Here is a 130,820-nt window from a genome sequence, read left to right on the forward strand (position 1 = left end):
AGAACCGAACATTTCCTGAGATGCCTGGGCTGTGTGTGCCATGTGAACAACACATGGGGCCTCAGTGGATAATGGAGGGGAAGCTACCACTGTGTTAGCAAAATACATGGCAGACCGCGGACCAGTCAGCTTTCTTAGAGGTTCTGGATTTATGGTGCTTGGTGATAGAAGGGGAATTCTGTTTCTCACCAGAGTTAGCAGCTGTGTCCCCACAGGGTTGGGAATGGTGGACCTCAACCCCTAACAAGGGATTGTTACCCGAGGGGGCCTCTGCTTCACCTCCCTGATAGCATCACAATCTCCTCAACCCCAGGCAACCCCAAGCAGCAAATCCAGTCTCCTTCAAGGGTGTTTATTTCCCGGTCGGAAGAGAAGCAGGGCAGGCTCCTCTGCCTGTAGAAGCCTGGGCCTGGCAGACACCACACGGGGACAGGGAGGGGAGGCACAGGAGACAGCTCCCAACAGTTGTGTGCGCTTGGTCCCGCTTTTGTCCTGGCTGGGTCCAAGGAGGGCCTGCCCAGGATGGTGGCACTGAGAGCCGGGGCAGAGGCAGCAGGCAAGCCAGCCCAGAGGACGGCACAAATGGAGGCAATAAATACTGACGGGCCAGGCACAAGGTTCCAGGCCACAGGGCCCAGGTGGGACAAGTAAGGCTCTGCCGCTGGCTTTATCCCTCAAGGGCTCTGAGCAATGCCTCCTGGATCAGAGAAGGCAGAGGTGTGAACATACCTGCCTCCCAGATGGGGCTGGAGGCATGGAGTTTGGCAATTTGGCCCTCCCCAAGCTGCTGGCATCACCTCAAACCCTAGCCCAGAGAGGGGAAGGGGCTTCCTAGGCCCTGGCAGGCTGGGCAGCAGCACACCCCAGGCCTCCCCGGGTCACCAAGATCACAAACAGGGCAGGGACAGGGGAGACCACATGCTCATGCAGACAGGGGGAGTTAAGAGTTAGTGAAGGCCCCCCAATACACGTTCCACATGTTAAGGCATCATGGTTAGACGGTGACTGACAGCAATGGATGAAGTGGCCAGGGAGTGGTGGGGCAGAGGCCAGCTGGCAGGGGCTTGCACTAGGTACCCCAGTTCAACTGGGCAGAGACAAAGTGGGCTGAGCACCTGAACAGTGCTCCACTCCCTAAAAGCCAGAATCTGGGGTAGGACGGGCAGAAAGAACCTGGCAAGACACAGGGGGCAGTAGCCTGGGCTGGATGCCCCCCCACCCCTGCACAGGCAGAAGCAGCAACATGACACTAGAGACCATAAGGGCCTGCAGGCGGGAGGGTGGGAGAGGGAGGGTTGAGGAGCTTCCTGTGGGCCAGGTGGGATGGTGGCAGGGAAGGGGCCCTGTCAGCACTTTGGTTTGGGATGGGGAGGGGAGTGGGGTGGGACACGTCCGTCTGTCCGTCTGCCCTGCCTGCCTCCTGGCAGGGGCTCAGTCCTTCCACTCCTTTTTAATGGTGAGATTCCACTCCCATGACAGATGGTCAGTCTTGTCGTCATCTGTAAAGCGGGACTTGATGTTGTAACTGCCCCGAGCCAGCATGCCCTTGGGTGCTTCCTCCATGGGCGTCAGGAACTCATACTCCTCTGCCCTGGGTCCATAGCTCCCCACCATGTAGTCAGTTTTGTCAACTGCAGAACACAAGAAAGGGTACGGTCACCAGTGCCAATGGCCCTCTGTGGAAGACCACAGCTGCCCACTCTTACATGCCCCACCAAGTCTTGGGGATTGATCCCAGGGGCACTGAGCTACACCCCCAGATCTTTTAAAAATATTCTGAGGCAGGGCCTTGCTAAGTTTCTGAGGCTGGCCTCAAACTTGTGATCCTCCTGCTCCTGCCTCCTGAGTTACCAAGATTATAGCTGAGCACCACCACACCTGGCCCCTTACTCACTCTTGACACCTTTCCTGTATGTGTGCTGGATGTACTTCATGCCTGACACGATCTCTCTGTTCACCTGTAGGAACCCAGGGTGAGGTCAGCCAGGTTCTCCAGCCATACACCCCCAGTGCCTCCCCAAGTCCTGGCCTTACCCTGAAGGAAATTTTTATCCGATATTCCACACCCTCCTTCAGCACAAAGGACTGTTTCTTGAAACTCTCCAGATCACCTGTGTTGGGAAGAGGCTCAGCTGACTGTCCAGCTCCCTCACCCCCACCCCACCCCCTCCCATCTCCTCCCCCCAACACAAAGCAAAACCTCCAATAGCACCTCGCTGCACTTCCTCCATGTCCCACCAGAGGGCCCCTGTGCTACAGGAAATTATTTTTAGGGGCAGCAGCAGGGTGCCAGCCAGCCCCACCCAGGGACCTCAGTGTCCCCTTCCCCCTCTCACCTGTCAGGTCCAGCTCCAGGGGGCCTGGCGCAGTGCTACACACCAGGGTCAGGCGAGTCACGATGACGTTGGGGACATTGGGGTCTGGGGAAAGACAGCAAGTTGGAGCCCCACTCCCACCCACTAGGTCTTCCTCCTTCAGCAGACAGACAGGCAGTGGAGTGGAGCAGAGGCTTAAGCAGAGTGACAGGTGTCCTCGCAGGAGAGCTGCTGCTCTGATGGGCCCCCACTCTGTCCCTACTCCAAAGGGCTACTCACCAGCAGAGACAGCCACGCGGCCCAGCAGGGCTTCCTTGTACTTGCGCAGGCTCTCATCATCCTTGTCCAGCTCCTGGATCTCCTGGATGCTCTTCTGGGCCGGGGGTTTGTAGTTCACTGAGTGTTCGTCTTCCTCATTCTCAGCTGCAATCTGGGCCAGCTGCTCGGCTGTGGGTTCCTGTTCTGCCATGCTCACCTCTAGATTGGGTATGGGACACCTGTGGGTAGGCAGGATTATGACAGCCTGGACAGTACCAGGCCTGAGAGTGCAGGAAGCAGGACAAGGGGTGGCTGGTGAGTCTGAATAGCAGGGGCAGCTCCCTCAGACTCACCAGCCACCTGCCCCTCTGGCCTCGGGGGGGTGGGTGGGCATTCTGAAAGGACCCCACTCCAAGTAGGAGACTAAATGGGAACGCAGCCTGCTCCTCGGGGAGATAAAGGCACATCTTTCCTTCCCCAGCAGAGGCACCGAATCCAGACCCAAACTGGAGGGCCAACACTAAACCCCTACTGTCTGCTGTGCCTCTAAGTTCCAGGCCCTCACCCAAGGGATCCCTACTGAGCCCTGGGGCTGAGAGCCCTGAAGAGGGAAGCTCCCTGTCGGAGCCACGTGCAGGCAGACATGTGCTGTGCTACAGCTCGGATGTCCGGGCCCTCCGGATCTCACAGGCCCCAAGAGGCACGAGGTCGTCCCCATTCGTGGCTACAACTTGGGACTGCTGCAGGATCGGTCTTCTCAAGACCCTCGGACAAGTGGAGCAGCCGCCTAGGGCGGCGCCAACCAAGCAGCGACAGCGCTGTCGCAGACGAGCCTCCTTCGGCCTGGGCACCGATCAGCCCCCAGGGGCTCTAAGAACATCCGGAATGCCACTCGGCAATCTCCGAGGTGGTACGGAGGGGTCGGGGCGCAGCCCGCCGGGCGCGGCCAGCGCCTCCCTCCTCGGGCCCAGGGAGGGGCCTAAACGCGGGAATATAGGGCCGTGGGGACTCGCGAGGCCGGGGTGGCCCGTGAGCCCACCCACGCCACCGCTTCCCGCAAGCGCGCTGCCGGACGCCGCCCCAACGTGGCCGCAGGCGATAGCATCCCTGGGCGCGGCCCGCGCTTCCGCAGGGCTTGCAATCCGGGCCGGGAGGGGAGGGGCGGGGCGGGGCGCGGCCTGGCGTCGGGAGCAGGCGGCAGGCGCCCACCCCGGAGGCCCGGCGTGCAGCCCTGGGGGCGCCCCCACCCCAGCCTCCGCGCCGCGGCTCGAAGAGAGGCGCCCGCACATGCGGGGCCTGCGCAGCGCCCCCGGCCCGCCCCGCCCGCCGGGAGGCCGCCGCCGCCGCACTGCCGCCGCCCGCGAGGCTCTGCGCGGGCCAGGCGGCGGCACAAAGGCAGCCCCTCCCCTCGCCGCGCCGCGCGCCGCCGGCCACTCACCGGAGGCTCGACCGCCGCGCTAGCGCTCCCTCCCGCAGCAAATGACGAACGTCGTCGGCCTCCCGCCGCCCGGACGGCTACTTCCGGGGTCACGCGACTTCCGCTCCCGCGGGCGGGGCCGGCGCGCGTGCGCAGAAGGCTGTGCGCCCGCCATCTTGCGTCGGCTTCGCGTCCCGCGTGGGCGGTGTCGGTGGAGAGCAGCACTTTCCCGCCCTGCCCGGGTCGCCTTGAATGAGCGCCACCCTGCGCTCAGGGCCCGCATTCTCGGCCCGTTCTGTGCCTGGGCTGCGGTGCCCGCGACTCTGTCCCTCTGTCCCACGCCCACCTAGGGTCAGCTGGAGGGAATCGGCCCTCCCGTTTTAGGTACCGCGGGAACTCGGGCACTCCGTCACGGAGCCGCACCCCAGCCCTGTTTCTGTGATGGTAGACTCGGCCTCGGTGAGCTGCCTGGCCTCCGCCTCCCGGGTCGCGGGGTCCGGGCCCCTGGAGGCCGCGCAGCACCTCTGGGCTCGGGTCTCCCAGCGGCCCCGCGGCCTGCCTGACGCCCATGCCTAGGGGGCCCCGACGGCCACAGCGCGCGACTGCGTGTCTGCTCGGAAAGGACGCTGGCGCGGGAGGCCTCGCTCCCCGCCCCGAGCCTCTGCGCGCGTCTGTCCCCGAGGGCGGCCTGTGGGCGCCCCGTCGGCGGGTCTCCGACCGTGGCCTTCGCAGGAGACCCGGTCCTCCCAAGGACTGGCTCCTGCACCCCGGGCTTGTGGGCCCGGGGCAGCGGCGACGCCCCTGCCCTGCTCTGCTGGCCACAGGCCTGCCGCTGTGCGGCAGCCTGGAAGCGCGGCGCTGTCCACCTGTGAATGTCATCAGTGTTTTTCTTTTGAGGCGCGGGTCCGGGGATGGAGCTCGGGGCCACTCAGCCTCAGAGCTCCATCCCCGGGACAGGGTCTCCCTGAGTGGCTAAGCGCCTCGCCCTTGCTGAGGCTGGCTTTGGACTGGCGATCCTCCTGCCTCAGCCTGCATTTTTATTCCTAAGGAGAAGGTCGATCTTCGCCTGTTTCAGGTGTCTGCTGCTCTGTGACAAACCATTCCAAATAGCGGGGATTCTGTTTTTTTTTTTTTTTAAGTACTTGAGTGCGTTACCCCTGAGATATACCCCAGATACACCCAGCGCCCGCACATGCTAGGCAAGTGCTCTACCGCTCAGCCCCGGCCCACCCCAGCCTTTTTTTAAAAAAATAATTTATTTTTTAGTTTTCGGTGGACACGACATCTTTATTTGCCGCAGTCTGGCTGGGCACCAAATCGGGAGGTCAGGAGCCCCTTTTAGGTTCAAACAGGGTCCACAAGGCACTCCATGCGGACCGGGGAAACTCTCAGCTCTCTCTGGGCTCCCAAAAGTAGCCCGCGCTGGAGGCAGCAGGAGCCGCCCTATTGCCTGACTTCAGGGGTCTATATACAACTGAATACACAGCCTGTTTCAATCCAGCATCCTCCAGTCAGCAATTATACACAACTTAATTATGATCATCTTAATGGCTCGCTGGCCTCACCTCCCAACCACTCCTTCTGGCAATGCCAGGCTCCATCCTGACTCGGCTGTGGCTCTCAACATTTATTTTATGTGGTGTTGAGGATCCAATCCAGCCTCCTGCGAATGCCAGGCAAGCCCGCTACCGCTTGAGCCGCACCCCCAGCACCCCCAGCCCTTTTTATTTATTTTGAGGCAGGGTCTCTCTAAGTTGCCTAGGCTGGCCTCACCTGGGATCCGCTTGCCTCTGCCACAAAGTAGCTGGGGTTACACACATTACTCCCAGTTTGGAGTTTTTTACAGAACAGGTACCTGGTTTAGCGATCAAAAATATTTACAAAAATCTTAAATGTCTGGTCAATATTTCCTTGGTTGTATTGTGAATCTTTTTCTACTCTTTTTCTTTTCCCTTTTCTTCTTTCTTTGGTATTGGAGATTGAACCCATGGGAAGTGTAACACTGAGCTACATACCTAGTCTTTTTTTTTTTTTTTGAGACAGGCTAAATTGCCCAGGCTGGCCTTCAACTTGGAATCTTCCTGCCTCAGCCTTCCAAATAGCTCAGATTTAGCTTGTGTGCCAGACACTATTTCTTTCTTGTTTATTTTTAGTTCATTTGTTTTTTATTTTTGTAGTTGTAAATGGACAGAATGCCTTTATTTTGTTTACTTTTATGTGGTGCTGAGGATTAAACCCCATGCCTCTCGCATGCCACTAGACAAGCGCTCCACCACTGAGACAGCCTCATTTTTTTTCAGGCTCTTTTTTTCTTCTTGGAACTGGAATTAAACCCATGGGTGGGGGGCTGGGGATGTGGCTCAAGCGGTAGCGCGCTCGCCTGGCATGCGTGCGGCCTGGGTTCGATCCTCAGCACCACATACCAACAAAGATGTTGTGTCCGCCGAGAACTAAAAAAATAAATATTAAAAAAAAATTAAAAAAAAAAAAAAAAAACCCATGGGTGGTCTACCACTGAGTCACTTCCCCAGCCCCCACCCCCTTTTATATTTTTATTTTTTAAAAAATTTTTATAGTTGTAGGGCTGGAATTGTGGCTCAGCGGTAGAGCACTTGCCTAGCATGCGCAAGGTGCTGGGTTCGATCCTCAGCATTACATAAAAATAAATAAAGGTATTGTGATACCAACTACAACTAAAAAAAAAAATCAAAAAATTTTTTGTAGTTGTAGATACAATGCCTTTGTTTATTTTTATTTGGTGCTGAGAATCAAACCCAGTATCTGACACATGCCAGGCAAGCATTCTGCCACTGAGCTACAGCCCCAGCCCCTTTATTTATTTTTATGGGGTGCTGAGGATGGAACCCAGTGCTTCACATGTGTTAGGCAAATGCTCTGCCACTGAGCTACAGCCCCATGCCTTCCCTGCCTCCAACCCTTTTTATTTTGAGTCTGGCTAAATTGCTCAGGGTCTTGCTAAATTGCTGAGGCTGCCCTTGAACTTGCCTCCTGAGCTGCTGGGATTACAGGTGTGCAACATCATGCTGGCCTGTGTTGGGGATTGAACCCAGTGCCTCATGCACGCCAGGCAAGCGGTTACCACTGAGCCACAACCCCAGCCCAGAATTTCTAAGATTCTAGGGCTGGGGATTTAGCTTAGTGGTAGAACACTTGCATACACAAAACCCTGGATTTGATCCCCAGCGCTGAGAGCCATAAACTGCAGTGCAGTTGGCTGCGATGTCTCCTGATGAGGAGGCTCAGTCCTGCCTTACTGAACAGGACTGAGACTGAGTAGCTTACAGACAACAGACATTTACTTAATTCTCCAGGATCTGCAGGCTGGAAGTGGAGATCAGGCACTGGCAGGTTTGGTGTCAGGTACAGACTGCTTCCTTCCCCAAGGCAAGGATTCACTTACTCCCAAAGGCCCCACCTAGAAGTACTCCCACCTGGGGAGCTGTGAATCCAACACTGAAGTTCTGGGAAGACAGGTTCCAAGCACTAAGGCCCCCTTTTGCTCCTCCTAATGTGTGAGGATCAGTCTGCTGGCGGTGTCTGCAGCCTTGAGTTGAGACCCTCACTTGGCATGGTGTTTCCTTGTAAGGGGTGTTGCTGGTTTTGAAGAAGGGAGAGAGATTGAGTGCAGAAAACAGGAGCTGCTGCTCTCAACCAGGCAGTGGGATTCACACCACACCTGGGCATGTCTGGCTAGCTCAGTGATGTCCCCCTTCAGGGATGCATCCTGAGGGAATGGCCTTGGAGGAAAAGAACGGTTTCATCAAGAATGTTTACTGCAACTTGCAATCTTTCTGCCTCAGCCTTCCAAATAGCTCAGATCTAGGGCTAGGGATGTGGCTCAGTGGTAGAGCACTTGCCTTGCAGGTGCGAGGCAATGGGTTCAAGCCTCAGCACCACATAAAAAATAAATTAATAAAGATATTGTGTGTCCATCTACAACTAAAAAAAATATTTTAAAACAAATGTTTACTGCAGTATTTTTGTTTTGCTATCCTAGGGTTGAGGAGGTCTCTTCACAGGCAGAGACCTCTGTTCCACAGAAAACTGTGATAGCAGTGGTGGCCCATGCCTGTAATCTGAGCAGCTTGGGAGGCTGAGGCAGGAGGATCACAAGTACAAAGCCAGCCTCAGCAACTGAGACCCTGTCTCAAAAAATAAAACATGGGCTGGGGATGTGGTTCAGTGGTTAAGCAGCACTGGGTTCAATTCCTAGTGCAAAAAAAAAAAAAAAAGGACAAGTCATGTTTTAGCAAAGAGTTTTACAACCAAGTGAAAGATGAGATGGGCATGGTGGTACACACTTGTTATCCCAGGGGCCCTGGAGGTTGAGACAGAAAGATGGCAAGTCTGAAGTCAGCCTGGGCAAAATAAAAAGGGCTGGGATGTAGCTCAGTGGTAAAGTACCCCTGGGTTCAATCCCCAGTACTGTACAAACAAAAAAAGAAACATTCTCAGAGCAGAATGTGTGTTATCTGGAGAGTTAGAAGCATCATGGGGAACTAGAGATTTTCTTTTATTTACCTATTTGTGGCATTGGGGATCAAACCCAGAACCTTGGGCACACTAGGTAAGTCCACCACCTCATTTTTGTATAAAAAATGTTAAAAACAAGGGGGCTGGGGCTGGGGATGTGGCTCAAGCGGTAGCGTACTCTACTGGCATGCGTGTGGCCCGGGTTCGATCCTCAGCACCACATACCAACAAAGATGTTGTGTCCGTCGAAAACTGAAAAATAAATAATAAAAAAAAATTCTCTTTATTAAAAAAAAAAAACAAAAAAACAAGGGGGCTGGAGTTGTAGCTCAGTGGTAGACTGCTTGCCTTGCATGTGAGGCAATGTGTTTGATCCTCTGCACCACATTAAAAATATAATAAAAGTATCGTATCCATCTACAACTAAAAAAATATATATTTAAAAAAATGTTGGGGGTGGGCAAAGGAAAAGACAGTGGAATGAGATGGACATCATTACCCTGGACACGTGTGACCGCACAGTGTGACTCTACTTCATGCACAACCAGAGAAACGAAAAATTCTGCTCCATTTGTGTACAATGAATCAAAGAGCTTTCTATTGTCATGTATAGCTGATTAGAACTCATAAATAAATAAAAATTTAAAAATATTGTTAACAAGGAGGATCTGGGGTTATGTGACAGAGCACTCATCTAGCACAGTGAGGCACTGGGTTCAATCCTTGGCACCACATTAAAATGAATAAATGAAAAAAAAGGTACTGTGTCCATCTACAACTAAAAAAAAAAAAAGTCAACAAGGAATAGGGCTGAATGGCTGAGTGGTAGAGCATTTGTTTGCATTATATGAAGCCTTAGCTTCAATCCCCAGTACTAGAAAAAGAACTAAGTAATGGATATGAAAACAGAGCTCAGTGACACACACCACTAAACCCCAGTAACAAGGAGGCTAAGGCAGGAAGACTGCAAGTTCAAGACCAGCCTAAGCAATTGAACTTGGCATGTGATTTAGATAAAAGCACTACCCTTCTTCAGTACTGAGGACTGAAACCAGGCCCTAAACAAGCCCTTGCTGAGCTACATCCCCAGTCCCTTTTTCTTTTTGTTTTTTCTTTTTTAAAGAGAGGAGAGAGAGAATTTTTAATATTTATTTTTTAGTTTTCAGCGGACACAACATCCTTGTTTGTATGTGGTGCTGAGGATCGAACCTGGGCCACACACATGCCAGGAGAGCACGCTACTGCTTGAGCCACATCCCCAGTCCCTTTTTCTTTAGAGAGAGTGTCTTGCTACATTGCCCAGCTGTCCTGGAACTGCCTCAACCTCCACAAGTCTCTGGGATTTCAGGTGATTACATATGAACCACGACAGACACGCCTCACTGTACAAACCACAGGCAGCTGGCGGGCGAGAAGCACTCACCTAGGTTACACTGGACAGCAGTACTTTGGACCCCATGAGGCCAAACGCAGGAGCGCTAACCTGGCAATACTGTGGTTGAAAGTGCCCCTCACAGGGGTTTGGGCACACCAGAAACTGAAATTGTGTAAGTAAATGGCGTGCACCAAGAGCCAGGCTTCTCCGTCACAGGGAGAAAATACAGATAAGAAAAGGGCAGGGCAGGAGTGCCCTGTGGCACTGGGGTGGTCAGACACCTGTAGGAACTCGTCGCTTTCCAAAAATGTCTACATCCAGCTAGATATCCACAGAAATCAATCCAGCAGTAGGTAGGTGTGTTTTAGCACACACTTCTTGTGCTGTGCCCTGAGGGCCAGAAGTAGCAAACACGGCCAGTGCTGAAATCCTGGTTGATAAATGCCAGTCTCCATGGGAAAGCACCAGGGCTCTCTGGAGAAGTTGTGACTTCAGGTGTGGGGTTTCTCAAGACGTCTGAAGTGCTTAGTGAAGGCAATGAGCATGTCCGAATGGCACAGGCCACCTCAAAGAGCACTCCTGCCCAGAGAAAGTCACTGGAGCACCGGCGTCCATCCTGACCTGACAACCACCTAAATAAACACTGGAGAAGGAGTGCTGCCGCTTATGCAAGAATTCCAATTAGTAAGTGTCAAAGGATGTGGAAAATATAAAAAGCCGTGACAGTTGCTTCCGAGATCCAACAGATGCTAAAATTAGTGGGGAAAAAATGAAGAAAAACATATTCACCTAAATATCTCAAGATACTTATGGAGCCAGGCATAAAGGCACATACCTATAATCCTAGTGACTCAGTAGGCTGAGGCGGGAGGACCACAGGTTCCAGGCCAGCCTGAGGAACTTAGCAAGGCCCTGTCTCAGAGTGAAAAATAAAAAGGGCTCAGTGGTAAAGCACCCCTGGGATCAATCCCTAGTATTTAAATAAATCTCACAGAAGGATTTTGGGATAAAGTTTCCTGTCTACATTCTTCTCTCGATTCACTCAGAAAACATGGAGAACAAACTGCAGCAAATCATCATCAGGGGAGTCTAGGTAGAGTTATACAGGAATTCTTTTCAACGAATACAAACACCAAAATTACACAGTAGCTTTTCAAACATTCAGTTAAATAAACAAACTGACATTAACAGAAGGATTGAAGAGAGATGCTAGATCACAGCCCCAACCCTTTTTGAGATGGGGGTGTAGCTAAGTTGCTCAGTTGGCCTTGAACTTGGGCCCTCCTGCCTCAGCCTCCCAAGTAGTTAATAGGCATGCACCTTATTTTTTTTTTTAACATTTATTTTTTAGTTATAGGTGGACACAAAATCTTTATTTTATTTTTATGTGGTACTGAGGATAGAACCTGGTGCCTCATGCATGATAGGCGAGCACTCGACCTCTGAGCCACAACCCCAGCCCCAAGAGATACATATTTCTATTAAATTTAACAACACTGAACTTTCTGATACTGTGATAAAATACTTGAGACAAGCAATGTAGTCAAAGAAAAGTTTATTTTGGCTTCCAGTTTCAGTCCATGAGCTGTTGGCAGCTTGTTTGGGTGTATGGCAGCATAGTTTAAGATGGCAGCCAAGAAGTGAAAGAGGCCAGGGTCTCAATATCCCTTTCAAGGGCATGCTTCCAAAAACCTAACTTCCAAATGCCCTTCAGCCTATAAGGTCCTACCAGCAGCTAACAGCACAACAGACTGGAGTACAGGCATTCATCACATGCAAGAACATCAGTTGTTTCTAGGACCACAGGTGAAGGCCGCCAGGCCTGGTAAACAAATCAGTATTTGAATCTATTTTGTTGCATGGATTAATGCCAAAAGTGTTCAACCCCATGAAGGTCATCACAGTGTTCTCAAGTGAAATCCTCCAAGTTTCCCAGGAAAGAAAGTCTTTCTGTGATAACTTGTATCTTATCCAGACACGAAAAGGATTGCCAGGCATGGTGGAGCACACCTATAAACCCAGCAACTCAAGGATTGCAAATTCATAGCCAGCCTCAGCAACTTAGTAAGGCCCTTTCTCAAAATAAAAAGGGCTGAGAACGTAGCTCAGTGGTTAAACTCCTGGGTTTAATCCCCAATCCCCCCACCCCGACAAAATAAACTTAAAGACTTGGTGTGTAGCACAGTGGCAGTACCCTGGCCTGGCGTACATGGATCTGTGGGCTCAATTCCCAGGGCTGGGGACAGAGCTCAGTGATGGAGTGCCATCTAACACAGATGGCCCTGGTCTGCTGGACATGAGTGAAACTCTGGCCCTCCACTCACTGGCTCATCCCCTAGCTGGTGTCCTCACATTAATGCCTCAGGTCACCCACACTGCCCCCACACTGGGATCTTGGGCTGTTCCTACCCTTCCCTGGTGTGTGCTATTCTCTGCCTCTGCCAGTGAGCTTCACCTCCACTGTCCAAGCGTTCACAACTCCACACTGCAAGGTTTTCCTCCATGGCCTCACTGGATACCCTGTGTCTGTACTCCACTTCCTTTCATCATTTTTTTAGGGTAACAGATTGAACCCAAGTGCACTCAACCACTGAGCACATCCCCAGCCCATTTTATTTTTTGAGACAGGATCTTGCTAAGTTGCTTAGGGCCTCACTAAGTTGCTGGGGGTATGGGAGTGTACCACCCCGCTCAGCAATCCTATTTTTAATTGTTTTTAGATGTTGATGAACTTTTTACTTGTTTATATGTGGTGCTGAAGAGTCGAACCCAGTGCCTCACACATGCTAGACAAGTGCTGTACCACTGAGCTACAGCCCCAGCTCTCCCCTCTTTTCTCCACTAGAATGTACTAGAGTTCTGTTAAGAGATTACGTATTTTGTTCACTGCTTTTATCCCTGCAACGGGTGCACACATTTTTGTTGGGTGAGTTAATAAACTTCATTTTCTTTAAGTTCTTGAAAAGAGGAAAAAATTACATAGAACATTGAATACAGTACAAGGCACAGGCCAGGGCCTCAACAGACATCTGACAGCTGTGCGGCTTGCTGCGGAGCACACTGTTCCGTCTACCTTGACCTCTGCACCTCCACTCCCCTACTTCTTCTGTCACCATCATACCTATCATTACTGTGTTTTGTTTCCTACTTATACCATCAGTTTGCTGAAAGCTAGAACAAAACTTGCTAACTTACAAGATGACCCCATTGCAAAGTATAAACAGCAAGACAAATTATTACAATGGTGTCTGCATATAGCAACCAAACCACTGAATCACTGAACCCAGCGCCTGAGGTCAGGTTAGGTCTAATAGGATTGGAAAAAAGGGAGGACTCCTCCTCAATGCGTGGATCTGGCAGGCCTTTGCTCCACTCCTCCTGCTTCCAACAGAGAGCCACCTCCCCATGCATGGAGCTGACGTCAGCACTGGGTGCTGTGAGCTAACCTGGGAAGAGCTCTGAAACCTGGACTTGCTGCTTCTCCCCATTGCTGACCTTTCCTTCCTTCAGCACATCTGATAGCTCAGCCCCCCTCTTGCCCTTCCTGAGTCACGTGCCCTCCTTTGAGCCAATCACTCTAGTTTCTCATGCAGACCACAGGGCTACAAAAGGAACTGGGTCGCCCCAGGCACCTGAAGGGCTCTGGCAGCCAACCAAACATCTGCAGCTCATGGTTTGAGGGAGGAGCATAAAGGAGAAAAACCTGCAGAACATCAAGTTTCAAGTCATCCTTTCCTCAAACACTCTTGGGGTCAGTGGTTTCCTCCCCCCTCTCTAGGCAGGAAACTGAGGCACCAGCCTCCAGAGGATCTGAACTACAGCATGTGCATTCCACAGAAGAGCCTCTATCTTCTTCCCTGAAAAATATCCAGACTAAATGGCTCAGAGGACAAATGAGGTCTTCCCTGTGGTGCCCACTGGGAACAAAGGTCTACTTCAGAAAGTAGGTGACCCAGCTCTTTTGCTCATCACTTACAGGAAGCCAGGTGGCCTCCAGATTGGCCACACTAGCAACACTAATTACAAATGGCCAGGCTTGCCACCCGCATTCCACTGTCCCCACGGCAGACATTAGCCACTGCTCCTGTGATGTGACCCCATTTCCATCTCTTCCAATGCCTTCCTCTGAGCCACCTCCACTTGCCAGCTACCAAACCAAAGATGTCCAACTCAAAGTAGCATTCTCATACAAGACACCTGGGTGCCTCTGCCCCACCTCCCACGTGTGTGACATAGCCAATCCGTGACTGCCACCTTCAGCCTGCTCCTTCCTGGGGCCTTCTCCCCGTTGACACCTACCTACTGCACCTCACAACACATCATTCTGGTGTTCCTTCCTCCCAAGAAGGTCACAGCCCCTAACTCTCCCCGCTCCTCCCTGTGAGGTACACCTACCAAGTGCTTCCTCTGCTTGCTAGGCAGTGGGTATGGCTCCAACACTCAGGACCAGTCGAGGCCACCTTCTCAGGGACAGCCTCCGTCCCACTGCATGGACTGCCTTGCCTCTCTCATCGACTCCTCTGCTCTGGCAACTAGAGTCACATGCAGCAGTCCTTTCCCCTACTGGACAAGCTGCCTCAGAGAGCCAGAATGAGTCACCTTGTTTGTTAATAGTAGTGGCCCTTCCTGGCACAGGGAAAGGCTGTTCAGATGGCAGCCACTGATTTTTATGTAGGGTCACTGTAACTGACACACTCTCTCCTGCATGACTCGAGTCAGACCAAACTCGGAAGCAGAGCTGGTCTGGAGCATGTGCCCAGTGGAACCTACTGTCTGCAGAGAGCACCGTCAGTTCCCCTGAATGAATTCCCTCTCCAGCCTCAGTCTCCACAATACTCACACACCAGCAGGGTCCTCCCAGCAGGGTAAGATCTAAAGCTCTTATCTCCATGTCCAACCCATTCTCAAAACAGTATTACCAACTAACTTGACATCAAGTTGTCCCTGTTGCCCTGCCCCCTCTGGCAGGCAACTTCACTTCCACTACCTACTTTATCACTATCAAATACAGCCAGCTCTCCAATGTCCTGGTCAGCCAACCGAGGATGCAGACATCCAGGAAGACTGGGTGTGCTGGGACACACAGAACCCTTCCCTACCACTACAGGACAACAGGCAATAACAGAACATGTGCCTTGCATCAAGCATAAGGAGCCAGAGACAACTTAGAAGTCTATGGGAAAGTGTACACAGGACCTGACCTATGCACACACCAAGCTACTGTACGAGAAGGACTCAAACACCCCTAGATTTGATTGCACAACTGTACAAAATTAAGGGGAAAATGTACGTCCTATTTATGAAGAGTTGGAACCACACAGAAGAATCAGAACCTCAGAGCCCAAGTTTCCCGATACAGTGCAGAGAAGGGAAAGGATAGCCCAACAGCCTGTCATGGGAGACCTCTAGACACTGCACAGATGACCCACCCACCCTTGACCTTGTGGCACAGGCAGAGAGAACAGGCAGCTCTAGGGAAGGGGCCACTGCGCCTCTGGTGTCCTCCCACCTACTGAATCAGAGAGTAAAGAGTTAGGAAAGGGGGGAAGGGGACAGGAGAGTGGCAGCCACCACCTTCATAGCATAGTCCCAACCCCATGCCAGGTGCCACAGATGGCTCTACTCTCCCCTCCCACAGGGCAGACACCCAGCGCTGCCAGGCAAGGGCTGTAGCAGCGGGATGGACCAGACACTTCCAGGTCTACACACGTTTCTATTTTATTATGGCAAAGGTGAAAAACGTCACCTTCTCCACAACAGCAACCAGTAAAATTTATCCCAAAAATAACTTGGTACAAAACAGGTCTGTTTCAGAATTTAAAAAAAAAAAAAAGAAAAGAAAAAACCTTTACATGAGTTTTTAAATCCTATTTTAAAACATAAAAGAAACAAATCCGTCATTGGCTGCACAGCCCAGCACCCCCTCCCACCAGGGAGCAGGGATGAGACGTCTGGGTCCTGTTCCACACACGGTTTGCCCGGCTGTTTAACTGGTGTCCATCTGAAACAGAGGGAGGAGGTTCACTCAGGAGGCCCTGGCCTCAAACCATTCCTAGCTTTGCTAGCCCCAAAGGACTCACTCCCCCACTGTGGCCTTGGTGGCCTGCTGGGACTCACCCTTGCATTATAGGCGTCCAGCTGCGCGTCCAGCTCTTCTGCAGAGAGCTGCTGCTTTGAGTTCCTGCCGGTACCTCTGCCTCTTCCCCGGCTACCTCCACGGGTTCCTCTCCTGGTGCCACCACCACCAAAGCCTCCAGAGCCACGGTTTCTAGTCATACCACCTCTGTTTATGCTGGCGAGGAAAGAGAACTCAATGACCGAGCTGGAAAGCCTTGAGGGGAACATGACCACACAACAAAGCTGATCTCCACAGACCCCAGAGACCATGGAACTCACCTCTGTACAGGTCTCCGCTGTGTGTCAATCTGTGATGTGACAAGCTGGATGTTCATGGGGCGGCCTGTGGCAAAGAACATAAGAAGGCTCACTCCAGAGGCTCTGAAGCCAGCCCAGGGGGCACCATACCCTGGTCTCCATGCAAGCTCTGGAAAGGGCCTTTGTGCGTCTCCAATGCCCCCAACAAGGGAAATGGCCTGGAGAGTCTGGTGGGAGAACAACAAATTGGCAACAACAACAACCCCACCAACACCTCCTCACTCCTTCTCAGTCCAGGCTAGGTGGGCTGTTTGCTCAGATGTCCAGGGTGCTCATGGGTGGACAGGTGTGGGTGACCTGACGGAAGAAGAACAGGTACCTTTGTCTTTACGACTACAGCCCCGCACTCAGGTGTACTATGGCGGTTCTGAGAAGGCTTCACAGAAGTGAATCTTCCGGAAGGAGCTGAAGGAGGGGAGGGATGTAGCTTGCTGGATGGGGGTTCACAAGAGGTTGGTCCAGATGTGTGGGGCAGCATGAGAGGTGGCAGAATGGAAGAGAGAGACAAAGGGGCAAATGCAAAGTGTCCTCAGCCAGAGGGGCAACCCATATTCCTACAGGGACAGGTGCCAGCCCCAAACTCCACGAGCCCCACAGGCATCCTGGGCCCAGCCCCAGACTCACCATCCAAAGGGACACCATTGTACTGTTTCATAGCCTTCAGGGCATCTGCTTTCCGTTCAAAGTGCACATCTGCTGTCCCTAAACTGCGGCCAGAGCGATCATAGTGCACAGCCGCCTTCTTCAGCGTTCCAAATTCAGCAAAGAGTTCCTAGGAGTCAGAAAGAGCATGTGTTGACAAGGCAGCTGCACTGTGTTCCTCTACTGGCCCAGGGTCAGTCGCTGCAAGTATGAATGCTTGGGGTACATCCCTGGCAGCCATCTACAAAGAGGATGGGGCAGAGGTAACAGGATCTGAGGGAAGGGATGGGCCAGGAGAAACAGCAACTTTTAAGAGCACCTGAGTCAGGAAATCTCCTGCCCATCGGGGGACCTGACATTTGTACCACCATGCAGATAAAGCAAGTTGCAACGCTCCCTGGTACAAAGACTAAGGCACTCTCTTTTTCAACGATGGAAAACTTAAAATACACTCAAGGGCTGTTTTACAAAACAGAAAAGGCCAAGAGCAAGGGAAGCTGTCCAATAGACCAGGCCGGCTCAAAGGGCCCACTGCCTCTGGAGCCCTGACCCCAGCCCCCCCCCCCAAAGGCAGATTCTGGCTGCTCACCTTTCCCTCTCCTCCTACTCAAGCCTGCCTCAAAGACTGAGGTCAAGCACGCCATGGAAACTGCCCTGACCTCAGGCAGGCTGGGAGTTGGAGAGGGAACCCAGAGTGTGGGGCTGCTCCGGCGGCAGGCACACAGCAGGGAAGTGGAGTTCACCAAAAGCGGTTTCCAGTGGATGCCAGAAACCACCTTAAAAAAAGTGTTGAGACACTGTGAGTGCTCACTGGCCTTGCTCCGTCCCCATGGCAAGGTCACACGGTCGGGCTCCGGGGGCCCGGCACCCTGCCCCAGCCATCACCAACACTGCCTCTTGAGCAGAAAAAAACACGGAGCCACCTATTCGTTCCGCAGTGCTGGGGACTGCAGTGGGGTCCTGCACACGCCGGCGAGCACGCCGCCACGGGCCACGTCCCGGTCCCAGACCACTTTAAATGACTTTGAGGTCCGATCAAAAAGGGAACAAGCCTCGTCCCCCAGGGACGGGCCCGGGGACCGTGCTGCTGACAAGACCGCGAGCGGCGGGCTCCTACCTGGATGTCGGCGTCTGACACTCCGAAGTCCAGGTTGGACACCAGCAGCTTGCCCCCCGTCTCCACGCCGGCACCGCCCCCGAAGCCGCTGTCGAACAGGTCGTGCTGCCACTTGTCGGGAAGCTGCTTCGGCTGAAGGGAAAGCGCAAGCGGAACAGCCCGTGAGCCTCGCCGCGGGCCCCTGGCCCGCTCCGCCAGCCGGCCCTCCCGCGCCAGCCCGCGGGACCGCTCGCTCGCCTTCCCGCCGCCGCCGCCACGAGGGCCCGGCGGGATCGCACAAAGCGGCGGAAGAACCCCCGCCTCGGGGCCGGGCCTCGCGGCGCGACCTCGTCCCCGCCCACCGCTCCGCGGACGGTGCCCGCGCCTGCCGGGCCGCCCGCTCGCGCCCGCGCGGCCCCGCACTCACCCTGCTGTAGGGCGCCGGCCGGTTCCTGCCGCCACCGCCCGCAGCGCCGCGGGCGATGGCCGGCCGGTTCCGCATGAGTCCGCCGCCTCGATTCACCCGCGCGGCGGCCTGCGCCCCGCCTCCACGGCCGCCCTGGGAGCCGGCCCTGCCGCGGCCCCGGCCCCCGCCGCGGCCGCCTCGCTGGCTCCGGTTCAGCTTAATGATGTCGTCCAGAGACATGTCCATTTTGTCGGCCATGGCGGGCGCGGAATCGGGCCTCAGCTCGAGCCCGCGCGTCAGCACGCTGGCGCGTCACTTCCGGCGCCGCGCGCGGCCTTCCGGCGCTGCGACCCCGGAGCGGCAGGCGATTGGCTGCGGCGCGCGCGGGGTGGGAAGACGCGTGCGCACTGGGAGCGGGGCTCGGCGAGCGCAGCTCTGAAGGCGCCGGACGCGGTGCGGTCGTTTTTATACCTTCCCGCGCGGACGCCGGCGCCGCCAACGGAAGGGCGGGGCGGCGCGTGATTAGGCGGCGTAGGTGCGAGGGCCCAGGGTGGGCGGGGCTTGGCGCCCCTCTCTGCCCGAGGGTGGGGAGGCGGACGCGCGGGTCCGGGAGAGCTGCCCTCGGGCGACGAACGGCGTGGGCCAGGCCCCCAGCCCGCCTCCCTCGGGCCTGCGGGAGAGCCGCCACCCCGTCTCCCCGCTCACTTCCGCTGGAGACTCCGCGCGGCGTCGTGGCGACTCCCTGAGAACCAGTGCGCCCTGTGGCGGGCGCAGGTCGGACCACAGCCCGGCGAGCAGAGCGGCCTGCGGCTCCTGCGCCCGGCGGGCGTGAGCCTCCGCGGACGTGGCGCCCGAACGCGGCCCCCAGGCGCTGCGCCGAGCGCCGAGCCCCGGCCGTGGGGCGCCGCGCCCGCCTCGCTGCCCACACGCTGCAGCTGCGCAGAATAACGTTAGCCGGTAACCCTCTGCCCTGCCCGCAGGCCCCGCCGCCATGAAGGTGAAGATCAAGTGCTGGAACGGCGTGGCCACCTGGCTCTGGGTGGCCAACGACGAGAACTGTGGGATCTGCAGGATGGCGTTCAATGGCTGCTGTCCAGACTGTAAGTGTCTCCTGCGCGCCCACCTCTTACTGACCCATCCCGGCCTCGAAACCCCTGGCTTTCGTCTCCTTTCCAGAAAAGAGCCGGGCAGGTTGGGATCCCGTTCCTGCGGAGATCTGCCAACCCGGCGCCGAGGCCACGCCTGCAATGCCAGCGGCTTGGGAGGCCGAGGCAGGAGGACCGCGACTTCAAAGCCAGCCTCAGCAAAAGTGTGGCGCTAAGCAACCCAGTGAGACCCTGTCTCTAAATAAAATAGAACACAGGGCTGTGATGTGGCTGAGTGGTCGAGTGCCCCTGAGTTCGATCCCTGGAACACCATCCCCCCACACCCCACCCCGAAAAAAATCCGGTCAAAAGCCGGTATGGTTCCTACCTGTGGGCCTTACTGAGTCTGAGATACGAGGATCGCTTGAGCCCAGGAATTGGAGACCAGCAGAGCATGTGTAGTACCAAGAAAGATATGTTTTAGACATTTTGTTTGAAAATTCTCAAACAGTGAAACAAAGAAGGACACCTTTGGGCTGGAGATGTTGCTTGGTAGTAGAGCACTTGTCTAGCATGTGCGAGAGAGAGAGACCCTGGGTTCCAACCCCAGTACTTCCCCCAGAAAAAGGAAGTATTTTATTTTTTCAGTACTGGGGATTGAACCCAGGGACTCTTTAGCACTGAGCTACAGCCCCGGCCCTTTTTATTTTTTGAGACAGGGTCTCACTAAGTTGCTAAGGCAGGCCTCCAGCTTATGATTCTCCTTCCTCAGCCTCCCAAATCCCTGTGATTACAGGTATGCACTACTGAGCTGGTCATACCTTAAAAAAGAAAAAAAAATTTCATGGTGGTACTGGGACTGGAACCCAGGCCTTAGACCTGTTATGCAGGCACTCCACCTTTAAACTACATCCCCAGCCTTCATGCTTAAGTCTTTAAAAGTAAACTGTGTGACCTTTTGTTGTTGGGGGCAGGGGTGTTTGTTTTTTGGTATTAGGGATTGGATGCAGGGGTGCATTATCAGCGAGCTACATCCCTAGTCCTTTTTTTTTTCTTCCAGCCATTTAACTCAAGGGCACTTGACTACTGAGCCACATCCCCAGCCCTATTCTGTATTTTATTTAGAGACAGGGTCTCACTGAGTTGCCAAGATTGTCCTCAAAGTTGGTGACTCTCCTACTTCAGCCTCCCATGTCACTGGAATTATAGGCATGTGCCACCAAGCCTAACTCAAATTTTTATATCTTCCCTGGTTGAAAAGAAATCCCATCATCCAGGAGTTAATGCATTCTGACTTAATCAGATACGTGAAATGTATCTTAAGAAATAAATCATTGATTGGCTGGGTGTGGTGGCACATGCAAGAAAGAAATCACTGATTGATTGTATTTAAATGACTCCCAAAGCCAGGCTTGGTAATGCATGTTTATAATCCCAGCAAATCAGAAGGCTGAAGCAGGAAGATTGCAAGTTCAATCTCAGCCACTTAGGCCCTAAGCAACTTAGTGAGATCCTCTCAAAACAAAAGGCTGGGTGGTTGAGCACCTAGGTTCAATTCCTGATACCAAGAAAAATCTGTGAGACAGGTACAGGCATGTACTGCTGCCTTCTAGCTACTCCAAAGACTGAAGCAGGAGGGTCTCCAATTCAAGGCCAGCCTAGGCAACTCCTTGAGACCCTGCAAAAAGGAGCTAGGCATGGTGGCACATGCACACCTGTAATCCCAGCATCACGGGAGACTGAGGTAGGAGGATTTCAAGTTCAAAACCAGCCTCATCAACTTAGCGAGACCTTAAGCACCTCAGGGAGAAATCTCTAAATAAGATATAAAAAGGGGCTGGGGATGTGACTTCGCGGTTAGGTACTGCTGGGTTCAATCCTGGTGCCAAAAAAATAAGATAGAGAAAACAAAAAGACCTTGGTGTGGCTTAGTGGTAGAGCATTTACCTAACGTGGGAAATAATTCGGAAACATTTTCAGTAACTTTGCCTTTTCTGGTCTCCCCCATAGGCAGGGCATGGGCAGTTGGTACTGTGGATTGAAGATGGCTGTGGGGTACCCAGACCTACTAGACCCCTTAGGATGGACCCACACATAGCCTACAGAGCCTGGCCTGCAGCATGCCAGGGGTGTCTTTGGGACATGAAAAGAAGATCTTTGTGGTTGAACATTCAGCATTTCATGCTTGTGCAGTGTGCAGAGTTTTTGTTAAAATGGCCTGTTGGCTGTAGAGAATAGGAAATTCAGTCCAATGCTTGGAGTTAGCGGGATCTGATTTTAATATGCAAAATGTTTGGCAGTCTGATATACTTTCTGGATAGGTTAACTAGTGCCACATTTCTTTAACAACTGTGAGCAATCCAGAGTGACTAAGGCTATAATAAATCTGCTACACGACCCAGAGGGGCCTGGGTGAAAGCGGTCTTGTTGAGATTAATTTTTTAAAAAAAGAAAAAATATATCTCATCAGGACACTAGCAAGCCCTCCTGAGACATCCGCAGGAGGTCCAGCCAGACCTCTGTACGTCCAGTCATTGGATGCCCAGCAGGCTGCCTACCAGTATCTGACTGGAAGGAGGGAGTACCTTCCTCCACAGTAGCCCTCCTATCAGGGCCAGCTGAGTGCCCACAACTGTGGTCTCACAGGCTCTAACCCTAATTTGAAAGGGGTGATTTCATTGAGAGTTCTGCTAATGATGGACAGGCACTGTGTGGAAACTGGGAGCAGATGTGACATAGAGCTGGCACCAGAGGGTGGGTTGGAGGCAGCGAGATTTAGCTCCTTGGTGCTAGACTGACTGGGGCAGGACTAGGGAGCATTGCTGTGCTCTGCATAGGTCCTGAGAGATCAGGACAACTTTGATAGTATGAAGTGTCCCTCTCTGCACTATCCTCTCCACAGGAAGCATTTTCAGACCCACAGGTTGGGTGTCTGCATCCTGTTCACCTGGCCTTGGAGATGGGGCCCTTTGAAGCTATACGTGGGAAGAAAGCTGGCCCTTAAATACCAGTGTCCCCAGGATGCTTGTAGGTCACCAAATCCCTGAAGTCCAAGGAGAGGATCTTCTAGGTCTCCACCCCTCCTGCTTTGATAAAGAGAGAAAGCTCACTGCTCAGATCAGCTCCTTGGCATCTGACCAGTAATGTTACTTTCTGGTTATCACAGTGAGTCAAGAGTCCACAGATGGTCCCCAAGGCCTGTGAGGTCAGACGTTGTCTCTTTACCCAAGCTCTAAAGGTACAGGGTCCTGGTGGTCCAGCCAGACTCCCTCCCCTCTGAGGGGGTGGCTAAGCTCCCCTCTATTTCACTTGGGGTAGGGGTGGGTGTTGAGAGCCACAGCGAGTAGGGATGGCACATGGCATTTTGCCAGAAGGAGTGGTTGAGAGGATGATGAGAGAGAGGTTGAGTGGATGATGAGAGGTTGAGAGGATGAGTTAAGCTGTGTATAATTGCTGTGACTGGATGATGCTGGATTGAAACAGGCTGTGTATTCAGTTGTATATAGACCCCTGCTGTCCGGCAATAGGACAGCTCCTGCTACTTTTGAGTTCTTGTGGAGCCTTGTTGAGGGTGGAGAGAGTTCCCAGGGAGTGTGCGTGGAGTGCCGGTGGAGTTCGGGCAATAAAGGAGTTCCTGTTTGAACCTACAAGTGGCTCGTGACCTCCCGATTTGGTGCCCAGCCATGTGGGGCCTCATCTCAAGGCAGACCTTGGTAGGGGTGGGCTATGTGAGAATGAGTCTGGTCATAACCCTGATTTCTGTTTGTTTGTTTTGGTAGCAGGGAGTGAACCCAGGGGTGCTTGACCACTGAGTCACATTCCCCAGCACCCCCCCTTTTGATATTTATTGAAGAGACAGGGTTTCACTGAATTGCTTAGGGCCTTGTTAAATCGCTGAGGCTGGCTTTGAACTCGTGATCCTCCTGCCTCAGCCTCCCAAGCTGCTGGAATTACAAGCGAGCCTGACCAGATTTTTGTCTTTGAAACATGAGATAGGAGAGGTACTGGCCTGGGGTAGGAGCCACAGCCTGATGTCCTGGGACCCCTTTTGGCTTGCCACATGCTCTGTGTAGCCTGCCTGAGAATGCTGGGCCCTCTCTAATGCTGTCCCATCTTGGCCCTCCTGCAGGTAAGGTGCCTGGCGATGACTGCCCGCTGGTGTGGGGCCAGTGCTCACACTGCTTCCACATGCACTGCATCCTCAAGTGGCTCAACGCGCAGCAGGTACAGCAGCACTGCCCCATGTGCCGGCAGGAGTGGAAGTTCAAGGAGTGAGGCACCCACGCTGCACCTGGACCCCCTCCCCCACCCCAAGATGGCCTCTGAGTCCCCCTTTTCCTAGTGGGACCCGATGGCCATGGTCTGGAGACAGTCCTTGGGCTGTGACAGGGTTGAAACAAGGACTGGAGCCTGTTTGTTGTTTTCCATCACAATGCTGACGCTTTTATTCAATAAATAAAACTCATTAAAGGACCTGAGCCTTGCCGGAGGCTTTGGTTGCCTGGGTCTTGGCACATTGATGAAGCTGCAGTGTTTTGATATGAGAACTCTCATGAATAAACATCTTGATGAAACGCCGCTGAAGTCCTCATCAGACCTGAGTCACAGTTCTGGGGAAAGTGCAGAATCATGAAAGAGCCTGGGGCAGGGCATGGCCAAATCAAGGCCCGGAATGTGTGTGTGCGCCAAGGGGAGGCACAGCAGCCATGTCCTGTCAGTGGGCTTCTTAATGGCTGTCACCCCCAGAACCCTCACTCAGGCCTTGGCAGGAGGAAGATGTCCCTAAGCAAGTTCTGATAGTGTCAGGTGGGCTGCAGATGGCTATGGCATTCTGTTCTCACAGAACCTTGTCCTCTGTTCAAACTGAAGACCAGGTCCAGTGCAGGCTCTCCATGTTGGGATGTCTCCAGGTGTCCTGGAAGGACAGCTCTCGGTAGGCTCCTCTGGTCTCCACTGCCGTCCTTCCTGTGCTGTTCTTAGTAGCTTCTGCTACTAGGCACCCGGAACCCGGGCCCAGTGTGGAGCCCCACTCCTGGGAACCTAACCTGGGAATCAGTTCTGCCCTCTTCCTCTCTGAAGCCTCTTATGATACAGGACCTGTCTGCCAGGGCTCAGCCTCCTCAGGCTAACCTCTGAACCCTCTAGAGCCACAAAGCCTCCCTCTTGGCTTCCCTGCCATTCGAGTTCCCACTGAGTTCCATCTGGGTCCTTTCCTCCGGGTGGGTCAGCTCCACCCATCTCTGGTCTGCTCACCAGACCTCCCAGAATGTTGAGTTTCTCTGGAGATCACAAACCTAGTAGTCACCCCACTCTGCACATGGGGGCTTCCAGTTCCTGCCCTTTGATCCCGTTGTTCTGCTGCCTGCCTCCTCCCAGGTCAGGACCTCTGTAAAGTCCTCATCAAACCCTGTAGCATTCCCCCCCTTAGCCTCCCGTTCCAGGAAGCCACAGAAACTCCTGTGGGAGGGTCACCCCACTGGTCTCTGCGGACTCTTCCCAAGCATCCTCTTACCTCCCTGGGAGGACCCCTTCCTTACTCCCACCTGTCCTAGGCAGGGACTGAGCCCTGTTTGTGGCCTTGGCCCTGGCGTGCAGGAGGTGTTCAGTATGTCTTATTTCTGGGCCGTCTCCTGTGTGCCCAGTATTGGCTGAAGGAATGCAGGGAAGGCTCCAGGTGGAAGTATCTCAGGGACCACCATACAGGGTCAGAGCTGGGCAGGGAGCGGCCTGGGGTCTGCAGTCTCTTAGTCTGGCCTTCCCAAAGTTGGTTCCTGGCCTTGGTACCCTCCTCTTCCTATAGGATCCAGCCAGTAACAGAAGCTTCCACCATGGGCATGAACCAGACCGTGGCCCCCATGCTTTACCCAGGGACTTTGATGCCTATGGTCAAGAGTTTTCAGTTCCCCTTTAGGGAGGGAGAATCTGTCCCTTGAGTACTGTGCAGGTACAGTCTCGGGAGTGCTGGGGACGGGGTGGGGGGTGGCTCCTTGGGCTATTTGGGGGTTTAGTGCTGTCAGTCCAGGCTGGACGGGTCAGTGGGAGGGTCTGTGCGCCTCAGCATGATGCTGCGTGGGCCTCACCGGAACCTCCTGCGTGCCCTATGCCTGCGGGGCGCTGACGGGTCCCCTCCCGCCCCGCCCCCGCCCTGTCACCGCAGTAGATATAAGGCGGCCAGGCTCTGAGGCTCCACCTGGACGCTCCCCAGCCCTCCCACTGCCTGCGTCCTCATGGCCCGGCACGCGACGCTGGTGGCCGCGGCCCTGGCGCTGCTCTTGCTGCTGGCTCCACAGGGCCTCGCGTGGTACAAGCCGGCGGCCGGGCCCAGCCATTACTCGGTGGGCCGCGCCGCGGGACTACTGTCCGGCTTCCGTGGATCCCCGTTTGCGCGGCGCTCGGAGCTCGCCGTCGGGACAGGCCTCCAGCGCCGCGCGGGCGCCTCCTCGGAGCTGCGGCCCAGCCTGCGGAGCCTCGTGAGTGCGCGCAGGAGGGCGGCGGGGGCCGGTGGGTGCGGGCGGCCCCCTCAGCCTCCACCGCCCACCCAGGCCGTGTGCGTCAAGGAGGTCACCCCGAACCTGCAGAGCTGCCAGCGGCTCCCTGACGGCGGCGGAGGCGGGACCTTCCAGTGCAAGGCGGATGTCTTCCTGTCGCTGCGCGCCGCCGACTGCCATCGCACCTGAGCCCCCCCAGCCCAAAATACCAACCTCGTTGGCCCGGTGGGTGCCCCCAACGCCCACTGCCAGCTCAGGGACCCCCAGACCTGCCTCGCGAGATGGCACCCCTGATCCTCCCTCCCCGGCCCCCGTGCAGTAATCCGCCAAATGAATAAAGGAGAAGCTCAGTCAAGTCTTCAGAGGGGGACTGCTGGAGGGGTGGGCCTCGAGCAGGGCGGGCCCCGAAGTCACCCAGACTAGTGGCCGCCTAGCCAGTAAAACCAGGGTTCCTGCTAGGGTGCCCCAGGTGCCCCTCTCCTCTGGTCAAGCTGGCTCCCCTCACCCTTCGCACACTCAAAGGTTCTGGGTCTTCCCCTAGAGCATGAGCTGGGACCTTTGGCTGCTTCCCTCTTGTTCCACTCCTGGCAGGGCTGACAGAAGGCCCAGAGTTCTGCGGTCTGCCTCTCAGGGTGTCCCCATTGTGCCCTTGCCAGCTGGACCTGCCAGCCCTCCACCCAGGGATTCCATGAGTGGCAGGTGAGCAGGGAGTCTCCCCTGGCTGGACGATGTGTCTTTGGGGTGCTGGGCCCAGCCTCTACTTGCTGCTGGTGCAGATCAGTCCCCAGCCTCTGCTCCAGGGTGCAAGCAGCAGCATACTCTAGGTGCTGGCCTGTCCAGGCCAGGCCTGTTCTCTGCCCAGCCCAGCAGCCAGGCAGCCAGGCCCTACCAGATCTAGCCTGCAGGCACTGCCTGGCCTCTCTGCTCAGGAATCCCACAGCTCAGGGGTCTGAAAATGAGGACCACCCCACTTCTGAGACTGGGGGCACAGAGGGAAAGTGGGTGAGGCTTCTGTTGGGATTGTAAAGCAGACCTCAAAATCAGCTGGATTAAAAGGAAAGGGCAGGCCCATCTTCCTCAGAGGAACCTGCCCCTTCCCACCTGGTTCAGCAGCTCAAAGTGGGAGGGCACTGGGCTGGAAAGCACCTTCATATTCTTCTTTCTGCAGAACTGGGAATGAGCCCAGGGACTAATGTACCCTAGGTAGGGCCTTGCTGTACCACTGAGCCACACCTATAGCCCTAATTCCTGCATCTGTATTCAACAGACATGCCAAATCATTGCCTCCCAGCCCCATTGGTAGGCAGCCCCAAGGCTCTGCGGCCTTCCTGGTCTTGCCACTCCAGAAGCCCTGTGGTGGGTGGGTGAGCTGGGGGCAGACACAGCACTTCCCAGCAGGCTTTATTCAGCTGCACCAGAGATGTACAAATCAAGACCAGGAAGTCTGTTGGGAGGGCAGCAGGACAAGTGCACCTTCCTGGAGCCAGGCACAGGGTGCTGGGAAGAGCTGCAGGGCACAGGGTGCCCAATGGGGAGTGACCCCAGGAACACAGCTCCCCAAGCCATCCACTCTGTGCCTTCCACAAAGCTGGATAAGCAGGAAGTGCAGCCTCCAGCCAGGCAGGAGGGTCATCTCTCTCCAAGATGGAGGAGGAGCAGCAGTTAGAAACCACTGGATGGAAGCACACAGGAGCAACAGCCTTCATATCACTGGTCCTCTCTGCCCATCCTGCCTGCTGGGCTGCTCCACTGCCGGATGCCTTCTCTCAGCAGGAGGAGCTGAGAGCCCACTACAAACAGGCACCTTGCAGGCAGGCAGGAGTAGTGCCCTCCCCACCAGCCCTGCTGGAGCCAGGCCAGTTAGTGGGTGGTGCTGTAGCTTCCTTTAGAATTGCTGAGCCAAACTCCAAGACGCAGAAGCAGAGCGGGGCAGGCGCCGGCAGCACAGGGGCTCTCCGTGACAGTCCTCCAGTGGGAAGTCTAGTCGCCCTCCCCCACAGGCTGTATCTCCTGCTGCCTTGTGGCCTCGAGGAAGGCCAGCTCCTTGGCTTCTTTCTTCTGGTTTCGTGCCTCATACTCTAACCTGGGGGCCGGGCTATGGTGAGCTGCGCCAGGGAATCTTCCCTCTGCTAGCAGCTGCTTGGTACCCCCAAGGGGCCCTGGGGATACCTGTTTTTAATGATCCTCTGCACAATGAGGTCCGTAGTGAGGTCACTGCCACTGTCAATCTGATAGAAGATGCCTCTCCTCTTGGGTTCCTGGAAGCCTCAAGGAGAGAGAGATGAGTTCCCTCCTGACCACAGAAACTAGCTGTCCCTGCCCTGCCCCAGAGGGAGACTAGCACAGGGCCAGGAGAGCAATCACTGGTGCTCATTAGCAACCTGCCTCCCTGTCCCCTGGAGCCACACGGCAGCAAGGATCTCTGTGCCATCCCAGAGGCAGGTGCATCAGGGAGCAGTGAAACCCACCTGGTAGGGATCAGAGCCGTCCCTGTCAGGCACGATTTCTGTCTTCCCATGACATACAAGGTCCACCTGGGAAGGGAGCAGGGGTCAGCTCAGATGCCTCTCTGGGAGCCACAGCAGCACCAAGTACCTACCCCATGAGAAGCCTCACCTTGAAGTGACCCAGGAGCTCTGCTGTGACCGCATATGGGGCCCCAATCACCACTTCTGACACATACTGTGGGGACAAGGAGCAGAGTAGCTTGGGACAAGGAGTAGTAGCAGAGGTCCCCAATCCTGGCAGGCAGGATTGGAGAATGGTAGGAGATGGCCCTAGATGCAGGGCTGAGGTTGCAGGTGAGCGAGCAGAGACAGGCAGGGCTGGGGCTGGCTGGCCAGGGAGCCCACGGCGTCCTACCTCCTGGGCCTCTTGGGTTCCTTAGTTGGGGAGAAACACCACCAAGGAGGCCAGACCACCTTACCAAGTGGGATGGACAGGCACCCACACCCTGGCTCAGGGAAGCCTTTGGAGGGAGAGGCCAGGGGATGTTCCCCTCCGGGCTGGCCCCTGGCCCGTGCTCACCCGGCAGGCCAGCACACTCAAGGTCCGCTCGTGCAGGTTCATGATGGGGTAGTTCTTCCCCTTGTAGCGATTGACCTCCTAAGGGCAGAGCAAGGTCAGCTCAGCTTCAGGGCCTCATGTGGACCGGGTATTCTCCCTCCCAGTGATCCCTTATGGGCAGGAGTTAGGAGAGGAGCCAGGCAGAACGGTTCTGGACCCCAGAAGAGACCCAAGCTCACCCACCCAGGAGGTCTCTTTTGCTTTCAAAAGGCACTTGAAGCCTCGTTCATCCACAGGCCACTTGTGCCCAACGTCCACCCTGGAGCCCCACCAGGGCCTCATGGCCCGTTAATTGTCTGGGTCTGGGGAACAAGGAGGCAGGGCAGAGACCTGGTCAAAGTGCAGGCCGGCGATGACGTAGGGCCTGTCAGCTAGCCTGTACACCTTCTCGAGAAAGTCCACGTGCCCAATATCTGTATACAGGTCAAGAGGCAACAACAGGCAAGGGGGCAGAGAGCTCCAGCCTCCCAGGGAGTTGGCTCAGCACCTCACCACTCTTTCTCCCTGCCAGGCTGCTCTCCCCGCACCCCAGCCCAGTCCCAGGGCCTTGAGGGGCCTGTGGCCCAGGTTCCCCTTCCGTGGTGTGGGCGTGGCACCACAGAGATACAGAGGAGGATACGGAACAGGTCAAAGGCACCAGCCACATAGATAACCGTCTCCCCTGGCTGGGGCTCCTTCCCAGAAGCAAACTGGATGATCTTCTGGGATGTCTGTAGAAACTGGGACACCCCTGTCCAGGGATTGCGCCCCCCAGGACACTGTCAGCCAAAAGAGGAAGCTGGTCAGCAGCAGAGGCCTCTCAGGCATGTCCCTTGTCCATCTCCTTCCTGGGACCACTCTTCTGGGTATAGGGCTGCCTATACCCCTGTCTGTCATGGTAGGGACTGGGGAGCAGACGCAGTGGGCACTATGGGTCAGGACTTCACACCCCCACTGCAGCAGGCCACAACCCAGAGGCCCACTGGGTCTGTTTCCAGGCAGGTACCTAGAACAGGGCAGGAGCAGGGACACCACCACCAGTCCAGGCAAGGCCACTGCCACTGGCAGGGCTGTGGCTCTGCCTAATGGCCACAGCAGGTACTGCGACTAACACCAGCTCCACTTGGTGGACTCACCACCATGAGGTATAGAACCTAGTGGCCTGTGGACACAGCCCTCTGGGAACCCAGCACCCTGAGGCCACCATCTGGTCACCTGGGAGGAGCCTTCTGAGGAAAGTATGTCCCCGGCAGGTGTCGGGTGAGGGGGCTACAAAGGGAGAGAGGGGCAGGCCATTTGGTTAGAGGCCACCTGTCAGTTCCAGGCAGGGAGGGAGGAGAGCTGGTCTTTCTCTAAAGAGAGGCCCCAGGGGAGTGTGGGTGGTGGAGGAGGGGCAGCCGAGCACTGGCTGCACTCCCAGGTGGCCTGAGTGGCCAGAGCTCACTCACCTTGCCAAAGCTGTCTGCGTACTCCCTGTACTCGGAGGACATCTCCTGTGCAGGAGGGACAGCCGCTGAGGGTCTCGCCCTCCAGACTTGCCAACCCCAGGACTGCATGGCTTGTGGCTCCCCCACCAGAGGAGAGGTTGAGGAGGAGAAAGAGGGGGAAGGGGGTTGTCCCCAACCCAGGGAACCAGGGACCCTGCCCCATCCTGCACTCACCTGGCTGCTATGATGGGCCTTGGTCACAAGCAGCATGCGGCCCACGAGGTCTGTGGTCGAAACGCCCTGGGTGCGTTTGCACTCTCTGGGGGGACCAAAGGGAGTATGGGGGGGTTCTGTCCTGGACCAATTTATCAGGCTCCACCTGCAGTGGACCCCACCTGAGGGACATGACCTTAACCCTGCCTGTGTACCTCTCTGCACTGACCACAACAGAACACAGAACTGGGGCATGGGGAAGAGCCCCGTACTGAGATCAGCTACGGAGAAGCAGGAGCAGAGCAGAAGATCACTAAGGCCCACTCCTGCAGTGCTGGTGCTGGGAGCAGGCAGGGCAGACTCAGGGTGGTCCCCGTTCTGCATCAGGCCCCAGCCTCCCTCACACCCAGGTCCTGCCTGACCATGCCCTCTCTGCCAAGGGAATTCCAGCTTGCCCCATTTCTTGCAGGAGCCACTGGCCACAACTAGGTCTTTAAAGTAATTAAAAGCCAGGGCTGGGGATGTGGCTCAAGCGGTAGCGCGCTCGCCTGGCATGCGTGCGGCCCGGGTTCGATCCTCAGCACCACATACCAACAAAGATGTTGTGTCCGCCAAGAACTAAAAAATAAATACTGAAAAAATCTCTCTCTCTCTCTCTCTCTCTCCTCTCTCGCTCTCTCTAAAATAAATAAATAAATAAATAAATTTAAAAAAAAAAAAAGTAATTAAAAGCCAGCTCCCAAAGGGCACAAGTCCCATAAGGCACTCACCAGCTGTGCTAGGCGGTGGTGGCCCTGCTCACAGCTCTGATCAAGAACCTGGCCATCCCTGCTAAGCTCTGCCTGTAACACTTCTCTGAAGCCCTGGAATTGCCATGAAGTCAGGGCCACAACAAGCGCTCCCCCTCCTGTGTCCCCAGTCTTGGCCAGAAGCCCAGACACTCTTCTCAGAGGAGGCCACAAAGCGGCCAAGAATGAGCTGGAAGGAACCCTTGCCCTTGGTGCCCTGACTGGTAGGCCACCTGGGGACTTACCTGTACCTCCCAGCCTGTTTCACTTCCTCGTAGGTGTCACGGCCATCTACAGTCAGTGTGATGTCATCTAGAGAGTGACATGCACACCAAGACAAGGAGGCTCAGCCCAGAGCCAGCACCCAGCTCCCCTCTCAGTCCCCAGCCTGTCCCAGTATCTGTGCACTTATTTCTGGGGAGGGAGCAGAGCTTTCCTGGAGCCCACAGGGAGGAGGCCCGCCATCGCCAGGTACCACCCGGGACCTGAGCGCAGCCCCAGGCCCTCCCACTCACTGCCGTGCACACAGAAGTCGCAGTTGTACTTGTCCAGCGTCTCCAGGGTGGTGACATAGGGAGCCGCCGGCACCACCTCGTCCACCCACTTGATGGCCTGCACCATTTTGTATCTCTCCTCCTGGGTGAACACCGGGGGCCCTTTATGCTTGGCGATCTCCTCTATGACCACAAGAAAAGACAAGGATGAGAGAGGTGACCTCCAGCCCCCCAGGCTCCTTCCTCAGGAGCCGCCCTGTCCTGTACTTATCGTGGGGTGTAGTAGGGAGCCTGCCTCTCACTGGGTGCTCAGGCCACGGGGCAAGACCACCGCTGTGCTCTGGCCAGCAAAATGGATCAGAGCATCTGCTGGGTAACAGGACAGCCCCTCAGTCTAGGCGCTCAGGAGCCAGGACAGGGCTGGAGGGGATGGGCTGCATAGCCAAGGAGCCCGTCATGAATGCAACCAGCCTGTTCTCTACAGCCGGGGCCTTCCTCAGTCAGGCAAAGCTGGGTTGAGCTTGCCAAGCTCACTCACAGCCCAGCTCTGGGAAGGATGTGTGGACCTGCCCTACCTGACCCAGGGTCCCACAGGGTTTCCTTCAGTCAGAGACCCTGTCAGACTGTGGGTGGTGTGGGCCAGCAGCCTGCACCTTACCATCGGTGTGAACGCCCACAATCAGGTAATCTCCCATGGCTCGTGCCTGGCGCAGCTGGTTGGAATGGCCATAATGCACCATGTCATAGCTGTGGGGACAGACAGGGCAGTCAGGCCCTATGTCAAGGAAGGTAGGTGGTAAGGGGCATTGTGGGGCACAGCTTTGATCCTTCCAGAATTCATTAGACAGCTCTCTTGAGAAAACACCATGGGAAACTGCTACCCAGGATCTATCCAGAAGCTGAATTTCGGCAGGGAGGTGGGCACTAAGATGTCCACCCCCCAAGATCCTGGGCCAGAGGTCAGGACCCTATCAGTGTCAGGACTAGCAAGGATGGTGCACCCAGGGACAGGCCTGGAGGAGAGCAAGGCTGAGGAGCTCCCAGGACACTCTCCCACTGGTGGCTGTGGTCACTGCTCAGGCCTCAGGTGGTCTCTGCACTTGTCTCCTTCTTTCACTAAATACAACCTGCTGTGGGGAGTCACTTTAAACTTTAAAACAAACATTGTGGGTTGGGTCTGGATCCTATTCTATCTTGAGGTCCCTGGGGTCAACACAAAACCAAAACTCCAACCAAAGAAGCCTGGGAATCACTGGTTTTGAAAATTTTGGCTCCTCCCCCACTGCCTGGCTTAGTGAAAAACAGCCTGTGTCACTGGGTTCTCCAGCTCTTATCCTCAAATCCGAGTCTAGCTATGAGTGCATTCTCCAGTTCAAGGCTCCTCAGCCCCTGCAATGTGCTGGGCCCCAGGTGCTCCTGCACACTTTGGGAACAGCCCTGGAAATCCTCTGTGGGCCAATGCTGGGCCCTGGGTTGCTCTACTTCCCTCCAGAGATCCCCATCCCCTGTGAGGTGTGATCAGGTGACCTGGAGCAGCCCGCCCCTCCCCTCTCAGAATAGCCATTTACCACTCTCACCACAGTGCAGGGGGTCCCAGCAGACAAACTGGGTGGGGTTACAGGATTCAGGCCCAGGGTCAACTTCATCCAGCCATGTGCCCTCTGCACAGGATGGATGGGAGGAGGGGTCAGAGGCTGGATTGGGGGAACACACGGAGGAAAGAGTGACACTGAATCCTAGCTACTGCGGCCTGTGGCCTGATTGGGGTGGGCCCCTGGCCAGGGCCAAGGTCAGAGTACCACAGGAAGCCGAGTTCCCTCTTCCCAAGGTGACTCAGGTGCAAAAGAGACAAGGTTCTGCCCGCTCCCTTTAAGCCTTCTCAGGAGCTATGGGCTGACTAGCCAAGGTCCTTTCCCACTCCATCAGGTGCAGGCCTGTGAAATCACTGAGGGCAGCAAGCTATCAGAAAGGTCAACTTTCCTTCTACTTGTTGACAGCCCCAAAGTTTCTTCAAAACAATGACCTCCTCTAAATTGCCAGAGAAGCCCATGGCATTCCTGACCCACCGCGGGCTGGGAGCCTGTGTGCTCCATAGCGCCTCGGACGACCTGGCAGTCCCCAGTGTGCGCCCGAGGGGCGCATCTCCAGTTTTCCGGAAGGACACTGCCGGCTGCATCAGCGTCTGCACATTTCGCGCCTAACCTCGAAGTGATCGGACGTCGGCTGGCCTCGCGCAGCCGGGAGCGACAGAGCCCCGGAAGGCTCCAAGCCCAAGCCGGCAGGCGTCTCTGAGGAGCCCAGGGGGACATCAGGGAAACCCTGGACTAGGCCCCCGCGACCCGACCGGGGCTGGTGGCACACCGAAGGGCGCGACCGCAGGCGCGGGCCGGCCCCCGGGCAACTGCCGGCGCGGACCCGGGAGGAGACTGCTGGCCGCCCGTCCCCGCCCCGCTCACCAGCCGTCGCACCACACCCGCACCGCGCGCCTGCCCGCTGGGCTCGGCCGCTCCGCGCCGCCCGCCGCCCCGTGCCCGTTACGGATCATGGCCCCGCAGTGGCGGTGCGGTCCCGCAGCTCCGGTGACTCCGAGCGTCGCCGCCCCGCCCCGCCCCGCGCGCGGCGTCACGCGGGCCTCACCCGCGGCGCATGGCCAATGGCAGGAGCCGCCAACACCGGGCTCCGCCCTCAGGCCCCGCCCAACACCCAGCAGCACTTGGCCAATGGAGAGCACCTCCTGGCCCCGCCCCCAGCAAGCAGCCAATGATCAGCATCTCCGAGCCCGACCGCCCCTCCGCCCACCAGCGCAGCCAATGGCAGACGCCACCCCCGCCCCCGGCCACATTGGCTTCCGTGACTCGCCGCACACCTGGCAGAAAGGACTGGCTGGTACCGCGCACGGGTGCTTCCGCCACCGCCTCAGTACAACAGTGGCGGAGTTTTTAAGCAACCTCTGCGCCCAGGAGCCGGCTCGCGGCCGCTCGGTACTGAGCGTAACAGCAGACATCCGGACACGAACACAGTGCAGAAATGTTTAATAAGAAAGGTCTGCTCCGAGCCAAGGCTCAGAACCGCCCCTTTGCCGCATACCCAACAGAGATCTCTATAAAGTCAGCTTTTTAGTAAGGAGTAGAAACTGGGGAGGCCCTGAGAGTAGCCTGGTGCGTGAGGTAAGGCAGCCATGGGCTCCTCTGCCGACCAGGCTGGGATGGACCCGGCTCTGTCCTCCCAGAAAGGCCTGCTGCCACCTCTTGTATAGAGAGGGGATGTCCTGGATGGTCAAGCCCATAATGGGGGCAACTGTGCAGTGCAAGGGGGCTTCCCACAAGGACAAATGGCTAAAAAACGTCAAGGTGACCTGTCACCCCCCAGTTCTTCCCACCAGACCCTTTGGGGGCAACCTGGCCTTGACTGTGACACTGGCCCCTGAACAAGAGTTCCAGCCATCTGCAAAGTGCCAATTATCTTCATCAACACCAGGTTATGTGGCTTTCTTCCTTTTTGCACGTTTGGCACAGCCCCTGCCAAACCAGCCCCCTAGGATGGGGCCTGAGGTAAGTGGGGCACCCCGGTCCCCAGGGGGGGCCTCCTCTCTGCTTCGGCACAACGACTTCCGACTGTGGCTGCCTTCTTCACCAGATCGAAGGGGAGTCGCCAGGGAGAAGATTGGGTCCTGCCACCTACCAAGAAAGGAAGGCTGCATCAGGCAGGTCTGCACCCTCTCAGTGCAACCCACCCCAGCACAGGGAAGCTGCCTGAGGTCACCTGCCTTCCCTCCCCATCCCTTGCCTTTTAACCATGGCTGGGCTTTGGTTGGTGGTAGCTGCATCCTCACCAAGCTACAGAAGAGCTGCAGGAGAGGAAATCTCCTTGGGTGGCAACTCAAAGGCCAGCACCCACCCCAGCTGGCCTCCTCCGAACTCAAGTGTCTCATCCACAATTAGTGGGCTGTGCTCACACAGGGTAGGATGGCAGTAGCCCTGGGGGGGGGGGGGTTGTGTCTCCAGGGATGGTCACTAGCAACGCTGGGCCCCACCTTTCTTTTGTTCAGCCAGGGGCAGGTGGACCAGACCCTCTTCCCCTTCCCAGACTGCACAACGGGGATGAGAAGGATGGCCAGCTGACTGGGGAGGAGCGGCCCACAGACTACATCGTGAAGAAATCATGTGTCTGACTGAGATGTAGAACCACATGTTATAAACGTAAGGTACATATAAGCACTGATAAAGAAAATGAGCTAAGTTAATGTAAAAAAAAAAAAAATACAGGACACAATAGGCCCACGTCACAGAACACCACAAACATAACATACAAGAATTGCCAGGCCCAGAGGTGAAGGGATCCTTAATTTCTTGAACCCTTTGATTAAAAGAAGTTACTGATTTCCCCTATAAGACCCTGAAAATTCACAGAGAAAGAAAGTGTAAACTTTTTACTCAACACATACACCAAATCTAAATTATCACAAATTCCGCATTAAGGCACAGGTTAAGCTTCCCCCAAATATACCAACTCCCAAAACCAAGGACAATGAGATTCCGTTTGACTGGAGTAGCCAAGTCCTCATCCCCTCCAGGTCCCTTTCCATTCAGGTTTGTCTGAGAGGTCAACAAGGAAAGGTCAAGTAGAACGAATTGGCTGATGCCCTCTCCCTGCAAGGGATACTGGGACCACACCAGCCAGAGAGAAGTGTACACGTGAAGTCTTGCCACCTTGGCAAACCAAGGCCAGTCGCTGTGGAGGACACCTGCTTCAGACCACCTCATACAGTGCTCACAACACCTCAGAGCTTCCTCCACGCTCAGCTCACAGGAGCAGACAGACACGGCCCACCAAGGAGGGGAGGAGACAGGGCTGACCCAGCTTGCCCACTCACCTGTTGTAGAGGGGGATCTCTAGGCCCAGCTCGTCCATGAGGAGCTGCATGACATCATCACATTTCCCATGAAGCTTCAAGGCAGCCCAGTCATCCTTCGGGGTCCACTGAAGACAGGAAAAGCAAGTGAGGCAGGGTGCAGTGGCACACTCCTATAATCCCATCAACTTGGGAGGTGGAGGCAGAGGGATCACAAATTTGAGGCCACTCTGGGCAACCTTAGCAAGACCCTCAACAATTTACGGAGGCCTTGCCTCAAGATATAAAATAAAAAGGGGTGGGGATGTAGCTCAGTGATAAAGTGCCCCTGGATTCAATCCCCAGTACTAAACACAACAAAACAAAACCAATCAAGAAGTCCCTGTTACTTCCTAGCCTGTAGCCTTGAACTCCGCAGGGCCAGTCAGCACTGGGTGAGCACTCAGTCAGCACTCCCCAGGTGACCACCCGGGCTTGTACTGCACCTCCTGCGATATGGATGTGAGATGTCTTTCTGGCTTTTCAGATCAAAGAAATTAGCTCTGAGCACCCAAGTTACCTGCAGGTTCACAATGTAGAGCTTGGGCCGCCGGCTGGGGGGCTTGGTCATGCACCAGAGGTGGGGATACTTCTTTAGAACCTTTGAGAATAGCACACACATGTGAAGAGCCAGGCTGGAGAAAGAGTCCAGTGCACATAAGGCAGGTAGGCTCATTGCCAATTGGGTTTACTACGTTGTTGTCACATACCTTCAAGCTGGACCCTAAACACAAGATCGTGTCTGCTTTGCTTGCAGCCTCTGTTGCGGCCTCCCAGTTCAGAGGCTGCCCCAAAGTTCCCCTCTCTCCAAAGTGCACAATGGTATCCCGGAGCTGAGCCCCACACTTGTGGCAGGTCCGGCCTGTCTGGTGTCGGTGGAGAGCAGTGCGTTCTGTCACATCAAATACACGCACATACTCCCTGTTGGGGATGCAGGAGGTGCAGACCTGAGGACAAAAGGGCACAGTGAGTGGGACCTGCCTGCCACCCAGGCCCTGTGTCCCCGCAGGACTGCTCACTTCAATGTACATGTTCCCGTGGAGCTCTGAGATGGCGGTGCGTGGCAGCCCACTTCGCAGATGGAGCCCGTCACAATTTTGAGACACCACGTGCTGTACCTGGAAGGCAGGACATGGTGGCAGTCAGCATGGAAATGGAGGAAACATCCTACAACGGTGAAACTCTTCTTAGCCCAGCCTGGCCAAGAGCTCCCAAGACCAGGTACAACTATGACCCTACAGAAAGCCTCGGAAGGTAAAGTATGGGGCAGATGCATACCACCAGGACCTGGTAGGGCCCCATCACTGGGAGGAACCGTGTTCTCCTGCTACCAGCTCTGACACACCCAGAGCAGCTGGGAAGGCAAGCATCTGTGTTGTCCCTATGAGGCTGGGAAGTGACTTAAGGCTCTGGGTGCAGGTATGACCACTCTGCTCCAGACAGATGCCCTCTTGGATCATCTATTTCAGGTCCCTGAGGTCACAGAAAGATATCCCCCTTTTCCACTAGGTTGAAGGTGCTCATCAGAGGGTCTGAAGACATTTCTGACAAGCTAACATGTGGCTAAGGAGGCTTCCAAGGCGCCTGGAGCAATGCAAAAGAATCTGGAGACACTCTAAGCTGGCCCTGGAGAGAACAGTACAGGGCAGGGGATACCCTTTCTTCTGGAAGAGGAAACTCCACAGGATCAAATAGGAGTCTGACCTGCTGGGGCTGTTCATCATCATAGGGTCAATTGGCAGAGGTGGGATGCAGCTGCCCACTTGGGTACTAAGGTTACGGCTCTGGGTCCCAGGCCTGGCCCTGGGTGTGTATGCCAGTCAGTGTGCTCTTACCAGCTTTTGTTCATGTAAACAAGCAATACTCATGTGGGTGAGCGTAGGTTCTGCTTCACTCAGGTCGGTAGCACTGTTGGGCAGAAGGAAAAGCGGAGATAAGGGAGCTGCAGGCCAGGCCATTAGGCCCTTGCTCAACCATGGGGGAAGGCTCACCTCACATTTCTCCCTTTCTGAAGCAGTGTCCACACTCCATTAGGGCCCCGGTAATCTGGGATAGAGGCTGCCTGCACATTCAGAAAAAAGCCCAAGGAAAAGTCATCACTGTGTGTATCTGCAGAATTCTCCAAATGGGACATGCCACATTGCAGGCTGACCCACAGACTGGCCTCTGTTACTTCCACAACTATCTGCCCGATGCCAGGTAAAGTGTGTCCCAATGCAGCTCCTTCCCTCCATCTGTATTTCCTCTTCCTGCCAAGCCCAGCTCATCCATCCAGGCTCCATGGAGATTTGTCCTTCTGTGGGAGGTTCTCCAGCTGAGTGCAAGGCTTAGATCTGTGGCCATGTCTATTCACCACACTGAGTAGAAAACTGATCAGGTTCATCTGTGTTTTCAGAGCCTGCTAAAGAAATACTTAGCAATGGCAAGCCACTGGGTGGGAGCACTCCTCTGTCCAAATTATTTTATCCCGACACTGAATAATTACTACTGTACCTCAACACACAGAGGTCAACCTCTCCAGATGAGATAAACATCCAATTTTCCAAATTTCATTTATTTTCTTTTTAAAGCACCAGGGACTGAACCCAGGTATGCTCCACTACTGAGGTACACCCCAGCCCTTTTAATTTTTTGAGACAGGTTCTCACTTAGTTGCCAGCTGGCCTCAAACTTGTGATCCTCCTGCCTCAGCCTCCCAAGCCTCTGGGATTACAGGCATGTACCACCACACACTGCTTAATTTTCCAAACTTTTGGTCCAGTGAAATAAACGAATCCTAAAAAGAAAGCAGAAAGCAAACAGGATCCAAGTATCTTGTGCTCCTCTCTGGGGAAGCCCTGTCTCCTCACTGTTGTTTAATCTCAAGACAAACGCCCACTCTGTCACATTTCAAAAGGAGAACAGAGCTGGGAATGGTGGCACACACCTGTAATCCCAGCAGCTAGAAAGAGGCTTGTAATACTTGAGTATTCCAAGTTTGAGGCCAGCCTCAGCAACTTAGCAAGGCCCGTCTCAGAATAAAAAAATAGAAACAGTTGGGGATTTGGGTCAGTGGCTAAGCACCCCTGGATTCAATCCCTTGTATAAAAACAAAACAACAACAACAAAAAAAAAAATCAGTAGTATATTCAATGTTATTCAAACAATAACAGACAAAATTAGCTGCATGTGGCTTTTAGTTGTCATTAGATTTTATAAAAGGTGACAACACTGTCCCTCAATAATCCCTACTGGATTTTTAGACATGGCTGTGAAGGAGGGGCCCCAGATGCTTGGGCTCTAGGTATTTACAAGTTAAGGCAGCAAACTCACCTTGCACATTCTTGCTATTGAACCTCTGCTGTTTTATGTTTGGAGTGCCTCATGCCCGCTTCACCTGTAAATCTTCCTCCTTTCATGGCCCCAATTCAATACCTCCTGCAGCAAGCCCATCAGGATGGATGCCCCAGTTTTGAGTATTGAGGGTGTGTCTGGATTTCTGGGATAGCAACCCCAGTCAGCATTCTGTTTATTTGTCTACATGGCTGATTACTGTCACCTAACTTCCTCAGAGTAGAAATCACTTGTGTCCACTTCTGCTGGGCTTACACATACCTAACACTTCACACTCCTTGATCAGACTGCGTTTAAATGATCTGTGAGTCACACTTTCAAAGCTAGCTCTGTTCCACAGTCCAGGATAGCTCATCAAACTTCTCAAAACCCAGTACATTTCTTTGCCCATATATTCTGATTATTACCGGGTTGCTTTCTATTTTTCTTCCTTACAAGGTGGGGAAAGCACAATGAGCAGAATATCAGGACACTGAATGGATAACCTGGGTCCATCCATTAACTCCGTTAACTTCAAGAGGGGGTGCCAGAAGGAAGTTGGCTTCTACACCTATTTCCGTCTGTTTATTTTTAGTGTTTGTAAGAGATCAAGCGTTTTTTGTTTTTATTTTTTTTAACCTTATTTTATTTATATGCGGCGCTGAGGATCGAACCCAGGACCTCACATATGCTAGGCGAGTGCTCAACCACTGAGCCACAACCCCAGCCCAGATGAAGCGTTTTTAAGTCTGCCTTACTTAACTTTTATATCAAGTCGTTTCGTGAATGGCGAAATGAGGAGACCTTACAGCTGCTTTAAAGGTGGAATTTGTCTTTGCGACTGGGTGGTGACCTAACTCTACACTGCACTGTTCCGGGTCAGTCGCCCAGACGGGGGCGCCCACACCCGCCCGGCCCGCCGCGGTCCCTACCGTGCTGATGCCCGCGCCGGTGTAGACCACCAAGTATTTGGCATTCCGGACGGCGCCGGCCAACTCCTGGACCTTCCTCCGCAGCTCCTCTGGGTCATCGCACACCTGCCGGGAGCCGGGACTGGTCACACCGCCCGCCGCCTCCACCGCCGCCCGCCGCCCGCCGCCCGCCACGCTGGACTCGCCTCCTCCTGCCGCCGCTTGAGACCCTCGCGCCGCCGACTCCGGCCCTGCAGCTCGGTGACAAGGTCCTCGCTCTCGGCCAGCAGCCGGCCCTCCTCGACGCTGCGCTCGGTCGCCGCCTTCCTCAGGATGCGCGACACCTGCGGGCGGGCGGGCAGGCGGTGAGCGGCGGCGCGGGCGGGCACGGGCGCGGGCGCGGCGGCAGCCTACCTGGCGGAGTCGCTCCCGCTGCTGCTCCTCCCGCAGCCTCCGGACCCGCTCCGCCGCCTTGCGTTCCGAGCGGCTGAGACCGCCGGCAGCCATCGCTCCGGGACCGCGCTTCCGGCTTCCGCTTCCGCCTCGCCCAGCAGCCGGGCGGGCGCATGCGCGCGCCGGGCCCGCCCCCGCCCCTTCCGGCCCCAGCGCGTCGCCCCAAAGAAGCACCTGCAGGTCTCTTTAAAAGGCGTTTATTGATCATATACAAAATAAAGAAAACCTTATATATCACAAACATACACTATGTACAGCAATAAATACCCGGGGCCAGGCCCAGCGCCGCCCCTCCTGGACAATAACTTAGCAATAAATACTGCGCAGGGCGCGGGTGGGCACCAAGACCGCTGTCCCGCCGAGGCCAGGTCCCTGACCGCCCTACACGGTGTGGGCCCCTGGGCCTCTCCTTGCAGCCAGAACCCCGGCCCTCACTCCAGCGGATCTCAGGGTACCCCCTCCAACATCCCCTGGCTTCAGCCCTCTGCAGGGCAGACGGGGGCTGATCAACTCTGCTTGGACACACCTCTCAGTGCCAGGAGACCAACAGAGCTGGACACAGGGTAGCCCTTGTCCTGTTGCCCTAAGTTGCCAGGAGAAGGCTTTCTGCACCCACTCCCGTTTGGTTAAAGGCTTCAGGGACTAGCGGATGGAGGGATGGAAGGAAGGGCAAGGCTGGGACATGAGGCTGCTAGAGAGGCAGAAAACCCAACTGCTGTCACCAAGTACAGCTCACAGGGACACACTCTTACATTCCACCTCAGACTCAAGCGACACTTAGTATCAATGCTGCTGCTCAAGGGGTGAGGTGGAAATGTATGCAGGTGGCCCAGCAGGTACAGAACATGACCAAGATGCACAAGCCAGAGCAGAATAGGCCATGAAAAGCTTGGCCCTGCCTCTGGGTGACACTGATTATGTACTCTGCTCTCTACAACTGCTCCAAAACCAGACAGCCAACCGGAAGGTAAAAACATGCCAAAAAGAATTATTCAGTGGCTTCTGGAGAAAAAAATCGTTAACGTGTTGGTTCCTTTCACCAAACCACAGCCTAAAAATGTAAGTCACAAGATCCCAAAGCGGAAATGGTGCAGCAGGCTGTGGCTCAGGTTTGCCAGCTGTGGATGGGAGCACTGGCCAACTGGCTATTCCAGGTAGGGGGCAGTAGGGATATGGCCGGACCACCATCCCAAAGCAGGCTGCAGCTGATCAGAGATGTCAGCCCAGGCACTGCACAAAGAGGCTGCTGCTGACAGAGGTGTGCATACAGACCTGAAGTGTGGACGGAGAGTAGCCTGCAGGAAGGCCTGTGGAGCAGAAAGCCTAGTACACAACACAGAGCAGTCATGGAGCGCCTCTACTGAGGGAAGCACCACCCTGGAGCAGCAGCCAGGGACCACAGGGAGAGCTCTCTGGGGCCACTGATTTTGGCAAGAGCTGACCTGTTCACTTTTTCCCCCTCCCCTCTGAAATCTGAGCATCCACATTAGGATAAAGGAGGAAGGGGGCAAAGTCAAGATAGGAGGGAAGACACACATTATGGTTTACTAGGCGGACAAGTCTGGAAGACCTGGCCTCAGCCAAAACCCTCAATTCACTGTGTCAGAAAAGCTGAGTTAAAAAAGAACACAATACCCTCACAGCAAGAAAACATAATCAACAAGGATCAGAAAGACAGCCAATAGTCACATGTGGACACAGGATTTACTGTCAAGAAATCAAGGTGAAGGGAAAGGGGTGGTGCGGCCCTGGTTTGATGGACCCAAGGAACAGTTGCTCCAGCTTCACCAACCCCAGAGCTACTTCTGTACACCAAACCAAGACAGCAACTTCTGCTCAGCACTGGCCCAACCTCTTCCTCACCGCACCCACCACATGCTCTCTAGCTCTACACCTGGAGAGCATTGTTCATCACCTGGCGGTGATGACCCCACCCACCCCAGCCAGGACCAGACGACATACAGGGCCTGCCCCTACCCCCCTGTTAGGGACAAACTTGATCCATTCCAACTATGCTGCTGTAGCCAACAGCAGCAGCTTGCTTCTGCCTCCCATTTAGACAGCCAGACTGAAGGAAGGCATGAAGTCATCAGGTGACTCAGTCAAGTCAGAATTCCCATTTTGTAGCAGCCACAGGTACCAACAGGTCTGTCTGAGCACCCTAAACTAAAGAAGCCCCTCAAGACTGGAGCTGGCAGATGCCCAGCTCCCACCCCACAGCACACCAGATCGAATTCGGGGTGAAAATCCTGTTGTCCATGAATCGGAAGTCTTTCCTCTCACCAGCCCACATTCCTGTGCTTTTCAGGAATCCAGGGCCCCCCTAAGAGGACACCAGCAACCCTGTTTAGAGGCCAAAGCCACATGCCCAGAGATGGGGCTATACCTCTTTTGGGGGCAGAGGGACATAGGCACCAGTTCTGGTCACATCCCATGAGGAGCTTCCTGAACCAAGCCCAGAAGTTTGGCAGCCTCTGCCAGGTAGCTGGAACAGGGAAGTGGGCTGGGACCCCACAGAGAAGCACCTCCAAGTTGAGCAGCGATCCCTGGAAGACACAGATTCCCAAAGAGAGGAGGAAGAAGGGCCTGGAGCCAAGAGCTGCCAGCAGAGACTAGCAGGGAAGGGACAGAGCCAGCTTTGGAGTCCAAGCCCTTGTCTGGAATTGGTGGAAGTTGCCTAGGCCCTCACAGTGAAGCAGAGAATGGGCTCCCCAGGTGGGGCCCTGTCCATTCTGCGCAGGAAGCAACACACCACAGCATGGAAACAGCTAAGGGGTAAGTGAGCAGTAGGATTTGCAACCCATTAGGGTGGGTTCCTTGAGTGTCCCACCCCATCTGTGGCCTACAGGAATAAAGCCAAAGCCAGGAGGAAGACAGCCAGGAACAGCTTAGCCATGGCCCTGTGGGAACCCACAGTGACTCCTTGGTCCCTGCAATACCACCACCCAGGTAGGGCCAGGGGTGGTGACTGTGGAAGCAGCACTGAGGCTCTGGATGCCCCCTCAATTTCACCTACACAGCCAGTGGGTCAGCCCAAGCCACAGACCCACCAATGAAGCCAAGGCTCAGCACAGGTGGGAGTGGCAGAGACCCCTGGCAGACTACCTGGGCAAGGGGCAGGCTCTGAAAGCAGAAAAGGCTGGGCTGGCAGGCAGACGCCCTCACTCCAGTAGAGGAGGCGCCATCAGGGACCCCGGCTTGGCTGAGGTCCAACAAGCCAGCAGAAGCAAAAACACAACCAAACCCAAAAAACAAACACGGGAAAATACACAAGAAGGGACGGCCACAGGTCAAAGGTCACCAGAAGCACCAGCACTTTACGGGCTGCACAAAACCTCACCAGGCACGGACAACACCACGGCACCGGCAAGAGACGGAAGCAGGAAGGGCAAAGGAGTAGTAAGTCACTTTCGGTACAATTGCAAAAGAGATATCAAAGAGGACGGCCTCTGGTCGGCGCGCGGCTTGGCTTTTTTTTTTTTTTTTAAACTAAGTTTTATAAATAATGTCTGATAACTCTGTGTATATAAAAACTAAATTCCAACAGCCACAAAGAGTTGTCCGTAAGTTTACAAGAAGGGATTTTTTTGTTTTTGTTTTTTGGGTTTTTTTTTTTTTAAACTAGCAAAGTTACTATTATACTTTCTTCCCTTTTCCATTTATATGGTCAAATGTTCTTTTTACTTGCTTTTTTTTAAAAGACAATTTTATAAATACTCTGCAGCTCTTTTTTTTCTCTTTAGCTCTTAAACATATAATTTAATAACTTCGTAAAAGGAACTTCTCTTTTAAATAAAGGGCTATATAACCACACAAATAGGTCATGTAAACAGTGACACGGGACCCATTGCAGGACACACTGACATACCTTCCACGCACACTCACGGCCAGTGATTTGGTCTTGTTCAGTGCACCGTGTCAGGTTTGAGCGCCAGAGCCCCTGCCCCAGCACCCACAGTGCCCAGGCAGGTGACCTACCTGTCCAGGGCCCTCAAGGACACCCCACTCTTCAGAGCAGAGCCCCTCTCTTCCTTCTGGGCTGAGCTGAGCTGCCTGCCAGGTCTGAAGAGAGAGAACCCCTCCAGTCCCATTTGAGCCCGGCAGCCTGTGGGCTGTGGGCTGTGGGCACCCAGGAGGGGAGGGCAGACCCTGAGGCCCAGTTTGCTCACTGGCTTTCCCATTCTCTTGTCCATTCCCATAGTGCCCACTCTAGACTCCTAGCCTGCATGGCCTAGGTACTGAGAGGGTTAGGAGCAACCCAACATCACCACCGAACTGACCAATCCCAGCGTACAAACACACGCACTGACGACAAGATGAGATCAAAGGGGCTCAGCCCAGTGCCCCTGGGGAACAGGTTGTGCTTTTCAGGGAAGGGAAAGGAAGGGAGAAGGGGAAGAGGAAGGAGAGGGAAAAGGAGGAAGAAGTGGGACAGGGCTGCTGACTTCGCCATGCGCCTAGTGGCCCCTCGAAGACCTGCCCGGCAATCCCACATGTCCCTATGACCGGGCGTCCGTCTTGGACTTTACTATTGTGATGACACTGGTGGCGGCCACCTTGCCAGGGACCAGGGGCCCCAGGCCGGCGGCAAGGGGGCCCCGAGCTGGGGCCACAGGGCTGCGAGCCACGGTCCTGGCGAAGTTCTGCAGGGCCTCATACTTGGAGCGCAGGGCGTCGAGCTCCAGCTTCATGCTGGCATTCTCAGAGGCCAGCTTCTCTACCTCCTGCTGCAGCTCAGCTTTCTGCTTCTCCAGCTCCTCCTTCTGTGTTACCCGCTTCACACGGCAGCTGGCCGCATAGCCCCGGTTCTTGAGTGTGCGACGGCGCTGCTTCAGCTGAATGATCTCCTCCTTGGACAGGCCCCGCAGGTGCTGGTTCAGCTCACGAACCGACATGGTCACCAGCTCCTCATCCGTCAGGCTGGTGCCATTCTCACCTGGCTCCCGCTTCACCTACAGTAGCAGAGCGCAGGGTGGCAGCTGAGCAGGGCGCTCGCTCCACGCTGCCCAACCACAGCCTCCCCTGTTCTGCCCACTCACCTTCAAGGCCTTGCTTCCTTTATTAGGGGTCGTCATAACCCGGGGCACAGTGAGCAGCCACTCTGCAAGACACAGGGCAGGGGTCAGGACCCTGCAGACCACGCCATCCCTGCCCTGCCCTCCCCAGTTCACACAAGTTTCACCTACACATCCTTCCAGGGAGCCTGCCACCCAGCCCCCAGAGCCCTGCCCCTAATATGCCCATTCCCCTGGTACCTTTGGGCTTTGCCTCTCCTGAGTTGGGCTGCTCCTGACCACCCTGCCCCTAGAGAACCAGGTCAGGGAGATCTGATGGGGGAAGGGGAACTGAAGGCTATGAGGGAGCCAGGGGCAAGACAAAGGGGCAGGGGGAGAGATTAGAAGGAATAATCTGCGGGAGGGGCAAGCCTAGAAGGAAGCGGAGCTTTAAAAATAACCCCAGTGCTGCCCCAGAGCTCACTGTGCCTGGCGAGTCATGCTGACTCAGCATACCCCTCCCTCCAAGCCCAGCCTGCTCTTGAGGCCAGCCAACAGCCAGCGCCCCAGGAGACCTGCTGCTGGTGCCAAAAGCAGGTGAGGGCCAGCCAGCGACTGTGCTGTGTATCCTAGGGTCCCACCTCCTACTGCTGTCTCCTCTAAGTCCTCAGGTTCCTGCTCCCTCCAGGGCTCAGGGGGTTGTCCCTTGGGGATTCAGGCCTCAATCTCCCAAAGATGTCTGAGGTCAGGGGTGGGCCTCCCAGCTATGCTGTGTTTTCAGGGCTGGTCAGAGATTCCCACCACTTTCCAGTTAGCAGGCTATCCAGCTAGGAAGAGACTCCAGACCCCACCAGTCCTCCCTGTCCACCTCCTTTAATGATGGAGTAACCATCCTGTGGCTTTAAGTTGCAGCATCCTATGCCCTGCCTCACCCCCACCAGGGTGTTTCACAAAGTTCCCCAGTTACCCGCACTGGGGGCCTGCTCAGTTGGAGGAAGGCAAGAGTCAGCCTGACTGCTCTGACTCCTTGTCTGGGGTCCATGCCACAGGGCCGCGGAATGAAAGCACAAGGGTCAACTCCCATACACTCACCTGACTCTTTGGCACCCCAACCTCACTTTCTGTTTTCTGAAGCCCTGCCAGAACATTTTTGTGCACCTAGTCCAGGGAATCTCCACCCGGCTCAGCCTCCACCAGACCCTTGGGCAAAGACCACCCCAGTGTACTACCCACTCCTTTCCAGGTTAGATACAGGAGGTAACTGGAGAGCAGGGCCAAGCACTTCAGACAACTGTGGGGAAGGGGGGCTGAGGGGACTTCTCACCCTCACCCTCATCAGGGGAGATAGAGTGTGGCTGGGGAAGTAGGGGTACATGTTCCCACTAGAGACCCTACATCACTTAGCCTTGCACCCAGAGACCAGGTTGCATGCAGAATAGGCTAGAGAAGCCACACCAGGCCACCAAGAGCATCAGAGAGGCAAGAATTCTTCCAGATCAAAAGGCAGAAGATCAGAGTTACAGGTCCTCAGGGGATCTGCCTGTCCCACATGCTGGCCCCAAGCCCACTCCAGGAGCCAGGTCTGCAGAGCAGAGCCTACAGGAGCTCTCCCACCTTGAGCACAGACAGGATGCAGGGATGCTGCCCTGGCACAGGCTCTTCTCACCCCTGTCCTTCCCTACCCTGACTGCTAAGCACAATGACAATGGTGACTTCCTGAGGAGACCACATAGAAAAGTGCCGAGCGTGGCAGCTGGGAGCCAAAAAGTGCCTCCTCAACAGATTTCACCCTCTGCAGAAGGCCTGAACTCAGCACAAGTACAGCCAATCGTCTCCTAATCAAAGGTGTGTGTGTGCATGTGTGTGTGCATGTGTGCATGGTGGGGGAAGGGCAGGTCTCAGCAAGCTGGTGCTTCCAGCTGCCTGCCTGGAGAAACACTGAGCCAGAGGAGGGGGATCCCAAGGCTGGATGATCAAGGGGTGCCAAAGAGTCAGGTGAGTGTACGGGAGTTGACCCTGACGCTTTCGTTCCCTGGCCCTGTGGCACTGACCTCATCTCAGCCCTCCTTGGGGTCTTGAAGCCTGGTGAAGGGGCCCAGGCATCCTTCACCTTTCGCTTACCTATAGGCCAACCCTGCCTCATGGAGGAGGCACTGCTGGTCACACCCAAAGACTTCCAAGAGACTCTGGGCCAACCACTCAAGGCTGAGAGCCAAGAAAGGAAAAGCAAGTGGCAAGACAGCTGTCCTTGCTCCTTCGTCCTGGCCTGCAAACCCTAATTACCAAAATTCCTAGGCAGGAGTTTGGATGCTCTGGCACCTGAAACTCCAGACCCATCCTCTCCAATCACCTTTCGAAAACAATCGAAAGTTTAGTTTCCACTGAAACAAATGACTAAGAAGACTTAAACACACACACATACACACACACACACACACTCTCTGGAACTCTGAATTTTCCTGGGACAAAATAATTCTACACCAAGGATGAGCTAAAGTGTGAAAACACCTGGCCCCTACAAGCCCCAGGGTTCAGTAAGCAAGAGTCTAAGTAAGAGTACAGCATTTGGGTTGGGAGCATCCCTGAGTGCAAACCACAATGTCAGCCTAACCCAGCCAGGAACCCTGAGCAAAAGAAGCAGTACAGAAGAGTAAGTGCCTATTTTTCTGCTCCAGCCCTCCAAAGCCACACCACTCTCAGGCTGTCACCTTCTGAACCCCCAGCTACTAGGCTACACACCCATCAGGGCACAGTCTTCGCTAACTTTACACCACACTGAAACCCCACACTCACGTGGGCAAACTTTAGGGGGACTGGAACTGCATTCTTCTATACCATGCCGGTAACCCAAGGTTCCCACCTGCTGTCTAGGTCCCCCACTTCCTCTCATTCGCAATTTCCTGGTAAAACTGTCCCTGCTTCCTCTATGTCACACACCCCTTTTTCTCCCACTGCCTCCTGTCTTCTCCATCAGGGGAGGCCCAGCCTGGCCGGCCAGACCAGTCGCCGGGCCCTACCAGTCGCAGAGAATGCCTGCTTCCCAGCCGGGCAAGCTCAACCCACCTAAGCTCCTCCCATCTTCGCACTCAGAAAACTGTTTCCCAGTTTGGGGAACTGCCCCAGCCGTGGGATCAGGGCCAGCTGCCCGGGGAACTGCCTGAGAGGGATGCGCAGGCCCGGGCTTCACCTTCCACCCCGGGAGAAAACCTGCAGCGCGACACCCACGCCCTCCTCGCAGTCCGCAAAACTTGAACAGGGCCCGACCCTCGCCGCCCCGCACCTGGCCCTCCTCCGGCCGCCGCGGCCGGGCCCGGCCCCCGCCCCCGCCCCAGCCGAGCGTCAGCGGGAGCACCGAGTGACCTCATGCTGATGACTCAGCACGTCTCCGCTGGGCTCGCACGCGCGTGGCGGGCCGAAGCCGCGCAGCGGGGTCTCCCCGCCGCCGCCGCCGCCCCTGCCGACCCGCGGGGACCCAGCGCGCGGAGGCGCCACAGACACCTGATGAGTCAGCAGCTCGGCCCGGCGCGACCGCCCGCGGACCCCGCGCCCGCCCGGCCCCGCCCTTCCCTCGCGCCCCCCGCGGGGCGCCGGGGTCTGTCCGCCGCGCGCCACCCGCTCTCGGCCTCGCCGTCTCCGGGCCCACGGCACCCGGCGGCGGTGACCAGGCTCTGGGTCCTGGCCGGTGGGCAAAGCGAGGCGCGGGCCGCGACGGGGCGCGAAACACACCCGCGGCCGGGCCCCGCCGCCCCGCTCGCGCTGCCCCGCCGCCCCGGCCCCGGCCCCGCGCACTCACCACACTGCGGGCCCGGGCGGGCCGGGACGGGGCCGCGCGGGGCTGGGGCCGGCGCGAGGGGTCCGGGCCGGGGCTGGGGGTGCTGGCCGCCTGCGCGGGCCGAGCCGAGCGCACTGGGAAGGCCGGGCCGGACCGGGCTCGGGATCCGCCGCCGCCGCCGCCGCTCCTCAGACGTCACATGATGTTTGGTCACGTGGGCTCCATTCATGAAGCGGCGACGCGGCCGGCCTCAGCTTAAAGGGGAAGGCACGGCGGCGGCGAGTCGACGGGCGGGCGTGCTTCACTGCGCCTGCGCGTCCGGGAGCCGTCGCCCCTAGCAACACGCGCCGCGCTCCCGACCCCTCTGCCTGGTCGGCTCTCGCGGGACCAGGCCCGGGCGCGCGCCCGGCCGGCCACGCCCCCGCCGCGGTGCCTCGGGGGGGGGGGGGGGGGAGCCGGAGGCAGCTGGGCCCCGGGATGGAACGGTGTGGAAGGTGCGGCGCCAGTCTCAACTTGTGGGCGTAGCCCACCGGGGCCGTGCCTCCAGATGTAGGCGCGGACCCAGGCTCCAGGTCTGACGGAGAGGACCTTCGGGGTTCAAGTTCTGGCACCGTTATGCCATTGGTTACCCCACGTAGCCGCTAGGCCTCCTTGGTCCCAGATCGCGCAGCAGAGCGGAAACCCCAGCCTAAGTCCCGGGAACTGTGCAGTGTGCACCAGGCCTCGGAGAACATTCACAGTGGCCCTGATTCCCAAGACTCCACGCTACAGATGACGCCTGGGGAGGGGCTCCCAAGCGGTGTCTTGCCGCATAGTAAGTGTGCAGTTAAACAAAGAGTTGATGCGATCCAGGTGTGGCACATGCCTGTACTCCCAGCTACTCTGGAGGCTGAGGCAGGAGTTCAAAACCACCCTGGGAGGCTTCACAAGACTCCCCCTTAAAAAATAAAAGGAAAAGAGTTAATGTCGTCAGTTGCACTTTTTCTCTCCCATTTCTTTCGCGCCTGCACTTTCTGTAAGGAAACACCACTGCTCTTGAAAACTCCCAGCAGAGGAAGTCACAAAGGGCAACGTGGAAATGGGAGGTAGGCAATTGTTCCTTTCAACCTCTCAACTTTCTACTCAGTCCTCCTCTCTTATCTGGAGTAAAGCCAAGAAATATGACCCGTCCTGCCAGGTGGGCAAGAAGGTGAAACGACAGAAGAAAGAGCCACTGAATGAAGAGTGAAGGTACCACAGAGGCCAACCCAGGACCCTCTAAAGCTATCCGCCCTGCAGACCTCCAGAACTTTCCACCATCTCTGGGTAGAGCTCCGGGTGTTGTCTTATTGTTTTGTTTTATTTGGGGTACTAGGGATGAATCCAGGGAAACACAACCACTGAACCACATCCCCAGCCTTTTTTATTTTCTCATTACTTAGGGCTTTGAACTTGGCAATCCTCCTGCCTCAAGTTGCTGAGATTACAGGCACGTGCCACTGACCAGCTTGGTTGGCTCTTACCATCAGGAGCTCCCTAGAGGAGTGGGTTGGGACCTTTATCTTTGACCCCTGCACTGTGCATGGCTGGAGTCTCACAAAATATAGGGATTTAATTTGCTTGTTGTATGACTCCTAAAACCCTTGATGGGTTCTCTGTTTTCTTTTCCAATGAAATGGCATTTCATTAAGTTGCTCAAACCAGCCTTGAACTCCTGGACTCAAGACTACCTGGGATTCCAGGCACCAGGCCCCACCCAGAAAGCCCTCAACTTTTTTTTTTTTTTTTTTTTTGTACTGGAGATTGAAGCCAGAATGCTTTATCATTGAGCTACATCCCCAGCCACTTTTATTTTTTATTTTGAGACAGATTCTTGCAAAATTACTGAGGGTCTCGGGGCTAGGGATGTGGCTCAAGCGGTAGCGCGCTCGCCTGGCATGCGTGCGGCCCAGGTTCGATCCTCAGCACCACATACCAACAAAGATGTTGTGTCCGCCGAGAACTAAAAAATAAATATTAAAAATTCTCTCTCTCTCTCTCTCTCTCTCTCTCTCTCTCTCTCTCTCCTCTCTCACTCTCTCTTTAAAAAAAAAAAATTACTGAGGGTCTTTGTAAGTTGCCCAGGCTGACCTCAAATTTGCATTTCTCCTGCCTCAGCCTTCCAAGTCACTGGGATTACAGGTGTGCCCCAAGGCACCTAGCCAGGCACTCCACTTCTATTGTACAAAACCAACAATGGCCAGGCATGCATGCATGTAATCCCAGCAACTTGGAAGGCTGAAGCAAGAAGATCGCAAAAAGAAGGTGAAATGACAGAAGAAAGAGCCCCTGAATGAAGAGTGAAGGTACCACAGAGGCCAACCCAGCAACTTAGTGAGGCCTTAAACAACTTAGTGAGACCTTGTCTCAAAATATGAAACTTTAGGGACTGGGGTTGTGGCTCAGTGGTACAGCACTCACCTAGCACATGCACAGCCTTTTAGCATCACATATATTGTGTCCAACTACAAAAAAATAAATAAATAAATATTTTTTAAAATAAGAAATTTTAGGGGCTGGGGATGATGTGGTTCAGTGGTTGAGTGCCCTGAGTTCAATCCCTGATACCAAAAAAAAAAAAAAAAGAAAGAAAGAAAGAAAGGGAAAAAAAAACAAAATTTTTAAAAGGGCTAGGGATGGATTGGAGTTGTAGCTCAGTGGTAGAGCACTTGCCTAGCACATGTGAGGCACTGGTTTTGATCCTCAGCACCACATAAAAATAAATAAATAAAATAAAGGCATACTGTCCATCTACAACTAAGATGTTTGGAAAAAAAAAAAGAGGGGTTGAGTTGTGCCTCACAGGTGCAGGGCTCGTCTAGCATGTGCGAGGCCCTGGGTTCAATCCTCAGCACCACATAAAAATAAAGTAAAGGTATTGTGTCCAACTACAACTAAAATTAAAATATTGAAAAAAAAAAAAAGAGGGGATGGGGATGTGGCTCAAGCGGTAGCGCGCTCGCCTGGCATGCGTGCGGCCCGGGTTCGATCCTCAGCACCACATACAAACGAAGATGTTGTGTCCGCCGAGAACTAAGAAAAAATAAATAAATGTTAAAATTCTCTCTCTCTCTGTCCCCCTCTCTCTCTCACTCTCTCTTCAAAAAAAAAAAAAAAAAAAAAAAAAAAGAGGGGTTGGGGTTGTGGCTCAATGGTAGAGTGCTCACCTAGCATGCACTAGGCACTGGGTTCAATCCTCAGCACCACATAAATGTAAAATAAAGATATTGTGTCCACCTAAAACTTAAGAATAAGTATTTAAAAAGAAAAAAGACAGAAAAGCTAGAGATGTGGCTAGGTGGTTAAGCATCCTTGAGTTAAATCCCTGGTACCAAAAACAAAAACAAAGGATGAGGGGAATGGCTCCGTGGCGCCCCCTTGAGCCAGCACCCAGGATGAGGATGATAAAGGAAGAGATGCAAAGCCCATGGGTGCAAGCACCTTAGGGGCTGATCTTTGTGGAACCTCTGCTGGGGGCAATGCTCAGGCCTGACTCCCTGGTCAGGCTCTCTCCACACCTCCAGCACCTTGTTTCCCGCCATAGTTGAATACTACCATCTGCAAGAAACTCTCTGACAGCCTCTGGCCCCCACAGCCCCTTCTCAAGCTAGTCTGCACCCTCCATGGGCTGACCTGAGCACTCCACTGCCCCCTCCTGAGAGCAGCAGGCCCCAGCCTGATGGCCACAGGGAGGCTGAGGGTACATGGGACATGGCTGGAATCCACACCCAGACAGGGGTTATTCCTGCTCTCTCTCTCTGTGCAGGTGGACACCTTCCTTCTCTGCCTGCAGGGGTTTCAGACCTAGTTGTTCTGAAGCCTGACCTGCATAGGGACCACAGACAGGGGTTGGCCTGGTACAGGAAAGAACTGTCAGAGGTGAACAGGGCAAAGGCCCCAGCCAAACAGGCTGGTGTCAAGGGCCATTCCAGCTAGGAAACAGGAGAAGCTGGACCAAGCCGAAGGAGCTGGCTCTCCTACTGCATCCTCCAGCTATTGTGCCAAGGGCAGGGTGGCTCACTCCAAGCTGTACCCCAAGACTGGGAGGGATCAGAGCAGCCAGCATCAGGGACCGTGAGGGTTTCCCGTCCCTGGAGCCCTCTCTTCATCAGCTTGATCTGGATCTGTGAGAAGGTGTGTCCCTGCCTGGCTTTGCTGGGCTCACCCTCTTGCTGGCTCCAGATAGACATGTCCCCACAGTTTGCCCCACACCCTCTTTCAGGCTTGATCTGGCTCCAACCCAGTCCCAACCAGGAGCCTCACTGGGAAGCCTCACAAGCCTGCCTGCTGAAATCTGGCACCTTCTCTCTATATAATTTTTAATTAATTAATTTTATTGTTTGTTTGTTTGTGTGCTGGAGATTGAACCAGGGCTTCATGTGTGCTAGATAAGCACTGCTACGTCCAAGGCCCTTATAATTATTTTTTTCCTTCCTTTTTTAAAAAAATTCGTTTCTTCTTCTTTTTAAGACAAGATCTAAAGATCTAAGTTGCCCAGGCTGACCTTGAACTTGCATCCCTCCCGCCTTAGCCTCCTGAGGTGCTGGATCACAGGTATGCACCACTGTAGAGCTCCATCCCAGTCATGTTCTGAATAAGCCGGTACCAATACCTCCTTGCAGAGCCTCTCTGGACCCAGGCCCTGCCTTCTTCGGGACTGTGCCTCACCTGAAGCACCTGGCTGGCCTGCTGGCTTCCCTCATGCCCAGACCAGGTGCACTGTGCCAAGCCTTCATCTTTCTGTGGGTCAGTGCCTGACAGGAGGTACCCAAATAGGGACTGACCTTGACCTGGAGGGAACAGTTGAGTCATCGGGCAGACACATGGCCTCTGGGTCAGTCTCTTTGCTCAGGGGAGGACATCAGGGTCTCCTATACTGCCAAGGACTCTTTTCAGAGAAGGGAATGATTTTGGGTGCCCATGGCTAGGAGGCTGGGAAGTTCACTGCCCAGCCCAGAGCCCACCTACCCACACAGCCTAGGGGTCTGCACTGGGGCCCAGGCCTCAGGAAGGGCCTACAGACATGTCATCCTGGTCCTCCTTGCCCAGCCCTGGCTGTGTCCACAGCTAACCCAACCCACCCACCCTCATCTTGGTCCACATCAGTGTGTGGGGAGGACCAGGGCTCTCCACCGCCAAGAGGAAGAGTACGACCTCAGCTCCCCACCCCAAGAGAGGCCCCCACACGCCTGGTACTTCCCCTCACAAGAGCAGTGTCCACTGCTGCTGATCCCAGCAGTGTCCTCCAGTCTGTGAGCCTCCTATGGGGGTGCACTTTATGTGTGGCCTTGATGGGGCCACATCGTACCCAGCTATCTATTCAAACATTGTTCTGGTGTTTTTGCTAAGGCATTTCTGCCTGAGATGAACACATAAATCAGTTGAATTTAACATCAGGTAAGAGCAAAATGTCACTCAATAAGGCAGATTGCCCTTCATGATGTAGGTGGGTCTCATCCAATCAGTTGAAGGCCTAAGTCACAGAAAAGATCCACCCTCTCCCAGGTAAGGGAGAATTTTTCCAACTCACAGTTTCAGATTTTCTCTACCATATTGATTTTTCCTGCCTGCCAGACTTTGAACTAGAACACTGCTTGTCCTGCCAATGCGTTAGGGTCTCCAACCTGCTAGCCCACCCCCTGCCATTTTAGGGTCTCTCTGGGTGTATCCTATGGGTTCCATTTCTGTAGCAAACTCCAATATACCTTCCTTAAGGGTTTCTCATCAGGAACCTGGCCCTGCTGGCCACAGCTGGATATAAGCCTCTGTCAGTGCCAGCTTCTAGGCAAGTCTGTAATGGGTGAGGCCCAGAAGCTCCCAGCCCTCTGTTTCTGGGGGCCTCAGCCTGGCTGCCCTGGGACTGCAGGGCTTGGGCCATGAGCTGCCGGCTGGGCCCTCAGCATTACACTCGGGTGCAGAGGCCTCCTTCACAAGTGGCAGTTAGAAGTCAGGGCACTGAGAACTTTCAGAAACCGGTTTATTCAACCTAAAGGGTCGGGAGGGAAGTGACGCACCCCACCAGGCAGATCAGGAGTGTGATGGCCTGAGTGTGCTGGTGGTCACTGCAAGTTCAGCAGCTACCCGAGGAGTCCTCTTCCCAAATATTCAACAAGATCAAGGAAGCTGGGCAGCCGGCCAAGACAACTTGGGTCCCTGGCACCAAGCTCAAGGCGCCCGTGATCCTCTGCCAGCACACAGGAGGGAGGGTGAGTGGGGAGTGGAAAAGGGCCCTTGGGTCTTTCTGTGTTGGGTGCTAGGAACGGAACCAGGGACTTGCCATGCCAGGTGCTCTACCACTGACCTTTGCAAAAAGAAGGGGCAAGCCCACACCAGCTGACACTGGGGTTGAGGAAGGTGAAGACCTCAGGCTGGAGCTATATAAAAAGCTCGGGGTGTGAGGAGGTCAAAGAGCCCATCCCTGTTATGGGCTGAAGCCTGGGAACCATGGAGGCTCCCAGTGAAAGGTGATATGCCCTTCCCTGGCCACAACCCCGGCTGACCCAGACTGTGGGCAGATGCCCACTGAAGGGTTGGAGACCCCCCAGGACAAGAGCCTGGAGCCAAGAGACCAAGAAGCGGAGAGAAAGGCTGGGCACGGTAATATGCACGTGCAGTCTGAGCACTTGGAGGCTCAGGTGGGAGGATCTGTTGAATCCCATGACTCCAGGCCCAGGGTGAGCAAAACAACAAGAGGAGGGGGTGGGGAGGGAAGGAGGGAGAGCAGGTGGAGGCAGGGTGCATCATTCCTTGCCTGCCAAGGCCAGGTTGCGGGCCAGTGGCTTGGCAGGGCCAGAGGACAGAGAGGCCCCTGCAGGGGAGTCCAGCTTCACCTTGTCCAGAACAGTCTTCTTGATGGCAGCAGGTGAGACCTTCTCCTGGTCGGCCATGGTCTGCAGTTCCCTGGACAGGTAGCAAGGGTTGGGCTCAGGCCTCTGCCTCCTTCTGGAGGCCACAGCTCCTAGGGTCTGCCCACCTCAGTGGTGCTGTGCCGTATGACCTGCCTTCCCTACACAGCTGCAGGGCTCCCACTAACCCCATTCAAGGTGGCTCAGGGTCACACATCTCTCTGTGGCATGCCTCAGTCCCTGAGCTCTCGCTGCCTGACTGCAGGACTAGCCTCCTGCCACTCCTGTCTCCCCTGCAGTGCAGCCCTGCGTGAGGCTTGCTGTCGGGCAGTGCCACTCAGTAGTCTGGGAGTCTGCACTAGCCAGTGGGCACTGTGGCCAGAAAGGTGCTGCCGACCACCCTGTAGACCTGGCTCCGCTTTGGACCAGCTGCAGAATCCAAGCAGTTTTCTTTCAACTCTCACCAAGCTTTCCTTGGGCCAGGACAGGACACTTATCTAACTCCCTTAATCCCCAGCCAGGGCAGGAGGGTGTTGAAGCCGGACCCCTTCCAACCCAGTCCTCTGGCCATGTTGATGACACTGCACAGGGACGGCAGTGCAGGCCTGGAGAAGCTTTCATCACATGTCGATGCCCACAGGACTGTGGAAGGGGGTGAGGGGCACTTCAGACTGACTCCAGGAAGCTCGGGGTTCCTTGTGCCCTGAGCTGCCCCTGTAAGGCCAAGGCTCTAGTGTGCTGGAATGGGTGGCAGGACGGGGCAGTAGAGGTGCTCACCGTGTGCGGATGCAGGAGGCCTCCACAGCATTGATGAGCAGGGAGCGGAAGCCCCCACTCTCCAGCACGTGCAGGGCGTGGATGGTGGCCCCTCCGGGAGAGCAGACGTTGTCTTTGAGCTGGCTTGGGTGCTCTTCCGAGTCCAGTAGCATCCTGGCGGCTCCCTGCAGCCAGAGAGGTACTCATGGGGATGGGCCATCGCCCTGCCTCTGCAAGCACCGTCCCCAGCCACTCCAGCACAGTAATAGCCAACTCCCCACCCATCTGCCCCTGTGGACAGTGTCAGAGTTGGCAAGGAACCACCCTCACCAGAGGATCAGGAAACACTGACCAGAAGGGCCTGGGCCCCAAGGCGGACTGCCAGGCGCCTTGGAAGTCCCATTTTAACACCGCCATCAGCCAGGGCATCCAGGGCAGTGAATGCCTGCAAGGAGAAGGCACCCTGAGCCACTGTCCTGGCCTCTCTTCCTCTCCCTCTGTGGCCCAGAGCTCAGTGCCAGAGAGCACCAGTTCCCACAGCCATGAAGTTCCCACCCAGGCCTCCAAGGGAAGCAGGAACAGAGGGTACCCCAGAACCCTAGGAACTTCCAACTCCCCCCAGTCACCACCCATTACTACCAGCCCTCACATAGGCAGGGCCACTGCCACTGAGCCCCGTGACAGCATCAATCAGGTCCTCCTCCACCTCTGTGCAGAAGCCCACGCTGCCTAGGAGCTGTTCCAGGAGCCTGCCATCCTCCACTTGGGCATGGGTGCCCGTGGCATATACGGTAACCCCCTCTCGCACCACAACTGGAGTGTTGGTCATGCACCGAATAACCTTGGGCGCTGGTCGAAATGCTGTCAGTTTCTGGAGAAGAAACGGGGTGTGTCACCCTGGCCTTGGCCACCCATCCTCACCCCAGGTAGGCATAAGTATGGACATGCTGTCCTAGTGGAACATTTCCTGACCACTCACAGATGTAGAGCCCAGGCACGGAGCTCCTGTGTGCACTCCACATCCCCACCCCCACCCCAGCAGGCCCCGTGAGCCCAGCCCACAGCACCCACCTTCTCAATGGAGCTGATGGTAACACCAGCCGCACAGGACACCACAATGTGCCTGTCCTCAATGTCAGAGCCAATCTCATCCAGGATGAAGGGGATGATATGCGGCTTCACGGCCAGGAAGAGCACGTCACTGTGCCGCACAGTCTCCTTGTTGTGGGGTGTCAGGTTCACCCCTATCTTCTGCAGAAACGTAAGGCAACTCAGACTGCCCCAGAAGTTGTCCTCCCCTCTGCTTCACCCAGGGGCTGCTGGGCCAGTTACAGCACAGAGCCTGGAACACCCTCAGCTGCCTTCTCACCCAGAAATGTAGGAAGCACTCTGTTCTTCAACGAGTCCCCTTCGCAGACAGAAAAGGGACACTACATCCAAGCCACAATCCCATCCCCCTCCCCATCTCAGGATGCAGCCTCCAGAGATGCCTGCTCTTCAGGTATGGGTAACAGTCTCAAGTTGAAAGCTTGCCTACCCTTAGATCTGCAATCCTGACTCAGAGGTGACAAACTGAAGCTGTATTCAGCCCCAGGTGTGTCTTGTCTGGCCTTCTGTTATGGCTCCATCTGCCTGACTCCCAGAGGCTCCCTGTGAGCACTGCTCCCACCAGCCTTGCATACCACCAGCAATGGAAGCCATCGGCAGGGCCAGGAGGCAGGACCTGGAGACACTCTGGCCCAGGCACAGCCACTGCCAGGGCTGCCCAACACCCAGCCCCAGACACTGACTCTCGGAACCCAGCCTTCCTGCCTACCCTCTGCCCAGTACCTACCCTCAGGGCAGAAACTGTGGCCAGGTCCATGTCTGGGGAACTAGCCATTATCTTGTGGGCAGCCAGGACACCTGGGGTGGGCAAGACAAGTTTTCCTCCCTCAAGGCCAATTCCGGCCTCTCTCTCTCCCACCTTTGGGGGGAAGAAGCTGCAGAGAAATCCCACCCTCAGGATAAAAGAGGAACCCCAAACATCTGGAAGCTTCCAATCCCTTAGGACTCAAGCCATGTAACTCAGACCCCCACCTTCAGCCCCAGCCCTACCCAGGGTAAGGGGGCCCAACCTCATCCACTTGGTCCCTTCTTGACCCCAGAGTCTACCTGCTGATGTGAAGCCCTTGGCTAGTGCGAAGGCCAGCTGGCCAGCCCCGATGAAGCCCACGCTCATGATGCCTGGAGGCCGGAAGCCCGAAGCCCTCACAGCTGGTTTCGGCCCTGCAGGGTGCGATGGAGAGCTGGAAGTTAGGTGGTCAGCACCAGGGCTGGCACTCCCCAGGCGGCCAGGCGTCCCCCGACCTCCTAACCCAGCCAGCCTAACTGGATGTTGCCCCTCCGTCCCGCTCGGTAACTGTCCCAGCTCCCCCCACCCATAACAACGCAGTCCCCAGCCCGCTGTCGAGGGTCGCAAGCTCTCTGGACGAGCCAGGGAGCCGCCGGGAATGAGAGAGGACCGGGAGAGGACCCAGCGCCAGGAGGCCCTCCGCGTCCGAGCCCCCGCCTGCCCGCGCCCCAGCAGCAGAAGGTCCGCGGCACCCCCGCCCACCTAAACCCGCGCAGGTAGTCCCGCCGCAGCGCCGCGCCCGCCACGCGGCACCCGCGCCCCGGCCCCGCCCCCTCTGCCCCGGCCAATCCTCGGTGCAGCCGCCGCGCGCCGGCCAATCGGGAGCGGCGACCGGAGCCTGGGGTGTTGCATCATTCCGGAGGCCGGCCCGTCGGCCCCGCCCCACTCCGGCCGCCGCGGGTGGGAGGCGCTAGCGCTTCCAGGCAGCGGCCGGGAGACCCCTCCGGGTGGGTGTCTCCTGGGTAGAGCTTCCTCGCAGACCACCTTTGGAAGCTGGCCACTCTGTGGTCACAGGCCTCTACACACACTCCGAACAGGTGGTGTTCAACTCGTAAATTGGGGAGGACGATCCTGTAGTGCCCCAGCTCCCCAAGTTCCTGGAACTTTTAGGCCCTGGGTTTTAGGGAGAACAGGACTGTAGTCATCCTTCCCGCGCCCCAGGGCATGCCCAGGACCTATTTCCCTGTGTTGGGGCTGCAGGGTAGTCTAGCACCATGGCATAGTAAAAAGTGATCACCACGACAACCCATCCCCCCACCGAGGGCAGAGGTGTCCTGTATCATTTTTTTCTGTTCTGTGTCTTAAATGAGGACCAGCTGTGGGCCAGGTGCAGTGGCAACGCCTGTAATCCCAGTGGCTCTGGAGGCTGAGGCAGGAGGATCACCAGAGTTCAAAGGTTTAAAGCCAGCCTCAGCAACATAGCGAGGCCCTGTGCAATTTAGTGAGATCCTGTCTCTAAATAAAATATTTGAAAAAGGGCTGGGGATGTGGCTCAGTGGTCAAGCACCTCTGGGTTCCATTCCGGATTACCAAACACCCCCCTCCCAAAAAAAAAAGGGTGAGGACAAGCTGCTTCAGAAAATAACCTGAGAACGATTAAGATGTTTTGTCCTCCAGGCCTGGCTGCAAACTCTGTCCTGTCCCCCTGGTTTCCTTCTCCTTGACATCTAACTGTCACCACCAACACCAGGGCCCTGTTGGTAGGGAGGAGTTTGGTCTTTGCACTCCAAGGGAGGGCCTGGGGTCATGGTGGGTTTCCACAGTGCAGCTCAGACCCGTGGCAGGAGGCCAGGTCTGCTTTACACTCCCAGAACAGAGCTCCCTGTGTCAGGTCACTGTTCTCCAGGCGGTGACCACACATCTCACTCTTTCCCAAAAACAAAGCAAAGACCATCCTCTGGTCCCGGGAGAAACCATGGCAGGACCAGCCTGAGAGGAGCCTCCCAAAGCCCTTCTCCCAGGCCCCTCCTCGGCCTTACCTCAGAGGGGTGGGGTGGGGGGGGCGCAGGGGGCAGAAAGCCACTGGGCAGTGAGGAGAGGGGGGGTGGGGGGGTGGATGGGGGGTGGGGGTAGTGGGGGGATGGGGGGTGGGGGTAGTGGGGGGATGGGGGTGGGGTGGGCGCAGGGGTGGGTGCAGGGGTGGGCGCGGGGGGCAGAAAGCCACTGGGCAGTGAGGAGAGGGGGGGTGGGGGGGTGGATGGGGGGTGGGGTGGGCGCAGGGGTGGGTGCAGGGGTGGGCACGGGGGGCAGAAAGCCACTGGGCAGTGAGGAGAGGGGGGGTGGGGGTAGTTGGGGGGATGGGGGGTGGGGTGGGCACGGGGGGCAGAAAGCCACTGGGCAGTGAGGAGGGGGGGTGGGGGGGGGTGGAGGGGGTGGGCGCGGGGGGGGGGGCAGAAAGCCACTGGGCAGTGAGGAGGGGGGGCGTGGGGGTGGGGCTTGGTGACAGGTACTTTGTTTCAAAGCTTTGTCTCTCGGAGGAAGGAAAGAAGAAAGCAGGGTCCCTCCTGGATCATGTCCAGCCCTCCCCTGAGAGTCAGGATGGACGTGGCCTACCTGCTCCTTTGTTATCTGGTGACATGACCTCCTGACCCCAGCTTTCTGAGCCCCAAGACCCAGTAGCTGTCTACCTGCCCTTGGGGATCTTCTGTCTACCTGGCCTTGGGGATCTGCTGTCTACCTGCCCTTGGGGATCTGCTGTCTACCTGCCCTTGGGGATCTGCTGTTGAGCCCTAAGCACCCACCCCCTCCAAGTAGAAGACATGGGTCCAGATCCAGCTTGTTGACTGACTCCAGGTGCCCTCTCCAGGCAGCCAGCCAAGGCCACGTGGCTTACGTGGTACCACAGGACCATCGGGGCCTGCCTCAGGGCTGCTCAGAAGCTGTCAGCAAGGGCTGTCCAGAAAGGGTAGCAGCACCTCTGCCCCTGCCCCAAGTCTCGGAGACTCCCAGGTGGAGGTGTGGGATGAGTGCCCAGGCCTCTAGGAAGGAGGGGGCTGAGCTGACCCTCCTTCCCCCACTGGCCCATCTGAGCCCTCCTGGACGGTCACCCCCCAAGGAGGAGAGCACTGCCTGTCCCTTTCACGGAGCCCAGTTCCTCAGGAGATGAGGCCCAGCCTTCCCTGCACTCCAGAGCCCAGGGTGCTCCTAGGGCCACGTCTTCCTTCAGCCAGGCCCCAGTGCAGACCCTCCTCCCAGGGCATGCCGGGAGCCCAGGAGGTGTCACCGGGCACAGCCCCTCAGCAAAGAAGGCTTAGCCACAGCTGGGGTGCAAATAAGTCTCCTTTTATTGACTGCTCAGGGTCCTGGGAACAGCCGTGAGCTGAGGGACTGACAACTGCTGCACACATGCTCCTGCTCTGGTGGCCGGTGGCCTGCCCTGGGCTGGGCTCTTGTGCAGGAGAAGCTGGCTGAAGCGTGGAGGATGTGGGTGCCAGTGGGCCCTGATGGTCAGGAGCAGCAGGCAGCTAGATGCCTGGTGCCCAGGCTCCATGTTCTAGCGACTGCCCCAGGCCGGGCCCTTACCCGTGTCAGGACTGCCCACCAGGCCAGCCTCCCGCAGGAGTCTCTACAGAAGCTGCTGCGTCACAGCCCATGGTGGGCACTGGGCAGGGCCTCCATCACTGGGAACCCAACACCTTGGCACTCTGCTCTGGTGGTGCTGCTAGCTCAGCAGGCCCTTCCAGGCCACCAGCACCATCTCCAGCCTCTGAGCTCTGGAAGGCAGCCCTGGGTGGCCATAGCACGGTCCTCACTTGGCTCCCCAGAGGCCCGTGAGGCAGGGTCCTGATTCCTGGGCTCCTCCTCTGTGAGCTGGAGCAGTTTCCAGCAGAGCTCCCTCCCCAGGGTTCTGGGCACTGCCCCTTCAAAGGAGGAGGAGGTTCCAGTCCACTCCAGGGGCCTGACTCTGGTGCTCCTGGGCTTGTGTGGGACCCTTCCCACTCCTCTGGGAATCGTCCACTTTCTAACATGTCACCCAGCGTGAGTGCCATGTCCAGACACTGAAGGACATGCTGCTCCACCTCTCAAGTCCATTTAGCCTGCGTGTCCCCATCTCTAAAACGGGTCCCAGCAGCACCTGCTCCAAGGTTTCCCACATGAGGGCGGTCAGTATTGGACCCAGGGAGGACTGGGAAATGGAGAGATAGAGAGAAACACAGAGACAGAGAGAGATGAGAAACAGACAGAGACGGGAAGAGATGGGAAGAGAGCTGCCCTGTCTTCCTGCCCAGGGCCTGGCCCCACCCTTCCTCAGACCCCATCCAACCCAACCTCAGAGTGGTGCCAGAAGTCCAGGAGCGTCCTCTGCCCATGGCACACGTCTACTCTAAGCCCTCCGACTCCCTCCTGCTCGCCCTCACGTCTGTTCACCTGGGTCACCCACGCATGCCTGTAACCCCCAGCCAGAGAGTGGAGATGGGCCAGTGGCCACTTGCCAGGCTACAGGGTGGGCACGAAGCGGATCCTCTGGGAGTAGGCAAGGTCGACGATGTAGAGGAGCAGATTGACGTAGGTGAAGATGGCTACCACCAGCTGGCTGTCCCAGGGGCAGCTGCCGCGGGGGCAATCGGGGGGCCTCCTGGGCTCCCCGTACTTGGGATCAAAGCAGAAGACCGGCCAGATCACAGCGGCGCTGAGGTACAGGAGCACAGCCAGGAAGGTGTACACCACCACCAGGCGGTCGAAGGGGCAGCCCAGGCCCCCCGTGTGGCCCATCACACTCAGAGCCACCACGGCCACTGTGGCCAGGAAGCACAAGCTATAGACGGCCACACACCACTGGGTGGCCATGTAGCGCCCATAGCGGCTGTCATGGACCAGTGCCCCAAAGATGATGCAGGCCACAAAGGCCTGGACGATCTTGAGAAGCCCTGACACTGTGGCCATGTAGCTGGCCACCTGGCCAGGCCGGGCCCGTGTCAGGGCCACCTCCGCTGCGTAGGCCAGGAAGAGGAGCCCAGCAAAGACGCTGGCCGCCAGGCGGAAGTCCCTAGCTGCGCAGCCAGCAGGCTCAGGTGGACACTCCAACCGGGTGAAGTACAGTGGGTAGACGACGGCAGCCGTGGCACACAGCAGCGTGGCCAGCATGGCGAAGGCCGCTGTGAAGTTGCCCCAGGAGAGGCGGAGACAACCATGGAGCTGTGTGAACTCACAGGCCACCACCAGGAGTGACACTGCGAAGCAGAAGCCCCAGGCAGCCATGCAGAAGGTGCCCTGGACGCCCGCAAAGCCGCCCCGGTGGGCAACCAGGCTGAAGGTGGTACAGCCAAAGGTCAGCTGCAGTACCCGGGCTGTGCCCACTGGGGATGTCACAGCACCCAGGTGCAGGTATGCACCCCCGGGGGGCTCCACGGTGCTTCCCATCTGGCCAGCCACCTCCTGGCTTCACGCAGTGCCCCACGGCCCTGGGGTTCCTGATGGCCTGGGGGCCCTCTGTCCTCTGCAGTAGTGGCAGGTGCCGGCAGCCTGCAGCAGCAGTGACGATGGTGACATTGCAGCAGGGCAGCCTCTCAGCCGCCTGAGTGGTGAGCGCCCCCCTCCCTGCAGCTATAAATAGACAACCTCCATCAGATCCCCGGAATAGCAGCCTCTGTGCCTGTCCACGTCCAGGAGGAGCATCTGACCCCTGCGTCCCACGCAGATTCTCTGCTGGGACGTTAACCCCTGGGCTGCCTGAGCACCTGCATCCTTCAGTCCGGTCAGTGACGGGGGGCGGGTGGGGAGAATGCAGAGAGCAGGGGCTGCCCCCTACACCCAGCCCCAGCAGCCTCCAGAGCCAGCTCTGGGGGAGGGGCACAGGAGGTGGGAGGACCTGGGGGGCTCCCTTCTTGTCACTCACCCCACCCCTCCCAGACAGTGCCTCTAGAGTTCTGCTGGGTTTCAGAACCCTGTTGTCCTTGTCCCTGGAGCTCTGGGGAAGGGGAGTGAAGTGTGGAGACCCCAGGCCACTTGTCAAGAGTCCATCCTCGTTCTGGCCATGATCTCCAGCCTGGCCCTGTCTTTGGTGCTGGGGATTGAACCCTCGGGGGCTTTTACCCCTGAGCTACACTCCTAGTGCTATTTATTCAGTCAGTTTTTACTGAGGACGGACCCGGGTGTTCAGCTGCTGAGCCTCGACCCCAGCCATTTGTTCTATTTCATTTCATTTTGATGCAGGGCGTTGCTGAGTAGCCCCGGCTGACTGGGAATCGCAGTCCTCCTCCCTCAGCCTCCAGAGTCTCTGGGATTACCGGAGCGCTGCCTGTTTCATGTTATTTATGGTTTATTTATTTATTTTGAGACCGGATCTTGCTGTGTTGCCCTCAAACTTCTGGGCTCAAGTGTTCCTCCTGCCTCAGCCTCTGGAGCAGCTGAGACTACAGATGGGCACCACTGTACCTGGCTAACTGTACCTTGCTAAATGCCTTACTAAGTTGTTGAAGCCGGCTTTGAACTCATGATCCTCCTGCCTCAGCCTCCGAATCGCTAAGATCACAGGTGTGCACCACCACACCTTATTTTTTTTTTTTTTTAGTTGTCAGTGGATCTTCCATTTTTATATTTATATGTGATGCTGAGGATCAAACCCAGGCAGGGCCTCCTACATGCCAGGCGAGTGCTATACCACTGAGCCACAACTCCAGCCCTCCATTTTTTTTTTAATTTTAGTTATTTTGTATGTATTTATTTTATGTATTTATATGCGGTGCTGAACCCAGGGCCTCACACATGCTCGGCAGTGCTCCACCACTGAGCCCCAGCCCAGCCCACGCCCTCCATTTTTAAACTGAGTTCTATGTGTTTGTTTTTGGTGCTGTGGATTGACTTCAGCACCTTGTACATGCTATGATCCCGCACCCTCTCACTGAACTGTAACTCCAACCCCATGCTGAAATTTTAATGCATTATGAAGTGTTTCTGAAATGGTAAGCAAATTCAGATTGTAAAGCTAGTAGATGCTCAGACCCAGTCAGTAAAGAAAAGAGAAAGAAGGAAGCATTACCTAAAATTCCACCGCATCAAACCCCTGTTAAAATGTCATGGTGTCGGCCCTGGGGAGGTGGCTCAGTCAAGAGCACTTGCCTGGCACGGGTGAGGCCCTGGGTGCCAATGCCAGTATGTGCATGAGCGCGCACACACACAAAGAATGTCCAGGGCTGGGTTGTGGCTCGGTGGTAGAGCACTTGACTAGCATGTGTGAGGCACTGGATTAGATCCAAGGCACCACATAAAAATAAACAAATGACATAAAGGTATTGTGTCCATCTACAATTAAAAAAATACTAAAAAAAGGACCGGGGATATAGTTCAGGTGGTGGAGTGCTTGCTTCACATGCACAAGGCTCTGGATTCAATTCCCAGCAACACACACACACACACACACACACACGAATGTCCTGGTGTATCTTCATAGATGTTCCCTCAGCTTGTAGTCAGAAGAACTTCAGATCTGGGGAAGAGTTGCAAGAGTGTGACCAACACAGTGCCTCCTTCCCCCAGAGTCAAGGATTTTCTTGGTGTGTGTGCGCGCCCAGGAACTGGTCATGGTGTGCCCTGTCTGCACCTCCATTAGTTAGTTAATCAATCAGCTCTAGTTCTAGATGTGACAGTGTGGCCCTAGACACTTCCATAGTGGCCCCTCAGAGCAAGGCCATTTTCCTAGAGAAGCACGACATAGCGATGATGTCCGGATCCACGTCCCCACCTGTCCTTGGAATACAGATCTGACCGGGGGATGCCCTGGGGTGGCCATCCGGGCCTCCACCACTCTTTACTCTAGAGCCGTCCTTCTTTGGGTGTCGTCACACTGACCTTTGCAGGACTTTCACAGACTGGCCTTCAGAACGAGTCTGTCTGCCTGTTTCCTCCTGGTTGGGCTCCAAGCTGAAGGCTGGTGGCAGAAAAACCCGGCAGGGGACATCTCATGTGACAGTTCACCCAGAGCCTGTGAACGTCAGCCGTCTGGTTGGGGCCCCCACTCAGGTGTCCACTTGGTCCCCAGCGGCCTTGCCCAGGGGTCTTGGCGTCTGTTGATGCTTCTCAAGGGCAGCGTTCTCTCGGAGCTCACCCTGCTCCTGCGCTCCAGGGTGTCCCTGGGGACCCTTCCACAGGAGTCCCTGCAGTACACAGAAACACCTCCTGGGCCAACAGGTGTGTGCCGTTGCGTCTGGCAGCAGCCACTGTTTGTGCGGGGACCACGGAGCTGATCCCCACAGCCCATCTCTCCATCTCAGTGTTGCCAAAGCAGCAGCAAGGGCCCGACCTCAGATCTCCTCACCACATTGGTCCGGTGGTCACGGATGGTGCTAACCTTCTTATCTATTCATTTACTTTTCTGGTTCTGGGGATTGAAGCCCGGGGTGCCCGGCCACTGAGCCCCAGCCACAGCCCTTTTAAAAGTGTATTTTTGGACACAGGGTCTTGCTGAGCTGTTTAAGGCCTCGCTCAGTTGCTGAGGCTGGCTTTGAACTAAGATCCTCCTGCCTCAGCCTCTTAAGCTGCCAGGCCATCTCAACCTTCCTGGTGCCACCAGCCCTTAGGTCCAACCCCAGAGCCAGTCCCTCTGCCCCTACCCTTGGCCTCTACTTCTGTCCGCCCACATCTGCCACCTACGAGCAGCTGGCTGTGGCACCTGAGGCACTGGGCACTTCGGGGCAACCTAGCCTCGGCACTGCCAGGGCCTATGGTGTCCCCAGGGGCATCAGGCTGGCCTGCACAAAGAGGCAACAGAGGTCTCGACCAAGGAAAGACCATCCTAGGAGCCCTGCGGGGCACCTCAGAGTGACCAGTGGACTCTGGGTTCTGAGCGAAAGTGACCCTGGAGGCCACCATAGCAGTCCCAGAGTCAGCAGCTGTGACTGCCTGCAGCCCCAGAGCCGTGGGCGGGCTCCCTGCCAGCCCCCTCCAGGCCCACCTCAGCCTGCAGGGACCCGGCCAGGAGAAGGCTGTGTCCTCCAGGGGCTGCACTGGGATAGGGAGGAAGAGGGGATGGGGAGTCCTGGGCTTGTCAGAGGCCAGAAGGCCCTGTGGGCTGGAGTCTGGGGAGGGCGGTGCCAGCCGAAGAGGTCTCCTTATCACCCTTCTGCACGCGCCGATGCTGAAGCTGTTTAGCCCTGGCTCCCAGCCACCGCCCCACCCTCCGTCCCACAGCGGCTCTCCCCAAGACCTTGGGAAGCACCTGGCTTGGTGGACCACCCAGCCTCGGTGTCTGCCTCAGGGTGTGGCTCTTCCTGACCCACCCGCCAAGGTGTCCCCTAGGGGCACAAGTGTCCCCTAGGCTGCGTGAGGCTGGGCTCCCTGCTGCCACCCTATTCCCCTACCCCTTCTTGCCTGTGGATGGGGGTCAAGCCTCCATGTTTTCACCTAAAGATGAGAAATGAAGTGTCCAGAGGAGCAGAGGACGGGGTGTAGGCACAGCCACCGCCCCAGCCCTGGTGGCTGTCTCCCCTTCTTATTATCAGCTCCTTCTCGGAAGAGGGGCCTTCAGGGGCTGTGTGAGAAGAAATGGGAAGCAGAATCTACCTCCTCTTCTAGCCACTGGGCTCCCAGCCACCTTCCCAAGGCTGACCCCAAGACCCTCATGCAGCACCTAGCTTGGTGGGAGTCCAAGGCGGAAGGATGGCTTTGGCCCTGGAGTTGAGGCCAGCAGGCTCATATAGGGAGACCCCTGTCTGAACAAAGTGCTGTGTGCTCTGCTGCCGGGCCTGTGCCCACACAGTGGGCTTCTGTCTCTAGTGGGGCAGCCCCTGGTCCTCACCCCCTGACCCTGTTACCCACCGACGTGCTCAGCACCCTGGGCTGGGAAGCAGACTGGGCAGCTGATCCAAGGCTGGCCCAGAAAGCCCAGAGCAGCTCCAAACACGGGCTGTGTCTCAAATCCCAGACACCAGGGCCCCAGCAGTCAGCCAGCCACCATCTGCCTGGACTCACAACAGCAGACTCTGAGTCACCTGCTCCTCAGGGGTGGAAACGAAGGGTCAAGTTTGCGCAGCAAGGGAGCCGCAGGCCACCCAGAGGCTCAGCAGTGTGGGGGGTGCCCTGACCTCAGTGCGGGCTGGCAGGCGCCCTAGGGTCACATTGCAGAGGATAGAGGACAGGCCTGCGGGGGTCGTGGGAGGAGCCTGCACAGGCACCTGGGTGACACCGTCCACTGTTCCAACAAGAGGCCATGTGGGTGGGTAGGCCTCAGAGACGGGGGGTGGGGGGGGCTGGGCAAGACCCCAGAATGTCCCCTGCAGCTACTTCTAAGAGGGAATACGCTGTCGGAAGCTGCCACACAGGAACCAAGCGCCCCTTGGCCCCGAGAGATGGGAATGTGGATGTGGGGAGCCAGCCGTGGGCTGAGTGTGTGGACTCTGGGCACTGGGCGCACAGGGTGGGCTGAACTCCTGTGGCCCCTCTGTTTGGGCAGGCCTCGCTCTGCCATGACCCCCGCACAGCTCCTGAGATGGGCACGGCCTTCCTAGAGGTCAGTCAACCTGCTGGCCGCCGACGTCAGGAAGCTAGACTCACCCCGCCACCTGACCCCCTGCCTCATTGAATGGCCTCTCCCCCATAAAAGGGTTCAGCACGTTCTCCTCTCTCTCTCTGTCTTTCCAGGGACCCTAGGGTCAGAGGGGCCGTCACAGGACCCAAGGAAAAAGGTCTCTCTGTCTCTGTGTGGTTATGTGGGGCAGCCCAGTTCAGCTGGAGTGACCCGAGTGTTTAGTTGTGAAATGAGACAGTACTCGGCGCCTCTGCTTGTTCTTTGGACTTTAAATTTTTTTTTCCAAAATAAATCAAATACTTTCTAAACTACTATAAAGAAGACTAGTTTTAAAAATTGTCAACTATAAAAAATTATCATGCTTTAAAACTTAAAAGCTAATGCATATTCTTGTATGAACAAAAAAAAAACCTTGCCTTTACAAAATTTGTGCTTTAAAAATTGTTTTTTTTGTACTTGTAGATGGACATAATGCCTTTGTTTTGTTTATTTTTATGCAATGCTGAGGATCAAACCCAGTGCCTCACACACGCTAGGCAAGCGCTCTGCCACTGAACTATAGCCCCAGACCCAAAATTTGCTTTTACAAAAATTCAAGTTTCTGGGGCTGGGGATGTGGCTCAAGCAGTAGTGTGCTCGCCTGGCATGCGTGCGGCCAGGGTTCGATCCTCAGCACCACATACAAACAAAGATTTTGTGTCCGCCGAAAACTAAAAAATAAATATTAAAATTATCTCTTTAAAAGAAATTAAGTTTCTTTTTTTCTTCTCATTCTCCTTCTATTTTTCCTTTGTGGCAGGAATTCAACATTCAACCCAGGGCTGCTTTACCACTGAGCCACATCCCCAGTCCATTTTTTAATTTTTGAATTAGGGTGTTGCTAAGTTGCTAGGCTGGACTGGAACTTGTGATCCTCCTGCCTCAGCCTCCTGAGTGGCTGGGAATACAGGCATGTGCCACTATACTTAGAGTTTCTTTTTTTAGAACTATTTTATTTTGTGGTCCTGAGGATTGAACCCAAATGCTCTAATACTGAGCCGCATCCCCAGCTGTTTTTATTTATTTATTTATTTATTTTATATATATAATTTTTTTTAGGTGTAGATGGACACAACACAATGCCTGTATTTTTATGTGGTGCTGAGGATCAAACCCGGGTCCTGCCTGCACTCTACGATGAGCCACAATCCCAGCCCTTTTTTTAAATTTTATTTTGAGACAGGATCTTGCTAAGTTGCCCAGGGTGGCCTTGAACTTGTGAACCTCCTGCCTTGGCCTCCCAAGTCTCTGAGATCATACCACCCAGCAATATATTATTCTTTTCTCTCATTCTAATTAACATTTTCACTAAGTGAATCTTTCCCTGTGATTGCACAGTGCCCTACCTTGCTCTAGGCACTGAGAAACAGACGTGGAGAAAGGAGCCAAAAATCCTCATAACTTGGGCCACAAAAGAGGCAATCGTGGACTGCAATGTGTTGCATAGAGACTCCTGTATGAGACGAGAACGTGGGGCCACTCTGAGGAGGTGACCACAGGACTGTGAGCTCAGTGAGAAGGCCGGCCCAGGTAAGTGTTAGGCAGAGTGATCAGCAGGTGCCAGGGTGTGGCAGACAGAAAGGCCTGGTGTGGGGGACCAAAAGGGACCCAAAGGTCTAGGTGGCCTTGGTTCAGGGAAGCAGGGATAATATAAGAGGAGAGGGAAAGCTGGGTGTGGTAGCACAAGCCTGTAATCCTAGCAACTTGGGAGGCTGAGGCAGGAGGATCACAAGTTGGAGGTCACCCTGGGCAATTTAGTAGGATTCTATCTCAAAAAATCACAAGGGCTGGAATGGGCGGGGGTTGTAACTTAGTGGCAGAGCACTTGCCTGGCACATGTGAGGCACTGGGTTTTAATTTCAGCACCACACAAAAATTAAAAAATAAAATAAAATAAAGGCATGCTGTCCATCTACAATTTTTTTTTTTTAAAGGTCAGGGGCGGTAACTCACTGGTAAAGTGCCCAGGTTTGGTCCCCAGGGAAAGAAAGAAGAAAGGAAGAAACAAAAGCAGAAACCCAGCTCTGTCCTTCAAGAGCTTTACTTTAAAAAACAAAAGTTCATTTTTCAGTGGCAGTTGAACACACATCTTTATTTTTACTTATTTATTTTTATGTGGTGCTGAGGATGGAACCCGGCGCCTTGCACGTGCTAGATGGCGCTCTACCACTGAGCCACAACCCCAGCCCCAAGAGCTTTACTTTTCTATTCTTTTTTTTTTTTTTTTCTTTTTTTCCCTGTGCTGGTGGCCAAACCTCGGCCCTTGCTCACGCCAGGCGAGTCCCCAGCCACTGGCACCCCAGCCCTGTTGGCTCTTTTTCAGTGTGGGGCTGAAATGTATCACGGATGTCGACGCGGAGCTCAGATCCCACGGTCAGGCTCCTGAACAGTGAAGGTGTGGCTCTGGCCATTCCTTGTGGAGAGGAGAGGCCCAGGTGTGGGTGCCTGTCCTGAGCGGTGCTGCTCCTTCAGAAAGTGTGAGACCCCAGCATGTCTGGAAAGGCTGAGCGGTGAGTGCAGAGGGGCCCTGTGCCACGGGTGGCTTCAGTGAACAGGGTGGGTCTCCAGGGTGGCTCTCGCAGCGCCCTCTGTCCTTGCAGGCTGGGGTTCCTTGTGTCTCTGGTCCTGGCAGGAAAGCCCAGCACAGACTCGCCACCCGTCCAAGGTGAGCCTGACGTATTCCTTGTTCACCACAGTCGTGCAGAGAAAGGGTTTATTCATCTGGGAAAATGCCCCTGGGCCTGACCCACAGTGTCGTGTTCAATGTGTCGGCGGCGCCCAGACACACAGAGCTGTCTTGGATGCCTTTGGGTCCCCGCAGCAGGAACCATGCCGAAGCTGCTGCCTACCTCCCTCTCTGCACAGACAGGCAGCACCTCCTGTGACCCAGCCCAGCTCTGGCAGCAGCCTGGCAGGCCCCACCTTCTGAACGTCTCCCCAGCCAAGGTGGCACCCCAGCCCCACGGGTCCCCCAGCCTCCTCTACTGCCCAGGCTCCTTCATGGAGAGGGTGGTCCAAAGCCCACCCAGGAGGCCTGAGGACCAGGCTGCCCTCCCAGGCTCACAGCTACCCCGGGTGTGTGTTCTCCCATGCCCAGCCTTGGGGCTCTGCAAACCTCCTGTGCTGTCTCCTTTGGCTGCTGGGACTCCATGGATTTCTGCAGGAAACCCTGTAGGGTGGCCCACGGAGGAGACCTGAGGAAGTGGACTTTGGTGACGAAAGGCCCACCTGGGTCAGGGCAAGGCCTCAGTGTGCTTTGGCCGGACTTAGCAGGGCTACATCTGCCAGGGCAACACGAGCAGCTGTGGTCCTACTCAGTGCTTCCCAGAGTCAGGGTTGCCTTGAATGGTCGGCAGAGTTAGGCTCCAAGAAGGTCAGGGTCCACATGGCTGTCCCCTCTTTTGGAATGGAGCTGTAGGTTCCTGATGTGTGTGGTTGGGAGCCAGATACAGAGCTCAGGCTGAGCCTTCTCAGGGCCTCTCTAGAGCTTAGGATAGAACCCGCCCGGCAGGAAGTAGGAGCACTGACACCTGGATTCACGTAGACGGCTTTGCTCAGGAATTCAGCCATGAGGCCCAAGGTCAGGGTTGCTACCACCAACCGTGGCACCAGCAAGACCCCTCCCTCGGGCTGGGTCATGGTTCAGTGGCAGAAGGCTTCCATCCTCAGCACCACATAAAACCCAACAAACAAACAAAAACTCTCCTCCCTAGGCAAGTGCAGTGGCCCACACCTGTAATCCCAGCAGCTCGGGAGGCTGAGGCCGGAGGATCACGCATTCAAAGCCAGCCTCAGCAACTGAGGCCCTATCTATAAATAAAACAAAAAACAGGCTGGAGTGTGGCTTGGTGCTCAAGTCCAAGTTCAGTCCCCAGGGCCAAAATAGAAATAAAAAATCTCTCTTCTCTGCCTATGTCCCAACCATCCTGCTTCTGTGGTTAACGTAAGTGACTGCTGGCCCACACACTAAGCAATGAAGACCCAAAGCTGTTCACACATGTCCTTTGCACCCAGAGAGCGTATAAGACACAAAGCCTGTTGGAGGACCAGGAGCATCTCCCAACTGAAGCTGTCCTTGTGTCCAAGATAGTCAGGGGTGGAAACAGCCGGAACAGAAGATGCACGCACGTATTTGCTCTTGGAAGTGAAGCAAGGTGGGGAGGGGGCGTCTTCACCCTCACAGTTTTGTACCTTTCAGATTTTTAGCTCTATGACTGAGTGACATCGTGATAAATAAAAATGCAGAAACTTCTAAGAAAATGTTAGCTGGGTAGGGAACGGTACTTCTGCAGCGGTATGTTTTCAAACTAGACAAAGCTGGCCTTGCACAACACTGAAGGTGCAGATGCCATCGTCACAGTGAAAAAGCTCATGCTATTTATTTATTTTTGTACTGGGGATTGAACCCAGGAACACTGTATCACTGAGCTGCTACCCCCGCCCTAGTCCTTTTATTTTGAGACAGGGTTTTTTAAGTTGCCCAAGCGGGCCTCAAACTTGGGATCCTCTTGCCTCAGCCTCCCAAGTCACTGGACTACAGGCACGTGCCCCTGTGCCTGGCTGATGTTATTTTCTTACTGTGTGAGGAGCCACTCTGAATGAGCCACACCTTCCAGTCCTGGAGCGAGAAGCTCTGTCCAGTCACTACATTTGTGGTGACTTGGGCGTTGTCTCAGCCCCCAACCCGGGTGAAGGCACGTCTTCAGGTGTAGGTGTCATCCTCAGGGTCGAGTTACACTCACCTGGTAACCCTGTCCTTTCTGACCTTTTTTGGATGAAACTTTCTAAGAACAAGAGTCCCCCCAATAAACGCTCACTTCCGAACGGGCTCGCTCTCTCTCCGCCAGCCTCTCGGGACTTTCTCTTTTCTCCCTCTTGGGGAGCCTGAGGCCGAGAGTGGAGAAGCCGTCCTGAAGCTTGTGAAAAGGTAAAGTGTGTCTGTGTTTTGTTTAGTGTCCCTGCAGATTCACAGAGTGACCTTAAGGTCAGCTGCCCGCACGGGCCAGGGGTGACATTACTGGACTTTATTCCCATTAAAAAAAAATATGGAAAACCTGTGAGCCGTCATTGCCAATGCCAGAAAGTCGGGATTTGCTGAATGAACAGCGCCTCCTCAGGGCTGGAACGAGACTGAGGTGGAGTGGGGGCCACTGAGCACGCAGGAAGGGGTCAGTGTCGTGACCCCCAAGCCCTTCCCAGCCCCTTGGGCCCTTGAGGCGCGAGTTGAGTAGAGCCACCCTTCAAATAACCAGGTCGAAGCGTGAGCTTCTTTCATTTTCTTTTTTTTTTCAATATTTAAAAAAATATGTTACAAAACAATATCATTCATCATATATTTCTTGCTTATTTTCCTTCTTAAAAATATTAAAGTCATAAAAAAGTCATTTTATAAAATAATACAAAAGGACATGATCAGCTGGGGTGGCCGGACGCTGTCTGGGCTCCTGGGTGAGGGATCCAGTGCTTCGCTTCTGGCTCCCCTCCCCACCACGGGCTGGGGGCTGGGGGCGGGGGCGGGGGCTGGGGCTGGGGCTGGGAGGAGGCCAGTGGGTGTGGGAAAGGTCTCCAGGCTGCCCTCTGGATGGGCTTCCTGAGGGCAAAGGGAGAGGAGCTAGGCGCAGGGCATCCACACCCAAGTGGGTGTGGCTGAGTCCTGGCTGGTCCTGCCAGTCACCAAGAGGTGGCCCTGGGCAGGGCTGGCCCGGCCCTGGGTGCTGGCTGCTTCTCCAGGAGGCTCCCCTAGCTTCCACTGCTCAGCATCCCCAGCAGCTTGCTGGGCTCCAGTCCCTGCTGCTGGGCCACGGTCTGCACATCGAAGCCCATATGCATGAGGAACTGGGCCACGTTCATCTCCTGCCCCGTGAACTGGTCCCGGATGGTGGGACATGAGGGGTTGCAGTGAGGCCAAGGGCAGCTGTCCACGAGGTGGACGGGGCAGCCTTTCAGGGCGGCTTTGCTGGCCTTGTGGCTGTCGTGGAGGCTTCTGTCCCAGCAGTGCAGTGCCCGAGGCAGTGAGGTCCCCTTCACCTGGACATCTGTCCAGTGACTGCAGACAGAAATCCGGGTGGGAGTCACGGAGGAGGGGCCATCACTGTGGCGGGGCCTGTGTGATCCTGGCCTCACAGCCAGCCACTCAGTGAACGTCTCTGACGACCCCCAGAGGCCCTTTCGTCAGTAGAGGCAGGGGTGGGGGGCTTGAGGGGGGACAAGTGCAGGCCGGGTGGGAGCCTGAGGTGTTTGAAGTGAGTACTGCAGACCAAGGGGCCCGGGGCCCAGGGACACTGACCTGCGGATGATGATCTCGTGAGAGAGGCAGGCAGGAGCAAAGCTGGCCCTGGGGGAGGAGACAGCGGCCTGAGCCCTGGGGCCCCCAGCCCCCCCACCCTGTGCCGCCAGCCCCCGTGCTCCACCCTGCTTCCCTGCACCCCATCTTCTGGCTGGGGACCAGTCCTCCTGTCTGTGGCCAGGCAGCTGTTCCCCTGCCCGGGTCTGGTCCCCACCTGCCAGCACACCCTGCTGACCCTGACCTCTGCCGACAAATCCTGCTCGGAGTCTGCCTCCCCCTCTGGGGCCTGCCAGGCAGCAGCAGGCTGTCCCTGACGGATGACTCTCCTGCCACTTTAGATCTGCTTTTGAATCGGGTGGCTTACTGAGGATTGGGGGGGGCTGCCGAGCGCGAGCGGGTCCCCAGCATACTCACGGCACGTCCTGGAGTGTGCTGCGCAGCTCGCGGCCCAGGTTCTGGATGTACAGCCACTGCCCCTCCTGCACTGGCTGCCCCGTGAGGTGCACGTTGTCCACGGTCAGCTGGGCCTCGTCAAACAGCCACTGCACCACGAACACTGGGCCTGGGAGGGCACCTGGCTCAGAGGGCTGGCCTGGTGCTGAGGTCCTGGCCAGTTCTCTGGCAGCCTCAGAGGCCAGCTGGCCGGCCAGGTTCTCCCTCCAGTGTGTCCCTCCTTTTTCCTTTTTTACAGAACCCAGAGCCTCTACTACTGAATGACACCACACTCCTTTCCTTCTTTAAAGTCTGCCCTTGCTGCTGGGCATGGTGGTGCCCACCTGTGATCCCAGGGACTCAGGAGACTGATGCGGAAGGATTGCAAGTTCAAGACCAGCCTCAGCAACTTAGAAAGGTGCTAAGGAGCTTAGCAAGACCCTGTCTCCAAAATAAACAAAAAGGGCTAGGACAGTAACTCAGTGGTAAAGCATCCCTGGGGGGTTGATCCCGGATGGAAGGAAGGAAGGAAGGAAGGAAGGAAGGAAGGAAGGAAGGAAGGAAGGAAGGAAGGAAGGAAGAAATTGCTCTTGGCCTGAGTCTCAGGGACTCTAATTTGACCAAAATTTGGTGAATTAGTCTTTTGCATGGGACCCCAGGGGTCCTCAGAGTGTGGGGCCTCCCTGAGGCCATGCCACCCGGGGGACAGCGGAGGGATTCAGTTCTAAAGCTTATTCCCAAGCAGGGGTGTAGACAGGGTTACCAACCATCCTGGTTTGCCTGGGGCTGAGGATTTCCGTGCTAAAACCAGGAGAGCTGCAGACAAACAGGAGTGACTGATGGCCTGGCATGGATTTGACCTGCGTGGGCCAGGACAGGGGTCTCTCCACCCAGCAGCTCAGAGGCTGGACCAGGCTGGGTTTTACTTCCCACCGCTTCCCCCGTACCCCTTTCAGGCCAGCCACTCACAGCGCAGAGTTGGGTAAACTTTGTAGCCAAAGAAGCAGTTCCACTCCTCCCCCTCCTTGAACTGGCGCCGACAGCGCTCCGGAACCATCCCGTTCCAGTACCTGGAGCCACAGCTGTAGGTCAGGCTGCTGTGGGTCCTCTCTCCCCAGGAGCTCCTCCCTCAGAGATGCCACCCTGTCCCAAGCCCTTTGCACGGACAGGTTCCCCAGCATGGGCCCGCCCCTCCCTCCCAGGTCACCTGATCCCCCGACGGATGGCCTCTGTGGGGGCGCAGGTGATGGTGTCAATGCAGTCCGTGCGGCGGTACTGCTTGTTGTCCAGGAACCAGCCTGAGTCAGCCAGGCCCCGCACTTGGATGGCCGGGTACCCCAGGTCCTCCAGCTGCTCGGCCACCCGGTCCACATTCAACAGCACCCCAGTACCCCCGGCACTGCAGGGAAGACCAGACGTGAGGCCAGTGGCCGGGGAGTGGCACCCAACACCCAGACCAGGGCCTGCTCAGCCCCAACCTGGGCCCTGAGGAAGGACGGGGCTCTGGCTGCCTCCCAAGGATGCATCTGGACCGTGGATGCGGTGCCTGCTCACACGTAAAACCCGTGGGCCTCTTGAGGGCCCAAGGCAGGGGACTGATGGAGCCCTAGGCTGGCAGCACAGGCACTGAGCTCTTCCCTCGTCCTTCCCTCCCTCCCTCACCCTCTCTGCCTCAATTTCCTGGTCTGGAAATCAAGATAAACTACTTGGCCTCCGGCCCTTTCACCCACTCCACATACACACGGTGCTACCTGACAGGATTGAGACTGGACGGCGGCAGTGAGCCCTTCTACCTGTGAGCCCTAGCAAAGAGGCAGCTGTCTACAGCAGACCCCGACCAACTGCCTAGGTCTGCAGCCTGAGCTCCTTGGAGGCCTAACCTCCAGGACACCCCTGGTGGTCCCTGTTCTGGTTGCAGCCTCTACCCCCTCACTACCCACCCAGGCCTCGCCAGGCTGGAGCTAGCAGGGACTGGACCTTGCCCCCCACCCCAGCTCTGCCTGGGCCTCCTCCTCTCCGTCCCACCCACACTCCCATCCCATCTGGCCCCAGGGGTACCGCCCCCTCCTCACCCAGCCCTGTCCTGCCCACCTGCTCCCGGCCAGCAGCAGCACCTTGGCCCCGCTCAGCCCTTGGCCCAGGAGCTCGCGCACCACCTCCTGGATGATGAGGGCGCCCATGAAGGCATACTCGTCTGCGTGCAGGAGGGGTGGCTTCAGGCAGGGCCTGGGCAGAAAGAAAGACCTCCACCCAGGCCAGCAGGAGGAAGGTCCTGGGGTGTCCCTGGGGCGGGGGTAGACTGGAGGGAAGGGGGTCAGGTGCAAGAGGACTTCTGGGGGCCCTCCCCGGGGAACACTCAGGAGTGAGGACCAGAAGCCCACCATCCTGCCTGGTCACAAGGAAGGGACTTGGAAACCAGAGACTCACTCTTCTCAGACTTGGAAGACGCCCCACTCCAAACGTCACTGGAGCAGTAGGGGATGAAGCTGAAACAGGAACCTGTGAGTCTGCTCTGCTGCCAAGTCCCCAGGAAAGACCACCAGGACAGGACCCCCCAACAGTACCCCCCAAAGACCACACCTACCAGGAAGAACCCTTCAGGACAGGACCCTCCAGGGAAGACCCCCCCCAGGACACCCCGTGCTCTTACACCATGTTGGCATTCCACCAGTGGGGATTCTCCTCCGGCTGAGAAGACAGGATCCCGGTTCCTGGAGACAGACAGGCAGTGGAGCTTTCCTTCTTGTGGGAGGGGCTGTGCAAAGATGGAGACTGCAGGAGGGTGTGGGGGACAGGGGCTCTTGCTTGGCCCTGGTAAGGGAGGCGGGTGGTACTTCTGGCCTGAGCCAAGGGTGCCAGGGAAGTGGGGGATGGGCGGGCTTAGTTACTGCGGGAGGTCACAGAGGTCACGATGCCCCGCCAGTCTGTGACACTGGATGCAACCCTTGGCCTTCCCACTCTACACCAGGTGCTTCAAGCTTGTTGGGGGGGGAGGGCGGGGGTGACCACCATCAGCACTGGAAAGTTACTGGTAAGACAGAGTGCTTGCTGGCCTCCCAGAGCTCAGAGTGCTGCTATGGGGATGTCCCAGGTGAAGAGATCCTTTTCTGCAGGACCTCATTTTGAGAGCTTACTGCCCTGAGGCTATTCCCCATCTCCAGGCTCCCTGCTAGCAGGCCCCCCACTGCTGACCTGTCCTCGTGTGCGGCCAGTCTTTGGAGCTCATAAGGCGACGCATGGTGTCATATCTGGTGTTGCAGTTCTCCCGGTTAAAGCAGTACCAGCCGCCTGCAGACACAGTCACCAAGGTCTAGCCCCTGTATCTAGGGGACTCAAGCCCTCCCCCTCCTGGTTCCCTAGAACGCACCTTCCAGAAAGAGTAGCCACCGCCGGCTGCCCTTGGACTCCTTTAGGTAGTAACTGCAGGGAAGAACGCGTGGAGCAGGTAGTCAGCTGGGGCTTCCACCTGTCGTTCTGTGCGCACGATAGCCGCATGGGGGCGCCAGCGGCCAGACCCACGCAGAGTGCACCAGCCCCGAGAGCCACGCGGCAGTCCCGGGAGATGGCGCTCGCGGGGACGGCACCGGCTTCGAGGGCTGTGTGGTCCGTGGAAAATCCCCATGGACCGCCCGGTGCGGGACCCGTTGTAACCTCGCTGCCTGCTGGGGGGGTCGCTCTGGGGCACACAGTGGCACTGGGAGAGTGGGGAGTGCTCACGATAGAGGTCTGGGCGTGGGTGGAGGCACCGGACGCGCCAGGCTGGGGGGGGGGGCCGCCACCGCGGCGGTGTCGCAGTTTTCTCACCAAGTCCCAGCCTAACGTCCACGCACCAAGCGCAGAGGCACTCCCAATCCCTTCCTCATCCCCAGCATCACATCTTTCGTTTGCAGGCCTGGAGTGTGACCATGCCGCACCTGGGGTTTTTCTATCCCCCTCCTACCCCCTCTAGCTAACGATGGAATTCCTGCCTGTCCAAAATCAAGTTGCTAGGGGCGCGGGTGGGGGGAGATAGCCAGTGTTGCCTCTTCTTGCTGGTGCCAGGGCTACTCTCAGGTTGTTTCCAGTCTGCCTTACTCCCCTATCCCCGCCCAAGGACAAGGGCAAAGGGGCTGTGCACTGTGGCCCAGGGGTCAGTGCTCGCGCTGGGCCGGGGACCAGGTCTTCAAATGCTGCCAATCACCCCCTCCCCCGGGAGGGAGGCACCAAGCCAGGTCCTCCGCAGGGCCAGCACCACTGGGCACCCGACGGGAGCCCTTTCCTCTGGGGGTGAGAGTTGAGAACTGCCACAGACTGTAGGGGTCCAGCACAGAGTCTCTGAGTCCTCGCAGGGGCAGGGAGGTGTAGCTGCGGGTGCCACGGGTGATGAAGCAGCCTGGAACTCGGCGGGGACGACGGGCTAGGAAGGCAGGGCGTTCGGATGAGCCTCCCGGGGTCCTGGCCGGCGCGGGCCTTACCCAGCTGGGCTGCCGTCGTTGCAGGTCACCGATGTGTTCAGCAGGAGATGCAGGCGTAGGTCCTCATTGAGCTGTTGCGCAGAGCAGGGGTACAGGGACTGGGCCAGGCTCTTGACCTGAGCCATGAAACTGTCCATGTTGCCCTCCACGGCCGTGAAGTCCAGCGGGAAGCTCTCCACTGGTTGTCCCGCGGCCAGCGCCGCCTCGGCTCCCTGCGGGGGAGGCGGCGGGGGCGGCGGCAGAGGAGGCTGCTGGCCGCGGCGCCGCCAGGTCTTCCTGCCCTCGCCGCCCCCGGCCCAGTGCAGTAGGCCCAGTAGCAGCAGCACGCACACCCTTCGGCCCATGACCACGCCACTCCGGCCCGCTGCCACCTGCAGAGAAGCGGACGGTCCTGAGGCAGCAGTGGCTTGGGGGGAGGGGGGCGCCGGGCCCAATGCGCCTGGGCCACGGGACGCCGGCCGCGTCCGCTAGCTGGTCCTCAGTCCCGCGCGCCGGGCCTGGCCGAGGCGGCGTGGGCTCTGGGCGTCGAGGCTCTGGGTTCCGGCGCCGTCGGCCTCGGCAGCTGGAGCTCCGCGCTCAGCCGGCCGCGCGCTGCTCAGGGTCTGGGTGCGCTGGCTCTGGCCCGCGCCAATAGGCAGCGGGGGCCGAGCTGGGCGTAGTTCGCGGGGGCTGCGGCGGCCCGGGTGCCCGCGCGTTAGATGTGCCGCCGCCGCCGCCGCCCGGGCTCGGTGGAGGGGGAGGGGGCCGCGCTCGCTCTTTTCTTGGCGGAGGCATCGCCTTTTCTTCCCAAACCGCAAGCCTGACGGAGGGGCCTGGACTACCCCGTCGCGGCCGCGGGAGGCGCTCCCGGCCCAGCTCCGTGGGGGGCAGCGCGGCCGGGCGGCCCCAGTGGCTCCATTCACCGCGGCCAGCCCGGCGCCGCTGCCCCCGCCCTGGGAGCGGCTGGGGGCGGGGAGGAGCGAGGCCTTTCCGCGTCGGGGGGCGCTCTCCCCGCGGCTCCGCTGCTCGGCCCGACGGCCTGGGGCGCGCACCTGGAGCCGCAGTGCTCCTCCGCCCCCGTCCAGCCCCAGAGCAGCCGCGGGCGACCCGCACCGTGGCCCTAACACCCGTATCCCGAACGGCCCCGGGCCCTGCGCTCACCGCGGCCAGCGCGGGCGGCCCCGCGGCCCCGGCTTCTCGGCGTTGCTCGCGCTGCGCGGCCCGGCTGGTGCGCCCGACTCGGCTGCGTTCCCCCTCTGGCGCTGGCGCAGAGCCGCCCGGGACTTTTATCCAGCCGGGCCCCCGGGATCAAAGCGGCGGCGGACACAGGGCTCCGCGCCGAGGGGCCGGCAGTAGCGGCGCCGGGGCCTCCCGCAGGAGCGGACAGGTGTGGCGCGAGGCCCCGCTCCCTAGGCGACCTGCGGGAGGGACCTGGCGCCCAGGCTCGGCGCCGCGGGGGAGTCTCCCTGTCCCGCGCCTGAGCGAGTGATTCTGGGCTGCTCTCTGAGGCACTGGGATCAGAGGGACCGCTATGACTTACCAAGGTCTGTCAGCGGCAGGGTCAGGTCTGGGATTGTCCCGCGAGCGTCCAGGCTGCCGCACCCCCGACAGAAGACCCCCAAGAACTTCTCCCTGACCCAGCCGCCACTGGGGGAGGGAGCCGAGGACCGGAGGAGGGGCCGGCTTGGTGACCTTTTTAGAGCATCTGCCCTGTCACCTCACTTTCTGAGCTGGCCTCCCCTCCACGTCCCAGGGCTCAGGTCGCTGAGGACAGAATGAAATTCCTGTGCTGTCAGAAATCAAATTGGGGGAAGGGAGCGGGTGTTTGCTCAGGAGCCTTTCTACTCCAGTGGTGGTGGGTGGGGGGTGGGTAAAAGAAAGAGAAGGCATGTATACACACACACACACACACACACACACTCACACACACACACACTCTCACACACACCCATCTCCACAGTGCCATTCATGCACAGCACCCTGCCACCTGCAGCCTAGGGATCTTTCCCTAGAGACAGGACATAGGCTTGCCTTTTGGGACCAGGATCCAGACCCAGGGAGGGCTTTTGGGTCCCACCTCTTTATTCAGTGCAGTGGGAGCCTGCCTCACCTGGAAGGCCACTGCGGCCCTCTGAGGCAAACACCAGGCTGCTAGGATGAGACAGTAGCTAGGACGCTGCCTGAGCTGCAGCGCTCTTTGGACACAGGTGCTGTCCTGCTGGTCTCTGAGCTCGTGATGAGCTATAGGAAGAAAGCCCAAGCACACCTGCACGCTCAGCTACCCTAGCAAAATACGGCCAGAGGCCAAAGGATCTCTTGAGAATTGTGGAGCTGGGCACCTGAGGGGTGTAAGTTGCCCCAGTGTAAACTGCAAGTCCCAACATCAGTCCAAGAGGTCCCCAGCTGACCTTGGGACATCAGTGAAACTGAGGAACACACAGGTTCACTCTCAGGCATCTGAGGGCAGGTGCACACTCATGGCAACTGAGTTCAGAGAAGGTAACAGAAGTGCTGAAGGCAGCGCTTAGTTCTGTTCATTTAGAAACCCACACTTGCTGTACTTCCATTGTTGGGTCAGTTTAAAGGTCATGTTTGGTACTGGCCAGGGGCAGTAGCTTCACCATGCTGATGTTTCATCCTGGGCACCCGCCAGCAGTGTAGGCTGACTAAGGGTGGGACTTCAGCATTGGGTAAGAAGCTGCCCCAGGAGCTCTCTACTTTAGGAGACTGTATTCCAAATCCCAGCAGAGAAATGCTAAGTTCCAGCTGGGTGGCATGGCTGTGCAGGTTGTGCTGCCCACCGCTCTGGCCCTGAGCCATTTCCAGACAAGGAGATCCTGGGCAAGGCTTGTGACCCCTCGCTGTGCCTCCATTTCCTCTTCTTCAAAGAAGGGCAACAGCAATACCTCTGTCAGAGGACTGTTGTGGGATTAAGGGAGCCTGTGCATGAAAGTGCACAGCAGGTCCGTGGTAATGATTGCCAAGGAAATCCCAGGATGAGCGCAGAACATGCATATTATGTTCTCTGGCATTTGCTGTGACGCGATTTATCCTGCACATTGAACCACAATGAGTTCATGTTTTGGTTTACTCAACACTAGTAGCAGAAGCAAAGCGGGACTCAAACCCAACGTTTCCTGGAACTTCTCTGCCTTCTCTCTGTCTTTCCCATCCCCTCTCCTCTCAGGCCCCTGTCATCTGGTCTGATAACTGACAAGACTGCAACCGTATGGCCACAGACAGCACCCTGAGACTGCTCAAACCCCTACCACCTGTCGGAAGTTCCCCAGAGGGCAGATCTTTAAAGCCATGGATGCTAGGTCTCTGCATTCAGGCCACCTGCAACTGAGACCAGACGCTGTGTCCCTGACAAGTGTACCGAAGCTCAGGTTAGATACCATCACATACCCCTTGGATAGCTTTGAACGAAAATAACAAGTGTTGGTGAGGATATGAAAAAACTGGAATCCTTGTGCATTGCTGGTGGGTGTGTAGGATGGTGCAACTGCCCTGGATGGTGGCTCCTCAGGAAGTCAAACATAATGTTGTCATATGACTGAGCTATTTCACTCCATAGATCCAAAAGAACTGAGAACAGATGTTCAGACAAAGGCTTGTGAAAGAGTTCGCAGCAGCACCATTTACAGTAGCTAACAACTCAAAACAACTCAAAAGTCCAACAGATGAATGGATAAACAAAACACAGTCTGTCTTTACAATGAGATATATTTTGCATGCTACAATGTGGATAAATCTTGAAAATACTATGCTGAATGAAATAGCCCAGACACAAAGGGGCACATGCTGTGGTTCCATTGATACGAAATATCCAGAATAGGCAAATCCACAGAGACAGAAAGCACAGAGGTGGCTGCCAGGGGACAGGGAGGAGTAGGGAGTAGCTGCTGATGGGCGTGGGTTTATCTTTGGGGTGATGAAAATATTCTTAAAATCAACTGTGGGGATGATAGAACAACAATGTGAACATACTAAGCACCATGGAATTTAAAAGTACATTTTAGTTTTTAATATTTTTTATCTTATTTTTATGTGGCGCTGAGGATTGAGCCTCCAGTGCCCCACCACTGAGCCACAAACCCAGCCCTTTAAAGTACATTTTAAAGTGGTTAATTCTATGTTCTATGAATTTTACCTTTAAAAAATGCCACCAGCCAGGTGTGGTGACTCATGCCTGTTATCCCAGGTGCTTGGGAGCCTGAGACAAGAGGATCATAAGTTCAAGGCTCGCCTCAGAAACTAAGCAAGGCTCTCTAAGCCACTTAGTGAGAACCTGTTTCAAAATAAAAGATAAATTTAAAAAGGCTGGAGATGTGGCTCCGTGGTAGAGCACCCTGGGTTCAGTCCCCGGTACCAAAAAACCTCAACCAACCAACCATCCAAACAAAACTCACCAATGAGTCAGACCGCTGATGGTCATCAGGCTGGGCAGAGAACACCAGAGGACAGCTGGAGCGAGGCCTGAGGCCCGGCGGGTGGAGGGACTGAGGATGGGTAGGCTGCTCTTCCTGTCACTGCTCCCTGCACAGCTGGGCATGGAGAGGGTGACACAGGGCCTGCCTTCTGTGTTTGGACCCAGGCTCTACTGCTGGCCTGGGACTGGGGCTCTGAAGTTCCTGGTCCGTGAAGGGGACATAGTGAGAGTACCTGCCCCACAGGGTCATCATGAGCATCAAGTGAGGCAGGCTGTGTGGGAGCTCTGTCTGCTGTTCCAGGCAAGGAACAGGTGACAGGTGACAGGAATGACTCCTAGGCTCCACGGTGGGTGCTGACGGTCCCTCGGGGACCAAGGTGTGCGGGGTCCCAGGCACAGGAGGCTGTGGACTACTTAGAAGGGAAGACACTGGGCATGGTGTGTGCCCGTATCTGCCCCTCCCTGGCTGCCCACTGCATGTCAGAGCCAGGTTCTACAGGGCTCCTGCCCCTGGGCTTCCCCAGCTCCCATTCAGGCCAATGGCAGATGCTTCTGTCTGTGCATAGATCTTTTGCCCACTTAGCTGCAAGGGAGCTGGGGAAAAGGGGATCCTCCAAGGGGGCTCACCCCTTCTGAGCAGAACCCCGAGAATAGGGTGGGCCGTGGGTTTGGTTCACTGCCGTCCCCTTTGGGAGGAGGGGACCCAGGGATGCACAGATGAGCACAAAATTAACTGACAAGAGTCATGGGCCTGTCTCAGAAGGTAGAAGCCTAATTCCCAGGAAGAGAGAGTCAAGTTGGAAAATTGTGGGAATAAGAGGTAGGGTCCGTGTTGGGGTGACTGCAGGCTGGGCTGACCAACAGCGGGGCTGGGGAAAGAGTGCAGGTATAATAGAGGGCAGGTAGCAGAGCATGGGCTTCCACCTGAGGCCCTAACAGATCAGTGACCTCACCAGTTGCTAGGTCTCCAGGGTTTAGGATGTCCAGTCTCGCTGGACCTAGTTTCCATGCCCAGATGTGGGATGCTGCATGTCTTGCCCCGTCAACAGCACTAAGGTGGCTCCATGGTCCAGCAGCTGCCTATCATCTGGGGCCCAGCTTTTCTGGGCTTGCCCTAGTCACTCTGCATTTTGTGGCCAGCTGGGCAGCTCTGTACCCGATCTGCTGGCCTCTGAGGCCTGTGTAGGCAGGGAAACTGAGAAGGTCACCCCTCACCCTGTAGCCTGCTTCAAGAGGATGCCCTGGTCCCGTGAACTGAGAGCCTACCTCCAGCTCTGAGCCTGGGGACCACAGATTAAGCCCCCCTTTCGATACTCCCTCCCATTCTTTGGCAGGATTCTCAAACCCTTGTCCCGAGGAAAGCCCCTTACCAAGAGGTGTCTGGCAGGGATGGTATTGAGGCTGGGGGTCACCATGGTTCTCTCAGCTCAGGCCTGGTAGGGGAGAGACAGGCAGGGCCACAGGTCAGGCCCAGTTTCTCCAAAGCCCCCAGCCTGGCTCTTAGGAACCAGGCCTGATGTGCGCAGTCTGTGGAGATCTGGCACGTAGACCTTACCCTTGTCCTAGGACTGAAACACTGCACTATCATCCGAGTCCCTCCACTGGGGGAATGGAGCTCTGGTGACAGTCGCTGTCCCTGTACTCCACTGTGGCCCCGACACCCCGGGGGTGTTTCTACTGCAGTCTGGACCTGTCAGTCTCCGACCCTGCTGGTACTTTGGTAGGATGGATCCCCTTCTTGGCACCCCAGCAGCTGAGCCCTGCCCTAGTCACTTCCCTGTGTGGCCCTGCCTGGAGGTGGTCCAGCTGGAGGACCCTGCGGGGTGCTGGCCTTGTTGATGTGGGCTAGCACACTCCAAAGCTGGGGCAGAAGGTGTGGCATGGGTGAGCCTCCTAGCTCCTCGGTGGAGATGGGGCTTCTTGGGTATCTTGGGAGCATCGCCAAGGTGACCAGCAATTCCTCGTCCTTACTGGACAGACAAGGAGCCAGTGTTCAAGGAGGTCAGGGCCCTGGGTGCTGGGAGAGGGGTGGAAAGGCTGCTCCTTGCCCCTCCAGCTGTCACTGAGTCCTACAAAGCTGCAGCCTGGCCCCATCTGCCCACTGCTGGTCCCCAGGCTCCTGCTGCAACAGCGGCTGCAGGCCAGAGGCCGCCTGGCCATGTGACCTGACGCTGGCCTCCCTCCCACCCTGTGATTCGCACGTGGCCTCTGGGGAGGCAGAAACAAACCCTCAGATCTTGCCACTGGGAACCTTTCAGCGCCAGAGACATCAAAGGGGGCCGAGGGGGTGGTGGATGCTTCTCTTAAAGGGCCATGCCACTTTTAATTCAAAGCAGATCCTGGGAACAGCTGTCTAGCTGCAGCAGGAGGGAGGGTGCTGGCAGCAAAGGAGCAAAAGGAAGGTGGTATTGAGGGGCCACTCCTCCTCTCCAGACCCAGAACCTAGGTGGAGCACAGAAGGCGGTGGGGGCTGGGAACAGGAGGGTGCTCTCCAGGGGACTTCCTTACCAGTCCTGCAGGAGACTCACTGCAGTAGGGGCTTATCACCCTGCCAGCCAGCGGGGGGCAACTTAGACCTAGGCCCATTGAATGAAAGAAAGAATGTGGTCCCTCTCACACATCTGAGCATGGACCAGGTCCTCATCTGCCCAGGGGTCTGCAGGCTGCTGGCTGCATTCTGGCTGCCTGTCTGCAGGCTGCTGGCTGCATTCAGAGGTGGGTGGCTCCACATGCCAGAGGAAGGCTCTCTGAGAGTCACACCTCACACACCTGAGTCCTGTCCAGGCACTGGGACACAGGCCTAGACAGCAGGGCACATCACAAGGCTTGTCTTTGGAGCTCCTGGCAGAAGGACAGTGGGAGGAGAAGTGTGAAAACCAGGCAGAGAACAGACCCACACAGGCCTAGACCTCTGCTTCCCGGGCAAAGACCCCAACCCCATCTTGTGGTCAGGCTCAGGGCCCTCCCCTGGCCCACCCTGGATGTGCTGCCTTGTGCTGAGCCAGGGTCCACTCCCGGAGAGGTTGTGAGGTCGGTGCTGTGGCTGCTTCCACTCCATGAATTTGGGGCTGAGGGCAGAGCAGGGTCTGCTCTGTGCCCAGGCCAGCAGGGAATAATTGAGTGCAGGGGAGGGAGCCTCCCTCATGCCCAGCTAGGCTGCAGACGCTGTGACATCCTGCTCAAAGCTGCAAGGAAAAGAACAAAGGAGGATGAGTCCTGTCACCTGTGGTAGAAGAAGAAAACTGAAGAGCTACAGCTGGGCCCTTTCAGCATTCCAACACAAGCACTCTGTCCTAGGCCAGATGGAAGGAGCTGGGAGGAAGGCGCTGGCCTGTCATGCTTTATCCTTATAACTTAAATCAATATATATTTTGAACCATCAAAATGTAATAGAAAGTCAAAAAAAAAAAAAAAAAAAAGAAGAAGAAAAAGAGGTGAAGGGCTGGGGATATGGCTCAAGCGGTAGCGCGCTCGCCTGGCATGCGTGCGGCCCGGGTTCGATCCTCAGCACCACATACCAACAAAGATGTTGTGTCCGCCGAGAACTAAAAAATAAATACTAAAATAATAATAATAAAAAAAAGAGGTGAAGAGTAGAGCATGGTGGTACACACCTGTAATCCCAGTGATTTGGGAGGCTGAGGCAAGAGGCTCAAAAGTTCAAGGCCAGCCTCATCAACTTAGTGAGACCTCTGTCTCAAAAAAAAAAAAAAAACAAAAAACCAGGCATGGGTTGTGGCTCAGAGGTAGAGCGCTCACCTAGCAAGCATGAGGCACTGGGTTTGATCTTCAGCACCACATTAAAAAAAAAATAATAAAGATATTGTGTCCACCTATAACTAAAAAATAGATATAAATTTAAAAAAAAAAAGTAAAAAGGGCTGGGAATGCAGCTCAGTGGAAAAGTACCCCTGGGTTCAATCCCCAGTACTGGCTGCCAGAGGCAGGGTGGAGGGGAGTGAAGAAAACAAACTCTAAACTTCAGTTAAAATCAAAATAAATGAGCCTAACTATGCATCAAATTGTTAACCTAGCTGTAACGGTCAATTTCATGTCAAATTATTGGGCTAGCTGGGCGTGTTGACACACCTGTAGTCCCAGGTACTAGGGAGACTGAGGCAGGAAGATCACAAGTTCAAGACAAGCTGGGACCCTCAGCAATACCGTCTCAAAATCAAATTCAGAGGGGCTGGGGTAGAGCACCTGCCTAGCACGTGTGAGGCCCTGGGTTCCATCCTCAGCACCACATGAAATTAAATAAATAAAATAAAGGTGTTGTGTCCATCTACAACTAAAAAAAAATTAATACTAAAATAAATAAAGGGCCGGGGTGCACTTCAGCAGTAGTGTGCTCCTAGGTTCAGACCCGAGCAATGCATTAAAGAGAGAGAGGGAGAGAGAGAGGGAGGCTGAGGCTGTAGCTCAATGGTAGAGTGTTTGCCCCACACATGTGAGGCACTGGATTCAAGTCTCAGCACCACATAAAAATAAATTAAAACAAACAAAAAAAACGAGAGGAGCAGGAGGGAGGGAGGGAGGGAGAGGGGCTGGGCGAGGCTGGGCTTAGGGGGAGCCCAGATAGCTGGTGAAACATGATTTCTGGGTGAATCAGTGAGCTGAGGGAATCTGCACTCCCCAGGGTGGGCAGGGGCCACCCAATTCACTGGAGAACAAATGGCGCATAAAGACAGAAGGAAAAACGCTGTCTTCTCCTCATCCTGCCCCACTGCCGAGGACTGGGCTGGGGCTGGAACCCAGGGCCTTGGCAGGGTAAGCCAGGCTCTACCCTCGAGATACACTCAGCCCCTTCCCTGCTTTTCCTGCCCTTGGAGAGTGGGCTCCTGGCTCTTGAGCCTTGAGGACTTATGGCAGTGCAGGCCCCCCTCCCCGCCCAGCTCTCAGGCCTCTGGTAGGACTCACATTTGCACCCCCCCACACACACACTCTCCTTGGTCTTTGACAGTGGATCACGGAACTTCCAGCCTACAAGACCATGTGAGGGCTGGGGATGTGGCTCAAGCGGTAGCGCGCTCGCCTGGCATGCGTGCGGCCCGGGTTCGATCCTCAGCACCACATACAAATGAAGATGTTGTGTCTGCCGAGAGAACTAAGAAAAAATAAATAAATGTTAAAATTCTCTCTCTCTCTGTCCCCCTCTCTCTTAAAAAAAAAGACCATGTGAACCCATCCCCATAATGAATCTCCTCCTAAACATTTGAACTGTAGCCTGAGAATCTGACCTAAGCCCCCCAAAATAATTAATTCAAATAAAATTTCCCCAGTTTTATTTTTTATTTATCTGATAAGGGGTCTCACTGTGTAATCCAGGCTGGCCACTAACTCCTGGACTCCAGCACTGCTTCTGCTTCAGCCTCTCCAGTAGCTGGACAACAGACATGTACCATTGTTCCCAGTCTTAAATGAATCTTGAACATAATACTCTGTATTTCTCTGGTAGGATATATTCTAAGGGCAAAAACAACTAGGAAAAAATTTGGAATTTCATTACTAGGTCTGTGGTTACTAGCAGGACTACTATAGTAGCTCTGAAATTGTTTGAAGACTCCCCCTATCCCACCCCCTGCCCACTCCAGTGCTGGAAATCCAATCCAGAGCCTCACAAATGCTAGGCAAGTGCTCTACCACTCAGCTACACCTCCAGCCCTGGAAGGTAATCCAGTACAGACCAATAGAATCAACATATTGATTTACTGAAAACAAGCCTTCTCACTGTGGACAAAGGAGAGGTGAGGCTGAGCCATATAGATTTACCTTTTTTTTTTTTTTTGTAGATAAAAAACTATTGGAAGTTTCATGATTCAATAAAATACAAATATGGAAAAGACAGGTGCAATGGCACACACCTGTAATTCCAGCAGCTTGGGAGGCTGAGGCAGGAGGATTGCAAGTTCAAAGCCAGCCTCAGCAAACGGGAGGCTCTAAGCAACTCAGTGAGACCTGTCTCTAATGAAATACAAAATAGGGCTGGGGGTGTGGTTCAGTGGTTAAGTGTCCCTGAGTTCACTACCTGATACCTCCCCCCCCCAAAAAAAAAATACAAATATGGGATGAGGGAAGAAAAGGAAAAGCTGAGGTGTGGATGGAATTAGCAGCATTTGGAACACTTACAGTGCGGTGCTGCCTCAGGAGGGGCTGGAAGGCAGGGGCATTTCAGCAGCAATGAGAACACTGGGTTCTCGGAACTTGCTTCTGGATCCCATTTCCCTCTGAAGAGGACCAGGGCCTCCTAAAGAAATGGATGACTTTAGGACTGGAGCAAGGGGGAAGTGCTGGGGGTCATGGAAACCTAAAAGAGCAGGACAGGGGTCACTGGACAGCCAGCTGTGGGTGGGTCTGGAGTATGGGGCCAACGTTAGATCCCTCCGTTCTGTGTAACAGGAGGGGACTTCTATTACAGAATGCCCTTATTCCTGAGAAGCGCACACTGAGGTTTTCAGTGGCAAAGGGACACAATGTGTCCAACTTATCTCAAATGATTCAAAAGAAGTTTATACACAAGTGGAGAAGGGCAATGATGGAGCAAATGGTGCCACCTGTAGACAAATGATTGATCTGGCTAAAAGACAGAGGGGTTTCTTGGCTGAGGATATAGCCTGGTTGGTAGAGTGCTTTCCTTGCATGCACGAGGCCCTGGGTTCATCCCCAGTACCGCAAAAAAAAATATATATATACATATATATATACACACATACGTGTGTGTGTGTGTGTGTGTGTGAGAGAGAGAGAGAGAGAGAGAGAGAGAGAGAGAGGAGAGAAAGAGAGACAGAGATTTGTTACAGATGTCTTCTAAGTTTGAAATAATATAAAAATAAGCCTGGAGTTGGGGATTTAGCTCAGTGGCCCAGTGCTTGCCTAGCACATGCAAGGCCCTGAGCTCAGTCCGGGGCCCTGGAAAAAGAAATAAAAATTTAAAAAATTAAAATAAAGCCCGGTCCGTTAGTGCATGCCTACAGTCTCAGTGGTTTGGGAGGCTGAGGCAGGCAGATTGCAAGTTTATAAAGCTAGCCTCAGTGATTTAGTGAGACCCTGTCTCTAAATAAAATATAAAAAAGGGGGGCTGGGGCTGTAGCTCAGTGGTAGCATGCCTGCCTCGCATGTGTGATGCTGTGGGTTCAATCCTCTGCTCCGCATAAAAATAAATAAGTAAAGATATTGTGTCCATCTACAGCTAAAAAAATATTTAAAAATAATAAAATATGGGCTGGGATTGTGGCTCAGCAGTACAGCACTCGCCTAGCACGGGCGGGACCCAGGTTCGATCCTCAGCACCACATAAAAATAAAATAAAAATAAAAGATGTTGTGTCCACCGAAAACTAAAAATAAATATTAAAGAAATAATAATAATAAAATAAAATATAAAAAAGGGCTGGGGGCTGTGGTTGTGACTCAGTGGTTGAGCGTTTGCCTAGCATGTGTGAGTCACTGAGTTCGATCCTTAGCACCACATGAAAATAAGTAAAATAAAGGTATTGTGTCCATCTATAACTACCCAACTACAATTAAAAAAAAATTTTAAAAAGGCTGGGGATGTGGCTCAATAGTTAAGCACCCTGGGGTTCAATCCCCAACCCCCCCCCAAAAAAAAGACCCCTCCCCCCAAAAAAGGAGGGCAGGAAACAGAATGAAGGAAGTCTCACTGTCTACATTTGGACCAATTTAAGCATCATAAAGAATAATGAGAGGCTGAGGTTGTGGCTCAGCAGTAGAGCGCCCGCCTAGTACATGCAAGGCTCTGGGTTCAATCCTAAGCATCACACAAAAATAAGTAAATAAAATAAAGGCATTGTATCCAACCAAAACTAAAAATAAATATTAAAAAAAGAATAATGAGGAGTTGGGGTTGTAGCTCAGTGGTGGAGCGCTTGTCTAGTGCATGTGAGGCACTGCGTTTGATCCTCAGCACCACATAAAAATAAATAAAAGTATTGTGTCCATCTACAACTAAAAAAATAATGAACAAATTAAAAAAGAAAGAATATCGAATTTTCATGTTACTGCTTAAGAACATTTTTTTTTTAAAGAGAGAGTGAGAGAGAGAGAGGGAGAGAGAGAGAATTTTTTTTTAATATTTATTTTTTAGTTTTCGGCAGATACAACATCTTTGTCTGTATGTGGTGCTGAGGATGGAACCTGGGCCGCACGCATGCCAGGCCAACACGCTACCGCTTGAGCCACATCCCCAGCCCCTTAAGAACATTTTTAAAAAGAGGAAAACTTTTCTTTTTGAAGAAAATTGACTGCTAAATGTAGGAGGAATGATTAACTTGGAAAATCATAATTTTGCAGCTATAAATATAAGGGCTCCATTTATCAACTGATGCTAAAATTGTTAGGTAAGTGGTTATGGAGAAAATATGATATTGATGGTCCCAAAGAGCTACTCACACCTGGCTTATTTATTACATGAAGAATATGTTGGCCTCATCCATGCCACTTTGCTGCCCCAAGTTTTAGCTGCAGGTTCCCAACTGTGGTATGTTGAAAGAAAATAGGCTCAGATTCTTTTGACAGTGTGGCTTGGATTGCAGGCTCTCAAGAGATCTGGGACATCTGTTTGTCTTGCCTGAGGGTGGGGACAAACCCACCCAGTTTCCCCAGGGCACCTTGTGGCTCAGGGACGGTTCCAGGTAGCAGAGTGTGTGGGCTGTCCCTTCACCTAGGCTTTTCCATCTCCCCACTTCTACACAGGCGTCGTCCATGTTTATCACGTGTCTGTGACACAGATGATACTGTTTACCAGAGCACCACAGCACGCGCGCCCAGGAGAGGCAGTTAAGCCGATATCTGGTGTGACCAGCATCGGGCAGCTGTGCTGGGGACAGCAAAAGTCCAGGACAGAATTTAGAGCTTTGCCAAGCTCGCGGCTTGGGGGACACCTGTGCAATGGTGGCTATGACTAGCAGCCCGTGGCTGGAGAGTGAAGGCAGTTCCCCCAAAATATGGGAGCCAGCAGCCTTCAGCTTGGATGGCTGAGGCCACCAGGGTGTTGCAGCATGTCCCCTGAGCCTCTGCTCAGCAAAGGGCTTGGCCAGGGAAGTCCTCTAGGCATGAAGTTAGGAGTGTGGCGCACTCAGGGGTCCTGGGACGTGTCCCCACTTCTCTATTCTCAGCTTTACAGAGGTCTTTTTTTTTCTTTTTTAAATTTATTTTTTAGCTTTTTGTGGTGCTGAGGGTGACCCAGCGCCCCGGCGCGCATGCCAGGCGAGCGCGCTGCCGCGGGAGCCACACGCCCAGCCCCACTTTCACAGAGGTCTCTACAGCACCTCCACCTCCACGGGTATCTCACTGTCTCCTCCAGCCACGAAGATGAGGGGGACAAGAGAGGCCAGGCGCTCGGTCAGTGAGGAGAGCCAGGCAGGGATGCTTGCCCTCGGCTTTCTGGGTAGACGAATGGGAGGCTAGGTCCAGGGGCTGGAGGGGTGGGGTCACAGGAGAGTGGGCACTGAGGACCAGCGGCGCGGGCATGGCTGCGGGGTTGGCGGGACCTCAGGCCTCGCTGTTCTCACTGGGGCGGGCTGACCGCCCGGTCGCACGCCGCGCCCGTTGGAGCGCACCGCAAGCCTAAGAGCCCTGGCGGCGGCCTTCTTCCCGGGCCGCGGCCGGCGGCACAGCCCGGACCGCAGCGGCCGGCACGTGGTTCTGGCCGCGCGGGGGCGGGGCCTGGCGGCAGGGGCGGGACCCGGCGCTGGCCCCGCCCCCGCGGCCGCGTGGCTGTGCGTCGCGGCTGTTGCCGATAAAGTTGTTTGAGGGCGAGCCGGCTGCGGGTCACGTGAGCGGAAGATGGCGGCCCCGGCGGGCGGCGGGGGCTCCGCGGTGTCGGTGCTGGCCCCGAACGGGAGGCGCCACACGGTGAAGGTGACGCCGAGTACCGTGCTGCTGCAGGTGCGGCCGGCGGCCCGGGGCGGGCGGGGGTCTCTGCGGCGGCCCGGGAGCGCCGGGGCGGGGCCCGGGGCGGGGCCTGCGGCGGCCAATGGTCGCCTCCCGCGCGGCGCCCCGCCCTCCTGGAGGTCCGCGGCTCGGGCCCGGGGGTCTCCGAGGGAGGCGGCACCCTGCGCGGGCGGGTGGTCGCGTCGCGAGTCTCCTCGAGGGCCCAGAGGCCACGGCGGCGCTCACTTGAGCCCAGCCTTCCGGGGCGTGGGGCAGGGGGCCATCCCTGTCCCTCTCATCCTCCCGGACCCTGGACGGGCCGGCTTTCGTGTCCGGAAGCGACTTGCTGAGTCACGCACTGCGCTTTTGCTGGGCGCTGCTTGTGACCTCGAATGATTTCAACTTAAAAGTGTTCATTGAGCCCCTGTTGTAGGGGACAGTGAGGGTCAAAGGACATGCGACCGGTGTCTGTGGCAGGAGACCACGGGGTCGGGTGGAGTGGGGGACGCGAAGTTCAGGAGTGGGAATTCTGGCTGCCGGGCCACAGGACCTACAGGAGTGACCCTTTTGATCTGGCTCCTGGGGAAGAGGGGCCAGGGTCTGGGAGCAGGTTTTCAAAGACTCTTAGGCCCAGGGCAGTCTGTCTCTGGGCAGGTTTGACCAGCGGGCAGAAATGAATAGTTTGAACTTTATTTTTTGGGAGAGACAATCTCAGGGCATGTGATACAAAGATATCTGTGGAGTGAGGACCAGAGAGCCCAGAGCGTGAATAGACCGTGTCCACATGAATAGTGTCCACATGAATAGACCGTGGAAATAAGGCAGGTCGTGGAGGTCCCTAGTTAGAAGAGGGGTGAGTGGACAGGACTTATGGGTTAGCTGCACAGGGCTTTGAGCTGCTGATCCAGTGGCCTTAGACCTGGTTTTGTCGGGACAGCCAAGCAGCTGGCTCTGCACAGATGGATGTGTCTGCCTTTCTGGGCAGGTGCCCTGGCCAACAATAGAGGTTCACTGTCCTTTAATCTCCCAGGTTCTGGAGGACACCTGTCGGCGGCAGGACTTCAACCCCAGTGAATACGATCTGAAGTGAGTGTGCTTGGGCTCAGCTGTGGGGTCCCAGTCTTATTTGCTTCCATGCCCCCAACATGTACTGTCTCTGGCTTGGAAGAGTCCCCTTGGGTGGCCTCAAGCAACAGAAGTATATTTGCCTTTTCTGGTGCCTGGAAGTCCAAATTCAAGGTGTGACAGAGCTGTTCTCTGCATGTCCTGAGGGAGAGTCCTTTCTCTCCTCTTCCAGCTTAGCTTCTGCAGGCCCAGGTACTTGGCTTGTAGCTGTATTATTCTCTGCCTCTGCCTTCACATGGCTTCTCTCTGCATTAGGAGGATACTTGTCATTGGGTTTAGGGCCCACTGGGTAATCCTGGATGATCTTATTCAAATCCTTAAGTACATCTGCAAAGACCCTTCTACCAAATAAGGTCACATTCACAGGTTGTGGGGTTAGGACATTGATGTGTCTTTTGTGGGCCTACATTCAACCTACAGAGGGCTTTAGTGCATTTGGTTGTATAAGTTTCTGGCAGGGGTCTGAAGACAAAGAGGTCCTGGGAAGAAATTCTGTAAACGGGGTGGAGCCTGGCAGCTCTGGCAGAGCATAGTCCTGGAGTTCCCTGCACAGTTCTGTGGAGATCCACAAGATCCTCCAGGGGTCTGAGGCCTAGGGGTGTCAGGACACTTGTGCTGGTGAGGGATGGGTTTCTGTCTTGCCGGGGAAGCTTTACATCTTAAAGATGTCCTGGCAGTGTGGTCCTGATGGTTGAGCAGAGGGCAGGAGCCTGCCTCGGCTTTGTCCACACAGCTCAAGGGCTTTCCAGGGAGGAGTTTCTCAGGAGTTATCATCATCGGGTGGTGTCAGCCTTCATGTCCCTCCTCCTGTTGTGTCTGTCTGAGAATCCCAGGACACATGCTTCAACTGGTGGGTCATTTCTGAGCATCCTGTCACAGAGTGTTGCTCCAACTCTGTTGACTGCCATCCATATGATGGTGTCTGGTTGGAGCCAATGAGTATAATTTTTCTTTTCTTGGTACCACAGATTGAACTGAAGGGCACTTAACCACTGAGCTACATCCCCAGCCCTTTTAATTTCTTATTTGAGGGCCAGCCGGCTGCGGGTCACTAAGTTGCTTACAGCCTTGCTAAGCTGCTGAGGCTGGCTTTGAACCTATCATTCTCCTGCCTCAGCCTCCCAAGCTGCTGGGATTACAGGTGAGGGCCATCATGCCCAGTTAATGAGTATAGTTTGAATGAGTTCCACTGCAACACTGTATTAGCTTTCCTCCTGTCTTCCTGTCATCACTAACCGTGCCATTGGTTTACAAAGCACTGCCATCCCTCTCCTGGGTGAGTGAGGCTCCTTTCTGCCCACTGCTCTTGATTCTCTTTGGACTTGCTGTCCTGTCTTACATTAGGTATTTATTTGGCAGTTTCCAGTCTGCTAGCCATGTTCAAGACACTATCAGTGTTGCCTCATTTCATTTTTTCCAAATGCCTTTGGGCTTTGTAAACTGCTAGAAATCCAGAAAACCTTGAGCAGTTGTTTCTAATGTTTTGCATTTGCAGTTGTGCTGACCACTCTCTGTATTCAGACTTCACATGAATTTCTCTCCTGAGTTCTGTAGTTTTCCTCTAAACTTTAATTAAAATAGAGTCCAGTGTCTGACTTCTGAGTGACAATAGTTCTCTTACTTGTTCTCCCATTGATTTCCTCTGATCCATATCTCTCTTTATTTTTTTTTTAATTTTAAAAATTTTTTAAATTTTAATTTGTTAGATAAGACAGCAGAATGTACTACAATTCATATTACACATATAAAGCACAATTTTTCATATCTCCGGTTGTACACAAAGCAGGGTCACGTGTTCGTGTTTTCGTAAGCGTACTTAGGGTGATGATGACCCCCATGCCCCCTCCCTTCCTCCCTCTCCCCCCACATGTCTCTTTTTAAATCGGAGCCAGTAACTTTGTTTTTTAAGATGGATGAGCAGGAACTTTTCTCAGGTGTGTGGGATCTGTCACAGTTGGGGTGGACCAGTGGTTCTTGCTTCCACACGGGTCCTGGGACCTGTGGGAGTTGGCATGAGAAGGTTGGGAAGGCTCCCGGGCAGGTGGCTCCTGCCCTGCCCACCCTGGCGAAGGCAGCATGGTGAGCTCCCCAGTGCCTGTCCTTCTTCTCCTCCTAGGGCAGGTGTGGAGTTCCTTGTGGGTCTGCGGCCAAGGTGTTTTGAGCTGGGTGTCAGGAGCCTTGCACTGAGGTCCTGGCTCTGCCTTCGCCTGGCCTGGGCTGCCTGCTGGCTCCTTGTCTGAGCTCCTCATCAGAAGGCACACTAGTTGTGACTGTGTGAGGCCATGCTTTCTGGAAGGGGCAGGCTCTTGAAGGCTGATCCCAGATGGGCTCAGGGCTGCTGCCTGTTTCTCCTTTCCTTGGATGCCATCTCTATGACTCACCAGGGCTTTTGGTCCCTGGTGCTTTTGAGAGAAGCCCTATTGTCTGGGCCTTTGGAAAACCTCTGACCCTCCCTGCTAGGGCTCAGAGAAGTCTTCAGGCTCACCTTGTTTTCCCAGGGATTTATGGTATTTTTTGCTGGCTAGGAGGCTCTTAGACCTCCAGGCCCTGGTTCACAGCTGACCCCCAGGAGATGGCAGAGAAATGACTGCTGCTGCAGGTGGGAGGCTATAGCTTTACTGTCTGCTCTTGCCCTGAGTTTACCCTGAGGATGTTGGGTTGGCCCATTCCTGGTGTGGTTTCTCTAGAATCTCTGCCTCCTCTGTTTGTCGCCTGGGTGTGGCCCCCTTGGAGGATGGGAGGAAGCAGGAGTGGTAGGGGGAGACTTTCCACTGGTGGAATATTTATTTTTTTGGTGTAGATGGGCACAACACAATGCTTTTTATTTTTATGTGGTGCTGAGAATCGAACCTGGGGCCCGCCCGTGCTAGGCGAGCGTTCCTCCGCTGAGCCCAGTCCCAGCCCCCGCCCCCATGTGTTTATTTCTTGAGGGTCTATAGGCCTCTGGGTCCAGAGGTTCATGATGCCAGTTTCCTGCTCCTCTCCCTGTCTCCCAGGCTTTCAGGCTGAGTCAGTGCTGTACTTCTCTTTCCTTCCTGAGCTCCCTGTGGTTGGGGACCTGCCTCTTTGCAGGTTGTAACTTTTTGCTCTTGTGGCCATGGGGCCTGCTCAGTGGGGAGCTGCCCTGCAGTTTGGATGGAGTCAGGACGAGTGTGGTCTGCAGGGCAGCAAGTGGCTTTGGTCTCTTTCCATAGGTTCCAGAGGACTGTGCTGGACCTCTCTCTCCAGTGGAGATTTGCCAACCTGCCCAACAATGCCAAACTAGAGATGGTGCCTGTGTCCCGGAGCCGTGAGGGGCCAGAGAAAACGGTAGGTATGTGGCCGGCAGTGAGGTGGGGGCTGCTTGCCTGGCTCTCGTTTGGGCTGTGAGCCAGGAAGGGCTGGAAGAGGAGGAGGGAGCCGGGGGCCTTCCTCGGTCAGGCTGGGGCAGTGTATCCTACCTGGTTCACTGGAAGCCAGTCATGGTCTCTGTCTGTCTGTCCCTTTCTGATGCCGCGTCGATCTCAGCCTGTCAGCAATGTTTGCCCACCAGGCTGACGTGTCTGGTCACAGAGTCATAAAGATATAGAACCCGAGGAGCCAGGTGGACCCCCAGCAGCTACTGCACGCCTTGGCCAGCAGCTGCTGCACGCCTCGGCCAGCAGCTGCAGAGCTTAGGCCTTGCCGTCCTTCTCTAGCAGGGCTTGCTGGCCCTGCTGCTGCTCACCACAGTCTCTCAGGTCCAGGCTGTTAGGTTTGGAAGGTAGCCTCTGTTGCAGATGAAAACGGCAGCAAGGGTGATGACTGTCCTCTTGACCAGCCGCTGCCCAGGCCTTTTCTCCTGTGATTGTGTTTTCCCTGCGTGGTGGGAAAGTGCTTTCTCATCAGACCAGGAGGCTCTGCCCTGGGGCATTGATAGCTCCCCAAGCCGTGGCTGGATTGTGCCGACCAGGACTCAGTGGGCTGGGACTGAGCCCAACACTGGTCTTTTGGTTGCTGCTGCGGTCCTCTCTGCTGCTGCTGCGTGGGAGGGAGCCTGGCTTCCCTCAGGGTTCCTCAGGTATGCGGGGTGAGTGGGAGGCCCAGGCACCCTGTCATGCAGGGAGTCCCTCCTCTGTGTTACTGGGGTTTGATGTAAATGTGCACTTAAAGAAAGAATCCCATGGTGAGAACAGCAGGGCAGCTGGACCAAGGTGTGTGGTCTGAGGGTGGAGCTCAGATCCACACCCAGGCTTTGTGCACCAGGGGATCTATTGCTTCCCTTTGCCGAGGGACCAGAAGGAATGCCTCCGTTTGGGTGTGCTCCTGAATGGGGACACAGTTATTAACAATAGATATGGGCCAGGTACAGTGGCATATGCCTGTAATCCCAGAGGCTTAGGAGGCTGGGGCAGGAGGATCACAGGTCCAAAGCCAGTCTCAGCAACTTCGAGAGGCCCTAAGCAAACTTAGTGAGACCCTATCTCAAAAATAAAAAGGGTTGGGGATGTGGCTTGGGGGTTCAGTGCTCCAGGGTGATCAATTACCAGTCCAAAAAGATTTGGAAAAGTAGTGTGCTCAGTTGTGAATAAAAATTCATAAAATGGCATGTGTCAGTTACATTTTGCCATGTAACAAATTTCTGGAAACTTGGCAACACACATCAATTACTGTCTCAGGGTTCTGGGGTTGGTCAGGGGCAGTTCGGCTCGGGGCCTCTGGTGATGCTGCACCAGGTGAGTGGAGTGTGACTTTCTGAGGATGCCTCTGGCACCAGGGGCATTTCCATGAGGGATTCTTCCTGTGGGGCCTGCACACCTGTGCCCCTGCATGTGCTGGTGCGACCCTTAAGGGCCCCTAAACCACTGGTGTCTCCAGGGTGTACAGAGTGGCAGCAGTGCTCCCCAGGTGGGTGCCTTCTGTTCCCTGGGATTCAAGTGAGGTTTGTTGGGATAGCTGCTCTTCTTGCTAACTGACTTCTCAACGTCCTGCCCTTCCAGGTTCGAATTGCTCTGCAGCTTGATGATGGCTCCCGGTTGCAGGACACTTTCTGTTCAGGCCAGACCCTCTGGGAGCTTCTCAGCCACTTTGCACAGACCAGGTGAGTGTTGGTGGGCAGGTCCCTGACTCTTTCTTGCCCGCTCCTGGCAGGCATGCTGCTGTGGCCCCAGGGTCTGAACCCACACTTTTGTGGCCAGGGCCCGAGCATGAGCCTTGCCCCAGGTGGTGCTGGTTGAGAGGACTGATGGGATGTGGAAGCTGCCCATTTACTGGTCAGGACCCAGTGCTGTGGGTGGCCAGTGGCTCCTCTCATTAAGCTTTCAGGCCTGACACAGCCTTGTCATTGCTCTCCAAGAGGAGCAGGAGCATGCCTCCAGCTCTGTGGGGACCGGAGAGGCCCCCCAGGGGCTTGGTGAGCAGAGAAGGGAGTGGTACTGGTGCCTCTTCCTGTGCCTGCTTTCCCTGGATAGATGGGGTCAGTGTTTGGGGGATCAGAAAAGACACTAACTCTGTGGTGTGAAATTCTTCATGAAAATGAATTGTCTTTTTTTTTTAATCCCTCAGGACTGGGGATTGGGTCCAGTGGGGCTGTACCGCTGAGCCACATCCCTAGCCCTTTTTATTTTTTACTTTGCAGCAGTATCTCATTAAATCACTGAGGTTGACCTTGAAGTTGGGATCCTCCTGCCTCAACCTCCCAAGTAGCTAGCATCAAGTATATGCCACTGTGCCCAGCTGGTCTTCTTAATAATATTGGCATGTGTTAGTTGCTGGCGGTTGATTTGTGGTTTAAGCTTTATTCTTGGATGTGTGAAAGTGGTAGCCTTTTAAGTTTGGGTCTTTTCATTGTGGGATGGAAGTCTCTGTTCACTTGACAGGCCTCACCAGCAGAGCAGAAGGAGTAGTGCTGACTGTGAGGCTCTGTTGCTCCATTCTCGGGGCCTTTGTGGTCCCCTCCGTTGCATGGGTGTGTAGACAAGATGAGCGGGGGTGTCTCTAGCACTGAGAACAGGGCCTGGTGTGGGGGTTGTGTGTGGGAAGTGGCTCTGCCTGCCAGAGGCCACTGTAGAGAGAGACTGCTCTGGACCCTAGTGGGTGGGTGGAGTGCCCAGCTGTCCTCAGCTGCACTAAGGATGAGGCACTAGGGTCTGCAGGCTGGGCTCTCGGCAACCCTGACAACGGCAGTTTTGATGGAGCCTGGTTTGAAGGTTTAAGATGAGTGGATGCCCCAGGAGTGCAGCTGCCCCTGAGGCAGGGGAATGAAGAGGACGAGATGGCTACTGGCTGGTTGGGAACTGTGTGTTAGTCACTGTCCTCAGAGGACATGCAAGGTCATCAACATGGGGATGGGCTGCAACGGAGCACTTGGATGAAGGTGGTCTGGGGCTGCAGGTGTGTGTGCAGCCAGGAGTGCCTCAGGCAGGGTGTTGGTCCATGGCGGCTGTGGTCACACGGACTGGCTCCTTCTCTGGTTGTGGGCTTCAGAGCCAGAGTGTGCACAGCCTCCCAGGCTGGGGCCAGCACGCACCACTGGCCGGCTCATGACCACTGCTGGTCACCCTCCTGGTGGCTGTGTGGCTGACTCCTCTGAGGATAGAGGCTGCGCCTCCTCGGTGGGTGGAGGAACTGTGGGCACCCTAGTGGAGGGTGGAGAAAAGAGGGCAGAGGGTCAGTCAGAAGCCCAGTGAGATCTTCAGCCTCTCCTGTGGGTCTCTGGAGAGCAGTGCCGAAGGTTTGAGGGCCCAGTGCCGAAGGTTTGAGTGTGTGGAAGACCCTCATCAGGGGTCATCACTGTGAAATGCCGGACGTTCCGCAGCTGTGAGGGAGGGCAGGCCTGGGAATTCTGCGTGGGTGGAGAAGTGCCTTCAGAATCCCAGAAAGGTTCCAGTGTTGCCCACACCCCAGGGGGGGAACTGCGGCCTGTGCTTGGTGGAGTCTCTTGAGGAGAGTCAGCACCCAGGACAGACAGCCCCAGGGGACACGCCTTCTGGGCCTGGTACTGCCTGGGGTGGCGGTCCCAGGGCTGCACACGGCAGCAGGATTCTCGGTGGCTCGTGGACTGTACCTCATTTATTGTCATCTTGGTGGTGGGTGGGTACAAAGACGAGGACATGGCCCCGAGTGTCCTGGAGTGGACTCTGGGGCAGGCCAAGGGTGTTCACAGAAGCCTCCTAGGCTGGGTGACTGTAAATGGTGAAGTGTGGCTGGAGGGGAGGGTGGGGCAGCGCTTCCACCTGGAGGAAGGGGCCATAGAGGCTATGGAGTCTGGAGGTCACAGCCTGGGTGACAGTTGGAGTGTCTGTCAAGGATGTTCATGACAGCTCATGGACATGGGAAGGCTGTGTGGGAAGAGGTTTGGCCTGCCCTTTCTGGCCATGATTGTGTAGACCCCCTTGTGGAGAGTGTCTTCATTGCTTTTCCCACTTCCCTCCTCTGCTGGGTGACAGGACTGCCTTTTGTACCTGACCAACTCTCCAGAGCCGCAGCCAGTTGTTGCCCAGCGTGTGGCCTGCACAGGCAGTGGGAGTGGGCTGCTGGCCGAGGACCACCCTTAGCTCCTCCCTTAGGATAAGTTCCAGAGCCAAAATTGCTGAACCAAGAGACATTTCAGCTCTGGAAGTGCAGAACCAGTTTTGTCTTTGAAGTTGGTGCTCCTCACTGGGAAGCAGGATGGAGGCCCCTTGCGTGCGTGCGTGCGTGCGTGCATGTGTGTGCGCGCACGTGTGTGTGTTTTTCCAGTTCCATGGTGAGGGCTCCAGGCCCAGTGAGCACAGGCTGGGGACAGAGCAGAGGGTCCACTGGGAACTGAGACCTCCCTGATTCAGAGATGTCTGCATGAAGTGAGGAGGAGCATGTGGTCTGGTTCTGGGACCCCCAGTCTCCCCAGACTGGGACAGGAGAGAAGCTGGCTGCCCCCTGGTACTTCCGGAAAGTGGGAGAGTATGAGAACCACACAGGTGCTGGGCCTGGTTAGGTGTGCTCAGGTTGGGGATCGCAGACCCACACCTGCTAGGGAGCCCTCTGGAGATCAGCATGGCATGGGGGTCATGCTCGGTGTGTCGGGGACCACCAGGTGGTCTCCTAGGCTGGAGCCAGTGATGTTAGGTAGGGCCTTCCATCTGAACATGGATGTGGCCCATACCTGGCCCCCAGCCTCTGGAGCAGCTCTGGGAATACCACACAAGCAATGGCCGTCAGGTCATGAAGGAACTCAGAATTTCCTAGCACTCTTGTTAAGCAGAAAGTAATAATGGACATAATAATTTTAGTAATGTTTGTTTAGCTCAGTGTACCAAAGTAGCATTCTTCAAGCACGCAATCAACGGGAAGACGAGGCCCCTTATGTGGGCCTGAAGTTCTTGGCACTGGGTATGTCTCCCTGGTGTCTGGGCCACTGCTGCTCCTGCCTGCCTGGGTTGGACCTTCAGTCTGGCTGCAGTGCCCTTCAGCGATGAGCCGCAGCATCGGGCGGTCAAGATGTTACCATGGGCAGGCCTGGGAAGAGCACGTCTACAGCCATGTGCAGAGGCCAGGAGCACGTGGAGCGGATGCTGGGGGCTTTTGGGGGCCTGAGTGTCATCCAGGTGGGGGACCTGTGAGGAGCTCCAGGAGGTTGGTGTGGGGTGTAAGGGACAAGTCAGGTAGCATCCTGCTGCCCGTGGGGCAGCCCTCAGAGCAGCTGTTGAGCAGGCACAGTTCTGCATGGCCAGGTGAGCTTGGAGGAAGGGGAAGCTGGAAGCTACATCAAGGGCTGAGCCTGGGTGGGAGAAAGCCCGACATGTGTTGAGCACAGATGCCGAAGTCCCCAGACTGGAACTCGCTGCCTGGGCAGAGCCCCAGTCAGGCTGGAGTGCCCTTCTGTAAGGAGCCTCGGCCGCCTCTGCTCCACTCGGGCCCAGCCCGCCCCAGGGGGCGCTCTCAAGTCAGTTTGCAGGTACTGGGGGTTTGGGTGAGTGTCAAGTCCATGAACTGGCTACACAGGGGACTCAGCCCCTCCTCTCCTCCCCAAGTGTGACTGCCTCCCGCCCTGGTGTGCCTCCCGTTCCCTGGCTGTCTCATATCCTGCCCCTCTGTGAGTGGGACCTACGTTTCTTGGAACGCCAAGTGGGCTGCAGGGAGTGGCTGCAGTGAGAACAGGGCTCTGAGCATAGCCCGTGGACGCACTTAGGATTGCTTTGTGGGCCCAGTGGACAGCTGGCTCTGAACTCCTGGTCACAGCTGCTTTTCCTCAGGACTCGCCTAGGCTCAGCTGCTGCCCTCTTTGCTCCTTCCAGCCTGAACACGGGGCAGGGGGCAGGGAGCAGGTCTGTACTGTCGTGTGGTGGTGGCCAAGACACCTTGCCTGGCTCTCCGGGCCCCCTGAGCAGGAGCATCCACTCTGCCGGCAGTCACGGCTCTGCTGGTCTTGCTAGCTTTTGTCGGCATGTGTCATTCTTGTGTGGGGAACACAAAATTTTCTTGGCAGTGTGTTTGTACCAGCTCTGGCTTGTTCAGGGCCAAACAGTCGTTACAGACACCGCCTGTCCCCAGCACACGGTGCACCACACAGCAGCTGGGCCCTGAGTGGGCAGACAGTCTACCCCTCAGGGGGTGATGAGCTTTGTGGTGGGTGGAACTTGTACCCAAGGCTAGCAGCCGTGGCATCTCTGCTCTGCCCAATCATCCAAGCTGGCCCTTGGCTCTGACCAGGGAATGTTTGCTGGCCTTTGAGGACTGGGACCTGACTGGCGCCCCCAGCACCCTCTCTTTGGCCGAGGGGTGTCTCATGTGAGTGGGTAGCACCACAGGAACCACGGGTGCACTGGTTGTCTCTCCCTCCAGGCTCGCCTGGCCTGTGGTGCACGGCAGGTCTTCAGAACCTGAGGGTTGTGCAGGAGGCCTCTGTAGACCTGCCACCTGGCAGGGAGCTCTGCTTGCTGGTCTGAGTGGCTGAAGGTCTGGGAGGGATTTTAGTGCCCTCCCTTGGCCTCTGGCCGCTCCTCAGTCTTACACAAGCGAATCTGACCCACCTGGGTTTCTTCTGGAGAAGCCACGTGTCGGAGCCCGTCCAGGCTTTGACGTTGTCCTGCTGTGGCACCCCTGCTTCAGGGAGCCCTGGCCACGCTCTGCCGGCATCAGGGCCAGGGGGAGTCCCTGGTTGAGTGGTGCGGCCAGCTGTGTGACCTGAAGCTGTCTGTCACATTCAAGGCTTTCCCAGACGACTTGTGGCCTGAGCTCCGTTTCCTTAGGTTGTGTGTGTGGCTGGGACCGAGCACCTGAGAGCAACAGCTTGAAGGAGGAAAGGTTCATCTTGGCTCGTGGTTCTGGAGGCTTCGGTCCCTAGCCCTTGGGCTTCAGTGGCAGTGCTTGGTGGCAGAGGGTGTGGTGGAGCCAGCTGCTCATCACAGGGGCTGGAAGCAGGGTGGGGGAGGAGGGGTTGGGGCCAAGGTCGAGTCCCCAAAGGCAGGTGCCTTGAGGACCCACTTGCTTCAGCTAGGTCCCACCTCCTGGTTTCCAAACCTCCCAGGGCCCATGGAGCTGTGAGTAACCCAGGAAGAGAGCAGAGCTCTTGCCGTCAGACGCTCTACAGTATGCTCTAAGGGGTGGGGGGGCTGCAAACCCGCTTGGTGCCCAGGTTCCCTGCCTGGTGGTCCCAGTGCCTGTCCTTGGCCCTCCCAGGCTGCAGCCCATCCAAGCCTTGCCTTACCTAGTCTCTGCCCTGCCTTCTGGTTGCCAGCGCGGACCCACGCCCCTTGCTGCTCGAGCCCTGCCCCACATCATGTGGCTGACTGATTTGGGCAGTCAGGCCTGAGCTGAGCGTGGGGCCAGGGATGGGCACAGCCTTGGTGGGACCATGCCTGGGGGTGGTGGGGGTGGTGGGGGGTGTTAATGGGGTGGGTCCCTTTGGGTCTGGTGTTTCCCAGCCTATTCCTGCTCTTGTCCCCAACTTGTGTTGGTCCCTGGGAGCTCAGCTTCCAGGTGGCCTTCTGGGCAGGCATGGACCAGCGTGTTTGCAGTGCCACGGCCTCACTGTGTAAAGGTCCTCTTCAGAGCCTGTCTTGTCCCACTCGACACCACGGGTGTTGAACTGTGCTTCACCAGGAGGTGCCACTGTCCCTGTCCATGCCCTGCGGTCATCTACTGGGCCCTGCGGACTGCCATGTGCTCTGTGGTCAAGGACTGGCATTGTAGTACTTAAAGACTGCTGCGTCTACACCCCAGTGAGCCCCATGGGCTGGGCAGAGGGGACAGCATATGGCAATGCTCGTGGCCTTGGGGACTTTACCTCTTGCTCCAAGTCCACCTGATGGCTTTGCATGCCGAACTGGTCCTGGCCATCTCGGGTCAGTGGCCCTCTGAGAGGCATCTTGAGATGGAAACCCAGATCCCAGGACCTTGATACCTGTCTCGGGCCCTGGCCTAGCACACAGCAGAGTGTAGCACCCTTGGCAGCGTGCTGCTGCTGGGGTTGTCTAGGGTTGACGGTCCCTCTCTCTCGAGGCTGCGTGCCAATGGCTGGGACCTTCTCCGGGCTCTGCTTGGCTGTCGGCTCCCTCCTCCCAGTGGTCAGGGGTGGATGGGGTGTGGGAGGCTATGCCAGGCTGGGCTGCTTGGCTGAGGGCTGTGGCCCTAAGCCCCCAGGGCCCCCTGCCCCCAGCTGGGCTGGGTGCCTGGGGCTCCTAGCTGTCCCACCCAGAGGCCCCTGACAGCACTCTTTCCTCCACCCAGAGAGCACGTGCAGCAGCCGGGAGAGGCGACCCCTGTCTGTGTGTACATGAGGGACGAGGTAGGTGCCGGCCACCCACCCCTGCCCGTTGCCATGCTCAGCCAGCCCAGCCCGCTCTCCAGGCTGGAAACTGCCCACCATCTTCAAAGCTCAAAGCGGCAGCCTGGGCGGTGGCTCCTGAGAGCCAGCATGTTTTATGGAAAGAAGCGGCACAGCCGGCCCACTGGGACCAGCCGCGCCGCCCAGGCTGCTCCCGAAACCTCCCTCAGTGGCCTGTTTGTTTTTTCAGCTTCTCTCAAAGCCCAAGAGTTACAAAAGTGGTTTCATTTTAATAAATATTTGCTTTGCTCCGTGTTTTGATCTTTTTCAAAACTGAGCACAGCGAGGCCGAGGCAAAGTCTGGCCCCAAGGCCCTGCCGCCCTGCAGCCTGCCTGCCATGGTGGGGACCCTCCTAGTGCCTGGTCCTGTGGCCTCACAGGGGCTTTTTGTTTCAACCCTGGCCCAGTGCCCTTTGCTGGCTTGGGGCAGAGTGGGGGACACGGTCCCTGAGAGGCTGGGACAGCCCTTGTGTGGACAGGACTTCCCCCTGTTGTTCCCAGTCGAGGTCCCCTGACCTGAAGCTGTGAGGGGACCAGGAAGCTGCTCATGCCAGCGCGTCCTGGGGAAGAGATGGGCCACAAGGCCTCCGGGACTAGGCTGACCGCTGGGATGTGGCCATGCACCCTGGCTGTTGTGTTCAGCCCTCAGAGGGACGATCCTCTCCAGAGGCTGCTCCTCAAAGAGCTTACGTTAGCTCAGTGGGTGTAGACAGCTGGGCCTGGGCCCTGTCCATCCTGAGCCCTGTGCATCCAGAGCTGAGTGTCAGGAATGACTGTTGAGGGCGGGATGTTGCTCAGTGGTGGAGTATGGTGCTGGGTTCAGTCCCTGGCAAAACACAACCCAAAGTGGTCCTTGAGAGGGGAGGACTAGTCAGGTAGGTTAGTGACCCTGAGGCAGCACTGGCCTGGAGGGCAGCTGTGGCTGCTGGTGGCATGGTGGGGAAGAAGCTGGGCTGGCCACAGCCAGACAGGGTGCAGAGTGGGTACTGCCACCCTGGCCAGGCCAGCAGAGCCCGTGGGACTATGTTCTGACCTGGGGTCGCTGTGGCTCAAAGGGTTCTGAAGAGTCAGAGCCATGGACGGGCTCCCTCCACAGAGGAGGCTGGTCCTGCTGGAGCCTGGCCAGCAGCTGTGGAGCTGGTGAACCTGACCGGCCCCCCAGTGTCTAGACCCCTGAGGCCTGGGCTGTCTGCTGTCCCTGCGTCCTGCCGCAGTGCAGTGGGCTGTGAGGGGCCTGGGAGTGCTGGGGAAGAGGCCCTTCTCTGAACAGGCTGTTCTGGGCAGACTTGGCAGTCATTTTGGCCAGTGGTGGCCATGGGCCTAGTGTTCACAGATCAAGGTGGGCAATTTTGGTGGGTATGGGGCCTGTTCTCTGCGCTCACCTCAGTGCGCTCCCCCCATCCATTCCCACTGGCCGGCAGCTTTGGGCAGGGCTACGGGCCTCAGGGTGGCCCCCACCCAGCCCATCCTTCTCTCCCAGCCTCAGTGGGCTCAATTCACAGCTGAGGAGGCCAGGCTGGGTGGAGAAAGATGGTCACGGGGCCTCACCAGCTGCAAGTCGGGTTGTTGGACCTTGCAGAGCTCGTGGGCTCACAGAGCTCAAGGGCAGAGGAAGGCCTGGGTGGGAGAGGGCACTGGTCAGAGGAGCCCCAGCCTGGGCCTGCTAGGTCTTTATCAGCGAGGGCTTGGGGTGTTGCCTGGCATCTGGGAGAAGGACTTAAGAGTCCTGTTTGCCTTTCCTACAGGTAACTGGCGGAGAGGCCCTGCGGAGCACAACGCTGCAGTCACTGGGGCTGACCGGGGGCAGTGCCACCATCAGGTAAGGGCAGAGCAGTACTGGGTTTGGAGTTCCATTTAGTTAAAAATAAAATGTGTGCTCGGCCAGGTGCAGTGGCCACACCTGTAATCTCAGCGACTTGGGAAGCTCAGACAGGAGGTTCGCAAGTTCAAGGTCACCCTAAGCAATTTAGTGAGACCTTGTCACAAAAAACACATAAAGGGCTGGGGTGCGGCTTGGTGGTAGAGCCCCTGGGTTCAATCCCCACACAAAAGAAAACAAAACAAACCCGAGATCTCAAAGGAAAGAGAGAGGGAATGTGGAAAGTAGGAGAGGAGGTGCGGGAGCTCGGGCCACCCCTCTGTGAGGTGCCCTCAGAGGGTGGGACTGGAGAAAGTGGAGAAGGTCCTGTCCTCTGCTCTGTGGTATCCACTCACTTTCTGGCTCCCCCAGGTTTGTCATGAAGCAATGTGACTCTGCAGGCCAGCAGGAGCCTGGGGCCATGGGGAGCAAGACCCCAGGAAGCCCGGCCTCCTCCACGTCAGCCACCCAGGCCACTGGCAGCCCTCTGCCCCTCTTAACATCAGGGGGGCTCATCAGGGGCGACCTGAGGTCTCAGGATGATACGGGCAGCTCAGAGCCAGGAGACGCTCAGACAAAGCAGAGCACAAAGAAGCCTGCGTCCGCCCCCTTTGTTCCTTTCTCTGGTGGGGGACAGCGGCTGGGGGGCCCTTCGCAGAGCGCGAGGTCTCCAGTCTCACCCTTGGCCATGTCGCCCAAGTCCTTCTCCTGCCCTGGAGGTCCCTCCAAACCCAAGAAGTCAAGGCCTGGCGAGGAGCCCCAGCAGGAGGTAAGGGTGCGGTGGACCAGGGGGACCTGATCAGCCAGGGCTGGCAGCCACGGCTGCGTCTCAGTGGTGACTTGTTCTGGTTAGGTGTTTAGTCTGATGGGCTCTGATGCCCACTGTTCATGGCACCACCAAGTGTTTCTGCCACCTGGAGCCACCCTGAATCTGACCCGCTCTTCTGCACAGACTGGAGAAGCTGCTGTCCACCCTCCTGCCCAGCTGGGAGGGTTTTTCTGGGGGGAATTCAACCCTGTGGTGCGCAATCACTGAACTACAGCCCCAGCCCTGGCATGGAGATTCTCGTCAGCTTCAGTCAAACTGTGCTGGGAGAGAGAACCTGGGAAGCAGCTGGGTCAGCAGCTGCTGGCCTGGGTGACCTGTGACGCGCCTCCTCCCTGGCGGTGACCTTGTGAGGGCAGCTCCCTGTTGAGCGCGGCACCCTGTGGTCCCATGGCATTTGGCATCTCAGTTCTGGGGCCATCTTTGTCCTGCCATCCCAGTAATGCCCACCCCCACCACCTGAGGCGGTCTCAGCAGGTGGGTGCTGATGGGTGGATGAATGGCTACTGGGAGCAAGCTCCTGCCCTGCCTGGGGCTGCACACCTGCAGGAACCATCTCTGCTTCCCACTGGGCCCTCAAGGAGTGTGCACCTTCTGCCTCTTTCCCTGCACTGTCCAGTGGCCCTGGCCAGTGGCAGCCATGGCAACTCCTGAGCAGGTGAAGTCCGCCCTGTTGATCAGGTCCTGCCTGGAGTCTCGGCCTGGCCCCTCTTGGATTCCGTAGCCAAGGCCAAACGGCTTCCGCCAGTCCCCTTGGAAATGTGGTGAGGCCTTCATCCTCTCCAGAACTACCTCAGCTCCGCCTGGGTGTGGCTCTTGCTCATCCACTGTGTGCCACAAGTCCCCATCTTCCCCAGCAGTCATAGCTTCCTTGCAGATTTCCCAGGAATCACTCAGGTTCTTGGATGTGCTAGGTTCCTCTCCCCAAGGGCTTGGTTCCAGGGAAGGTTCAGGAGTTCAGCAAGCAGGCTCTGTCAGGACTCAAGCCTGCAGCTGCTGGCTCAGAAATAGGGAGGGTCTCTTCCTCTGGCCAGCATCACCTGAAGCTAGTCGTGCCTGGCCGGGGCATGGCTGGGCCTGACACTCGGTGCCCTGCATCCTGAAGGAGGGAGCTTGTTTGGAGAAGGTGTTAGGTGTACCCTTTCCTGCCTTGGTGTTAGGGACAGCAGTGGACACCCAACATCCTCACCCTCAGAGCCTGCCCATGAGCCAGCCTGGCCTGACATTGTAACCCGAGAGTCGGTTCCTGCCCTGCCCAAGGCAGGGCATCTACAGGTGCTGCTTCTGCAGCCTGCAGACAGGAGGAGAGCGCGGCCGAGGTGTCGGTGTCCCGCCTGGGGAGGGCCAGCCCTCTCCTCCCACTGCAGCAGCTCTGCCCACTCCTACGGGCGTGGATGTCCTCAGGGTCCACTTAGATTTTATTTGTGAGAAGGATCCTGCTGCTAAAGAGGCTTTGCAGCTGGTGAGTTTCCTGGTGGCGGGCTGCCAGAGGGCTCTGAGGGTGGTCACAGAAATTCCTGGAGGGGCAGTTCATCCCTGCGAGGCCTGGCCTGGGTGGTGCCCTGTGCCGGCCAGTCTGCCTGGTCGTGGGCTGGCGTCCTCTCAGCCCCGGTGCTGATGCTTGTGCAGTGGGACTTGCGGAGGGGGCTGTAGTGCTGTAAGCAGCTGGAAGGTGACTCGTCAGCCCCAGGGAAGTGGCCACGGGGTGCCGTTCTTGCACCAGGAGGGAGCCACAGTGATTCCTTGGGTAGCCAGGTGCCTGGGTGGCTCTGGCTGTCTGATCTGGGGAGCTGCCCTGTTGGTTGGGGACATCTTGCCAGGGCCTGTAGGCGTTCATGTGCTGATGAGCAGGGCCATGTGCGCTCTTGTGGGACACAATACCTCCAGAAAGAGTGTCTCTCAAGTGTGTGGACCGGGTGTGCTTAGTGAGCCACACTCGGTTCAGAGGAAGAGCAGGAAGGTCCTGAGTTGTCATGGATGCCCACTCGGCCCTGTGGAGGCAGGAGGGGTCCGCCTTGCCACTTGGCAGGATTCTACAGCTATTACAGCACAGGGACAGGAGAAGCAGCCCCTGGGGGTGGACAGGCTGTGGACAGGCCCCGGAGGAGAAGCCCCTGTCTCTAAAGTACAGGGGAGGACAGCAGCCCAGCAGGTGTGGGGGACAGCCACCTGCTCTTATATTCCTCCAAACAAAGGTCCTGGGGGCAGTTGGAGAGTGGTGCATTAGATGACAAGGCAAGACTTCAGCCTTTGGAGTCTGATTCCTGTTGATTCCTGCCCAGGCCTCCACAGCCTGGGCGGGGCGGGCGGGGATTGCCTGGAAGAGGCAGCTCAGGTCCTGCCCAGTGTGCCACGGAGGCTCTTGTGTCTTGTCTTAGAAGCAGAGAAGGGTGCTGGGCGTGGTGGCCATACCTGTAATTCCAGCCACTCTGGAGGCTGAGGAAGGAGGATCATAAGTTTGAGGCCAGCCTGGGCAAGAAGCCAGTCTCAAAAAAATCTTCTCTCAAAAGAAATACAGACTATAAAGGGCTTGAAGTATGGCTCAGTGGTAGAGTGCCCCTGGGCTCAGTCCCCTGTACTGAAGAAAAGGACAGACCTCCAGGGCTCATCTGTATCCTGTGGAGCTCATGGCCTGCTGCCCTCTTCCTTCTGGTGTTGGCCTGCTGTGGGCTCGCCCATGTCAGTGACACTGGGGACCCGCACTGTGGTGGGCCCGGGTAGCTACTCTGCTGTGTGCCCCCACCCCCGGCCTCTTTTGTCCTGCCGCCGCTCCCTGCCCCTGGCAGCCCTGTCTGCAGGTTTTCCTCCTCCGTGGTGTTTGTTTTCCAGGGTTGGGGTCCTGGGCCCCTGTGTTGACTGGTTCACATTCTGCAGTCACACCCTCTCACAGCAGGCACCTGCCACCTGCTGCTCAGTCACTGGCCCCTCTGCACCAGCCTGCACATGGCTGCGTCCCCCCCATCTGGGGCTGTCTTCCGCTGGACGTAGAGTGTTTGGGAAGTTTTGTGTCTCCCGATTACCCTGCTTGCTGCCGTCTGAGCTTCATGATTTTACCCGTTGGCGTCCTCTGCCCTGTTAACTCGTTTCTTTGAGAAAGGTGCTTGTGCATTTTGGGTGTTGGGGTTGTACTGTCACATGTCATGGCTGTGATGACCCTTAGTTAAACAGAGTGCATGGAATCTGGTTGCTCAGATGCATTGAATTTCATTGTTATGGTTTGTGCTTGCAGGGTCTCAGAATGTGCTTCCTCACCCCAAGGCCAAGAGGAGGGGACATCTTTGGATTTTCTTCTCTTGCTCCGAGGCTTTGTCTTTCACACAGTGGTCTGTGCACGTGTGTGTGTGTGTGTGTGTGTGTGTGTGGTGCTGGGAGGAACCAGGGACTTGTGCATGAGCTGTGTCCCCAGCCCCTCGTGCAGTGGTCTTCTGGGAACCCCTTTGTACAGTGTGCGGCAGGGTCTGGCTGCATGAGCTGTGCACGTCTGCCCATCGTCATGCAGTCTCCTGGGACGCTCTACACCCGTGGCCTCCTCCCTGCACCTCCCTGCTGGCCCCAGACCTGTGACAGTGACTCCCTGACCTATTCAGAGACTTTGTCCTTTGAAATACATCCTGGAACCTTCCACAGAAGTAACTATGGGACACGTCATAGAATTCCTTGAGCCTCCTTGGGCAGCATTACCTCATTATGGTCCGACTGTGTCTTCCCGTAGCCTTCTGTCCTGCAGAATCTGGTCAGTTTCCCCATGTAGACCTCGTGGAGCTGGTGGTTTCCTGGATCTTGGAACTGTTCCCATGGCGTCCAGGAGTGCTCTGGTTCCACTGGTTGTGACTGGCCTTCACCAATCTTAGTGGCACTGTTCCCATGGCGTCCAGGAGTGCTCTGGTCCCACTGGTTGTGACTGGCCTTCACCACTTCTAGTGGCACTGTTCCCTGGTGTCTAGGAGAGCTCTGGTCCCACTGGTTGTGACTGGCCTTCACCAGTCCTAGTGGCACTGTTCCCATGGCGTCCAGGAGAGCTCTGGTTCCACTGGTTGTGACTGGCCTTCACCAGGCCTAGCCGCTGTCCTAGTTCCCTGGGGTCTTTGCAGTCAGTGCCAGCCTGCCCTTTTCTTTCATGTGTTTCCTCTTGTCTTTTTCCTGGGTCACTAGTGTTTGGTGAATAGTAGCAAATAGAGTGGATTTTAAGGGTATCTTGATTTTAAAGGTATGGGGCTGATTTTTTTAAGGATGATGTATGATATGACAAGCTTTTGTCAAGCTAAGGACATGACTCTTCCTGACTTCCTGAGATTTTCTTGTGAGACGTAGTTATTGCAAACAGCGTTTTGCATTATTTGAGGTATCTGCTTTTCCCGTTGCTGAAAAAGTGATGTGAATTTCGGGATGACTCTGGGACCGTCCAGGTGCCGTGGTGTGTTTTGTTTTCAAGTGTGCGATTCTCTCTGTCAGCCAGCACTGGGTTTCAGGCTGGACCCCTGTGTTTGCGTGTGAGGCAGACTGTCACTTTCTGCCTTCGCCAGCTTGGAAACATGGCAGGCAGGTTGTCAGAGCCCTACCTTTCTGTCTGGAACGCAGCGTTTGCACCAGGGGTGGTCTGTGGCACAAGGTCTTTGCTGCCTGCTGCATCTCAGTAGCTGGGCTTATGACTGGGCACACAGACCTCCAGGTGGTGACTCAGCCTGCCTGCCTGGGGCCATGACACTCTACCTCGCTCTGGGAAGTGCTGTCAGGTCGGCTCCCTGGTCTTTTAACTGAGCCCAGCCGTCCCTGCCGTGGACCCTGTCCGATAGCTCCTGGCCACACGTTGGAGCCCTGGGGGGCCTGAGTGGGCCAGGTGTGTGTGTGTGTGTGTGGGGGGGGGGGTAATGGGCTAGTGCAGCAGCTGGGAACAGCTGGCCTGGCCTGCTCCTGGGTCAGGTGTCGGCATCCTCCTCTCTATGGATTGGGTTGGAGGAAGCAAGTGGAGCCCTTGCTGCCCTCAGTGTGGGCCAACGGGTCTCAACATCCTGGGGTTCAGTGGGGTGGCAGGAGGGTGACTTGGTCACAGCCGTCTTAGGGGCCATGCCAGCATCTGGAGCCAGGCATGAGCTCCTGCTGACCTGGGCAGTCTGCTGGACCCCGTGTTGAAGGTGTTGGCAGTCTGACTCCTGGCTGGGTGGTCTGGGGACCCTTGTTGCTGTGGGCTTCCTTCCGCCAGCTGCCCCTTCTCTTCAAAAAAGGCATTTGCATGTTTGGGCAGCTCCTGCCTTTTTGAGAGATGGTCATGGCTGTGTTCTGTCTGTGCTCTGCTTCCTATGACTCCATGCTGTGCTGGGGATGCCCCCTGCTCCTGCATCCTGCCAGGGCCTGCCCTTGCCCACTGGGTGCCTCTGTCCACAACTGCGGGAGCCTGAGAAGCAGGCCTCTCTCTAGTTGCTGAGGGGGGACTCTGGCCAGTGCATGGTGACCTGGCAGTTGAGGGCCACATGGTTAGTGTGTGCTAGAACAGAGGTCTGTTGTGAGGAGGGGCCACCACTGATGGTCAGGGAGCTAGTGAGTGCCTGCCCCATCTATCCTGCCCTCCAAGCCAGCGCCTACTCCTGCCTCCTGCTGTACACCTGGGAGATGGAGGGTCCTGGCCAGCATTCTGTCTTTGGAGCCCTGAACCTGAACCGTCCTTGATGTGTCTGATGAGTGAACAGGGGAGTGGACATGGAGGTGAGGCATGGAGGTGAGGGGAGCCCCAGATCCTAGTTTGGGCTCAACCTGGTATGTGGGCCCTGGTCCGGTGGTGACAGTGGGCCCCCTCCCCTTGGGGAACCCTGCTGGCTTCTGCCCTTGTGAAGCCCTGAGGCTCCTCAGCCTGGGGTCCTTGGCTGTGTGCTGGGTTGAGCTGGTTGCCAGGTTTCTGGCCTCCTCAGGCACTCTTCCTGGGCGGGCGGCTGTCTTTCTCCCAGGAGACAGGCCCAAGTCCCAAGGCCCCAGCCGGAGGCCTCTTGCCCTTTCTGTGCTCTTCTTGAGTGGGGCCAGGTGGGTGTGTGCGTGCGCCTGTGTGTGTGTCTGTGTGTCTCTCCATCTCTGTCTCTGTGATGGGGCTAGTGCAGCTGGCTGGCCTGCTCTTGGGTCGGGTGTCACTGTCCTCAAGTGTTAATCCCAGGGCTCCCAGCCCAGGGGGGTCTGGGGAAGGTGCCAGGGGAGGGTGCGTTGGCCTCTGCCTCCCGCTAGGCCTTTGATCTGGAGCCCGGGTGGCTGGTTGATTGTGGAGCACCCCCCACCCACACACACACCTCCTGTCACTAACAGCCACACGCCCAGAGGGCGCAGGGCGCCTGTGTCTGCTTTGTGTCCCTCCTCAGTCCTGGGGGAGGGGACTGGAACAAGACAGAGCTTTTTTTGGGGAACTTCAAAGGTACACTTTAGTAATCAAGAAGAGTTTCCAAGTTTCCCATTAATGCTTTGCCTGTGTGTGGTTTTTGGATTTAAATAAAGACTCAGAAGAAAGAGACAGGATAAAATACCGGCAGGTCCTCGCTGAGGCCGGGATGGTTCACAGACCCGGGCGGTTCCTGCCTTTGATGTCAGACATTAATTATTAGAAGGTAGTTTTACTGGCGATCAGAACCGGGCGCTGGGAGAGGCTGGGCTGCCCGGCGCCCCCTGGCCCTGTCCTTTGAAGTCCCTCCACGGCCGGGAGGCTGCTCCACAGCCCTCTGCTCGCCAGCGGGCCCAACAGACACCCCCCAGGCCTGTGGCCTCCCCGGCAGCTGCTGGCACAAGGGCTGGTCCTGATCAAAGGCCCCGTCCCCCAGGCAGGGCTGGCTGCTGCTGGCCAGCCTGCCCCTCCCCCTGCAGGCTTCCTCAGTGCCCGCGCCCTGCTCACACAGCTTGGCTTCCCCTGGGCTCCAGCCTTGTTGTGTCCGCTCTCTGGGTAGGCAGTGTGCTCTGTGTGCGTGGATGACACTGTGCTCTGAAATGCGCAGGTGCTGCTACTGGGTCAGGGTTAGCACTGTGCTCTTCTTTGTTTTGTGGTGGCCAGCCTGCCCCTCCCCCTCCAGGCTTCCTCAGTGCCCGCGCCCTGCTCACTCAGCTTGGCTTCACCCTGGGATTGGACCCGGGGCCTGTGCATGCAAGGCAGGCAACTACCAACTGAGCTGTGTCCCCAGCCTGGGAGTCTTCTTTTAAAGAAATGTTCCTTATTTCTTTGTGATGTAAGTAACTTGTGTTCACACTAGAGAAGTTAGGACAGGAAGAAGGCCTCAAGGAAGCTGAGAACCTGTTGCTGAGCACGCGGGGGCGCTGGGTGGCGCTCTCTGGCCACCGTAGAGGTGTCTGAGAGCCAGGTCTGCAGTGCTGGCGTGCCCGGGATGCGCCTTCCTGGTCGGGGTGCCCTCCTCTCCACCTCCAGCGGGGTGCAGAGTCCTGCCCCTTGGCCTGTGCGTGCTGTGAGCCTCAGCGGTGGCCGTCCTCTTGCCAGGTGGGGCTGTTTGTCCACAGCTGTTTGCAGCTTATCAGACCTTCAGTGTGTCTGGGGCGTCTGTGGGATTGGAAAGGGCAGGAGAGGCCCTGGATGGTGGCATTGTCTGCCCCTTGCCTCTTGCTGTTTCTCTATGGGCCGGGGTGAACCAGGGTCAGGGGACATTGTGGTATTGGAGAGAACGCTCTGAGCTGACCACCCTGAGTGCAGCCTCCAGAGGTGTGCCCACTGTGCCAGGTGTCTGAGGCCAGGGTGACCTGGGTGGGAATGGGGTTGGAGAGCCCACGTGTCTTTCTGCAGAAGGTCTGGGTGCCGGCTCTCCTCGGGACCTTGTCCCTGCTCCTGACACCTCCTGTTTTGGTGCTTTCCTTGGCCGTGTGTGGCTGTGCTGTGGGTGTTGTGCCCAGACCTGGTCAGGTGCCGTCTTCCCTGGGGGCTCATGGCCGACACCTTGCCAGCTGCTGTGGCTGCTCCAGGCCACGCGGGTGGCATCTTGCCCTGCTGTGTAGCCCCTGAGCCCAGGTCCAGGCCTGGCCTCTCCCTCAGGCATGGCCACCTCCCACTGTGCTGTTCAGAGCCTTTGGTGGTGACCACGTGCCCCAGCACCTCCTTCCTGAGGGTGCCTGGCCCTGTAACAGGACAGGTCTGGCCGGCATCCCAGCATCCCTTGGAGTGATTCATCTGAGCTCAGCCTCAAGGGAAAAGGCTTCGCTTTCCCTCTCACCAGAACCCCGTCTGGACAGGGGGCTGAGGCGAGGGCTGAGGGAGAGCACAAGGGCCCAAGTCCTTGAGGAGAGTTGGCCTCAGGCAGTGTACAGGCGTTCCCCGTCATGTCCTGGAAGATCCCTGTCAGCAGAGCCCCAGGACTGGGTACCCAGCAGACCCTGCACACCCAGTCCTGGCTCTGTGGGCCTCCTTATCCGGGGTCTGCCTGCTGGGGTGGTCACTGCATCTGCATTGCCACTGGCCTGGGGTGGCTGGACATTGCACACAGTGGTACCCCATCTTCCCCGGAGACTCTGTGTCCCTCCTAAGTGTCTTCTCTGCCCTTCCTCTGGGCTGCCTGGGCATCCATTGTCACCAAGTTTGCAGACCGCTGGGGCCCCCCTGCCTTCTGCTCTGCTTGGCCCCTCCTGGTTTTTCTCCTGCCCACCTGGCTTCGTTTCCAGTTTCTTTCTCTGTGGCCCTCACTGGCGGCTGTGTTCTGGAAGTCTACCAGGGCTCTGAGTTTGCAGGAAACAAGGTTCCCTGGACCACTTGATCAAGGGGGTTCCCTCCTAAGTCTGGGGTTCATGGCCCATTGACCGCACTGAGGCTGGCCATCCATGGAGCTCCCCGCTGCTGGCCAGCTGCTCCCTCTGACCTCAGTTCCTTGCCCATCACGTGGCCATCATCACACACTTCCGTGCTTAGGCTTTTATGAGGATTTGGGGAGCCTGGCACACTTAGGCCTCGGAGCTGGCCCCTCACTGGCTCCACTGTGACAGGTCTGTTTGTCCTCCTGCCCCTCCTCTGGCTGTAGCACGTGGGCACCAGTGAGGAGACCAGGTCTCCTAGCACAGAGGGGTTGGACCGGAAGGTGGTGTCCTTGGAAGCTGCTGGGCTCCGGGTGCAGGCCAGTGCACGTTCTGGGTGGAGGTGCGGGGAGGCCTCTGGAGCAGCGCGGGAGGCGTGGCCTGTGGAAACCAGCAGTCAGAAGTGCCAAGGAGGTCCTGGCCCCTCCCTCAGCCTTCCTCGGCACCTCGAGGTTCCCGTGGATCTGTGATCTCCTGCAGGGCCCAGGTCTGGAACCCATTCAGGAGATTAGGACTTGATCGGCACTGTGTTAGTTAGGTTTTATTTCTTTTTAAAATATCCTACAAGAACCACTTAGAGGAGGAAGTTCATTCTGATTCGTGGTTTCAGAGGTTCAGTCCACAACTGGCCGAGCCCATTGCTTGGGCCTGAGGCGAGGACCACACGCACACGGGGAAGTGCAGGGAGGAAGAAGCCGCGGCACTCACGGCACTGGGAAGAGGGGAGCCAGGGCGGGGCCCAGGGCAGAGGCACCTTTCAGGGCAACCCTGTGGCCCCTGTCCAGCCTCACCCACCTCCACAGTCCCTTCATTCCAACCAGGATGGCCTGACGAGGCTGCACTCTCCCAGTCCAGTTGCTTCCCCTTGGATTGGTAGTGTTACTGCATGAACAACCTTCCGGGGCCCTCCCATCCAGACCAGTGAGCTCCTCCCTGGCCAGTTAGACGCCTCAGGAAGTGGGGAGGGTGGCAACTGCAGGGCACGGCACAGATTACCTGGAGACAGAGGGACAGCCCCTTCCAGGAGGGGCTGTGGGCACTGTGGCACTGCTGCTGGAGGCCCTGGGGTGCAGCTGGTGAGCGCGTGACTGTAAGAGCCCTGAGTTTGCAGCAGAGCTGGGAAGCCTGGCGTCCCAGGCACAGGCGTGAGAGAACAAACAGGGCGGGACGTGAACGTGGATGTGAACGTGGACACGACCGCCTGTGTCTCCCAGCTCTTGGGTGGAGTTTTTATCACTTAAGATAAAAGCCTGGGGCCACCTCGTCCCATTGCCCCTGGAACCTCCCACACCTGCTTCTGGCTGGTTTTGACCACGAGGATATGATTCTGAGGACCTAGGCCACTTCTTCCACAAGTTGGGCCCAGAGACGCGTGAGACACAAACCAGCCTGGTGCCATGCCCCCTCCAAGGGTGGAAAACTGTCCTCTGGTGAGCAGGTGGGTCCTGGACACCGTGGGAGCCACCTTGGCTGCACAGAGGCCTCTGGGATCTGCCCACCCGGCTGGGTCCCTGCAGCCTCTGGAGAGTCTGTCTTTGTGGGGAGAGGAATCACACCAAGCCCCTGGGCTCTTCAAAAAAGTTTCACCTCGTCCGAGAGCCTGGTGGCCCGGGCGCTGCCCCTCCTGCCCACGCCCTTCCCTGCAGCCACCAAGAGCTCTTACTGACCTGGAGCCCGCTCCCAGCCTCAGCCAGGTGGAAGTAGAGGTCTCCGCAGCCCTCCCAAACAAGCTGCGGGGAGAGAGGGGCCCACGCTCCTGCGCTGCCTTTGCACTGCCCTTTGCATCTCTCATTTCAGCATTGTCCTGGCCACAGGGACAGCAGAACCTGCACCTTCCTCTGTCTGCACCAGCCGGAAGGCTACCTGCCTTTGGACCTCAGGCCCTCCTGGAGGCCCCTCAAGTCACCCCTGAGGGTCCCCATGGTACCACCATAAATCTTCTCTTGTGCTGGGGTGTCTCCTCCCTAGACCTGGTCTCCATCCAGAACCATCGGGCAGGAGCCATGTGTGGAACTGTGGATGCTGACGGAACAGCAGTCGAGAGCGGGCGCAGGGCAGAGCGTCCTGAGTGAGCAGGGCCGGGCACTTGAGATGGTGCTCAGCCTGCTCCTCCCGTCCCGTACTGAGATATCCGCCAGGGCCCTCCCTGTGGTGGGAACTCCTGGGCTGGCCACAGGCCATGGTCTCTCCACTCTCCATAAGTGCTTTGGCGTCTCCCACTGCCACTTGGTGGCAAAGTGACATTTCTTATCAGCCCAGCCACAGACGCCACCAGTGCTCCTGGGATTTCTGGCCCCGTCCGCAGCTGCTCATGCAGCCTCAACCTCGCCCGCAGGCTCCCATGGGCACCTTGCTCCTGGGGCCCTTGAAAGCCAGTGGGCAGGGGGCCCGGGAAATGCATCGATCATCCTCTTTCCTGGCCCTGAGCAGGACCCTGGCTCTTGGTCCTGTTGGATGGACAGTCTTCCTGAGCAGAGTGGGACTCTGGGAGGCTAGGGTGGGTCTGAGACAAGAATCTCTGTCAGTTTTATTTTTGCTCGGAAATGCAGTGGCCCCTGCAGCATGAAGCTGGTGGCTCTTGCCCCTGTGACCTGACCAGCAGGGAGACTGTAAAACTCGGGGCCATTGTACTTCCCAGGGTGTGGATGTGTTTGTAACCCACTGTCCTTTTTGGATGCCCCAGGATGGCATGCCCTTCTTGGGACTGGCTTTGCTGGCCTCTGACTTCTGCTGTTTGTTGCTGAGTTCTGGGCACAGGGGCCTGTCTGGGTGGCCAGTCTTGATGTGGCGCCATCACTGTGTCACCTGCCTGCTGCAGCCAGCGTGGACTCAGATCCTCTGGGTCTGGGATGGACCCTCCAGAGGAGGGGCTGGATCAGGCCACCAGAACCTGCCCCTCAGCTTGGGGCTTGGAGGCCACATCTGCATCAGGATCTCAGTCTGGACTGGCCAGACCTGGATGTGGAGGCTCCTGGCGCTGGGCCCATCCATGTCCTGCCTGCCCTCTCCTGGGGCCCCAGCGAGCTCACGGCCCTGTTGGAATGCAGACACTGGCCACAGGGCACCTGGTGCCTGGCAGCTAGTAAAGAGTTCAGGCGTAAGACTGCCTGCGGCTGCTGCAGCATGGCCGTGGCTCGGAAGGGGCAGCCCCTGGAGCCTTGGTCAACCAGGTACGGGTCCCTGCCTGGGCCTCAGCCAGCTCCTTTGGCCATTCTTCCAAGGCTGTGACCCAAGCAGAGGGGCTTCCTGGCTTCAGCCCTTGGTTGAGGCATGACATAGCTATATGATTGGTGGGCCACAGGGACCTGGCGTCCATGTGCAGGATCTGGGTGTAGGCCTGAGACACCAGGAACGGGTGTGTGTCGGGCTGTCCCCCAGTGTGGATGTGTTGAGGGTGCTGGTGCCCAGGTGTTGTGCAGGGCTGACCAGCCTGGGCCTGGAAGCACACCTTCAGGGCCATGGGACCAGGGCTTGGCCCAGCTGCTGGAGGGCTGCAGGAAGGGAGGAAGGAGGTGCCGTTCCCAGAGCCTGCCATCCCATCCCCAGGTGTTGGAGGAGTAGAAGGGGGCCCCAGGCCAACTTGGGGACCATGGGGGCCCTTGTGATACAGGGCAGGAGCAGAGGGTAGGTTCCTAGGGCCACCTCCCTCTCTGATACCTCTGTTGTTCTGTGTGGGAGAGGACAGGATCACTATGGGCCCTGCTGGCCCAGCTGGGCACCTCGGTCAAGCCTGGCTCTGTGGGGTGGCCTCTGCCCCTGGGAGGTGTCCTACTCTCCCAGAGCACCGCAGATGGAGCGGGTCTGCCTTGTAATTTTCATTGCTGTTGATGCCAATTAGGAGTGACGCTGTCCCTTCCTCTGTCCCCAGGGTGGGCAGAGGGAGGGTTGGTTGGTTCCCCAGGGGAGGGAGAGATGGAGTCAGCCTGGCCATGGGCTGTGGCTGAGAGGGCAGCGGGGACAGCTGCTGGGGTTTTTGCCAACACTCTAATTTGGTGACTGTCACTGCGCCTCCCCTGTGTGGAGCCCCTGACGTGGCCAAGAATAGGGGTGTTGTTCCATAGTGGATTCCTAATCTTGGGGTTCCCCCACTAAAGCAGAAAGTGTGCAGGGAGCTGCCCGAGTTCCCCCACCCACTCCCCAGGACTCCCTGGCCTGCGCTAGACTGGCGGCCACAGGCCCTTCTGGGGAGCAAGATCAGGGTGTGATGGGTCAGGGTGCTGCAGTGGGGGAGGGGGACGGGGCTCAGTCCTGAAGGAGCTTGTCTGGGCTTGTCCCCTTGTCCTCTGTTCCGAGTCCTCCCTAGCCCTGTGCTGGCAGGTGGACTGGGAGGGGTGGGCAGAGACGGAGAGAGCGCGTGGCCAAGAGCCCCAGGAGACCAAGGTCAGCTGAGGCCCTTTGCCCACAGCCCGTGGACCGAGACCCTGTGGTCTGCCACCCTGACCTGGAGGACCTGCTGCAGGCCTGGCCGGCAGAGCTGCCCGATGAGTTCTTCGAGGTGACTGTGGATGACGTGAGGAGACGCCTGGCCCAGCTCAAGAGTGAGCGGTGGGTGACCCAGCCCCTCAGCATCTTGTCTTTTCTCCGTGGTTTGCCCCAAGCGGGTTCTGCCTCTGGCTGCTGGTCCGGTCGGTCTTCCCCAGGGTGCACAGGGGCTGCCAGGATTGGGCATTGCCCAGGGCCCTGGCACCCGTGCCCTTAGCAAAACCTCTGTGGGGAGGGTGCCAGAATCCACAGTGGCTCCCGAGGGGCTCTGTTCTGACTGGGGAGACCTGGGCTTTCCGCCCCTCTTGCCACAGGAAACGCCTGGAAGAAGCCCCCTTGGTGACCAAGGCCTTCAGGGAAGCTCAGATGAAGGAGAAACTGGAGCGCTACCCAAAGGTAAGGTGGGCAGGGATCGGGGGCTTTCAGCAGGGCCTCCTGTGGCCCCCCTGCAGGGACGTCTCAGCGCGTGGCCAGCAGGCCACCAGGGCTCATGCAGGCAGTCATGAGACGGGCTGACCAGGGCTCGTGGAAGGTGGGCGGCCTGTGCAGCCATGGTCTGTTGCCTGACCAGCCAGGCGCCCGCGTTTGATGCTGAAATCCTTTTCTGCAGTGCTAAGACCACAGGTTTCAAAGCAGACACCTGCTCTTGGCATGCATGTGTGTGCACACAGGCTTGACCATCTCTGTCCCCAGCCTGGGATTTGGCTCTGCTCAACTGGGGGACAGCTGACACTGCTTGGGTTGGGGGCCGATGGGGGCATATCCCTGTGCCAAGTCTGAACTCTGACAGTCCCTGATGGCCGTTCCACTTGTCCTGGCCTAGGTGGTTCTGAGGGTCCTCTTCCCTGACCGCTACATCCTGCAGGGCTTTTTCCGCCCCAGCGAGACAGGTATGTGGCCCTGCTGTGGAGGGGTAGGTGGGGGCCCTCTGAGCCCTTCTCACTGGCCATTTCCCTGTGGGCTCCAGGGAACCTGGGCTCTCTGCAGACAGCCAGAGGGCTCTGAGCCTGGACACAGACCATGAGGGAAGGGGGACAGGGCTCAGTCCTGGCTGAAGGAGGCTCATGTACAGGAGTTTATTCAGAGCATATTCGACCAGGCATCCAGAGGAAGGGTGGGCTCAGGGCCCACCTTACAGAAGGGGCCCAGGGGGCTTCGGTGTCTGATCTTCCCAGGATAGCCGGGGCAAGGTGGCACACCAGCCTCTGAGGGAGCCTTCCCCCTGGACAGGGCTCAGACTGGGGTGATGGGTACCAAGAGGCAAGGGATGCTCTGGGCCTGGCGAGGCACGTGGCTGGGGGTGAGCGGGCCTCCCCTGCAGCGGGGCCCAGTAGCAGCCTGCATGGTGGTCCAGCCAGGCTGAGCCTTGGGGTACTGAAGAAGGAGTCCCATCCCTGTTTGGCCTCTGCCAAGAAGGTTTGAGCAGAATCCAACCTGTGGGGACCGTATGCCCAGGCTGACTTGATGGTGCCCTGGCTGGCAGGGCTTCCTTCCGGCAGTGGGGGTTTAAGGTAGGTCTTGAAAGCAGGCGTGTGGGCCTGTCCTGAGAAGCCCTCTGCTCCGTCCCTCTTTGCAGTGGGGGACTTGCGAGACTTCGTGAGGAGCCACCTGGGGAATCCCCAGTTGCCGTTTCACCTGTGTGAGTGCCTTCTCCTGCGCTCTGCCCACTCCTTACCCTCCCCGTTTCCTGGGTCCAGGCCCAGGCACACACCCACCTCCACTCTCGTGCAATCTGCAGCTGGCCCCACCAGCACCTGTCAGTGTCATGGTTGGACCTGGTGGGGAGGCAGGAAGGAGCCAGAGGTGGGAGGGAGGCTCTGAGTGTCCTGAACCCCACCTTGTGGCTCAGTCCACAGGGAGTGGCCAGTGGTCCAGGGAGAGCTGCATCTGGGTGGGTCTGCCCCAGCCCCTTGGACCCCTTGCCGGACTTTTGCAGCCACAGAGGAGAGCAAGGAGCCCCTCAGGCTCGTCTCCTCACAGTGCCTTCTCTCCACAGTTGTCGCCCCCCCCAGAACAGTCCTGGATGACCACACGCTGACCCTCTTCCAGGTACTACCTGCTTTGCTGGGGGTGCCGGTGGGGTGGCCGCGCTGAGGGCAGGAGGCTGGGCAGGGCGAGGCCTGCGGCTGGGAAGGAGTGCCCTGGCAGGCTGCGGCGGTAATAAAGCCTTTTAGAGCCGGGAATTCAGAGGGAGCAGCGCGGCCTCTGAAGTTGTTTCTGACAGGGCTTTCCAACCTCCTCCGCTTCCTGCCTGGCCCCAGGGCGGGGATGGGCCTGCCTGCCTGACTGGCCAGCCATCCTGAGCTGGGGCCATCAGAAGGTCCTGGCCCTTGGACTGTTGGGTAACACGAGTCCCCTGCCCAGTACTTGGGTGAGGAAGGGCTCTGGCAGGACTGGTTGGAGCCCTTGGCTGGAAGTGACTGCCTGAGAGGGACTGGGGACTGGGGCTGGGGGGCTCTTGCCAGCCTATATTCCTGCCTTTCCCCTGGTCCCCAACTGGCCTACCCACTCTCTACCACCCACCCCTGGAGGTCCTGGCGCTGGGAGGCCATTTAATCCCGTGCCCTGCCCTGCTGCCTTGCAGAGCCAGGAGGGATGAGTGTCCTGTCCCTGTGCCCCCTGGGAGAGCAGCTGGAGCCTCCCCAGCCCTTCTGGCCTAATAGTTTCCTCTTCAAAGAGTCTTCAGATATTTTAATTAACAACAGAGGCAGCCCAAAGGCCTCTGCAGAGGTCTGGGTTGGGGGTGACAGGCTCTGCTGGCTGCCTAGAGCCACCACCATTGGGGCGAGGTGGGGTACAAAGTTGGCAGGCGGGCCGGAAGCTCACCAAGCCTCACCCGCAAGCGAGGGGCGTGGAGGTGCAATAGCCGGCCTGTGACGGTGTCGTCCCCTCTCGGCCCGTAAAGCCCCAGGCGCCAGGCTTCTCCCTCTGCACCCCTCCCTGCCTTGCTGGCCAGCCTGCTGATAAACATTGAATTTGGAAGATGCTTTGGCATGGAGGGCCGGAGTCCAACTCCCCCGCCCGCGTCAGGAGGCTCCCCCACTGAGCCTCGGGCACCTCCAGTCCACCGTGCCTGATTCCTGGTGACACTGCCCACCACCAGCAGCTGTCTCCTTCCATCAGTCTGCTGGGCCTTGAGCCTCAGGGCCTTGTGAGGGGTGGCGCCCATGCCCACCATCATCAGAGCTGGCAGGGCTGCGGGAAGGAAGCCTGCCTGCCTCCCTCCGGCGGGTGAGCAGGCGGCGGTGTGGAAGCCGCAGCTTTCATGTCTCTGGCAGGGCTGTGCTCTGACCGCCTGCCGCCTGGGGCCCTCTGGCCCAGCCTGCCTAAGAGAACGATGGTATGGGGTGCCCGTGGGGGACACCACTGGCCTAGGACAGCAAGGGTTTTCTGGGAGGACTGGTGGGGTGGTCAGGAGTGAGGACAAGAACCGTTCTCCAAATGGGAACAGGCAAACCCTGTTCCTGTGCCGGAGCACCCTAGTGAGGATGCTGCCCTGAGCCAGGGTCCTCACCTCGCCCTTCTCAGCCCCCACCTACCACCTTGCACAGGGCCCTTAAGGCCAGCACTGCTCTCCAGGGGTCTTTCGACCTGAGCTTCAGGTCCCGTGTCTGCCTGGCCTGTGGTGCCACTGAAGCATGGAGGAGTTCCGCCTCTCCTGCCCTCTGTTTTCTGGGGGCTGTGTGTCAGCTGCTATCTGTCTTTCTTGATGTCCCCATCTTTCCCTTCCCATCTGAGCTCTCAGTTGTCCCCAAGTCTTGGGGAGCGGTTGGTTTGAAGGTTGTAGTCAGGTCTGTCCCCACCCCTTCTCTGTGGGTCTACTGGGGATGGGCAGGTGGGATTGGGCCAGGGCCTGGCAACCTGGCCAGTGCTCAGCCCCAAGAATGGGTTAGATTGGCCAACAGGGGCTATTGGTGGACAGATGGTGGGATGTCCTTTCTGCTGGCCCTGGTTCACTCAGGACTTGAGCCCTGAACTGGTGGGCAGGAAGGCCTGGCTGGGGGCGGGGCTGGCCCAGGGGGACTAGAGGACTCCCCTAGAGGATTCCTTCCCCAAGGCCTCAAGCCTGTACCCCCAGGCTGGCCCTGCTGCATGCCCTGTCTCCAGGTTGAGAGCAGAGAAGGACGTGAGGGTGGAGGTGGCCCCAGACTCCAGCTTGCCAGAAGGAGTGAGCAGCTCCAAGGGTCCTTTCTGGCGTACCCCGCAGCCTGGGTCAGATGAGACTCAGCTCCCACCCCAGCATCAGCCCATAGGAAGCATGTGAGCCCCACAATCAGGGACTTTGTGGCCCCTGCCCTTGGAAGGCATAGCCTGCTGTCCCTTGGGTTTCGGGAGAAGGCCCTGGAGGCACGTGCTGCCTCTGAGCAGGTCTCAGCCTGGGCACACCTGGTTGTGCTTAGAGATGGAGGCAGCCTTTCTCTGCTGCCTGGCTCTTTGGCCTGAACAGGAGGTGGCAGTGAAGATGGGGCAGTTCCTGGGTCCTGGAGGGCAGGTACCTTGGGGCTTCTTGAGGGCCCAGCTGGAGGCTTCCACAGGTGGGAGGTGCCCTAAGGCTCAAGGAGGCCCAGGCTTAGCCCGCCCTGAACACTAACCAGCCTTGATGCTGCCCAGCCTGCTGCCCCACCTCCTTGTCCCTTCAGCGCAGCAGTGCTGGCTGCTCTGCCAGGGATCCCTGCAGGTCCCTTCCCTGGCCTGGTGCTCCTGGTCCTGACTGCCCGTCTGCACAGGCAGTTCCAGGTGAGGGGCCCCACCTGAGGGAGTTGTGTGGTCCCTCCTGGAAGCTTCCAAGGGAGCCCACTTAGCTGGGGTGGGTGTGGAGCACATGGCCAGTGCTGATGGGGCGAACTTCCCAGATGTGTCTGTGGGGCGGTGGCCTGCGTGTGAACCCTGGCCAGGTCCCATAGGGACACGTGTTTTGGGTGTGGAGGTGGGCCAGCCACATGGGAGGCTCACGTGAGGGCAAGAACCACCATGCTCCACCAAGGAAGGCTTCCGTTTCCAGGGCCTCTGCAGGGGCTTTGAGTAGGCCCCCACCCCAGGCCTCCTCTTAGGCTTTGATGCCTGCCCCACAGTTGGGTTTCAAAGCATTCACCGCCCTTGTTTGTGTCCCTTGCTGCCGGCTGCAGGCTGAGGTTTCAGTGTTCCTAGGCCTGGCCTTTGAAGCCTACTCGTATTAATCTTTTAACGTTCCCCAACCCCACCCACCTGGCAAGCCCTGGGCACTCCCAGCAGCTTGGAGCCTCGAGGAGAGAACACCCTCAACTAGCAGCTGTAGCTCCTTCCAGGAATATAGCTTGAGCCCCAGGCCTGTTGGCTGGGCCCAGCCCCCACCTTGCTCTGGTGGTGCAGAGGCCTGGCCGGGAGGAGGAAGATCTAGAGGCCCTGACTGGTGGCTCTCAGGCCTCTGCAGCTCTGATGCTCTCAGAGCCACATGCCCAAGGCGTCAGAGACATGTGGCCCTGTACACTTCGATTCCCCACTGGTGCCCAAGCAAGTGAGGCCAGTCCCCAAGCAGGAACCTGCACCCCTGCCCGCTTTGGGGAGGAATTGGTGCTAGACTCCTCTGGGCTTCAGAGCATTTGTCACCCTTATTTGAGTGGACATGAGGAACTCAGGGACTCTGGCAGCCTGTGCCCTCTTGGCTTAGCCAGAGGGATGCCCTGTCTTGGCTGGGTCACTCAGCCTGCGACCCCAGAGCTGCTTGGCTCTGGAAACCAGCAGCCCACCTTCAAGCCCAGGCCTGCCCTCCCAGGACACTATTATCTCCCACTGGGTCTGAGCGCATCCTGTCAGCCCAAAGGAAGACCCCTTGCCCAAAGTCCCCCAGTTTGGGGGCAATACCAGGTATGGGGGGGTATGGACAGTCAGCAGAGTCATAGGCATCCCCTGTCTTCACGGTCTCTGTTCCTAGATAGCAGCAGGTTGCCCTGCCCTGACATCCTTGGTTCCCAGACCACCTGTCCAGCACTGTCCCTTCCGACTAGGTTGGCCTTGAAGTTGGCCCCCAGAGTGCTGACTACTCACCCTGCTGTGGGCAGAAGGGTGGGAGGGAGGAGACGGGAAATGCAGGAGTCACAGAAATAAGTGCACTTCCAGGTGGGGCTTGGGGCAGTCCTTTGGGTCCCTATCCAAACTGGGCAGGCTGCTGTAGGGAGATGTGGCCATCTCAACAGACCGCTGCACAGCCCCTGAGCCCCCTCCCCTTTGCAGGCAAAC

General features: G+C 56.7%; 11 protein-coding genes and 1 long non-coding RNA gene across 26 annotated transcripts in view; 4 read left to right on the plus strand and 8 right to left on the minus strand.

The window, feature by feature from the left end:
- Positions 1-1,288: 1,288 nt before the first annotated feature.
- On the minus strand, positions 1,289-4,108 carry Arhgdia (Rho GDP dissociation inhibitor alpha). Its single transcript, XM_026410721.2, has 6 exons — positions 4,012-4,108; positions 2,595-2,812; positions 2,337-2,420; positions 2,035-2,111; positions 1,895-1,958; positions 1,289-1,631 (listed from the first exon to the last, which is right to left on the minus strand). Exons 2-6 carry the CDS (start codon positions 2,782-2,784, stop codon positions 1,432-1,434), a joined length of 615 nt encoding a protein of 204 aa, XP_026266506.1. The 5' UTR covers positions 2,785-2,812; positions 4,012-4,108; the 3' UTR covers positions 1,289-1,431.
- Positions 4,109-15,559: 11,451 nt separating this feature from the next.
- Positions 15,560-18,769, minus strand: Alyref (Aly/REF export factor). Its single transcript, XM_026410809.2, has 6 exons — positions 18,460-18,769; positions 18,054-18,185; positions 16,919-17,066; positions 16,256-16,319; positions 15,977-16,151; positions 15,560-15,860 (listed from the first exon to the last, which is right to left on the minus strand). The coding sequence occupies exons 1-6, from the start codon at positions 18,694-18,696 to the stop codon at positions 15,846-15,848; spliced, it is 771 nt and encodes a 256-aa protein (XP_026266594.1). The 5' UTR covers positions 18,697-18,769; the 3' UTR covers positions 15,560-15,845.
- A 53-nt stretch (positions 18,770-18,822) lies between these two features.
- Anapc11 (anaphase promoting complex subunit 11) lies at positions 18,823-24,047 on the plus strand. 2 transcript variants are annotated; one of them, XM_026410811.2, is made up of 3 exons: positions 18,823-18,969; positions 19,419-19,538; positions 23,653-24,047. In XM_026410811.2, the coding sequence occupies exons 2-3, from the start codon at positions 19,430-19,432 to the stop codon at positions 23,796-23,798; spliced, it is 255 nt and encodes an 84-aa protein (XP_026266596.1). In that variant the 5' UTR covers positions 18,823-18,969; positions 19,419-19,429; the 3' UTR covers positions 23,799-24,047. The 2 variants fall into 2 exon arrangements, with proteins under 2 accessions (XP_026266596.1, XP_026266595.1); XM_026410810.2 differs by having other exon boundaries at positions 18,884-18,973.
- On the minus strand, positions 23,870-34,570 carry Pcyt2 (phosphate cytidylyltransferase 2, ethanolamine). 2 transcript variants are annotated; one of them, XM_077800943.1, is made up of 13 exons: positions 34,435-34,570; positions 32,637-32,725; positions 32,000-32,161; positions 31,730-31,796; positions 30,718-30,802; positions 30,505-30,549; positions 29,697-29,835; positions 29,408-29,490; positions 29,039-29,116; positions 28,628-28,693; positions 28,480-28,545; positions 28,181-28,269; positions 23,870-24,438 (listed from the first exon to the last, which is right to left on the minus strand). In XM_077800943.1, exons 1-13 carry the CDS (start codon positions 34,521-34,523, stop codon positions 24,345-24,347), a joined length of 1,152 nt encoding a protein of 383 aa, XP_077657069.1. In that variant the 5' UTR covers positions 34,524-34,570; the 3' UTR covers positions 23,870-24,344. The 2 variants fall into 2 exon arrangements, with proteins under 2 accessions (XP_077657069.1, XP_026266593.1); XM_026410808.2 differs by lacking the exon at positions 23,870-24,438 and adding an exon at positions 26,259-28,094.
- On the plus strand, positions 24,454-26,200 carry Npb (neuropeptide B). Its single transcript, XM_026410761.2, has one exon. It carries the CDS (start codon positions 25,751-25,753, stop codon positions 26,198-26,200), a length of 450 nt encoding a protein of 149 aa, XP_026266546.1. The 5' UTR covers positions 24,454-25,750.
- Positions 34,571-34,994: 424 nt separating the features above from the next.
- Positions 34,995-41,620, minus strand: Sirt7 (sirtuin 7). 3 transcript variants are annotated; one of them, XR_003302812.2, is made up of 11 exons: positions 41,507-41,620; positions 41,299-41,436; positions 41,114-41,218; positions 38,861-38,931; positions 38,705-38,777; positions 37,889-37,987; positions 37,580-37,816; positions 37,390-37,470; positions 36,852-36,958; positions 36,288-36,373; positions 35,569-35,655 (listed from the first exon to the last, which is right to left on the minus strand). XR_003302812.2 is itself a non-coding variant. In XM_026410814.2 (10 exons), exons 1-10 carry the CDS (start codon positions 41,597-41,599, stop codon positions 35,457-35,459), a joined length of 1,203 nt encoding a protein of 400 aa, XP_026266599.2. In that variant the 5' UTR covers positions 41,600-41,620; the 3' UTR covers positions 34,995-35,456. The 3 variants fall into 3 exon arrangements, 2 of the variants coding, with proteins under 2 accessions (XP_026266599.2, XP_077656714.1); XM_026410814.2 differs by lacking the exon at positions 36,288-36,373 and having other exon boundaries at positions 34,995-35,655; XM_077800588.1 differs by lacking the exons at positions 35,569-35,655; positions 36,288-36,373 and adding an exon at positions 35,662-36,121.
- Positions 41,621-41,730: 110 nt separating this feature from the next.
- Mafg (MAF bZIP transcription factor G) lies at positions 41,731-50,455 on the minus strand. Of its 3 annotated transcripts, none has more exons than XM_026410754.2 (3): positions 50,333-50,455; positions 46,585-46,646; positions 41,731-46,497 (listed from the first exon to the last, which is right to left on the minus strand). In XM_026410754.2, exons 2-3 carry the CDS (start codon positions 46,618-46,620, stop codon positions 46,045-46,047), a joined length of 489 nt encoding a protein of 162 aa, XP_026266539.1. In that variant the 5' UTR covers positions 46,621-46,646; positions 50,333-50,455; the 3' UTR covers positions 41,731-46,044. The 3 variants fall into 3 exon arrangements, with proteins under 3 accessions (XP_026266539.1, XP_077656827.1, XP_026266538.1); XM_077800701.1 differs by lacking the exon at positions 50,333-50,455 and adding an exon at positions 49,603-49,621; XM_026410753.2 differs by lacking the exon at positions 50,333-50,455 and adding an exon at positions 46,801-46,919.
- A 5,843-nt stretch (positions 50,456-56,298) lies between these two features.
- On the minus strand, positions 56,299-65,189 carry Pycr1 (pyrroline-5-carboxylate reductase 1). 4 transcript variants are annotated; one of them, XM_026410713.2, is made up of 8 exons: positions 65,108-65,189; positions 60,085-60,198; positions 59,765-59,835; positions 59,002-59,178; positions 58,580-58,801; positions 58,283-58,375; positions 57,952-58,115; positions 56,299-57,229 (listed from the first exon to the last, which is right to left on the minus strand). In XM_026410713.2, exons 2-8 carry the CDS (start codon positions 60,149-60,151, stop codon positions 57,070-57,072), a joined length of 954 nt encoding a protein of 317 aa, XP_026266498.2. In that variant the 5' UTR covers positions 60,152-60,198; positions 65,108-65,189; the 3' UTR covers positions 56,299-57,069. The 4 variants fall into 4 exon arrangements, with proteins under 4 accessions (XP_026266498.2, XP_026266495.2, XP_026266496.2 ...); XM_026410710.2 differs by having other exon boundaries at positions 59,002-59,181; XM_026410711.2 differs by lacking the exon at positions 65,108-65,189 and adding an exon at positions 64,193-64,274 and having other exon boundaries at positions 59,002-59,181.
- Myadml2 (myeloid associated differentiation marker like 2) lies at positions 60,136-65,336 on the minus strand. 2 transcript variants are annotated; one of them, XM_026410715.2, is made up of 2 exons: positions 64,193-65,336; positions 60,136-60,198 (listed from the first exon to the last, which is right to left on the minus strand). In XM_026410715.2, the coding sequence occupies exon 1, from the start codon at positions 65,183-65,185 to the stop codon at positions 64,262-64,264; it is 924 nt and encodes a 307-aa protein (XP_026266500.2). In that variant the 5' UTR covers positions 65,186-65,336; the 3' UTR covers positions 60,136-60,198; positions 64,193-64,261. The 2 variants fall into 2 exon arrangements, with proteins under 2 accessions (XP_026266500.2, XP_026266499.2); XM_026410714.2 differs by lacking the exon at positions 60,136-60,198 and adding an exon at positions 63,086-63,950.
- A 97-nt stretch (positions 65,337-65,433) lies between these two features.
- LOC113198120 (uncharacterized) lies at positions 65,434-75,552 on the plus strand. Of its 2 annotated transcripts, XR_013344065.1 has the most exons (4): positions 65,434-65,519; positions 71,664-71,855; positions 72,649-72,835; positions 72,926-75,552. It is a non-coding gene; the product is annotated as an uncharacterized LOC113198120 (long non-coding RNA). The 2 variants fall into 2 exon arrangements; XR_003302803.2 differs by having other exon boundaries at positions 72,649-75,552.
- A 475-nt stretch (positions 75,553-76,027) lies between these two features.
- Notum (notum, palmitoleoyl-protein carboxylesterase) lies at positions 76,028-83,048 on the minus strand. Its single transcript, XM_026410716.1, has 12 exons — positions 83,017-83,048; positions 81,498-81,868; positions 80,411-80,463; positions 80,236-80,331; positions 79,694-79,754; positions 79,471-79,529; positions 79,135-79,237; positions 78,251-78,442; positions 78,013-78,113; positions 77,026-77,173; positions 76,612-76,659; positions 76,028-76,371 (listed from the first exon to the last, which is right to left on the minus strand). The coding sequence occupies exons 2-12, from the start codon at positions 81,839-81,841 to the stop codon at positions 76,065-76,067; spliced, it is 1,512 nt and encodes a 503-aa protein (XP_026266501.1). The 5' UTR covers positions 81,842-81,868; positions 83,017-83,048; the 3' UTR covers positions 76,028-76,064.
- Positions 83,049-95,640: 12,592 nt separating this feature from the next.
- The window catches only part of Aspscr1 (ASPSCR1 tether for SLC2A4, UBX domain containing), a 35,971-nt gene continuing 791 nt past the window's right edge, over positions 95,641-130,820 (plus strand). Inside the window, exons 1-14 of one of the 4 annotated variants that reach the window (XM_026410780.2) lie at positions 95,641-95,813; positions 96,829-96,884; positions 100,118-100,232; positions 101,882-101,982; positions 108,591-108,648; positions 110,433-110,506; positions 110,918-111,314; positions 124,528-124,667; positions 124,919-125,000; positions 125,428-125,494; positions 126,181-126,243; positions 126,601-126,653; positions 129,245-129,341; positions 130,815-130,820. The exon at positions 130,815-130,820 is cut by the window's right edge and continues 46 nt beyond it. In XM_026410780.2, coding sequence (XP_026266565.1) covers positions 95,712-95,813; positions 96,829-96,884; positions 100,118-100,232; positions 101,882-101,982; positions 108,591-108,648; positions 110,433-110,506; positions 110,918-111,314; positions 124,528-124,667; positions 124,919-125,000; positions 125,428-125,494; positions 126,181-126,243; positions 126,601-126,653; positions 129,245-129,341; positions 130,815-130,820 — 1,411 coding nt within the window. In that variant the 5' untranslated portion in view covers positions 95,641-95,711. The other 3 variants (XM_026410779.2, XM_026410781.2, XM_077800821.1) reach the window with 3 other exon arrangements.

The sequence above is a fragment of the Urocitellus parryii genome, chromosome 7, assembly GCF_045843805.1.
Source record: "Urocitellus parryii isolate mUroPar1 chromosome 7, mUroPar1.hap1, whole genome shotgun sequence".
Classification (NCBI taxonomy): domain Eukaryota; kingdom Metazoa; phylum Chordata; class Mammalia; order Rodentia; family Sciuridae; genus Urocitellus; species Urocitellus parryii.

Bases quoted from the DNA above. Each gene is read 5' to 3' on its own strand.
- Anapc11 (XM_026410811.2), top strand. From the start codon at position 19,430: ATGAAGGTGAAGATCAAGTGCTGGAACGGCGTGGCCACCTGGCTCTGG. The intron at 19,539-23,652 runs GTAAGTGTCTCC...GCCCTCCTGCAG, and splicing joins CAATGGCTGCTGTCCAGACT to GTAAGGTGCCTGGCGATGAC.
- Sirt7 (XM_026410814.2), bottom strand. From the start codon at position 41,599: ATGGCTGCCGGCGGTCTCAGCCGCTCGGAACGCAAGGCGGCGGAGCGG. The intron at 37,471-37,579 runs GTATGTGACAAC...CTATTCTCAAAG, and splicing joins GTTTAGGGTCCAGCTTGAAG to GTTCTAAAGAAGTATCCCCA. The intron at 35,656-36,851 runs GTGAGTGGGCAA...CTTTCTTGGTAG, and splicing joins GAGATCCCCCTCTACAACAG to GTGGCAGGACCCAATCTTCT.
- Npb (XM_026410761.2), top strand. From the start codon at position 25,751: ATGGCCCGGCACGCGACGCTGGTGGCCGCGGCCCTGGCGCTGCTCTTG.
- Arhgdia (XM_026410721.2), bottom strand. From the start codon at position 2,784: ATGGCAGAACAGGAACCCACAGCCGAGCAGCTGGCCCAGATTGCAGCT. The intron at 2,112-2,336 runs GTGAGAGGGGGA...TTCCCAACACAG, and splicing joins CCTGGAGCTGGACCTGACAG to GTGATCTGGAGAGTTTCAAG. The intron at 1,632-1,894 runs GTGAGTAAGGGG...TGTGTTCTGCAG, and splicing joins ATACAGGAAAGGTGTCAAGA to TTGACAAAACTGACTACATG.
- Mafg (XM_026410754.2), bottom strand. From the start codon at position 46,620: ATGACGACCCCTAATAAAGGAAGCAAGGCCTTGAAG. The intron at 46,498-46,584 runs GTGAGTGGGCAG...CTGCTACTGTAG, and splicing joins AAGGAAGCAAGGCCTTGAAG to GTGAAGCGGGAGCCAGGTGA.
- Alyref (XM_026410809.2), bottom strand. From the start codon at position 18,696: ATGGCCGACAAAATGGACATGTCTCTGGACGACATCATTAAGCTGAAC. The intron at 18,186-18,459 runs GTGAGTGCGGGG...CTTTCCCTTCAG, and splicing joins GGCCGGCGCCCTACAGCAGG to CCGAAGCAGCTTCCCGACAA. The intron at 16,152-16,255 runs GTGAGTTCCATG...TTTCCTCGCCAG, and splicing joins CAGCGGAGACCTGTACAGAG to CATAAACAGAGGTGGTATGA.
- Myadml2 (XM_026410715.2), bottom strand. From the start codon at position 65,185: ATGGGAAGCACCGTGGAGCCCCCCGGGGGTGCATACCTGCACCTGGGT.
- Notum (XM_026410716.1), bottom strand. From the start codon at position 81,841: ATGGGCCGAAGGGTGTGCGTGCTGCTGCTACTGGGCCTACTGCACTGG. The intron at 79,530-79,693 runs GTAAGAGCACGG...TTCCTGTTTCAG, and splicing joins TGGTGGAATGCCAACATGGT to CTTCATCCCCTACTGCTCCA. The intron at 78,443-79,134 runs GTGGGCAGGACA...TCTTCCCTGCAG, and splicing joins CTGCTGCTGGCCGGGAGCAG to TGCCGGGGGTACTGGGGTGC.
- Pycr1 (XM_026410710.2), bottom strand. From the start codon at position 60,151: ATGAGCGTGGGCTTCATCGGGGCTGGCCAGCTGGCCTTCGCACTAGCC. The intron at 59,836-60,084 runs GTAGACTCTGGG...TGCCCACCCCAG, and splicing joins CAAGGGCTTCACATCAGCAG to GTGTCCTGGCTGCCCACAAG. The intron at 58,802-59,001 runs GTGGGTGCTGTG...TTTCTTCTCCAG, and splicing joins CCATCAGCTCCATTGAGAAG to AAACTGACAGCATTTCGACC.
- Pcyt2 (XM_026410808.2), bottom strand. From the start codon at position 34,523: ATGATCCGTAACGGGCACGGGGCGGCGGGCGGCGCGGAGCGGCCGAGC. The intron at 30,550-30,717 runs GTGAGTGCAGGA...CCTCCTGCACAG, and splicing joins AGGCCCATCATAGCAGCCAG to GAGATGTCCTCCGAGTACAG. The intron at 28,095-28,180 runs GTATCCCCAGGG...CCCGGCCCCCAG, and splicing joins CAGAGGATCATTAAAAACAG to GTTAGAGTATGAGGCACGAA.